Raw genomic sequence first — 144,179 nt, 5'->3', positions numbered from 1 at the left:
TTAATCCCCAGGCTGCTGGCCATCCCTCATGATCATGACACAGCCGTAGAAAGGAGCCCCTGTAATCACATGTCACAGATTGCCGGACCAAGCAGCCACAGGAAGTATTTGCCCTCCTGGTACTCTTGCCGGAGTGCTTCCAGGGGCTCTAAATCTGAGGCAGGCTCCAATCAGTGTGGACACGCTACTTCAAAATAATTCTGAGTTATTTTGATGTTCCCCCCCATAGTGGGGATGCGCTGTTTTGATTTTGTTATTTTGGGACTTCTTATTTCGATTTTACTTATTTCGAAATTATTTCCTAGTGTAGACATGCCCTTGATTCCCACACTAGTCAGTGGGAGTCTATCAGCTGAACTGGGCCTCATTTATTCTTAGATACATGTCAGATTCTTCCAAAATGGCTGATAAAAATCTAAGCAAAATGTAAAAGAATCTATAAACAGCCATAAACTTGGATGAAGATCCTATAGAAATATCCAAGGCATTTAATGTACTGTAAATTAACTTAGAATATGAAGGCTGAAAAGATGAAAATACAAAATGCTATCACCTAACATAAAGGCTCTGTGTAAAAAGAATAATTTAAAGAATGAAAAAAGGCTTCAACTAGTAAATGGACTGATATATTGTAAGGTTTGACGATTCAGCTGAGTGTCCTTAGGAATCTGACCCTAATTCAGCACCGAAGTCTATTGCACTATTCAGGTGCTTGAAAAATTAAATCTTCTAGAAGGGAAGAGTGTTCCAATCTAGGTCTTTGGATCATGTCATTCTTTGGTTTCTATGGTCTTAGTTATAGATCTTGATGTGGCCAGCAGATGCAGTGGATTTGTTCCAGTGTCACTGATGCCACTGGTCATTACGTTGTCAACTTCAATAAGAGCAGAATTAGGCCATCTAGTTACAAATGTCACTACAATTTTGAACTAATCCGTGATTTTTAAGCTACTTTTATGGAATATATAACTTTGTTTTAATTCAAATAGATATGTTTCTGATGTTTGTTTACTTTTAAGATTTATCAAGTATTTTGGAGAGGAATGGAAGATGGGACCCAGACTGGGGAAGGAGATTAAAGTTTGCCTTCCATTTGAGAAATATTCAGTCCTTTAGAGTTCTTCATAAACACATAAAAGATCAGAAAGCAAAATACTGCCATGGACAGATGTTCCTAATATAGTCTCATCAGACATGCTAGGAATGTTTGAGTTTGATTTTTGAAATACTGTTAACTATTTTACATGGGGGTCTTGTTGAAGGTAAGCAGAGTATTGGTGTTTAGTGATGCAGGTGACAGCAGTTGTTAATTTTGGGGTAGAGGAAAGAAAATTCAGAATTCTGAGGGAGACTGGCAGATAGTTTTGTGTGTTCATTTGAGGAATTTATGCAAGCTCCCTCTCATTCTAATGAGTAGGAAAAAACAGAGGACATTGAAAAAACAAGAGCTTAAGCCCTGATTCAGACACATGCTAAAGCATATCTTTATTCAGCACAGCACTTTTCCCCATACTTCACTTTAACCACATGCTTAAATCCCATTGACTTAAGCATGTTCTTAAATGCTGTCTTGAATAGGGGTGGTTTGTTGAATCTGGGCCTACAACAGTAACAAACTGAGCTCTATGTTCATTTAATAATAATAATTTGCACTTATGTAGCACCTCTCTTATTATCTCAAAGGGCTTTGCAAACATTAATGAATTAAGCCTCCTTATACCCCAGCGATATAGGAAAGTGTTATTATCCCCATTTTATATACAAGGGAACTAGTATCAGGTTGAAATCACTTGCCCCAGGGGATGGAAGACAGTCTGTGACAAAATGAGGCATATCACCCAATCTGAATATCCAGTTCTGTGCTTTATTCACAAAACCATCCTTTCCACTAGATTAGTCTAAAATAAGCAAAAGGAAATGTAATTTGATGCCTTCATTTAAGGCAAAGGTATCTTCATTTAGATCTCCAGTCATTTTTTCTGTAAAACATGCAGATTTTGAAAGAGTGGAAGTACAGTTATGTCTAATCTGTTGCCTGAGTTACACACAAAAGTTTGATGTACACAGCCAGGTGACTAAAATAATGAAAGTGATAGATTAGTGTATTGATGCATAATCATTGTCTAGAATGCAGAATTTATGAGCAGCATAATTTTGAGAACAATACTTGTAATTAAAGATGTGCTGGTTACAAAAACAAAACAAAACAAAACCACCTTTGTGTATAACACCAATTAATTACTTTCCCCAATGAGACAAGCTCTTAAATGTCTATGCTGCTATTTATATCTGACCACATTCAGAAATGATATGAAATAAGTATTGTTTAGCAGTATTATTTTGTTTTAGGGTAGTGTAAATACCTCCTTTCAGATAACATCTCTTGAATGAATTAAAATCTAACCACTTCTACAAGACTAGGATATAAACCACTGTTGTCATTAGGATGAAAGAGAATTATAGGCAGACAAACGCTGTTTCATGAGTTCCTCTATCTAGCTTACCTATCTTCCTACTCATGTCATTTTGATTTTGCACATTTTTAGATTCATTAAAAGGTGGTTTCATGCTCAGAGTTTGTATTAACCAAAACCCAATGTAGATGGTGTTGCAAAAACAAATTAAAAACACCAATGCCTCTGACCATCTCTAATTAAAATAAGATACAAGATATGACCCTGATTCTGAAAGTGTCTGAGCACATACCCTTTAACGTTGCTCTCTCTCTCTCTCCCTCTCAGGCTCTCAGCACACTTATTCATCACTGAGGTCACCACAAGGAGTCTCAGTAACAACAGATTTTTGGGTCCGTTTCTGCTGGCAGCTGGGGCCCCTTGTTAAGGTAGTTAGACCTCCCCTCCTAGCAATGGCAAGGAGGCTCCTGGCAGCTCCATCTAGCAATTTACATGGTCTGACAGACATGTGGTATGACTCTTCTCTTCTCAAGAAGTGGGTCTGCACCACAAAAGCTCATCAGCTAATAAACTATCTTGTTAGTCTTTAAAGTGCTACATGACTGCTTTTTTTGCTTCATAAATCTGTTTTCCACATGACCTGCCACCATCCCACAGATGATCAGAAAGTGCAGTTTGAGAACCACTGGACTAAAAAGTGGTCTCACCCACCCAGCCTTTAAAAGCATTGAGCAAATATATAAGCACACAAGAAGCACATGCGCAAGATATGATACCTTTCTAACTATAAGAATAGATAAGCACTAGATCAGGCTTCCAAGAAGCTTGCGGAATCCACATCATTGGATTGTTTGATAAGAGGTTAGACAAACACCTCTCATGGACGGCCTAGGTGTTCTTGGTCCTGCCGCAGCATGGAAGGCTGGACTAGAAGACCTCTCAAGCTTCCTTTCAGTCCTGCATTTCTATGATTCACACCAACAGCAAAATGAACATTCTCACCCAGATAATGGCACATTTAATACTTCTGAAATGTCACATATGCCCTTGGAATAAAGCAACAGAAAGTTTCCTTTAAAATCATTGGCAATGCTGTTGACAAATAAAACTTGCCATATCACTGTAGGCTATTTTGCATATTCACTAGTGAGTGAGAATGATTGAAGGAATGGCTGGGTTTCATGTTTTTTTCCAAGCTGTCACACAAGGTCTCTGCTACAGCTCAGCCATCCATGGAAGGTCAGGAGTCATTTTCTGGCAATTGTATCTTTCTTTTGAGCCACAGAAATATTCTCCACATCTGTATCAGCTGCTCAGAGTGACAAGAGCTGCAATGGTGTCCACATATACACAATTATACAAGCAAGTGCAACTGTTAGTGGGTTTTTACCCTCTTTTCTCACAATATCTACATGTTGAGAAATCAAATCTGACATATACTGCGACAGCGGTTGCTGATAGGCAACCCACATATAGTCATATGTGATCTTGGAACAGCAAGAGGCCCAAAGGCCAGGATTTCTGAGATGTCAGCCTTCCCTCAGCACACATCAGGAGTATGCAGAAGCCATCTTGCTTTAATCAGAGCACTCTAGCTAACTGTGAAGTTCAAACCTTTTAGTCTGAAAATAGCCCCACCAACACTGCAGAAGGAAATGCATCGTTCAGAAAGTTGTGAACTTGTAAAAACAGAGTTTTGGAATTGAAACTATTCTGTAAGTTTAATGATTGCTACCTCTGTAAGGATATGTCTACACTGCCACCCTAGTTCGAACTAGGGTGGCTAATGTAGGCATTCGAACTTGCAAATGAAGCCTGGGATTTAAATATCCCGGGCTTCATTTGCATGTTCCCCGGCACCGCTATTTTTAAATGTCCCGTAGTTCGAACTACCTGCCCACGGCTACACACGGCATGGACTAGGTAGTTCTAATTAAAGCTCCTAATTCGAACTACCGTTAAACCTCCTTGCAGGAGGAATAGTGATAGTTCAAATTCGGAGCTTCAATTAGAACTACCTAGTCTGTGCTACCTCATTTCCCCCTCTCTGAAAATAGCTTTTGCTCTCTTTCCATTCAGGAATAGAAGGACGTGACAGAATACAAGGTTATCCTCAGACAGATTCTTTCAGGATATGTCTACACTGCAGAGTTTTTCTGGAAAAATGGCCATTTTCCTGGAAAAACTATACTTATGGACACACTGCAATTGCATTCTTTCGACAGAAAGTCAAAAGAACTCAGGGTTTTTTCCGACAGCGGTAAACCTCTTTCTACGAGGAAGAAACCTTTTTTCTGAAAGAGCTCTTTTGGAAAAAGGCATGCGTGGATGGGGAAGAGGCTTTTATTTTTTAAATAAGAAGCCTCCAGGAAAACACATTCCATCCACAGCAATCAGAACTTAAATGCAAAACAGCGTTCAATGAGTGTGGATGCCATCTTTCGAAAAAGCACATTGCTTTTTCTTCTGGAAAAGTGATAGAAATGTAGCCGTGTTAGTCTGGTGTAGCTGAAACAAAATACAGGACTATGTAGCACTTTAAAGACTAACAAGATGGTTTTTTAAGTCGACTTAATTACCTGCATCCTGCTTCAAAAGCCTTTTAAGACTGCACTTGAAAGAGAATCCTCTGAACTGTTATTCATGCTAAAATTCGACACTTTACACCTGAGTCTGAACAAAGGATCTAGTTATCTTACCCATTACAAAGCTAGCTTCCCCAATCATCACCTCTAATATCATTAACTCACAGACATTTATCTTCCCTCCCCCATCCCCCTTGTGTTCTGAAATTTGATTTGTCCTTTTCATATGTGTTCATTTTTTTAATTGTATCCTTTGGTATATGTGGTGGTGACAATTTTCTTCCACTATTTGATCTGAGGAAGTGGGTCTGGCCCACGAAAGCTCATCATCTAATAAACCATCTTGTTAGTCTTTAAAGTGCTACATAGTCCTGTATTTTGTTTCTTCTGGAAAAGCTTCTTCTGAAAGTAGCCTGCAGTCTAGACATAGCCTCAGTATGTGTTTCTAATATATCTTTATCAGACTCAAGCAACACAGATTTGTATAGCTACAGAGACAGATATATGTCTTCAAATACACTGTACTTACATTTAGGTAAGGGTACTAGATTTCTTGGTGAAATCAGGGGGCACTCATCCTACTTGCAATAACTTATACATGAATGACTATATTAAAATTAGAACTTTAAATAGATTGCTGATGATTTGACATCCAATTTTTCCTGAGAGCAGATTCTCAGGCATCAAGGAAATCAGAACAGAAGAGCCAGATGTGAAGATGTGCACATAAACAGGCTCTGAGACATAGAAGCTCTGTTTCTCAGCTGGTACAAGTCTGAATTACTCAATTGATTTCTGAGACAGTGTGAGAGAGGGGTGGGGCAAAATATGTATAACCATACTTCAAATTATCATCTATTAAACTTTGATGTTGTAACTGATATTTATTTAAGATTTTAGCTTGTGTACATTTTTCCATCATAGAAACATGGGCTGCATTCAGATAGTTTGCTGCCTTTCATTTTTATTTTCCACAATAAAGTTTTCTTGTAATACCATTGCTCTTTTTCTACAAACATTTGATCTGTTCCATTTGATATTTTGTACTCTGAAGGCATTCCAGAAGCCAAAATGCCTTTTTTTGCATCTATATTTGGTGTAAAAATTGTGGCTGTCTGTCTGATGTAGATCCTGCCACAGATGCCATACCTGCATCGTTGCCAGATTTGACTACTATAATGCTTTCTTCACTGGGCTACTGCTGATTAACAGCTGAAAGCTGGAAGTGGGGCAGAATGCAGCCGTCTGTTTGTTTCATGGTGTTAGTTACCAGAAGCACAAGACACTCAAAAGTTTGCAATAACCAGTTCCATGTGCAGTTCTGGGTTTTTACATTGATTTATAAAATTCTATATATGTCCCTGGTTCAGCCATGAAGCCCGGTATCACACACAAATACCTGTAAGCTTGAAGATGACATAAAGAGAAACATGGATATTTGACTGGTATCAGAAAAGAAGCAACACTGGCTACAAAAAAGGAATCAATGACATGAAATTTCAGTAAATTCTAAGTCACATTAAGTGTGGCTGGCCCAAGAGTCTAAAGGACAGTAAAGAAGTGACAAATGATGGCTTTGTGGTGTATGGACAATGAAACAATTCAAATGGCCTCACGGTTAAAGACAACTGCATCATCATTCCAAATGAAATTAGAGGAGAAATACTCAATCTTATCCGTTAGGGAAATCAAGGATTAACCAAATTCCATGAACAGGCCAACCAGTGAGTGTGGTGGACAGGCATCAGCAAGGACATAAAGAAGAGACTTGGAAGAGACTTCCTGCAGATTTTTCCAAATTCAGAGTATTCCTGGTTGTCGTGGACTATTTTTCCAAGTAGAAATGATGTATTGAAATGATGTATTAGCAAGACATAACATGTTAGAGAAAGTGAAGTGCACTCTTGCTCACTTCCACATTCCAGAAATGACTAGTGGCAGAACACAAATCACTGTTGCGGAATGTGAGCCATTCCATACAAAATAAAATGTTTCTCGTATTACTTTCTGGTGCACGTTACCCACAAGCAAATGGAGTGTCTGAAAAAGCTGTACAGATAGCCAAGAAATGTGTACAGCAAGAAGATCTTGCTCTTTTGAGTTACAGATAAACGCCAGTAGCAGATGCTGGATTTAGTACAACACTGCTCCTAATGGGAAGACAACTCAGAACTACAGTTCCAACTTTGGAAAAGAGGGCAGACAAGAAGAGAGTAGCCAAATTGGATAAAAAGGCAAAAATAGTCTATGTCCACTTTTATCCCAGACAGCACTCAGTTAGAGGACTGCCGGGTCAAGAACCAGATGACTGTGTTTGTGTCAAATTGGATAGAGAAAAAGGAATTCAATGTTTAGATTATATAAGATTGAGACACTGACAGTGAAAAGTTCAGCAGAAACTGTCAACATCCATAGTCTGTTCCTCAGTAAGAACAAACAGCAAAGCAAACACTGCAGATGCAGAGCAAGGAAAAGGAGACTCCAAGATTCCAAGCGAACCCCAACCAATCATTGCAACTAATGGAAAACCAGATGACCAATGTTGCATGTTTAGGTTTTGTAATTGAAAAACCAATACAATTCAGAGACACTTGTCAGACTGATTCGTATTGAACTTCAAAGATAGAAGGATGGGGCATGTTTTGTAAACAATAGGAATGTAGACCTAAAAAGGAGAACATGTAAACAGAATGCTAAACAGTGTTATACTGTTCAGCCATTAAGTGGTACTGTGTATAAAATACCTAGTTGAAATTAACATTAGCCATACCTGGCAGAACATGAAAGGATATTATACTGAGCACATCCAGTCCGTACCTTACTAAGAAGTAATATGCAAGAAGTCCATGACAATATGGGTCTTAACTGTATGCGAGTCTCCTCTTCCTGTGCACCAATACAATATCTGAGGTCAGGTGATATACTCTCACTCCTAGATTCTGAGTCTGAATGGCAGGAGGCTTCTTTTACTGAAGTTTCCCAAGAGTTTACTCCAGACTGATGATGTGGTGAATTCCATTTTATAGGTTACTGGGATGCTAAGTTCTTTTTTTATTCTATTCCTGATTGCTCAGAGGGCTTGCCAATCTGGTCAGCCTCTGCCCTCCATCCTGGCAGGAACATTTCCCCCTTCCTTTCACATGTATTGTGAAGGACACAGCATGCAGACACCACTTGGGGGATGTTCTGCTCCCTGATGTCTAGTTGGGTGAGGAGGCAGTGGAGCCTCGGCTTCAGAGGCCTGAAAATGTCCTCTACCACCATGCGGGCCCTGCTGAGCCTGGCATTGAAGTGTTCCTTGGTGTGATCAAGGTGTCCAGTGTAGGGCTTCATTAGCCAGGGCAACAGAGGGTAGGTTGTGTCTCCCACAATGCACATTGGCACGTCCACGTCCCTAACTCTGATGGTGCAATTGGGGAAAAAGTATCGGCTTGAAGCTTTGTAAACATGCTTGAGTTGTGGAAGATGCGGGTGCCTTCTCCGACCACACGACATAGATGTTGGTGAACTGATTACGGTGGTCCATGACAGCTTGCAGGACCATGAAAATGGACCCCTTCCAGTTGATGCATATAGATAGTCAGGAGCCCAGATGGGGATTTGGGTGCCGTCAATAGTCCCCCACAGTTGGGGAAGTCCATGTCAGCAAAGCCAGTGAAAATGGGATCCATGTCACCCAGGTAGATGACCATGTCCAACAGGACAGTGTTGATGGCCCACATCACCTGTAGAAGGAGACAGAATCATAGGGTTGCCAGAGTCCTTGGGAAGTCCTTGAGCCTCCCTCTGTACCTCCCACACACCAGAAGCAACTCCCTACTTACCTCATCCCCCAGCAGGGTTTTGTGAGGATGGAACTGAAAAACCTCCCAAGGAGGGGGCTTCCTCCACCACCATCCCACCCGTTTTCCTAGGGTACCCCTTTCTAGCACTTCACCACCCTCCTGGGACAATAGCACGAGAGCCCCATACCTGTATGACCAGGGCCCCAACAGTTGATCTCCCCACACCGAACGGGTTCCCAATGGATTCGTAACTGTCTGGTGTGGCGAGTTTCCAGAGGGCAATGGCGACCCACTTCTCAAGGGGGATGGTATGTTGCATGTAAGTGTCCCATCGCTTGAGGGCAGGGGCGAGCCACTCACACAACTCCATGAAAGTGTCCTTTCGCATGCGGAACTTCTGGAGCTTCTGTTGGTCCTTCCACTGCTCCATAACGAGCTGGTCCCACCTGTTGGAACTGGTGTCCAGATGCCAGAAACGGTGAGGTCCAGCTACATGAATTGTGCCCACAGAGAGATGATGATGTTCTCTGCGAGGAACTGGGTAATGCATTCCTTCACGTCCTGGAGGGCAGCCTGCAGAAACTGCTGCAGCACGACAGATCAGAGCTGTTGACTGCTTGGAAGCAGGTCCGGCTCCCTGGCTAGAGAGCTGAGGTGTCTGCAAGGGCAACCACAGCAGGCAAAGGAATGGGTTTGCTGTCCCTCAGGGTATGTCTACACTACAACGTTAATTCGAACTAACTTAGTTCTAATTAGTTAATTCGAACTAAGCTAATTCGAACTAACGGATCCAGACTAAAAAACTAGTTCGAATTAGCATTTTGCTAATTCGAACTAGCATGGACCCTGAACCGGGGTTAAGGATGGCCGGAAGCAGTGCTGGCAGGGCATCAGAGAAGGACGTAGAGCGTGGAGATGCTGTCTCAGGCTAGCCGAGGGCTGTGCTTAAAGGGTCCCAACCCCCACCCCAGACAGACAGTTCTCAGGGGTGCCCCACTTGCAAAGCAGTCCTGGCTTGGATTGCCCGGAGTACCCACACTGGGCACATCACAGCACTCGGCCATCAGCCTGGCTGCACTTGCTGCAGGCTGCCATCTGAGGAGAGGGTGCAATTGGGGGGCTTCAGGAGAGCTTCCACCCCCAGAAGCCTGCAGAGCCAGCCCAGTCCTCCCCATCGGGGGCTCGTGCCCCATTCCTCCCTCACCTCCTTCCACTTACCCTTCCCTAGCCCCTCTTCTTGATGTACAAAATAAAGATAACGTGTCTTCCAACATGGAGTCTGTCTTTATTGAACAAAACTGGGGGAGTCTGGGAAAAGGAGGTGGGAGAGGGGAAGAGAGAGGGTGGGAGAGGGGAGGGCAACTAAAATGATCAGGGGTTGGGAACAGGTCCCATATGAAGAGAGGCTAAAGAGACTGGGACTTTTTAGCTTAGAAAAGAGGAGACGGAGGGGGGACAGGATAGAGGTCTCTAAAAGCAGGAGTTGGGTGGAGAGGGTGCATAAAGAAAAGTTCTTCATTAGTTCCCATAGAGAAGGACTAGAGGACACCAAGGGAAAGGAATGGGTAGCAGGCTTCAAACTAGTAACAGAAAGTTGTTCTTCACAAAGCAAAGAGTCAACCTGTGGAACTGCTTGCTGCAGGAGGCTGTGAAGGCTAGAACTAGAACAGAGTTTAAAGGGAAGTGAGATCAAGTCATGGAAGTTGGGTCCATGGAGTGCTATTAGCCAGGGGGTAGGAGTGGTGTCCCTGCCCAAGGTTTGTGGAAGGCTGGAGAGGGATGGCACGAGACAAATGGCTTGGTCACTGTCTTCGGTCCATTCCCTCCAGGGTTCCTAGGGTTAGCCGCTGTTGACAGACAGGCTACTGGGCTAGATGGACCTTTGGTCTGACCCAGGACGGCCATTGTAAGCTCATGGCTCAGGGTCGGGGGTCTCAGTGGACCCCCTTGATTCTCTTGCACACCTGCTCCTGGGTGGCCAGGCTGGCAGCTCTCCTGCCCTAGCCGGCCACTTTCCTGTGCCTAGTGCGGAGATCGTGGACAAGGTCCACAATGTCTGCAGTAGCCCAGGCGGGTGCCCACCTCTTGCGGTCCAGGGCAAGCTCCCGGGAGCCACCAGCCTGGTCCCGGGAAGAGGGGGAGGGCTGGGGGGCATCAGGTGGGTGGCTCGATCCATGCCAGGTGCAGGGTCTGCTGGCTGGGTGCTGGCAGGCTTGCACCTGGCACGGGCACCGTAGCTAGCCCGTGCCCCTTTAAGGGGTCCGGGGCCGGGAGGGGGGCAAACGAGTTTCCCTGGTGTTGGCCAAAGTGGCCACCAGGGAAACCTGGGGAGGGCTAGCCTCCCACTAGTTCGAATTAAGGGGCTACACACCCCTTAATTCGAACTAGCTAGTTCGAACTAGGCTTAATCCTCGTAAAATGAGGTTTACCTAGTTCGAACTAAGCACTCCGCTAGTTCGATTTAAATTTGAACTAGCGGAGCGCTAGTGTAGCGCCTATTAAAGTTAATTCGAACTAACGTCTGTTAGTTCGAATTAACTTTGTAGTGTAGACATACCCTCAGGGAGGTAGGCAAAAGAGAGGAGCCTGAGACACTCCCCCTTTAAGCACAAGCCTCAGAGAGCTTCAGGCAGCAACTCTGGGAAGTAACTGCTGTCCTGATGCCTTACCTGAAGTTGTTCTGGATGCCTTAAATGTGATTCAGTGTCCAATCAGAGTTGATGCTCTATTTCAAAATAGCTCAGCACTATTTCTATAGGCATTTGCTGTGTAGACACGCTATTTTGAAATAAGCTATTTCGAAGTATTTCTTCTGAAATAGCTCATTCCAAAATAAGCATGCAGTGTAGATATACCCTAGATGTGCTCTTATTTCTATGAACCAATCTTTTGCAGTGGAAACTGGAAAAAAAAGTGCATGGTATTTGAATGTTGCACATTCGTTCACCATCCCTGTAATCCTCATTGTATGAGGAAGAAAGGGTGTGTTGAAAGAGGAGGTTTTTCTGAAATTTGGCCTCATGTAGTGTAGACCTAGTCTTAATCTTATAAAATAAGATAAGGGACTTCTTAAGAGCCAGATCCTACAACTCTTACTCTTCCTTGTAGTCAATGGCTGTGTCTACATTGGCATCCCTTTCCGGAAAAGGGATGCTAGTGAGACACTTCGGAATTGCAAATCCGCGGGGGATTTAAATATCCCCCGCGGCATTTGCATTTACATGGCTGCCGTTTTTTCCGGCTCGGGGTTTTGGCCGGAGAAAAGCGCCAGTCTAGACGGGATCTTGTGGAAAATAAGCCCTTTTCCGGAAGATCCCTTATTCCTACTTTCAAGTAGGAATAAGGGATCTTCCGGAAAAGGGCTTATTTTCCGGAGAATAACGTCTACACTGGCACTTTTCTCCGGCAAAAACCCCGAGCCGGAAAAAAGCGGCAGCCATGTAAATGCAAATGCCGCGGGGGATATTTAAATCCCCCGCAGATTTGCAATTCCGAAGTGTCTCATTAGCATCCCTTTTCTGGAAAGGAATGCCAATGTAGACACAGCCAATGGGACTACTCACAAGTACTACTAGAGTAAGCAAGGGTCACAGGATGGGATCAAGTCACAATAACTTGACTTAGGCCAGTAATGTCTGTCATGCTGAAATAATTGCATGCCTAAAATTAGACAATACACTAACTTGTTTCTGGAGACCTCCATTTGCAGGTCCCATCACAGCTATAAGAGTATGTAAGTCAGGAATTTCTTTTTTTTTTAAGAACATTAATGATTGATATAGTAATTACAGTCTAAAATCCTTTTGTCTAGGGAAACAACTCTAGAAAAGCATGTATGTGCTTAAATAATCTGCTGAATCTGTACTTCTTCTTGACATTATTTTTGTTAAAGAAAAGCATAGCGTATGGAAAGGTAAAACTATGACTCCCAAATAATATCACCAAAGGTAAACGTTACTTCATGCATTAAGTTCTTTTCCTTATTTCTTTTAGTGGTCACACTGGTGAAAGCATGTTTGTGTGAGTTTGTTCTGAGAAGTGTCCTGCTGTCTCTGCCACTTCCTTGTTTCTTTTTCTTAATGTTTTTGGAACTCCTACCATGCTTCTGATACAGGAAAGAATCATGGAATCCTACAGTACATACTAGCTGGCAAAGCTATGGGGTCCCAGGAGGCTTTGGCTAATGGATGTGGCTATGTTGATATGAGTAAGGTGAATGAATTAGGCAATTCCAGACTTTTCCAGTAATTTGCATTATGTTTAATATTGGCTGGTGTTTTTAATTTGGAAAGTCTAATAAGTAGTGGAGAAGCCCATGTAAAGCCACAATGGCAACCTAAGGACTAGCAGTTCAGAAGTTTTCTATCCATGAACAGTGCTGCTCATGTAGTCATTAAAAATGGAAACAAGTTGACAAAAATAGTGATGTAAAAAGGAAGAGTTAGGTTGTTGAGGAGAAAAGATGTGTGGGTGTCATTTTTGTAGCATTTCTAGCAGAAGTTGTTAGAATGTGACATGGGGACTTGCACAGCTGTAAAACAGAGTGAAAATCTAAAGAATGTCCGTGGGAAAATTTACCTCCCCTTTCACCCATACAATGTACCCAGCTGTTTTCTGTATTATATGCAAGTACTTTTTTTCCCCCGGTCTATTTTGCTCCCATTTTGGCAAAAGATCACCACCCTGGAGCCAGATCAGAAGTGTAAGGGTAATATACACTGCCACATTTAAATCAGATGCTAAGAATGAAATTGTTCTTTTTGTCCTCCTTATTCATGAATTCATGAGCAAGACTAAGTATTAATACACAGATGTTTAGTACCTTTCACACTAAACATAATTTAACCTCTTGATAAACATATAATATGTGATCTGGGGAAAGTTATGCTCTATGTTCTGTATATTTTGAGGGTAGAGTGTCAGTTTGTATAAATATTCACAGCTCTATTGTGAAGCAATGACAGCTGACACCAGCTGATGATCTGCCCCGACTGTGTGTATATCTTGCCAAACTTGTGTTACAGTATATTAATATATTATCCATATTGCGAGATCCTCAACTGTTCATAGATTCTAAGTCCAAAAGGGACCACTGTGATCATCTAGTCTGACCTCTTCTGACACGTCTCCAGAATAATCCCTACAGCACATCTTTTAGGGAAACAAACAATCTTGGTATAAAAATTGTCAGGAATAAAGAATCCACTATGACTTCTGGAAAATGGTTCCAATGGTTAATTACTCTCATACTTTATTTCCAGGTTGAATTTGTGTAGCTTCAACTTCTAGCCAGGGGATCATGTTCAAATATTTATTGCCCATTTAGGTACCTATGACCTGTGATCAGATTTCCCCTTAACCTTCTCCTTGATAAGCTAAGTAGATGACTCCGGAAGCTCAATCACTAGAAGGCATATTTTCTAATCTTTTCATCATTCTTATGGCTCTTTTCTAAAACCAGAATTGGGCACAGTATTCCAGCAATGGTTGTACGAGTGCAAAATATGGAGGTAAAAATAATGAGCCTACCCTTACCTGAGAACTCCTTGTTTATGCATCTCAGGATTGCATTAGTCTCATTAGCTGTTGCAAATCAACATATCTTCACTAGCTTCCTTGGTGCCAAGCATATTTACATACATTGAGGATAATGGCCAAAGATGGCAAAATGACTCAAGCAACAGTATCCCACAGTTTTTGCTGAGATGTGGCTTCTGAACATTGTAATTTAAATCCATTCATCAATAACATTTTCTCTATGTACTACACTTAACTCTTGATCCAAAGTCCTTTGAAGCCCATAGGAATCTTTCCTTTGTCTTCAGTGGGGCTTGGGTCACAGCCATAAATTTTAGTGTATTTTAATGATTCTCAAGCAAGTTCTAAATACTGCTATAACCTCAAAATTCCTTTCACTTCAGAAAAGTTCACTCTTCTGCTTTTCCCTTCAAAGTCACAGGGGCTCTGCACATCTAAAAGAAATTATCAGAAGTTGTGGTAAAATACATATTGTGACTTTTTCTCGTCTCAGTTATCTATATTATTGTCATTTCCAGATTGGACTGCTGCAAAATGCTCCATATGAAGCTATAGTTTGAAAACTTCAGATGGTGCAAAATACTCAACTTCTCTGACTGAATGATTAGGATGACATTACACCAAATTTCTATTGACTCCACTGGCTTTCTTCTTATTTCTGGACTGCAGTTCAGGGTGTTGGAATTCATCTCAAGGCTTTGTATAGTTTGGAGCCTTGCTTCCCAAAAAATTGCTTCTGTCCCCGTATTCTGCCCCCATACTTTGTCACTCTGTCCTCATACTCTGAAACCAAAAATCAACTAATAAGCTCATGCTAAGACTCTCTCCATTAACATTTGGATGTGTTACTGGAAGTCATTCTAACTGCAGTGTCTTCAATTCTGGCACTTGCTTCCACCATTGGCCCCAATGCAGGCTGAATTGTTACTTGCCCTTTGAACCGAAGGCTATCTGTATGTTCAGGCTTCTGCCTGAGAATTTGGAGAGGAGTTTTATAAATCTGATTTATTGAATTCAGTAATATTACATTATCTGCTTTTTATATCCATGTGGTTGCGGGTGTGTCTATCTGTATAGATATATAAATTCAAAAAGAAGCCCCAGGAAAACTTTTCCAGAAAAACCTTTAGTAAGTTATTATTAGATTGGCTGGAATTGAGAGTACACTGGATTTTGATTTATCTTCTTTCATACTTCATTTTCTCATCATGCCAGGTAGGTTTTTAGGAAGCAGGTGCTAAAAGGATTAATGTTAAGGAAGTTAACTATAACAGAATCACCACCTCTGCATTATCTCCTCATGACACCAGTGGCTCTGGAGCAGCCCTGCCTCAATTTCCCTCTGAGGTTTCCAGAAATAATTCACAGACACTTTCTTATGGTGAGTAATGCACCCTCTGGCTTTATAGCAGAAAGTTCAAGACACTCTTCAAAGTCCCAAAGAAAAGTCCATCACCACAACACAAGTATCCATCTTCAGTTTCTGTATATTCCGCCCATCCTGGATTTCTTCTTCAGTCCCAGACTACTCTTTGTCAAGCAGTCATTCCAGGCCTTTTGTCACTGGAGTGCTGCCTTCCCTCTAGGGAAAAATCCCAAACTCCTTGAGCTACCTTCTCTCAGGCTCAGTGAGGTCAGCAGGTAAACTCCTCTGATGCTCTCCTGGCTTTCCCAGGACTCTCATGATCTCCTGCAGGAGTCTTGCTAGTCTCTGCAGCTTCTTTAACAAAGTTTCTCTCACATTCTACTTACCGCTCTCTCCTTTATTTATACCAAAGGCCTGACTGTATCACATGACTTCTCTTCATTTTCCCAAGCTAGGGAGGCCTGGGGGTGGGAGTGAGGCTGAAACCCATTTCCCATTAAAAGGTCAGACACTCTGTGACATTGCTTTATCAACTTCAGAATATTTTATATAAAATGTGGTTCCCCAAATAATAGCATTATTCCTAAAATTATTAAAGCAGAGAAATTAGAGGACCTGTTATGGAAGAATAATCAGATTGTGTTTGAGGACTGAGACAGATTCAAGACACATGTTGATGACTTTAAAATGATATCTAATATGTTTATTAGGGAAAACATTGCAGAAAAATTGAGGACCAATTCCTCAACTCATATAAATTGGCATAGTTCCACTGAAGCCACCGAAAAGCTAGTCCTGATTTTTTTAAAAAATGTAATAAGTTCCTGTAATATACTTATTTTTGGCTGGCGAGAAGGTTCTGAAGATCATGATTGATTAGTTGCCTTTTCTGATTTATGAGAGCATTTGAAAAAATTGTATTTTAAATTTAATCTATTAATGGCCACTATTGTCTTTTGCTTACACAATCCTCATAATTTATCTGTTAAGACTTCTGAGTGTCAAATACTTATAGTGTCTTTCAGATCCTCAGGTGGCTGAGATAGGATTCTTTCTTTAATTAAAAGGAAGAAGATTGAGTTTCAGGGTAATTGTGTTTTGATATTCCCAGGTGTATCTAAAGTCATTCAGATTAGGAGAACTAGGTTTCAGTCTTTGAAATTAGACTTTGTTAAATTGGAAGCTGAGGTTGCAATTTTCTATGTGCCTAAAATATGAGTGATTTTAAATAGTACAGGGTAAATTTTCACTGATTATGACAGATGCCAAATGGCATCTTGATTGAGGGTCAGAATCTGTTCTAATTTACTGTGAAGTTTCTCTGAATTTATCAACTGATAAATCAATTTATACAAGAATAACTGAAAAGAAAAACTGGCCCTAAATTTCTACCTCCCTACCGAAAAATTGTTTGCTACATTAATTGATATAGCTAAAAACAATGGGCCAGATCCACAGCTGGTGAAAATTGGCATGATGACAAAATCATTGAAGTTTTGCCAATTTCCATTGTGGAGACTTGGCTATATTTTCCTGGATTAAATATATCTCCTTTGGGAGATTTCACTGCACTTTATTGATCCTAAATTGGGGGTTTTCTTGCAACTAAAATGTTTACAGTATTTCATCCATGGGCCAGATTCACTAGTAGGCTCCAGCTTCTCTGTGTCACTTCAATGAGGCAAAGCAGTGATAAATGCAGTTTAATTGGCTGGTTAAGGTGGGTTCATGGATGTTTAGTGTTGCCAAAGCTGGAACATACTGGAGTATCTGGCCCTACATACTTGTACTAGCCCCGCAATGCCAGCATTTGTGATTTGTCTGATTGAATATGTAGGTTTCATTGTATCTCTCCTTATATTTTGCTGTATTGTCCAGATATTATTATCCCGCATAGCTGCTTGACCTGATTATTTGTGAGGCAGACTTCGCAAGGCTGGGGTGCAAGATATCACATTTTGTCAGTGACCTTTAAGCTGCCAATAAAAGAATATTAAAAAAATTGAACAACATATTTAATCCAGTAGTTTATCAACTGCCTGTAAAGAGTGATCATACGACCTAAAGGTCAAATCCTCAACCTAACCGCTGACATAGGAGATAAGGTAGAAACAGACTTCTTTCTCCCAACAGCTGCCTTCCTAAGGGTTCCAGTTCACTAATCCTGCCTGCCCCTAGCATAATCTCACCACAAGGAGGGGAATGGGAGAACGATCAACTGGATGGCTTTCTATCAATCTCAATGGTGCTTTGGATCAAACCCTTTGGAATGGCAGTGCTACCTGCCCTCTTCTTGCTGGCATGCAGAAAGGGAGATGGATTAGACAATCTAACAGATCTTTCCATTGCTAGTTTCTACTAGGCTACATTGCTGCTCCCTGAATAAGGCTCTGTTTCTTAATGAAGTTTCAAGAGAGTCTTGGCCCCAATGGTTTGCAGTACCCCCAGGGAAAAATCGAGCACTAGAGTATTGGGAACATTATCCTAGCTGCATGACAATACCAACATTTGACTGGTCAGCACAAATTCAAGATGCATCCACAATGAAGAGTCACCTTTATGCTCCATTTTAATATTCACAGCATTGCCTACATTTAAAATGCACTAACAGCTGACTTCATGTTTTGATGTTCACTTCAGTGTTAGGAAGTTTGTTTCTCCTCTCTTTTTTCAGCAGGAGCTTATTGGGGGAACACTTTTGGTTATAGCCTGCTACTGATCTCAGATGAGGTAAAGAAGCTGAAATATATGAAGCTTGCAGCTGTTATTGTGCCATGTTTACATGCATTGATGTGCAGTAGAAACAGAAAGATTGAGCGTGGTCAAGTGAACTACCGTAGGATAAATAGCAATAAATAATTCAGATTCTCATTATAAAAGGGGAACGCAGCTCCAGTACATTGGAGAGAGCCTTTCTTTGTGTGAATTGGTATGCAGTAGCTGTTTAGTAGCCATAGCATGTAATCTAGCATTAATATTAACATAAATCAGCAGCTGGAATTAACAATATTTCTAAAGTCTTATATGATAACTGAATTTACTCTATATTATTTAGTCCTCCTGGGCATTTTAATAATCATGTAATAGAAATGTTGGAGTAGCTGAGATATTCTTTATATTGCTCTATGAAAGGTCTTTAGCACAATATCTTTAACAGACAGTTTTGATAGAATGTGTTGTACAAAAAGAAATATGCCTATTTGGGTAATATGGGGATATTTCATTAGCTCAGCCTGGAGCGATATGACATTACATTTAAAAAGGAATACAATTAATAACAATGAGAGATTTTTTAGCACTCAGAGTATAGCTGGAGGAACTGAGCCAGGTGTCAGGGCAATTAAGTAGATGCGCTGTATTACCTTTGTCTGAACACTCATAACATCAGCCTGTCTCAATATGTTGAATAGGAGATTTCCTTACAGTAAGATTCCTAATTTATTTTGATGTTTCCTATAAGTCAAGATAATAATAAAAAGGATTTTTATTAATCTTTAAAAATGTGCAAACCTCAGGAATTAGCATGTCTTTGGATTGGAATATTTTCTATTTCCCATACAGTATGGAATGATTTTAAGGGAGATACGCACAATAGCTTCTCAGTGTTGAACTTAATGGAAACATCATATCTATGCCCTGGAAGAGTACAAAATAATGCTGGCACATGCACAGCTCATGTATTACATATCTGCAATCCAGGGGAAGTTGTATTTTGAGACTATTAAAATAACCAACATGGGTATTATGCTATTCAGCATTAACCTTTATGTTTTATGTTAAGTGATAACCAAACTTCTGGAACTTGATCCTTCCCTGGAGTCACAGTATCCAGCATTTCTTTCAATGCTAAAGACGTTTCATTATCTTCTGCAGTCCAAAAAATGCTATTTTTTCCATTACAGGCCAGATTTAATAAAGGCGACTATAGAAAAATGGATTGGGCTTGATTGAGCCTTTAGATACAGCCATTAGTAGAGGCTGGCACATAGCTGTGCCATCCCAGGAAGAGTACCAGGAATTACCTGTGCAAGAGTGACAAATCCTCTAAAAACAATCCCTCCGGTGCTCACATTTTGTGCTGGAGGTGATGCGGGAAGCCATGTCAGCCTCGCAACATACATACTGTGCAGCTTTCGCCCAGACAGTTCCACTGGCAGGTGCAGATGAGGGAGTGAAATGAAAGCTCCACCTACTTCCATCCCTTTCTGTCGTTTCACACCCCATCCCTCACACTTGCTTACTCTCCCCTGCAACCATATTTCGAGATAGGTGCTACACGGCTGCAGAGAAAGGGGTGGGGCTGGCTGACTTCCGCTGTGTAGGGTGAAGACAGAACCTGACCTTGTGCTACTATGAACATGACATTTAATTTTTCAGGAAAAAAAAAGGCAGAAAAAGGTGTAAAATCTCCCATCTGCGGGATAGGCCCTTTCTCATTTTCAAAGGATTATCCAGATTACAAAATAGAATCCGATCAAATAAAAAATAGTATGTGTGTGTGTTGGGGCGGGAAGGATAGTGCTGATGGCATTTTATTGGTGATCAGCAAAGAAGATGGATGAAATGCATCTGGGGTGGGCTGGCCTGGGGTGGTAGGAATTAATAAATAACTCCATAGCCATTCATGAGTAATATATTACAATTTTATAGATAATAAATTCTTAGTCTGAGAAACTCCAGGTTATTTCTTACTTACACTGCTACTTGGTTAATTTTACACTAAGCCAGCCACCTCAGCTGCTTGCTGTTTCCTACTTTCCCAAGGTTTCTGACTGCAGTAATTCTAACTGCCAACTCATGCTTCCTGTGATCACTATTTAGACCCTGCATATATGCAGAAGCACACATCTCTTCGAACAATTAAATCACCCCAAACTGCTCAGGGACCGCAGACCTGCAAGTGTTATGTGAGCAGTTCCCCTCCCCTGCTAAGTATTATTGACAAATCCATCAAAGGCAGTGATGCATTGGTTTCCACCTTACCTAGAAGGACACTAGGGGCAACAGTGACATGCTGTCACCGTGGTAACTGCTGCTGAAGTGAACAGCCTGTTGGGATAGGTGACCTCTGTTGGCAGCACGCCTAGAGATGTAACAGTCGCATGGCAGCCATGTTACTGGGACCCAAAGGAGTGGCCTAGTGCCCTCCAATTGATTCATTAGGCCTTAAAGGTATTGATCGCTCCAATTTGCAGGAATTTATGATATTGATATTGGACTGATTAACATTTTGTGCCAGACTGGTTCGATATGTGCTTGTAACAGCTTTTAATGATTAATTGACTTTTATGATTCCATCTCAGGGCTGTCAGTGAGCTGTGAACTGTGGGCAGGCTCATTCCCAAACTGCCTCTCAAGTGGCACAGGGCAGTGATTGAATACCTAGGAAATTAGTGTCCTGGCTGTCTCGTTTTATGAAAGATAAATGCTATGACATTTAATGCAGACCTTAATTTAGAACAGAACGAAGCAGATCATTCCGCAATTTAATCATAAACAGGTAAATATCAGAACTTGTTTAGCATTTTACAAGTTAAGAAGATGGACAATGGAGATAAGGCAAAGCAGGAAATGGAGAAAAGGCTGAGAAAGTAAGGTAATGAGGACTGGAACAGTCAGCGTTTTAATAATCACAGCTTAATATAGATAATATTGCATCCACAACTAAGGCATGTTCTTCTGCTTAACCATAAAAGCTCTTTGTCCCTTTTTCTCTCAGATGCTCTCATTTGTTTTCCAACATATTAGCCATAAAGTGAGGGCCTACTCCACATAACATGAAATCTGAAAACAAAAAAAATGGATCGCAAATAGGTAATCTGAGACCTAAACCAAACATAAACATTATGGGAAAATTGCAGAGGAAAACCAAAATTGTATTCTATTCTATAACAACAGAAAGAGATTATCTGGAAGGCTGTGTGCTGTCAACTTCTACTTTGTTGTATTCATATTTATAGTCTATTCCTCTCCATTCATTTTAATTAAAAAAAAAAGATTACAAGTTTCTTTTAAAATATGTCTAAGCAAGACATCAGATTATGCATGTTTATCCAGACAAGAACTAAAATGACATATTTTGATTCTCTTTGCATTTTGTTCTCCTCCTTACCATTCCATCTAGCTGATTTGATTGATGTAAGGAATAAGGACACTATGTGCCAGATTCTCTAAATCGTTTGATCTCTTTACACCACTGGGGTAGTGCAAAGAGTCTGCAGAGCTTCTGAAACTCGTCACCTGGGGGTTCCCTTCGTGTGGAGTAGGCCCCAGCTAGTGTAAAGCTGGCATAGCTGATTCCTATTCCTATTCTATTGGTGTCTACAGCACTCTTCAGTCAGGAAGGGGCATGACTGAGGCATTACCGTATGCCAATCCCCTGCTGACAGATGGGCTAATAGCCATGTTTGCCAAACAAGAGAAGGTTTTAGATGGGTCGGGGGCCTGGTGTGCAGGGGAGGTCCCAGGTAGGAGGTGTTGGGGAATTGGGCCCAACCAACATCTTCCCCATAGTAGTGGCTCTTGTCCCAGGAGCTGGGTGTGGTTCCCCACTTCAGGCATTGTGATCTGGCACATGGAAATGCAGCAACTCTCAGGTTTGGCTGGGCTTCCCGATGCCATCCACTCAAATTTGGTCTGGCCATGCCTTGTCATGACCCTGTTCACCAGATTGCAATGCTTGGAGCATACTGCTGGACCCAGTCCAGGACAGGAGATGCCACACTGGAGTGAATACACAATGGGCTTGCTCGCCAACCCCTTAGAGCCTCCCTTCTGCACCAGCCCAGGATTAGGGCTACGGTGCTGAGGTGGAGGGGTCTCCTTTTGTTGGTCAGTGCTCCTTCAGTGGAGTGGAAAGGAGGAGGCAGTGGAAGAGGAGAGGAATGCTGGCCTGGGATTTTGGTTCTCTTCTGCTCACAAATTTGTACCTGGGGTACACACACACACACACACACACGAGACACACAAAATGTAGTTGGCAGGGTCACCATATTAAAAAGTTAAAGATCAGCTGTTTTGGAGGACATATACATCTGATATAGATTATAGCATCCTAAGGTTGCTCTAATCTACACCAGGGCTAGCAAGAAGTGACCTCAGAACCCCAGAATCAGAGACCTCCCAGATGACTATTTGTATCCCACCACACTCTTCTTAGGTGCACTAGGTGTAGCTGAAAATCTAGACCCATATTTTATATGTAGCTATAAATTAGTGTTTCCTTTACAAACTGGTTGGCCAGATGCAAGAGGCTAGCACAAGGTTCCTTGCCCCTGCAGTGTAGTGAGGAATGTCCTTTGCTCCTTGTAAAAAAAAAAGTCATACAATGGGTTTTCTACTCTCTAACTGAAAGGAACAAATGAAGTGGGGATCCTAGCCTGGTTGATTGGCTTATCAAAGAGGTATCTGCCAGAGCAAGTGGGCTGGATATAAGAACAGCAGGGTGGGAAACAAAAGACAACTTAAGGATGTTGACAAAATCTAAGGATATATATAATCCGGACCCCAGAAAGTCAATGGCAAAACTCCCACTAGACTTCAATCAGGCCAAGATTTCACTCCATGACTTTATGTCTCCATGTTTGGACAAATTCTGCATTAATATACCAGTTCATCACCACTGATATTAATCAAGTTGAATGGCTAATACTGAGGGCAGAATACAGTCCATTTTTATTACATCACAGTGAATGCTACACATAATTTGTTTTGAGTAAAATGTGGCTATGTCAGATAATATGAAATCAGATAAAATTGTGGCAAGATCATTACAGAATTAGAGCAAAGCTTTTCCCAAGTTACACTGTGGGACAAATCTCAGATGAATAATGACAAATGTTGATAAAATAATGGATTTTATCAGCATTTGGACATCCTTGATTTGCTCGTCAGTTCCCTCTTCTGTCCAGTGCACACGGAGCCATATTCATCCCTCAGTTATACCCACTCAACCCCATTGATTTGTATAAATTTTCCTGGCTAATGATTCTGTGTATAGAATATGGTCCACTATATTTTTAATTACATCACAATAGTTATCCATTCAAGAAAACACTGACACTGCTTTCACAAAAACATCAACCACTTTACCAAGAAACAAATTTTCTGTCTGCTGCAATACACCAGCCATTTCTTGACAAAGCCCACACATTGTATCTCCATAATTTCATAGGGCAGATCCTAAGTGCAATTTCTACCTGTAGATGCCGCTTTTGTTTTGTTTTAATTATTCCTTTTTCAGTAGAATAGCAGGGTTTAATTAGGCTCTTTATAGATTTCTTAGGCAATTTTGGAATATATATTTCACCGTCTTGATTATGGGCCCCTTTAATTCACGAATGTCCCAAATTATGAGCATTGTATGGAATCAGTTGCCTTTGGCTATGTTTGGTATTATGTTACCTTCTGTTCAGTTAACGGTGTGTAGATAGGCACTGGAAAACCTCAAAGCTCTTTCTGCTGTTTTGGAACTGAGAAAGCAGAATCATAATTGCTTTTGTTGGATCACAATCCTGAATAGTAAAAGATTTTTTAAACATCTGCCCTTCCTTTGATTGGTTTTACATATTCTCTCTTTTTTGTCTATTGTTCATTATTCTGCATTATATTCATTAATGAAAAGTTCTATCCATGACAATATTTTCATATGCTATAAAATGACTAGGATTCAATGCATTTAATCTGATGTAGCCCTACAGAAGCCCTTAATAGAATGTGACAATATATGTTAATTCTATGAGGTTTGTATTTCATACTTGTTCTGTATAATATCTGATTTGCCTTGCATACAATCCCAGCTCCCATAGCTTGCAGATTTTTAACAGAGCCAAATTCTGCCTCCTGAGATGAATTTGAAGTACCCAGTGAAGTTAATGGGAGTTTTGTTCATGTACAAAAGCACAATTTGGAGCCTTGATCCTACCCCCTTCACATCAATAGCAAAACACATATTGTCTCAGATCTGGCCAAGACCAAGCACTAGGGTTGTTATATCTAACAAAAGATTCCTTCTGACAGGAGAATTTGCAGGTATCACTATATGCTATCTTCCCCCTTCTATTCTATTACTAATCGAATGACTTGATGCATCTCTTTTCTTTTCTAGTACTGCTGTCAAATAGCTGTCATGATATTAACATCCATTCCCTGAGAAATTTAACAGTAAGAAATAATGTTGATCCCCAAGTGGACCAGCATTATTTGTTCATTCCAGAGAATCTCTCTCTTTTTAAAAAATACATTGGAATTAAGAAATATGCTCTGTATCTTAAAACAGAAAGGCAATACAAATAAATGGGGAATTGTCTTATGGGTCTAATGTTAAAACAGCATTTAGAGGAATCTTAAGAGTTCATCCAAATGACAATGTACTGCATTATTTTTACCTGGATTCTGCCTAATATTGCCATGAACACAGCAAATATTTCCATGCTACCCACAAATCAGGGGGAGAAAAAGCTTTAGGATGGTTGCTTTCCAGTTTGCTCCTTGGATACATCTACACGGCAATTAAACTCTCACGGGTGGTCCAGGTTACTGACTGAGGCCCACAGGGCTCAGGGTGCCAGGTACAGATGTGTAAGATCATGCAAAGTGGGAGGGCCCCAGAGTCCTACCTCCAGCCTGAGCTTGAACGTCTACACTACAATTTTTATAGCCCTGTAGCCCGAGCCTGACAGAGCTGGCCTGGGCCAGCTGCAGAAGTTTAATTGCAGTGTAGAAAAACCCATGTAGAGCTAGACTTTTAAAAGAGTGGTGGGCTAAATCTGCAAGCATTCAGAAGCCACAATTGGGGCCAGGTTTTTGGGACTCAGCTCCCATTTAGGCACCTAGATAAGGGCCACATTCTCAGAAGTGCCCTGTGTCCAGTAACTCATACTGTGGCCCTTATGACCAGATTTTCAACCCAGTTCTGGAGGGGGTCTGGATGTTTATTTTGCTACATTAAATGGGAATTGAGCTCTTTTGAAAATCATGCACTAAGCGCTGAGTCATGCTGCAGCCTGAAAGGCAGAGCTCTGGTTCAGGACTCATAGGGAGCTACATCTTTCCTCACTGGAGCACCAAGGGGCATCAAAGAGACACAGTCTCTCCAGAAGCTCTGAGGGTACATCTACTATATATTTTAGAGAGCTTCCGCATCAGTCCATCTGTGTGTATGTTTGTCCATTTGTCCATCAGTGAGTCTGTTTGTTCAAGAACTCCTCCTAAACAGTAATAGCGAGCACCACCAAATTTGCTATGCAGCTTCCTCTTATCCTAACGTGAAGCAAGGTTAGGGTTTGGTTGTACTAGGGGAATGGGATGGTCATGGAATGCGACTGCTTCACATCAGATGAAAAGGGAGGGGTGTGATAGGAAGGGCAGTTTTATTCATGAATGACCACAGGGGCAGCAAGCATCCCAGCCCTGGGAAGCAGCTGCTGGCTGCCGCATGGCCACCACTGCCCTGGGCTACCACTGTACCACTGTGGCACGTGGCCCCTGTTGCCCCAGGTTGCCCCCAGGAAGTAGCCGCCAACTAAGCTGCACAACCCCTGTCACTCTGGGGCAGGCCCTGGGGAGAAGCCAGCAAGCGGCCTGCATGACCCCCACTGCCCTTGATCAGTCCCAGACCTGGGCAATGCCAGGTAAGTCTTCTGGTAGTACTGTATGCTAAAGAATGGCAGCACGCTATCCTTTGAAGGTCTGCAGAGGAGGCTGCCATAATGATATGACACCTGGAACTGCTGGTAAGAGGAATTTACTACTGTGTTTCCCATTCCATTTACACATGGGACAGATTTACAAACAGTTTGATCTCTGTCCCTCCGTGTCCATCGATAGAGAGGTTACTGTTGCAGGGTCCACTTCGTAGTGGGTAGTGCCGAGGGGGGGTGGCATTGGGAGGACTGAAACTCTGCCTAGCCACTGTGCAGCAGTGCAGAGCTGGCAGTGCTTAGTGCAATCTCCTTTCCCCTGAAACACTTGCGCTTGATCAAATACCATCTAGTCCTCATTATTTGCCTTCAGTTTCTTTGATCCTGTTTTGAAACTATGTTGCTAAGGAAAAGAGATAACCATGGTTAACTGATTGATAGAAAATACAGAGGCGTCGTAAACATCTGGAGAGCCAGATGAGAACAAGCCCTTGTTTGGTTTAATAGTATTGTAACATTTTCTATAAGTAGCTAAGCTGAAGGCAAGAACCTTCATCATTTTTATTATGTACTTATTCCAAAATATTAACAAATAGGCTGAAACAGCAGCGCTGAGTGTAGACACTATCATCCAGGTGTGCATTAAGAAATGGGGCTATGTGATTTATAAGGCCGTGTAAAGCCAAATAATCCATTCTGCCTCTGTGCATGGAAGGGATGAACACCTGGCCGATTCAGGTGTGGAAAATGGGTGCAGAAGAGAGAAGTGGATCCATAGTGGGGAGGGATGAGCACAGGGACACATCCATAATTGAGGCAGAGGGGCAGCCAATCTCTCTGTAGTGTTGTACCTCTTTCCTCTCTACAGGGATTCCCTGCCTAACTCAATGCTCACTGTTTCAGTAGTAATTTTAGTGAAAGAAAGGCTTTTTTCTTCACACTTGGAACAATCCCTCGAAGCATGGTACTTGAGACAGAAAAGAGAGTGGGAACTACGTCTCCCTCAAAGTCATGCCACCAGAGAAGCAGGGAAATACGTTATGGCAGACAGCAGAGAGGCACACAACTGAGTAAGACTTCTGTAGGATCTCAGGAAATCTGTGTTACATGAGCGAGGCCTCCTGCTACACACACACAACAAACTGATGGAAACAGCATGGGTGAAAAAACAGGCCTTGTGGAACAAAGATCTGAACAAAGGACAACCTAGTCCTAAAGTCCATGTAGATAGTAACATGAGAAAGAGAGAGAGAGAGAGAAGGGGCTAATGCCTAACATGCCTCAAAGCTGAAGTTAAAAGTCCAGTTTTATTTCCATAAGCATTATTTCTTCTTCTTCTTCTTCTTCTTCTTCTTCTTCTTCTTCTTAATAATAATAATAATAATAATAATAATAATAATAAATATTAATACATAATGTGCATACATTACACTTCTTATCAAATAATGTCAAAGTAAATCCTCACATGCCTAAGTAATACAGCAAAGTATTTTTCTTATTCCCCAATTTTCAGAGAGTGAAACTGAAATAGAGAGTTTAAATTTCTTGCCTAAGTCACTCCTAAGCTTGTGTGTTCACTGCTAGATGAAACTCTGCCCAATTTAATTTACTGTTAAATCAATAATCATTTCACAGAGCTATATACATCAGCTGTCTGATTCTTCAGAGAATATGTATGTATATATTGCAATGATCATGTACAGAGTTACATTGTTTTGACTGTATGAGAAATTTGTTATTAACAAACATTGTTTCATCAAAAGTGGACCTATATTTCAGGAGACACCACTATTTTTTTCTAATTCACACGTCAGCTATGGATCCAATAAAACAGACAGCTGCAGTACCAGTAAACTTCCATGCATTTTATATGATCAAATATTTCTATAAATATAGATGGACCATGTCTCAAATTCCACAGAGATCTAAGGAAGGAAGGAAGGAAGGAAGGAGGGGCATATATTTGGGTTATGCAAGTCAAGCTACTGCTGGTCTTCTTTAACCTCATCTAAAAACAATAGCAAATCTATTACTATATAACACATCTTTCTGCAATTTTTTCTATGCTCAATAATACTCAAACTCTTTGTATGGAAAATATTATAGAGGAGAAAACACTGGTGTTTAATATCACAGATGTACCATCTTTGAATGTGCAAACAATAATCTGGACTCCATCTTGTCTGCCTTTCCCCTTTCTCCCCTAAGGACACTTTCCCGCTCTTTTGGCATTTGGCAGGAAAAAACAAGTATAGCCTGTGTCCACAACTTTTGGGTATTTATGGGCTGCCTCTCCAGCTCTAAGGAGCTGTCCTTCTGAGTGGCAAAGTCTGGAGGTGCTGCAGATGCTCTTGCTGGAAAGCACAGTGGTCATCTCAGCTCTTAAACTGCTTAGAGGTGTACGCATAGCACCACAAGTGTAGATCTGGTTGTGGGAAGATGAGCATATCTGCATACTAGGGGTGTGTTACCAACTGCCACATTTTTACCTGAACACAAACACAGACACAATGTTGCAGGGAGGGAGAGCGAGCTAAGCATCACCAGAGCAGAGCTGACATTGCCCAATCCAGAAGTCTGCTCCTTACCTGTTAGTGCCAGCTGGAGATGGAGTCTGGAGCTGTCTCATCATTGTAAGAGTCCTTGAACTGCAGGGCATAGTAGTGGACCTCTGATCCTCCATTCCCTTACCTGGGTCCCATCCTAGCAGAGGGAACTCACCTGGGTCACAGTCCTCATACTATCTGTTTTGTCACTTACCTTTGGTTGTGGAGGCCCTTGCTATACCGATGTTCTTAAATTTCTGGTCTATCTTTGGTTTACCTTGTTATAGAACTGTTGATGGTTTAATACATATCTTGTTCGTTTGCACGTACACTTTAGTCACCCTAAATTTATATTGTTAGCGTTTACAAAAATGGTTACGTTGGTACAGCAATAACCATGTGGTTCTGCAGGCACCTCCTTTTGATCATATATAGGTGAGTGACATGATTAATTGGCACAGACCCTTGCACTCTTAAAAATAAAAAACTATTAATTTATATCACCTGCTTATGTTTAAAACTACTTTTTAAAACTACTTTTTAAAAAATTGCCTTAACTTTTCCAGAGATTGCAGAAAACATTTGTGGCAGACCTTCAATAACCCTTAAATTTAAGAAAAATGATAGCTCACTGCTTACAAAACAGTGCAATAAAATACTGTTCAAAAGATATAAACAAATACATTTTCTTTTAATCATGTGTGCAATCCCAGGGTTTATTACTGAACATTCCCCATTTAACACACAAATATGAGTGCTGATAGAGGAACTTCATCTCCTCTCACACACAGTTCAGGAGTAACTCCATTTGAGTCAGATGAGTTACACTCCTGTAAAATTAGTGTAAGTTAGAAGCATCTCAGGCACTTATGATTGTAAGGTAGTGGCATAATAGTCCTCTATTATTATCAAAAATAGAGGGATCTGGTTCTAAGCTGTTCATTGTTTGTACCGTTTTTATCAGCACCGAAAGTTTAAAATCAAGAAGTGTTTTTTTTCACTCACTTATGCCAGCTTTACATTAGTGTAACTCCATTGACTTCAGATGTGACATAGGCACCTTCAGAAGGAGCTCCAATTTGAGCAGGCGATGGGGAATGCATTATTTCTAGCACTGCACTTGTGATGCCGTTGCTGTGTCAGAATGTAGGAGTTTCTCAGAATGTCACCAAACAACAAGGAATTTTGCCTGAACCCCGTGTACTTGTCCCTTTGGCCAACGAAGGCGCAGTCCTGCCACAACTGCTTGCTTGTCCTCTGCCTTCTTATGGCATGTCTACCCTGTGCCTTATATTAGAATATGCTATTCCAGAAGAAATACTCCAAAATGGCTTATTTCAAAATAGCGCGTCTACACAGCAAATGCTAATCAAAATAGCGCTGAGCTATTTCGAAATAGAGCATCCACACTCATTGGACATTGAATCGCATTTAAGGCCACTTCAGGCAGGATATCAGGACAGTACTCACTTCCTGTAGTTGCCGCCTGAGTCTATCTGAGGCTTGAACTTTAAGGGACTCCCTTGTACAGCTGTGTCTCAGGTTCTTCACCTCTGCCTACCTTATTGAAGGACAGCAAAGCCTTTTCTCTGTCTTCTGTGGTTGCCTTTGCAGACACTTCAGCTCTTTAGCCATGGAGCCAGACCTGCCTCCTAGGCTATGTCTGCAGTCTTCTTCCAGAAACAGATACACAAATTGCGAACTGCAATCTGTGTACCTTTTCCACTTTTTTTTTGGAAGAGGCTTTTCCGACATTTGGCCCATTTACACGGGGCCAAATGTGAGAAAAAACTCCTCTTTTGGAAGAACGTGCCTGCTTTTTTGGAAACTGTTCTGAAAAAAACGGACACATTCCCTGGATGTTGCAGAGGTTTTCTGGGATATCTCTGGAATCCCGGAAAAACTCTGTAGTGTAGACATAGCCCCAGCAGTAGACAGCTCTTACAGGATGTGCTGCATCTCCTGCAGCTCTTTCTGCTGGCTGCCTTCCAGGCCCTGCAGCAACACAACCCCCAGGTCATGGTGGGGAACTTCCTCATGCAGTACGATCCCGCCTGCCCTCCCCTGCACACTGTGCACTGCCGTTTCTGGCATCTGGACAGCAGTTCTGACTGGTGGGACCAGATAATCATGGAGCGGTGGGATGACCAGCAGTGGCTCCAGAATTTCCGCATGCAGAAGGACACCTTTCTGGAGCTGTGTGAGTGGCTCGCCCCTGCCCTCAGGCGAGACACACATATGCAACCTGCCATCCCCCTCCAGAAGGGGTCGCTATTGGCCTCCTGAAGCTTGCCACGCCGGACAGCTACTGATCCATTGGGAACCAGTTCGGCATGGGGAGATCGACCGCCGGGGCTCTGCACATGTAGGTATGGTGCTCTTGGGCTATTGTCCCAGGATGGGGAGAACTGCTGGAATGGGGCTCCTTAGGGAAGGGCGATGGTGGTAGTGGAAGCCCCTCCCTGGGAGGTTTTTCAGTCCTGCCTTTACAAAGCCCTGACAGGTAGGGGGTTGCTCGTGGTGTGTGGAGGGGAAGAGGGAGAGGGCTTGTAGACCTCTGGAGGGCCCTAGCACTCCTTTGATTCTCTGTTCGTTTGTTTGTCTCCTTCCACAGGCGGTACAGATTATCAACACCGTCCTGCTGCACAGAGTCATCAGCCTGGGCAATGTGGACCCCATCATCACCGGCATTGCTGCCATGAGCTTCCTCATCTGCAGGGAGGGCTATTGACGGCATCCTCATCCCCATCCAGGCCCTTGACCACCAAGCAGCCAAATACAGCAACCGCAAAGGGTACTTATCAATGGTCCTGCAGGCCATCACGGACCACCATGGGCAGTTCATGGACATCTACGTTGGGTGGTCGGGGAAAGCACATAACACCCATGTCTTCCACAACTCCAGCCTCTGCCAGAAGCTGCACACCAGCACTTTTTTCTCTACCGCACTATTAGGGTTGGGGAAATGGACATACTGGTCTGTATTGTGGGGTCGCAGTATACCCTCTGTTCCCTTGGATAATGAAGCCCTACGCAGGACATCTGGACCAATGCAAGGGATGCTTCAATGCCAGGCTCAGCAGGGCCCTCATGGTGGTGGAGGGCACCTTCAGGTATCTGAAGGGGAGGTTCGCTGCCTCCTCAGCCACCTGGATGTCAGGGAGCAGAACATCCCCCAAACGGTGGTGGTGTGTTGTGTCCTTCACAGTATATGTGAAAGCAGGGGAGAGACGTTCCTCCCAGATTGGGAGGCAGAGGCTGACCAGATCGACAAGGCCTCTGAGTAGCAAGGCATGGCTGCCATCCGGCAGGCCCATCAGGGGGCTGTGTGCATCTGGGAGGCCCTGAGGGAGAGTTTCACACAACAAGGACCCCAGTGACACTCTCCCCAGGCCTCCCCACAAGGAGCCAGTGCCTTGACCCTCTTTGCCTTTCCTCCCATATCCCTCCCTTCCTTCCCCTTCCCTGCTCTCCTACAGAGACAATAAATCTCACTGTTTGTTTTCCAAAAAATAAACTCTTCGGTTTTATTTGGGGTCAGTGTAACTGGGGAGGGACTGGGGAAAGAACCTTGGTGGGGGAAGAGGGGCCATGAGAGTTGGAAGGAGGAGGAGGAGGGAGGAGAGGCTCAGGGCTGGGGCTGGGAGTGGCGCCTGGCTCTGGTGGTCCCACTGCCTTGTGCGTGGGGCCCTCGGTGGCCACAAGGAGGAGGGGGGGGGCTAGCAAAAGAAGCAGGTGGGGCAGGATCTGGGGCAGAAGCGGCAGCAGGAACGGGCACTGAGATGACAATCGCTGTATGTAGAGCAGTGTAGATGAGCATCTGGGCTTCCCACCATGCCACTCACATGCTGGGTTCAGCATTGGTGGTGTCCCAAGGGGAGAGGACTTGTATCCCTGCCCACTGGAGAAGAAGGGGGCAGGGTGTTGAGGGGGAGGTGTGTGTGAGTGGCAGATGCTCCTGCACCTTGATGTCCTGTCCCTGGGAGCAGGTGCTGCTTCGAGTGTGCGGGCATGCCTCTGTGCCGTGTGTGGCACTGGTGTGTGTGTGTGTGTGTGTGTGTGTGTGTGTGTCTCCATGTTCCCAGCCTCCTTCTAGTGGTGGCTTGTCCCACCCCAGTGTCAGGAGTATGGCAGTCCCCCCAGACCCTGTGAGCAATAGCACAAGAGTTCTCTGTAGGAGCCGCCTGGGGCTGTGTGCCCTGGACTGGCGCTCCTCGTGAACCCACATGTACAAGCTGCTGCGTGATGCCCAGGCTGAGAAGGCCGAGTGAGGAGCATGCCCCAGCCCCTCACCACCTGCCACCTCCATTCATGTGTGCATCTAGGGAAAGTATTGGCACTCACCTGAAGGACCTTCCCTGCCTTCTGACAATGCCTGGGAGACATCCAGGGAGTGCAGTACTGGCTTCCGGGTGAGCATGAGGTCCTGGCTTGCGGGCACAGAGATGGTGCTGGCCTCATCTGGCTCCTCCTTCTCCTCCTCCTCCTCTTCCTCACTGGCTGTGCCTCCCAGAAAGGTGACAACAGGCATCTCCAGCCCTCAGTCCACTACAATGCGGGGGAGGGAAGGGACTGACTCACCCTCAGGATACGGTGGAGCTGGGCATAATATGGGTAGGCCTGCGGTTCTGCCCTGGAGTGGGAGCTGCGTTCCCTGGCCCTGGCATAGGCTTGTCTCAGCTCCTTTACCTTCATCCTGACCTGCTCCTTGGTGACCACGCTATCGGCCATTCTGCTTTAGACATCAGTATTCCTGCATTTGGTACAGAGATCCTGGAGTTTTTTATTCCGTGCCCCAGACCTCAATGAGATCCAGGATCCCTGCACCAGACCAGGAAGGCGCATGTCTCTTCTGGACCCTGTCAGGGTCGTGGGAGCTGCCTGAGGCAGTGTTGGCAGCTGTGAGGGGCTCAGCTGGAGCTGTGGGCTCGGCCATGGCAACAGCGAAGGCTGAGCAGGGTCCTGATGTGTGGCACAATGTGAGCAGGGCCTGCTTCCTGCCACAAGCCCTTTCCCTTCTGCCTGCATCTTTAAGGAGTGTGGACAGAATGGCCAGCAGGGCACCTGTGGGATTTCCTGGAGGCACCTTATTTTGAAATAACTCCAGTCGTCCTGTCTACATGTGCCCTATTCCGAAATAGCTATTTCAGAATAGGTGTTATTCCTCGTAAAGTGAGGGTTACAGAATCCGGAATAAGCAGCCCCTTATTTTGAAATGATTTCAAAATAACAAGCTTGCTGTGTAGACATGCCCTAAGTAGCCAGCACAGCTGCCTCTCCAAGTTCCACAGCAGGGCCTTATGCATCCACCTAGTGTGTGCAGGTGGAATTGGGAAGCCCCTTCCCAAGCAGGCTGGAAACTGGGGACAGCAGCTGGAGCATGCCACAGCACTTCGGAGTTGGAAAGACTACAGGAGGTTACTGAGGGAAAGTAGACTGGGAGGAGGGAAAGGATCCTGGATGGGAATGGCAGGTGAGGAAAAAGGAGATGGCAGGAGCCTTCTGGGAGGATTGGAGGAACAAGGAGGGCTCTGCACATTGCGAGAGTCATGGAGAAGTTGCACTGGGAGCTGGGGCCTGCATTTTTGTGTGCGTGCATATTCTATGTACATTTAAAGTTGAATTGTCAACCTATTACTGTCTCACACACAGTGGGAGTGAGCAGGGCAAGGTCAAAAGACAGATAAGAAAGAAAGAAAATTAATGAAAAAGCACAAATTATTTATTTTCAAAAAGCTCAGTGATTTTTAGGCCAATTGCTTGATTTTGGGCTTGTAATTTTTAAACTCATCAGGTTGGTAACATTAAGTATGTGAAGAATTTTGTGAACATACTAGTAGGACATTCCTTGAAAATTTCTCCCTGAATATGCTTTTGAGTAATGGAAAGACAAGGAGAATGCACTTTTATGTGCAATTTAGCACATTGTTTTGTTCACACATAGTTCAATAACAGCTGTGCTTTATCATTTGCAATATTAAGATTGGAAAAAACTATACCTGGGGAAGTAGGAACTTCCAAAATAATCTCCCTCTGCCCCTGCATGCGCACACAGAGTGAAAAACAACTAATTTGTCAGTATTTAAATGTTATTTTGTACTGGTGCAGTGCTAATTTCTGCCAGTGACTGGAGCTATGATGCTAATTGCTATGTAAGGGCTTGGACCTATTCCCATGGAGAGCAATAGAAAATCTGCCATTGACTATCAGGAATGAAGTTTATCTAGTCTTCAGTAAGTAGACATGACCAAGATCTTCCTCAAAGCTGAGCAGGTGGGTATTTTTTTGAGCAATAATTAACTAGATTCCCTTTTGTTCTTGCAGTCCAGTTCCCTTTGCCTTTTCCTCAAAAGACTGATGTACAATGAAAGAAAGTTTGCTGTAAAGCATAGAGGTGAAAAGGTTTCTAGAGGTGTACCAATCTAGTGACTGGTTACTCTGATTTCCTTTGCACTATTGATGTACAAATCCATCTCTCCATAAGCTTTGTGCTGGCCCCCTGGATGGGGTGAATTTCATGATTTTAACACAAGTCTCACAATATTTGGCGTTTTTCTCCTAGACACCTATGAATACATAAATATCTTAGCTTTCATTTTTTACAAAAGTAAGTTTCTAGCCTTCAAGATTATGAAGAAAAGCCTAAACTCCAAATCCCCATGAAAGGTCTGGAAACCAGAAGATAAATAAAAGAACCCCACATTTTAAAATGTAATGCTTTTTAAACCAATGTCAGGATTTTTTGGGGAGGAGGGGCTGACTTGTAATTTTTGGCCATGCAGTATGTTTAATAATTTGAGTTACTTGACATGATGCTGACCATGAATTTGTGTTCATTGTCGACAAGGACGAATCATGTTCAGCTTCATGACAGCTAGTCATGATGAAACCTTGCCCTAGCTTTGTGACATCATGCTGAACACAATTTGTCCTTATCTACATTGACCGTAAAGTCATAATCAGCACTGGATCACATATAAATGTGTTAAGATTTCCAAACAAATACAGGGTTTTTAAAGGAAAAGGCAACCTTTGCTTCTGTAACTAATTTCATAAATTGCTATTATTCAACCTTCTTTTACTATTGCTTAGTGCTGTATTTTCCCAAATGGGTAGTTCTAAAATGTGATACCAATATTTATTGTGAAATTACATGATTGCTAAATGAATGTGGTTCTTCTGCATGGCTGTTTTAACTGCCAGGATACATTTAAATTGAAGGAAAACATGTTGATCAGTGCATCCACATCACAATGCACATGCTGTCTGTTGACTATCAAGGTAGACAGACAAGCTCTAAAGGCAGGATCCACTAGAGGGTTTTTTTGTTGTTGTTGTTCATACCCAAAGAAATAAAAACAGAAGGTTGTTCTTTTTTTGAAATCAGAATAGTCTTTGTGCAGTGTATCTGATTCAAACCATATTGCTACCAAGGTGAAACATTGAAATCATTAAGATTTTTCTATGGTAAAGGTTTGAGATTAGAGTGCCCTCAGGAAATAGAACACACCGGCCAAAATTTTCAAACTTGTGTACGGATTGTAACTTACCTAAATTCATACACTGACATTTGAATAAAAAAGACCTGATTTCAGAGGCACTAAAGCAGCCCCCACTCTTGTTGCATCAGTTGCTGCTACTCATCCTTAATACCTCTAAAAAATCAACCCACTGTTATGGGTTGGACACATTGGAGTGGAAGGCAACCAAATTTATTAGGGGGCTGGAGCACATGACCTAAGAAGAGAGGCTGAGGGATTTGGGTTTGTTTAGTCTGCAGAAGAGAGGAGTGAGGGGGGATTTGATAGCAGACTTCAACTTCCTGAAGGGAGGTTCCAAAGAGGATGGAGAGAGGCTGTTCGCAGTGGCGACAGATGGCAGAACGAGGGGCAATAATCTTAAGTTACAGTGGAGGAGATCTAGGTTGGATATTAGGAAATACTATTTCACTAGGAGGGTGGTGAAGCACTGGAATGGGTTACCTAGGGAGGTGCTGGAATCTCCATCCCTCGAGGTTTTTAAGTCTTGACTTGACAAAGCCCTGGCTGGATTGATTTAGTTGGGATTGGTCCTGCTTCGAGCAGGGGGTTGGACTCGATGTCCTCCTGAGGTCTCTTCCAGCCCTAGGAGTCTATGATGCCCAAATATGGATGTAGGTGCCTAACTCAATGCACCTAAGTTTAGCAATTATAGTCTACGAGTTCAGAGTCAATTAGGTCTGCAGGGATGGCATCAAGAAATGAAATGAAGGAGAACCTGGCCCCTAATCTTTCTCCATGAGGCAAGAAAGAAAATGGAACATGGAAAATGTCTATATAGATTGACAGATTATTTCTTCACCCACATATTAAACGAGCTCCAGGAAAAAAAGCCCCAGAAGGGCCTATCTGATATGTTAATTATGGGCAAGGTAAAAAACTTAAATAGAATAGAATTCTGGTGCCTCAACTTCAGTGGATTCAGGCTCATCTGAGCCTTCAGACGATCCTAGCAATGTAAGGTAACTTTAACTTTCCACAGCTGATCCTGCTTGTGCCCCTTCTGAGACTAATTGTGACGTCCATTTTGCCTGCAGTTTCCTTTAGAACAGTGATGGACAACCTAGGTTTGAGAGTGGGCTACATGAGTGGCCCTCTTTCATCTCAGTGTGCCGCAAGATTGTTGTATCTAAGACAGTTTCCTGGGATAGGGTCATTTTGCTAACTGCACTCGCGTACCTAGAATTTGTGCTGATTGACCTGTAACAGTGCTTTGATTGGATAAAGAGGGAGAGTTTGGTTCTCACAATGTTATCCGCATGCACCTCACTTCACATATCCATGCTTTATGTGCTTAATGTGCATCACTTTTATAATACCAGTGGGAAAAAAACTATGTGGATGAAAAGCAGCAGAATCTGGCAACCTTATGTATGGGCGACGGTAAAGAAAATATCTCCTGGGCTACACACAGAACCCAATGGGCTGCATGAAGCTCAAAGGCTGCAGATTGCTCACCACTTTTTTAGGAGTTGCACTCATCTTCTGAGTACGTGAAAAACCACAATGCTGAAAGACTTTCAGAGCTACTACTTAAGTTTGTTGAATAAAAAAGAAAACTGCAAAGAACACCAGATTACATGGTCATATATATTAGGTCAAGTTGTAATCTTTATGTCCTATCTGATTGAAACAAAATTCTCTCTGGATGGCTGCTTTGCAGCTAACAGTATCTCTCCTTCACCAAATTCATGTGGGCCTTTTTTATTAAACTGGAAATTATGGCAGGGCTCCATGTCAATAGCCATCCTCCTGGGGTACGTCTACACTGCACAGCTATTTTGGGATACCGGAGGTATCCTGAAATAGCTACCCTGCATCTACACAAGTTTCCCATTATTTCAAAATATTTTTTGAAATAATGGATGTGCTATTTCACCATCCCAGTAAACCTCGTTGCATGAGGGATAAGTGATGGCTTGAAATAGCGCGTTATTTCGAAATATGGCGCTGTGTAGATGCGCCAAATTTCAAAATAAGCGATTTCAAAATAGTTTCAAAATAAGATACGCAATTTGCATAGCATAAATTGCATATCTTATTTGAGTTTAGGGTGCTGTGTAAATGCACCCTTAGAAGGGCGACAACTGAAATATATAAGAAATATTTTATTTGAATAACATGTTGGTAGAGTTCTTCCGGACAGCTTTCCTCCTATTTATTCCTCACTTAATAAATCAAATGGTATTTTTGTTTCTACAATTTAAGAGACAAATTGTTTGAGAGATGTTATATTTATTTCACAATGGAGCAGATACCTTTTTAGAGATTTGTCTAGATCTTCAGGAGTGAACTACTGATTCCTAATACTGGGATTCTAGGTATCTGTCAAGACAACAGCTTTTCAGCCCATGATAAAGGATGAAAAAGTGTCTTCCTCATACTAAAATAAAAGTGAATTGTGGTTTAGCTTATGATAACTCAATAGAAAATACTGGTAATATCATCTGTTGCCTAATGGTTAGAATACAGCTAAAAGCCCGAACTCCCTTCTATTCCTCATTCTGAACTGATTCACTATGTGGCTTTGGATTAGTCACTAACCTTCTTTGGCCTAACTTTTTGCTGTGACTAGTAATTTGGGGAGTCTCCATTTTTCCATTCCTCTTTGGAGACACCTTGATGCAGTCTGGTTTTCAGAGGGTAGCTTGTGAGCGCTTTTGGAAAATCATACTTCTTTTAAGTTCTCAGCTTGGATGCCCAGAAACACTAGCAAAAAAAGCCACCGGTCACTTTTAAACTTTAGGGCTTGGTGTCAGTTTTCTCCTATACAAAATAGGAGTAATAATAATACCTACCTTATTTGGGGGCTGTGAAATGTCATTTATATTTGCAAGGTTCACTGAGATGGCGGGAGGAAAGAGTTAGGGTATATATTTTGTTATTAGTCAGTAATATTCATAAAATATCAGAAGATCACACAGAGTAGTGGTTGTTATAAATCACTCCTATGCCTTTGACAATGCAAAACCTTACATAAAATTGGGCCACACAACACAGAATGGTTTGGTTGAGCAGTTATGATGATGATGAACTGTCTGCCTAATATAGTACAGTATGGAGCAGCAACATCAGAAGATATGCACTTTTGATCATTTCCCGTTTTCAGTTGCTTATCTGAAGGAGCATTACATTATATTTTCCTTTATCGGTTCAATAATTTTGTCCTCCTGGACATGATGTAAAATTATCTCAGTAGTTCAGAGATGGACTCTAAATATGGTTTGAAGAGTTAATTGATGTAAATACTGTTCTTGATACTTATAATTACAGTAACATTATCATTCATGGAGTAAAATACCTCCATGTATAGACAGAATACTTTAGGCTTTCCTTTGGGATTGTATACACATGTGCAGAAGACAGAGGTATATGCTTTAAAGTCAGTTTGTCTTCCAGGAGAGGTGACACTAGACCTTTGTCCATATGAAAGGTGGGATTTTCAAGGATGCTTGGTGTTGATGTAATTCTGCTCCACTGGGAGCAGAGTTAGGCTAACACTGAATGCTATGAAAAATTCTATCCTCTGGTACTTACTTCTACTTATTACCGATTCAGCTGAAAATGTCTGTGGCTGAGCCATATCCAAAATCTAAAGACTCTCTGGCTGCCTGTTACTATAACCAACATACAAGCTAACCCGAAACACCAGCAGTCAGTCAGGCCAAGGCAGTATTTTTTCCTTCCTTCTTTTTATTTCTTAGGGAAGTAGCTGATCAGCCTGCTCCACACAGCTGCAGCTGGGAGAAGAAAAAAAGCTGAAGTTCCCATACAGTCTGCTGGAAATTCCAAGGGTTTAAAGACTGCTAGGTTACAAAGTACAGTTGGACCTTTGAGCAGATATTGTTCAGATATTTAAATCCCCATCTCTTACTACAGATGCCCCCTTCAGTATCAAGAACTTTGCTGTAATTTTTTTTCAAGTAACATTTTAACCGCTCCCCCCCCAAAGATCCTGAAAACCATTTCTTGCAGATTAGGAAATCAACACACACACACACACACACACACACACACACACACACACACACACACACACACACACACACACACTTATAAATCTCATTACTGCCTACATAGCTCAGTTTTCTGCTTTTTCTGCTTCTGAGTCAGATTGAACAAGGAGGGGTGGTGAAGAAGAAAAGTTTTAGACTTAATGACTTTACAATACACTTGTATTTAAGAAAAACAGATGCATGGTGTACATAAAAAATATGGGTTGCCCCCCCCCCCCAAAAGCTTTGAAGAAATCAGGCTGTCATTAAGACTTGCTCTCGAATTTTTTCTTCCACAGAGGGTAAGATAGTAGCAAATTTTCTGCATTCTAAGATCTCTAAAAGTAGAATCAGGTATCTTTTGGGCAAATGGATATCAGCTCAAGATATCAATGGAAACAGATAGAGTTTGGAAACATTAGAATCTGGTTGGTTGTCTCTGGACCAGTTTGCAATTCCATAAAGGAAATCCTGGTAACACACTCCTATCTCTCGTAATCATTTTTGTTTTAACAAATCCGCATTTGACGATTGGAAAATTAGAAGAGGAAAAACCGTTTATTAATTAGCCCTATTCTCTGTGGAGCAGAAAGACTTATCGCTCCCGTTAGATGGCGCTCAAGACTTTACTACCACTTGTAAAAAATGTGTTATTGTCCGAAACAAAAAGAAATGACACCTAAAAAGAGAAAGGGGGGAAATATCGGATCATAAAAAGCAGATTGGGAGATCTGAAGAAAAAGATGAAATTGAGCAGAGGTAAGGAAGATAGATCTCTCAAGCAGCGTTTATGTCTCATGTAGGGACGTACTAATATCAACCGAGCTCTGGTTGAAATTGTCTAGCAAGGGCACTTTATGGCAGTGAGTTTGCAACATTATGTGTGTGTGTGTGATTTTGTGTGTGTGTGTGTACACGCGTGCGGAATGTGAACCTGCAGCCCTTATTCAATCAGCACCATTACTGGCTTCAAACCCCGAGAAAGGACCTCAGGATCGTGTTCTTAGTAAACACACGTGGGAAGATCTGGCTCTAGATAAATGCAAAGCCACTCAGCGTTGAAGAACCCCCCCCCCCCACCTTTAGCCTGTCCTAGAGGTGCTGCCAATCCATTTCCGAGCTGCGTTTTCATCTGAAAGAAAGAAAAGCAGGATGGGTTTGGCTGCCTATTAACGCGTGGGAGAGCCGCGCCTCCAAATGCAAAGCTGGAGCCCACGGATCCCCCAGACCCTGGTTCCTCAGTGAGGTGGCCTTTTAAGAAGCTGCGAAGAAAGTCTGCACAAGTGGGCGCCCCCTCTGACCGTCCCGTGCTGCTTTCTGTTAGGAGCTGGTGTTTTCAAAACCCTCCTATGTGTTAACTAACCACTCACTGCATGGCAGCAACGTGGGTCGCTAGCGCCGCGACCGTGGGATTCCCATATGTGCCCGCAAAGTCCCGTGCCCCTCGCAGACCTCTCTCCGCATCTCAGGGGGGCTCCCCGGGGCGAAAATATCGACACGTCGAAATGACACTCACATTCGATCGCTGCTTTCTTTGGTTGTCTGCCCCGCGCGGGCTACCTGCATGAGCAGTGGGAAGGGGGATGAGCCACACAGCTCGGGGTGCCGAGTATTTAAAGGACCACCTGAGGCAAGGACCCGGTGAAAAGGAAACACCCGGCCCGTCTCTGTTCCCGCTGCTGGGCTGCGAACTTTCTCTGTCCGGGTAAGTTCTCCTTTAAGAAGGGAACAGTTCCCTATGCATATGTAACGCTGTTTGTCTGCAGTATCCAGATGACGCGGGGCTGGAAGCTCGCACGCAGGACCCGAATTACACAGTGGAGTAAAGCAGCCACCCTTTAAACGCACTCTCGGCCATGGCTCTGGTTGTGAGTCAGTTGCAACTACTATAAACCTACGTAAGTCAAAACAAGGGAGGAGGGCCGGGTGACTCCTAGGAAGATGTAGGGTATTTTACTGCGTTCTTGCCAGGCTGATACAGCTGGCAACAGGAGTTCTTGTCCTGATATCTTCCCCCCGCTTCTTCCAGACTCAGGGCGCCTGAGTTCTGAGCGTCATGTTTGTCTGCTCTTATCTTGTGCTGAGAAAATGTTAGATGAGGCCGATTTCATGTGTGTGTGTGTGTGTGTGTGTGTGTGTGTGTGTGTGTGTGATGAGGCCGATTTCGTGTGTGTGTGTGTGTGTGTGTGTGTGTGTGTGTGTGTGATGAGGCCGATTTCGTGTGTGTGTGTGTGTGTGTGTGTGTGTGTGTGTGTGTGTGTGATGAGGCCGATTTCGTGTGTGTGTGTGTGTGTGTGTGTGTTCTGAGCTTCATGTTTGTCTGCTCTTATCTTGTGCTGAGAAAATGTTAGATGAGGCCGATTTCGTGTGTGTGTGTGTGTGTGTGTGTGTGTGTGTGTGTGTGTGTGTGTTCTGAGCTTCATGTTTGTCTGCTCTTATCTTGTGCTGAGAAAATGTTAGATGAGGCCGATTTCGTGTGTGTGTGTGTGTGTGTGTGTGTGTGTGTGTGTGTGTGTGTGTGTGTGTGTGTGTGTGTGTGTGTGTGTGTGTGTGTGTGTGTGTGTGTGTGTGTGTGTGTAGAGGAAAGGAGAGGGGAGGAGGACCACAGCCCAGGGTAAGCGAATCGCTCGTTTGGGAGAGGGGTTAAACGAGGGGGAATACGCAGAATACAATCACATAATCAGCAGAAGGCTAAGCCACCGCCTTCGTGGTATGATCTAGCAAATCATGTTTAACACGAACGTCTTGTAAACCGAGACTCTAACTATAGCACGATGGTATTGCAAAAACCAGCAAGTTGGCCAAATACTCGTATATGCAGAGGAGAGAGCGAGAGAGATGAAGTCTTCCCCTGTATATCTTCGAGTGGGAGGAAGAAACTTCCCCTGCCATATTCTTAGCGGTTCCCAGGCTTTTAAGTTCACCGGTTCAAGTGTGCGATTTAAAATGCGGATCAGTCGTTACGCCTTCACCTTCAGTTGCTTTTCGGTCCTAGATGCGTATAGCAGACGTGTCCTCAACTTTACAGTGCGTGCACGCGCGCGCGCGCATACGCACACACACTCACACACACACACACACACACACGGTACTTCGTTATTCCATCTGGCGAAATTAAAAGCCCAGAGCTGTAATGTTTGTTCTTGCATTGTTTCCGAAAGGGGGGGGGGGGGGGGGAGGAGGTGGAAAATGTGTGAGACGGCTCCAAATAGAACCCAAGTGCTTTCCCTTCTGGGTGAAAAGTTGCATGCAAACGGGCCCGCTTTATTTTAACATTACCCACATGGCAGTTCTCAGGAAAACTGCGCAAGGGACCGGCGATGAAACCTCCGTTTTATTTATGAATGTCTTAATGATGAGCGTCGATGCTGATTTGGCTTAAAGTGTTTTGAAGGCCAGACTACTTCCTGTTAGTCAGTTACAATTAATTTCCTTTCTGCTGGTGTTTCAAATACAGTTGGATGGACAGGAGGAGAAAGGAGATGAATCTCCAGAGAAGTTCCCACTCACCGCCAGGAATGGCTAGGACTGTTACTTTTTCTAGAAGCTTGTAGTTTCTTTGCCCAAACAAACGGAAACGTAGCTGTTTCTGTGTTGGTGTCAGGTCACGCAAAGTTGTCAATGGCAAGTTCAGCTACAACTTTTGTTTTCCCTTCCTAATCTGCTAGCTTCGGGATTTAAATAAACGAGGTTTGAAATCAATCTGCCTGGGAGCCCCGAGGAGCTGGGTGTGCAATGTATTTCGTGCTAGGAACAGCACAGCTGACTTTGTTGGGGCGTTGTTTTCGAAAAACAAAGAGACATCAGTGGGAGCTTCGGCTCAAGTGTTTTTTGCAGGCTGATCTGACTAGTGTCGACTCCCTTCCCAAATGCCAAACCTGAAGTCCATACCCAACGGTGGGAGGGTATGTGTGTGTCTCAGAACAGTAGCTGGGTTGCTGCTGGGCTTTTGAGAAGGCTTTGCCTGCCAGTAAGCGAGAGGCAGCTCCCAGAGGCCTGCAATAAGTTATTCTGAAGCAAGCAATAGGCAAATCCAGCGTTCAGAAAAGAAGCCGAAAGATCAGTGGATCGCAGTCCCCGCTACCCTTCATAATTTAGCAGTCCCCAACTCAGGCCATTGAAGGTGCTAGAGGCAACGCTGAACCTGCTCTTCCGTTGTATACAGATCTTCTGCACAATAGACACATTTAGGGCTCGCTGATTATTGTTTGGGTGTTTATCAGACAGCAGTAAAAACGGCCAGGTAAAACTACAGGGGCGAGGAGTGGCAAATCCAGAGATCTGACGAGCAGCGGTAAAAGTTTCGGTAGTTTGACAAACTTTGGGACATTCTCCCACGGTCCAAATCTACGGAAGTGGGATTTGTGATGATTTCAAGACTGGTTGTAGCCGCAGAATATGAAAAATGAAATTGAATGTGTGCCTGGAACAATAACGTGCAAGCAACACAAAAAATATCTACCGGGAGTTAGCGATCTATTTAGAGCTGGATTTTATCAGTTACCATCAAATTCACGTTTGCATGTGAAATTCGAGATAAAAATTGTTCTCTCGCACACGTGGTGGGGCGTGTGTGTGCACAGACAGTATTTATATCCTTTAAGTGATGAGCCAGCCCTCATACAGAATAATATCTATTACTCTTCCACAAAGGTGTGAGAATCACACTCAAGGTGTGAGCATGCCATGTTCTTTTAGTACTTTTTTTTAACAGAAAGCCTCCAAATCTAGCGCTTTCTCCCTTCTTTGGGATGCAAAGTGCGGTGCCCTCCTGAGAGCTGCTCGCTGGAACCGCAACCCCCCAAAACACCCAACTTCTGGGACAAATTGACCAAGTACCTCAATAGTTTTGAAAACGCGAGTTATGGAAATGTAATACCAAGTGCAGAAGGGTGGAGCGTGTGGTTTTGTTTTGTGTGCGATCGACTGAGCTATTGCCCCGCTTAGCTACCCACTTGTGATGTATGTAGTTGTATCAAACTCTTGAGTCCAATAATACTTCAGTCACCATTACATTCCATCTTTCTCTGTGTGCATATATACCCAGATGGCATGTGTGCATATTTCCCGATAATCAATTACACTAAATATTTAGAAAAGGACAGGCGTGTGTGTGTGTGTGTGTGTGTGTGTGTTCAGGTATTTAAAGGACTGCTATTCTGAACTTGTTAATGGTTTGCATTTTATAAGACCAAAACGTTTTCCCTGGAGATACATATATATACACATGCATCCTCATTGAAGAAGCACTTATTTGCTTACATATGTGTCTCGAAAAGTCCCCTCTCTTCTGCCATGTTGCTTCTGAACACGCACATTTTGGTTAAAGAAGTTGTACTTCTGCAAAACCGGGGAACCGAGGTTTATTAGGTTGGGCACCTGTAATACTAAACTTTGCTCTGGAGTGGAAAGGCCACTCCATAACCACCTCTTCGTGGCCGATCCGGAGACAATGCAACGAAACTTTAGGCCAGATAGTTTCAATTTAATTTGAATGGGCGGGGGGAGGACAGAAGAAATAATATTTCGCTGGGACCCAAAGGATACCAGAAAGAAGAATGTTGCCCATCTTCGCGTGGAATCCTTCTGGCCAATGGGACTTGGAGACGGCGTTCTTGCCAGGATACCAGGAGACTCATGAAGAGCGTGGGGCTTCTGGTATCAACGCAGAGCGTGTGAGTGGCTTTGGTAAAAACACGCTTCTTAACCAACTGTTTGTCATTTCTAGGTGCGAGACCAAGGAAACCTAGGTGAGGGGAAACGCCGTTTAACAGGCGGAGGGACATTATCGCCGGGACAGGACACCTTTGGTCCTTGGCGAAGATTAGTGTACAGCTGCAAAACCGCAACTTATGTGTTGAGCACCGCACACATGGAGCCAAGTCGAGTTCACAGAGGTAGCCCTATTAACTTCGGGGTAGAAAGAAACTGCAGGCAGGGAGAGCACTTCGAGGATGGGGGGGGGGGAGGGCTGGTCACAGAAGTGAGGGCTGAAGGCAGGAGGAAAGGGGGAAGGATTTAGCCCGATTCTTTCCCCCCTGGAAGTCAGTGGGTGCTTTGCCACTGTTTTTTAGCCAGCAGGAACCTACCGAAGGTATCCGGCATGGGGTCATAGCCTGGCGGTCGCTGGAAAGCAATCAGAGCTCATTGCTGTGAGAGCAGTAGCTCGCTCCTCTGCAGGGAGAGATCTACAGCCCCAGTTAGAAATAAAAACAATCCACTTTGCCTCCCCCCCCAAAAAAAGCTTCTGTTGTAAATATGCCGAGGAAAGAGACATGGAGGCGGGTCCCCCAGGTTGCCAGTTTTAGGGCTTTGATATTCCCAGTATTTCTGAGTGTTCCTCTTCAACCTCAATATCACTTGCCAAGGTCGGATGAAAAAGGCCTTTCACCTTTGAAGCAGAGACTCTAGACTCCGAGCACCCCTCTGAATCCCGCACCAACCTGGTCCTCAAGTCTGGATTGGATGCGTCTGTTTCCTCAGAGCTTTCTGTACTTTGGGCCAGGCTACCAGTGCTCCACACTCCTCCCCTGGAGAGCCAGGCAGGGATCGGGGGAACCAGAAAGGCGGGGATCCTCGGGTGTTGAACTTGGGCAAAGCTGCGAACAAACGCAAACAAAGGATGGCCTGGGCGAAAGCGCCGATAGACACTGGGGCTGGTAGCAACTCGAGCCAAGTGCAGATGTTGGGCTGTTGTTGAGCTTTGTTTTGCAGAGGAACTCTCCCTTTGTGCAGCGTGGATCAAATGAGCGACTTGAAAACTTGAGAGCTGGCAGCTTTCAGTGGGTGAGACGGCCTGCCTGTCCCACTTGACAATGGGAGCGATGCAAGGAGAAAAATGCACCACGAGGAGACTTTGGCAGAGAAAAGAGACGTGAAATCCATGCAGGGGGCCGTGGCTGGGGACGGGCCGATAGATGCGATCTGTGGGAACTAGCTACCGAAGGGTTAAAGCTGGTGGCACGCACTGGGTCAGTTTTACCCCACCCCCCCATCAGCACGCCTCTGTGCCCGCAACTCCGCGGTGCGCGGCGCTGAGCATGGCCGGGCCTGGGGCGGGGGGGGGGGGGGGGAGTACTCAGACGTTGTTATGCCCACTGCACACACAGCCCGCGCTGTCTCTCTAGGGAGGCTGCAAAAAGGCTGCTGGCAGGAAGAAGGGTCCCAAGAAGAACTAGCGTGGGCAAGAGCGGGCACCCTCACGCATCCCAGGGGCTCCTGTCCCCAGAGGGAGTGGCTGGAAGAGCCATTTGCCCTCCCTAGCCACCACTGCGCCCTCCGCCAGGAGACCATTCCTCCTAAGTCAGCCCTGCAAGGCCAGCAACGGGCCATGCCCACCCCAACACCCCCCTGCTGCCATGTTTAGCCTGCAAGAGACCGGATCTGTGCGCTAGCCCTGGAACAAGGGGTGCGGGTGGCGCTGCAGCACTCCCTGGCTTGAAGTGGTTTCCATTATACACAGGCGTGGCAGTTTGGTTCATGGCTCGCACCATCCCCACTACACAAGGTGTTCCAAGCACCCCAGGGTCTGTGGCCCAGCCCTTCCCTTGGCTGCCCCCAACGGAGCCCTACTGCTGGGCGAGGCTGACAGAGCCTTCGGGAGTAGGGCCCTTGGCTCCGTGCCTTCAAGTGTGAGCAAGCACAGATTTCATTGGGGCTCGGGGGGAGGGGGTGTTCATTGCTGTGCCGGGTTAGCTGGAGAGGTAGGACGCAGGAAGAGCCCCTCCAGGCACTCTCTCGCTCGGTTGCAATCCAGGCTGATGCCCCAGAAAGGCCATTCCTTATTCAGACCTCCAGAGAGAGCTTTCGGCTACCCCTAATGACTGTCCAGCTGCAAGTGCACAGTGGTTCGTTCTCAGAGTCTTTAAACTCCTGCTGTCCACGCGCAGTAGCTTCTAATACAGCGATAAGGCGACACCCCCTCCAGAAGCCACCGGCGGTGCTAAGCATTAGCCTGCGGGAGCAGCCGAGTCCGACCCACGAGCCTTCGGAGCGCTAACGCAAGCCCCACGAGAGAGTGTTCTTCCCTTGAAGCTGCGAAACAGGCGTCCCAGGGTGGTTCAAGCTGGTGAGAAGTTCGGCAGGCTCCGCTACTGAACGGAAATGGGGGAAACGCTCGTCTAAAACATTCAGTGGTCATGAGAGATCAGATAGAACTAGATGCACAAACGTCTATTCGATGTCAATATCACTCCAAACGTATTTACAGTGCGGGTTTTTTTTAAGGGGACTTGTGACAAGAGTTTGGAGTGGATTATTTATTCCCCTAGAGCGCTATTTTCCAATTTGGGCTCCAAGGCGCAGTTCAAGGCTTAGGAACAAAGACGGCACCTAACATCAAGGAAATATTCCCTCCTTTTTGTTTATTAGGGGAATTCTGCTCTACACAGATCGGCCTATCAATTTGCTTAGATTTTCTTGACAATTAAAGAAAATAAAAACAACTAACTTGTACTTCAGGTAAATACGTGTCCTATGTTCTCTTAGAATGACATTTCTCATTTCGCCTAGCACTCAAAGAAACATAGGTACAGTATTAAAAACGTCATTTCAGCTATTAATTATTATTAAATACTGTACACTCTAATCCCCTTTTAGTTTCAAATAAAAAAAGGAAAAGGGCAATATTGTTAAGTACACTTTGTTTAGCCAAAGGGAGTCATGGCTAAAATATGTATGTGTTGGTTTTCAATATAAACAAATAAACAAACAAATAACTTGTTTTAATCACATGATGTAAGCTATTGAGCGTATAAGGAAGCTGCATATTTATTTTCGTTTGAGGTACTGATATAGTATTTAATATTCAGCATTTCATATAGCTACATACTTAATTTAATGTCACCGATAGGAGATATTAGCATATGGAGCTAAGATTTTTGTACACAGCTATATCTATATCTCAAAGACCGGCAGGATTGCTGTGTGCATATTTTACTCTTTTATAAATAAACTGTAGTGAGTGCATCTAAGCTTGTGTGCGTGTGTAAGAGAAAGAGCTAGAGAAAAGCCAATGAAGAGTCACCTGGCATTTCATCTATGGCTTTTAGTGTGGACGCTGAAACGAATATCTATTAGATTTCTTTGAGCAATGTCCCAGTGTCTTAGATGGGCCTCTCTTTTGAATGAGAGTCCTAGAGGACAAAACAAATGTATGTTATTCCAGCACAATTCTTTGCCAAACCTTTTTTCCCCCTCTTCTCCCTCTCCCTTTTTAGAAAGATTAGTTTCAGCTCTGCTTTTCTGGGACTATTCTCTGTCGGTTTAGGGATGTAATAATGATAGATGCTCAGCAGTTCTCATTTCTTTTGTACTTTATAAACATCCTTTATGTCTGGAACTTGAAAAAAGTCTCACAAAGTATCATTTAATATGTCTCCTCTCCCCTTGCTCTTGGATGTTATCTATATAATTCACACACAAAAAACATGCACTTGAGTTCTGTACCTTTGCTCTCTAAATAAGTGGTCTCCTGAAAGCTACCTGGATTGATGCGACTAAGTCACAGTATACATTAGTACTCAAGTTGGAAATTAAGCTTGGAATTGTTGAACAAATAGTTTACTTTCTACTAAGGTGCACACTGAATGCTGTATAGTGAGCTCTTTGGAGCGCTGGCAGGAAAGCACCACCAAGCACGTCCAAAACTAATAACAAAAAGGTTACTATATATAAAACATTTATACATCCCAAACTGCCTCAAGTTGTTTAAATTTCGGTTTCGTGCACATAAATATAGCAGCCATGCGGTTCCCCATATCCCAGTTCTCGCTTTTTAAATCAATTCATTTCAATTTGAAAGGAAGGCCCCAGACACAAGTCACAATCAACAATCGTTTAGCTTTCTAACACTAGACATGCACCTTATAAAGAAACAGTATTGGCCTACGTTATCTCAAGTCCATATCTTGATAGCCTGACGTTGTTTTTAAGAAATAGTCAAATCAGCGTAACAATCTTCATTTGTGTTCCTTTATAATGCAGGTATTATTAACAGCATTCTTTTAAAAGAGAAGGGAGAATGAATTCTGCACATGAGCTATGGATTGGACTTTTGCAAACCATAATCTCTGTAAATATAACTTTTTCTATAGTATGTGCATTAAAATCAACCTAAGAATACTGTATGTGGACACTTGAAATGTTCATTAATATGCAATACAGAATTTGAATGTATTTAACAATACTGTTATGAAAATCATTTCCATACGTAATACTTTATGTTGATATTCAATATTAAAATGAAATTGACTATAAAACACCTACATATAAAATAAACATGCCTATTCTGGTGTATTGTCTTGTCGGTGAGATTGTCTTGTAAAAGCTACCGATTTTGTATTTTAAATATAATAATTGAGATGGTGTTATAGTTTCCTCTCACTGAAACACGCTATAGAATTGTTCAGAAAAGTTTTTAAAACTTTTCCTTTTGGCAAAAAGAAACAAAAAACAAAACACCCACACACTCATAGCTTCCTCCCATTCAATACACCTGTTTTGGAGTTGCAGTTTTCAGCACATACTTCCAAAATATATTCTGACACAATTTTCAATTGCTGTGCAAGGACTTTTGAATGATAACTTTGTATCTCATTTTTTATTAGCCGTAAGTGTAAACTGCAAGGAAATGTGATTATTTAAACCGATGCCCAACCTATTATGTTTAATAAAGAAGCAAAGCAATAGACAAAGATCAAATTTTCACCTCATTACTTCTCCTATCTAGATATTCGTTGTATGTTTTTTGTTTCTTTGTTTCTTTGTTTTAAAGTGAGCAGACACTAAATCTTATTGAAGGACAGAAATCTCTTCATTCACACACACTCAAAGTGTTTTTTTACTAAGATGTCCTCCCATTACAAGTACATAATAAAATAATAATACAATAATAAGAATACATCTAATTCTTCAGTGAAGAGGGATCGGGGAATTCTGACAGAACTCAAAGTCCCCCTTCTTTCCTTTATACACATCTCCTCTCAAAAAAACAGTCCTAGCATTAATCAGTTTTTAGATTGCTTGTTTTACTCTTAATTTTTAATTGTAGTACTTTCATTATAAAGTTTATTTAACAATTTGCTGAATAAAACGAAGCAAAGCAAAACAAACAAAGCAAAACAATTCACAGCCTCTTGCCCCTATCTATCCTTCCCCTCAAGGAGGCTAAATGCACGTATACAAACTAGCATACAAAAAAGAGAAAGTCCAAAACTAATGTCTTCGAATGCTAACTACCGTGCACAAGCACAAATGGTTAGGGCCTGTACTGTCCTAACCTTGAGAGGGGGGCCACTCTAACTTCAGATGCTGTAGTATAGTTCTCTCTTGCCTGTAAGACTGACTGCTGACAGGAAACTTTTTAGTAATGCTTAAGAAATATATATCTAGGTATACACACAGAGAGACAGACTCATACTAGCCTTGCATCCAGTCATAGTCGTAATAACAACAAAAATAAATTTTAACAGGAGTGGAAATGGAGTTTTGGAGGCAATTATTCAACAAAGTGTCCTTAAGACTTATAACCACACTTTTTTTTCTTTAGTATATGGTTGCTCGCTTATACTAAACAGGACAACTTTAAAAGAAAAAGAAAACCCAAACTTTATAGAGTTTCATTTTTTTATTTTAGTTTACTTTAACTACTGCTACCTGCTGACAATTTACCATCTCTGGAGAGATATTTTCTTCTCCATCATTCTGTCTCAATTGCACTTTAATTTCTGTGGTTGCAAATGTCTTACTATTTTCTGATTTCAGGGAACTAAAAAGGGGGAGAAAACTTGAATATATGCTTCAAAAAGGTTTCAGTTTATAGCTATCAGTAACACCAAGAGACAGCTCCATTAAAAAAAGTAGTTTTCCACTGCTCTTCAAAAGCCGTTATTTTTTACATCGCTTTTAGGGAGATAGATTAACAAAACATCACATTTCAAGCCACTCTGATCTGTAATTAAATGGAGGAGTCGGGTTGTATTCTCCTATGGCTTTTACAGAAGTTGCAGTGATCCAAAGTCAGGTTGCTGTGTCAGAGTGGCATTTTTATTAATGAGAATACAAAAAGCTTGCATATTCTTAGCCCGGCTTGAATTTAGTTGCTAAGCAACCGGTGTATGGTAATTCATCCGCGAAATTTAAATCTTTGAGAAAGGATCGTGTGTTTTGCTGAATGGCCGCCACGAGGAAAACAACTTGTGGGATCTGCAGCAGCTGCCACTGAAGAGCAGCACTGGCCGGCAGCAGGGATCAGAGCAGGAGCTCTTCCTCCCTGCGGGTCTCGTTGTCCACAACCGGAGGCAGCTCAGCCTGCTCTAAACCAGCACTCCCATCCAGTATAAAGCTGGCGCACCTACACACTCAGAGGCTGCATCCTCCTCCTCACCCCTACCGCCGCTGGCCAGCTGCCACTTCCCTGTGTGCTGCATGGGCAGGCCTACCTCATCCAGAAACATGCACTTTACATGATCCATCTAAAACTGGCTACACAGCAGTCAAACTGATGAGACACTGTGCAAGGTTATTCTCTCGACTCTCCTTTCCCATCCCCACCCACCCCCACATTACCCTAGTTAATCTCTCACTCCGAAAATGTCATATACTCTGGCAGCAAAATCAACTATGGAAAGTTCAGAAGATCATTAGTTCTGCCGATAAACCGGACCGGGTGCTTTAATTACAGCAGCCCCCTAGGCCCAATATTCTGCAGCTGAAACGCTGGGAAAATGACTCGGAGAGTTTAGAAGACACCGTATGTGCTAATAAATACAATAATCTATTGACTATGACCTACTGTGATCTAAGATTGTCAAAGTTTCCTATTAAACAGCGCATCCCTCCTATGACTTTTCCTTTCCCAGAGTGGCACGTTAGTTTAAAGATTAAAGAATGCAGCACCCTTATTTCCGTATTAAAGTCAAGGTTAAGCCCCTGATGCAGAACTAGTGGGTATGACGTCACGCGAGTGACCTTCAGCTGCAGGTTAACCACAGCCTCAAAGGGCTGACATGGCCAAGTGTCCACGGAGGCTGCATCCTCTCTGTGGGCCAAAGGCTGCTGGCTTCACTTAGGCAAGGTCTCCATTGACATCAATGAGAGTTTTGCCCCCATGAGTGAGTAAGACTCGTATCCAGCCTTTTCTTTCTCCCTCCTCCCAACACGACACATCTTGCCACTCCACATATAGTCCCATAGTAGTGTCACTTTCGCTTTAAAGATGGTTCCCCCCCCCATAATTCTTCACTGTATGTTAGCTAGCAAAAAAGACTGTCAGCCGAAAAGCTTTCTACTGCTGTGTCATTGATATCAAGGTCCCCCCTTCCACTGAAGACCTTACTCATTCAAGTACTTCAGACAACAACTGCAGATATCTATATATATTACCTCTACATCCCATCGGTTCATTTTACCCATCCATCATGCTAAAGAACAGCAATTTCCTTGCGGTATCTATATTCCTGGGTTTATAAAAATCAGACTATGGCTTATAAAATTCCAAGACCGCATTCAGGGTCAATACTTGTTGCATCTTTTTTAAAGTTTGGTTAATTACCCTGAAACTTGGCAAACTAAACTACATGTGGCAAGACGATCATCTCTACAATTTTGTCCTGAAAGTTGCCAGTTATAGATGTATTTTCTTCTATTTACATCCAAATTGGAACAAATATATCTGTATCTTAAAAGGTATATCTATATAAATATATAGAAGTGTCAATTTTTCTTTAGCTTGAAGATGTTGATAATTTATTACAAAAATAAACGAATAAATACAACAATATATTGTTGTTTTCAACAGGATAAATATTTTACAAATATATAATTTAAAAAACAAATTTAATTGTTAAAATTATTTAAAATATTACACTTATTGATAAAATTATCAATAGTATATACTGCATTTCATATTAGAACCAATTATTCTCTAAACGTTCCATTTAAAACCATTCATACAAAACAAATTATGAGCATTGTAATGTGCAAACACCAGTCACTACATTAAAGCATAAGAAATCTTTAAAGATAACTTCAGAGATATGAAACGTTGTATTTTTAAACCACGGTATAGCTCTTTGCTATGTTCCTAAAATATGTGGATCAACAGCAGTGAGGTGGCTATTTTAAATACACTTGAAAATGATTTATAGTATACAGACTAGCCGGGGAAAAGATGGGATATCCGTGAGAAAACTAGAGCGCAGTAGAGGACTGCAGAATATAAAAATGTAAACTAAAAATAATCACATCTCGGGATTACCCAGACTGATCAAACGGAACTTTGTAAAACATTTGGCTTTCCTTTAGGTAGAAAAATAATAATAAGGAAAAATGATGAAGACTCAGTTACCAAACACAGAACACTGATATTATAAATGAATACAGTTACTAAATTCATTCAGAGATCTGGCGATATATAACAATATTTTCATTATTTACATGTGTAACATTGTAACCCTTAACACAAAGCCTCTCACTTATTATCTACCTCTTATGATCCCTTAGATGAACAACCCTGAAGTTCCTAAGTACATTCAAAGGATTAAATTTCTTGGGGGGGAAGGGGGCATGGCCTCACTTTTTGCGTATGATAAGTGCACAGAATGGACAGATTTTGCACGTTCCTACTACCAAATGTTATTCCTCTAGTCTAAAAATCAGCCCTTCTTATGCAGAAAGCCGCAAAGGCTGCCTTTTAATAGAAACCAGTGTGAAGCCTAATGTTAGCTCTTTGTTGTCATCCAAATCCAGTAACCAAATACCACTAAGAAATTTAAATAGACCTACTCCATGTCTAATAAGCCACCACCCTTCATGTGTGAAAAATAGGATTCCACCTCACGTGTTAATAGTATCCACCAGATAAAAACAAATCCACAGCTTCCAAACTGGAAATCCTTTCTCTGATTTCCCTTGTATGTAGCAAAATTCATGATTCCTCCTCTCCCTTCTCTCCACCCCCCCACCTTCAAATTACTGGGAAGCTCTTAAACTAAACAAAGAGAAGAAATGAAATTGTCTTTTATCCTTTCACCTTTTCTATTATGGCCTTTTCGGATTTCACAAATCAAAACGAATGTGATATTTACTACGATCTGGTGTTAAAATAATGCATCCCAGTACACGGCTATCTGGTTGGATTTGATTTATGAAAGTGACACAAGGCCTATCTGAAAGGAATAAAATGTATGTTGTTTCTACAGCAGTTTTCTATGGTTTTAACCCCTGCATCAATATCACATAGCGAGAAAAAAGGGAGGAAGGAAAAAATGGGGGAGTAGGGGAACTCAGAGACTACTGAAAGCTTATTTTAATCAAATATAAAATATTTCTCTAGAATACTTTTTCAGGGGATACCTAGAGGCATTAAATTTAGATGTGTAGTTTCGATAACATTACCAATTCAAAATAAAGAGTTGAAATATTCATTCACTCTTGTGTATATTGCAATAAATGTAGCAGATAAATATGACAGCCTACCTAGTATATCTACTGGCATCTTTAACATTACTTATACACACACATTGGTTGTGTGCTGAGTGAAGAAAAAACTGCACTACCCCACTTCACACCTCGGACAAAAAAGCCTAAAACAAACAACAACAACAACAACAACAACAAAAACGGTAAACTATGCGGACTTGTAGGTAGGATTTTGAAAGTATCATCTCTATATTTCTGAAAAAGTACCTTTCTTTAAATTATATCTATAAATTAAATACAAATATTATACAGATATAAAATGTGACAAAATAATTTATACTTAAAAGCCCCTAGCCTTCGGTTTTTTTAGTTTGAAAAGAGAGAAAAGAGACTAAACTTTTAAAAACATAATTGTTGTCAGCATTAGTCATTAATTATCAGTCAATACACTTAGACATCTACTGCACTGAAGTTTAAATGTAAAATAAAGCAATCATTTTAAAGATGGTGGCTTTTCTCTAATCTTGCCTTACTGTCAGATTGCACAGGGATATTTATGAAAAAAAACCCTATGGAAATTTATTCTGTATAAGGATTTATAAGAAATTAGTACTGTACTAAAATGCTAACAGCATGAATACTGGAACTCTGCATTTCCAGATACCTGAAGTAGCGTACACAAAGCAGGTTATCCTTAATTCTATCACTTAAATATTTGCAATATTTCCTTAGGAGAACTTTTTCGACACAGTGTTTATGCATCAGACACAGACTATTTCATTCTAACAAATTTATTTTCTCAATCAGCTCTTACGGAATCACTACTCAAATTAAATTACAATCAAATTATCACATCAAAAGATACCCTTATTACCTAACAACTGTCCATATTTTCATTTCATTTTGATTTGTGCTCGTCTGAAAAAAACACGTAATACAAGATCTGGGGAAAAATAAATTACCGTTTTGCAGCAGTTCATAGGTATTCTGAATAAAATATTAAAAGAAGTCATTTAATGAAAATATAAAGCAAATATTTTTAGATCAACAACGGATCTAACAATTCTATATTGCCGTCTTTTTGAAAAGTCTGTTTATTAAAACCTACCAAAAACACTGCTTGGAAATGGCAGTATTATATAATCACATCCACAGCACCCATTCAATCAAAGTTGGCAACGGATTTAGGAGAGGAGAAGTTCAGATAAGTGCAGCTGCAGATGCTCAGTCCTTCTAAATCCCTTTATCTGAATCAGTCCAGAAATAAAAATAAAAATATTAATAAAAAAAATATTAGCAGTGGATTTTTAAGGAATCTTCCATGATGATTGGCAGCCGTCAGGAGCACGACTTTGACAGCCCTAAATTATTTCCCTGTCTCTGGCTGTTTTCCTTTATTCATGCAAAGTCCTTCTATAGAGCTCGAACTTTAGGGACCAACAACCTCTCCCCATTTTTCTCCCGGTGTTTGTCCCTCCCCCCACTTCCAGGGCCAGCTTTCGGTATGCAGGTATTTATACCCATATTTGTGTGTGAGAGTATAGGGAATATATATTTATATATTGTATATATATTTATATATATATTTTCCCTACACAGTTTGCTTGTTTTTAGTGCAGTGTGCTATTTCCCTTTATGTCCCCCTGGAGAAAGTGACTCTTTTCATTTTGCAGAATACCCCCCTCTACAGAATGGATATCTTGAATAAAAAATGATGTGATTTGGCCAAGAAAAACAGGGTCCTGGAATGCAGCAGGCACCCTCCGATCAGGAAGATGATTTTGCTTCTGCTTCCCTTTTTTGGATTGCTCCCATAAAAAAGAAAAGTGTGTGTGTCAGAGAAAAAAGTTTCCGTGATTCATTCGAGAGAGCCCTATTAGGGGGCCATTTTTGGGGGTGGATGTGCAAGGGGACAGAAGAGGTGGCCACTGTAACAGGGGATATTTTAGAAATGTTTTTAAAAAAAGAAGAAAAGGAAAAAAAAACATCTGCAGTTTTGGTGCATTATGCATCTCCACTCCCTCTCCACCACAGTATAAATGCTTGCGCTGGGACAGACCTTTCCAAACGTGTGTGTGTGTGACACACACACACACGTTTGGAAAGATCTGTCCCGCACACATATATTATATATATTCAGCCTAAACGAGTCTGGATTTGTGTGTGTGTGTGTGTGGTGTTGCTGTTGGTCCCCCCTCCCCTTTTCCCTTTCTCGCCTCTCTTCCTTTCCCTTCCTGTTGTGACTCTCACTGCACACTTGTTTGCAGTCCATGGTGTGGGGGCGGCGTGTCCGAGTTCACGTTGCCGACCTGGGAGTAGACATCGTCGGGGGTCTGCTGCTGAATCCCCGGGGGGGTCATCCTTTTCTCTTTCTGCCTCCGATTGCAAAACCAAACCCTGACCACCTCCTTTTCCAGCTGCAGACTGTCCGCTAGGTTCGTAATCTCCTGGGCGGAGGGTTTGGGGCATTTCAGAAAGTGACTCTCCAAGGCCCCCTTGACACTCACCTCGATGGAGGTCCGCTTCTTCCTCTTCCTGCCCTGGGCTGCGATCTTGTCGATGCTCGTGGGGCTGCCCGTGGAGGAGTCGGCTTCCTCCAGCCACTTGTTCAACAAAGGCTTGAGCTTGCACATGTTCTTGAAGCTGAGCTGCAGAGCCTCAAACCTGCAGATGGTGGTCTGGGAGAAGACGTTCCCGTACAGGGTGCCCAGGGCCAAGCCCACATCTGCCTGCGTGAAGCCCAGCTTTATCCGCCGCTGCTTGAACTGCTTGGCGAACTGCTCCAGGTCATCCGAGGTCGGCGTGTCCTCATCCGAGTGGGGGTCGTGGCTGTTGACCCCGCCGTGGTGCTGCTGGTGGTGCTGATGCTGGTGGTGATGGTGATGGTGGTGGCTGGGGTGGTCCCCCAGTTCCGGCGTGTCTCCCCTCACCAGTCCCGGGTGCACTAAGCTCTGGCTGCCAGGGGGAGGGCTCAGCATCCCGTTCACCGTGAAACCCCCCGGCTGGGAATAGATAAGCGACTGCTGCTGCTGTCCCCCAGCCATGGACGGGAGGTGGGCGGCGGTGGTGGCTCCCCAAGCGCCCGGGTGGCCCTGGTGTGGGGGCCCCAGGTGGGGTGGCCTGTGATGCAGCGCCGTCCCGGCGTGCAGGTCGTCTCGGCCGGAGTTGCCTTTCACATCCTGCTGCTGCTGCTGCTGCTGCTGGGGGCTGCCGGTCATCCCCACCGGGCTGCTGGACCAGGGCGAGCCGGCTTCCACGGCGGCTGCGGCGGCGGCGGCGGCGGCGGCGGCCGCGTGAGGCAGGGCTGTCACCCACTGGTGGGCATGGCTCAGCATATGGCCGCCGTTGCTCGCAGCCATTGCTCCCTGCATGAAGTCACTTTGGACCATTTTGACGGAGGGGTCGCCCCGGTAGCCGCCGGAGACGGAGGTGACGGCGACGCTGCCCGGCTGCATGCCCCCGCCTCCCGAGTCCGAGTGCACGATGGAGCCGGCGGACAGGATGCTGTTGCTGGGGAGGTAAGGGTTAGAAGCCGCCGTGGCCATTCCGCTCCCCCACCCCCTGCCGGCTGGCGAGCCACCAATCCGCACAACTGGGGGCTCTCTTCGGCTCCCTTTGTCAACACCCTCTCCCGGGGGCTCGCGCTGCTCCGCAGGAACCCGGGGCTCGGCTCCTCCTCGGGCTTTGGCTCGCGGCCCCGGATCTCCCGTGAGCTGCCTTCACCTGTTACCGCCTCTTCTGCTGCTTTTGGCAGGCGGCGGGAGCGAGGGCGGGAGGGGGGGGGGGGGCGAGAATAAAACAACAAGAAAAGCTCAAAAACGGGAGTGGGGGGGACACACAGGAACGAGCCCCCTTCTCCTCGTCACCCCCCTCAGGAGCACATTTCGCCCGCACAGCCTTCCCCTGCCGGAGTGAAACTTTTTCCTCCCCTTCCTCCTCCTCCGAGGCTTTGTGTGCGCGGGTGGCTTTCTCTCGCGCTCCCTCTTTTCGCTCGCCTCTGGCTCGCCTCCTCCGCCTCTTCTTCGTCTCTTGCCAAGTTTGCTCGGGGTCCTAGGAAAACTTCCCGGGCTGAGGATGGTGGCGGCGGCGGCGCTGGGGAGGCTGCTGCTGCATGTCTCAAAGTTGGGCTCTCGCAGGGGCTGCACTTTGTTCCCTTCGAGGCGCAAGTCCCTTTGGAGCCTTCTCGCAGGAGTCGCAGGCTGGATGAGACATCTTCCCTCCCCCCGTTTCTCCCCCCCCTCCCGTTTAGGCAGTTAAAAAAAAAAAAAAAAAGAAAAAAAAAAAGGAGAGAGAGAGGTTGCAAGAATGTTCTCCTTCCCTTGCAGTGTTGGTGTTTAGTTCCAGCAGCGGGCTGCGGGAGGAGGAGGAGCGCCTGGGCAGAGAGGTGTGCGTATGTGTGTGTGCATCTAGGGGCTCCCGGGTACACTAACTCCAGTGGGGGAAGTTGGCGGCTGCCAGGCTTGCAGAGCGTGCCCTGGTGGTGCTGGGAGGAGAGCAGCGCGGCTCGTCCCCCACCGGCTCGCTCTCCCTGACAGCTCTCTCTCTCTCTCTCTCTCTCTCTCCCAGTCCCTCCCTCGCAGCGCGGGGACTGCCGAATGTTTACCCTCCGCCGAGCGCGCGCACCGACACCACCACACTTTCCCAAATACAAGGAAGTCGAGCGCGAGGGCCCCCGCTGATTGGAGACCCGCTGGGTGATTGACAGCGGCAGGATGACTGGCTCCGGACGCGAGGCCCCCCCTTCCGGCCGTTCCGATTGGTTGCTTTTTAATTTAGGCAAAGTGTCGTAGAAGCTGGAAATCTGCCCTCCCTCCCTTCCACCCACCCCCTCCTCAGCTCCCTTCCCGGCCCCTCCCCTTCTGCTCCCCTCAACATCTTAACTCTTCACGCCCAGCGGATAAAGCAGAGTTCTCCCAGCACAGAGCAACTTGGGCATGTGGGGGAGGGGGAGAGGGAGAATAAAAGAGGGTGGGGGGAAGAATGAAAAGATGAGGGGAAGAGAGGAAAAAAACCACGGTCTAATAATGCATTTTTTTACTTGCATGCACATGAGTCTGCTCATGGGCGAATAATTCCCATCATCTGTAAGCAGCCATTGTATATAGGCTACAGTCTACATAAATCAAACAGTCATCACCTACAGAAGGAAGCATCCCGTTCTGTTTCAAAGTTTTGTGTTCCATTTATCTCTCTCTGCCTAAGCCAGAAAGGCAAAGTGGGCGAGCTAATGTTTTTTTTAAAGATTTATGCCGGTTTTTGGCCATTCTCTACCCTTATGATGACTTACCAGATCTTAGACTGGAGCTAACGTGGCAAGTTATTCCCTTAATTACAGGCAATTAGCTATACGCTCCTTTGTTTTAGTTTCTGAGTTCTCCTGTGTGTAGAATGCAGCCCTTTGGACATTTATATGAATAGTTCACCGAACTGTTTAATATCGACAACATTTGAGAGGGTGCACAATAAAATGCCTTGACCTAACAGAATAGCTCTAGCTTCTGACCATGTGCATTATTGTAAAATATGCTAAGCCTGAATGCTTAGCTTTTTTTAAAAAAATCCAAACTGAACCCTGCTTTATTTCCATCACATAGTCCGCTGTCCGCATTTCCTTCTGTTAAATATATACATTTGGGGTCCCCCCATTTTTTCTTATTTGGAAAGCGCTGGTATGCCTCACGAAACAGATCTGGTTGTATGAAACGCTTTATTATTTCTAGTCCAGCTGAAAGAGTTAAGGAGGGCGGGGGAAGGATAAGGAGAGAGAGAGAGAGAGAGAGAGATGCGACCAAGCGGAAACGCTGCACACACAGGCAACCTCAGTGAACCAAGAAAAAAGAGAAAGTGGCAACCAAAACAAGGGCAAATTGAACACTCCTCGGGGATTTTCAATGAAATAACACAATTCGGACATTCAAGGAACACATCTTTACTAATGATTGTGTTTGTGTTGTGTAATCCATACAGGCTACGTATCCATCATGTATAATGTATGTACACATATAGTAGCGTGTGTGCGCGCGCGCCTATGGATAGAAAAATGCATTATGTTTACATTAAAATGTGAAACACAACGCCCCCCTCTTTCAGTTAATAATTTCCCCACAAAATTCAGCTAGTTGAATTCAGTTTCCAGCACAGACTACATCCCCAACAGCAAGTATGCAGCATTGGCGTGATTTGAAGATTAACTGTAGGCTAGCAGAATTTATTTAGGATCCTGTCCAGCTCCTTGCTTGCACGGTAAAAGATACCATCTTAGGTAGGTTTAGAAAAACCATTAATGTGAAGTATACAGATCTGAAGAGTAATGGTAACTAAACCCTAAACATAACGATTTTTTTTTGTTCCCAGGCGTCCTCCAAAGGCTTCATTTTTATATGTCTAAAAGATCTAACACAGATTTCATTGAATAAATCTGAGATCTCCAGGTGCAGACGTTTGAATAGTCAGTGCCAGAACCCCATGTTTTCCTTTCCAGCCGATTTTGCTTGGATCAGGCTCAAAAACCGAGTGAGTCTCGTGGTTTTGTTTACACTGAATGGGGAGGATAGGAACGGTGCCATGGGGCCGTCTTTCATTAATATACAGTGAGGATTTTGTCTAAATTACTGCTATGAATTTCACAGTACACGCTTTCAAAAGCCGTCTCAGGTGGCCTGATGAAACGTGATAGCGCCTCTGCAAACAGATCTACATTCTTTAAAGAATCCTAAAAATATTGTACACACGCACAACAGAAATAAGCTTGTGCCGGAGTTTTGTGTTTTATAAAAAAAAAAACCCACAGAAACAAAGCAAAAAACAACAGCCAACAACAACTTAGTTCCCTAACTCTCGCCCACCCCCTCCCTTGCAGAGTGTGATTGTTTTGTCTGGAAAAAAAAATCCAAAGTATAACAAGGGGAGAACAGTTAGTGCTGATTTTCATTTGCATAAATTTTCATATATTTTGGTGAAAATAATAGACAAGTGGAGAGCTGGGCTTAGTGGAGTCAGTGCAAAGGAAAATCTAAGCATGGATCGTTTCGCTGGAGTTGAGAACATGATTTTTCCCCTGTCACCTTATTAAAACAAAAATATATACATTTTTTAAAAAACCCTCTAATTCCTGGAAGTCTGGTCGGTAAGTGTTTTAATTTTTTTCTATTTTGTTGTTTTCTTTAAATTCTTGTGAATCTATGTTTAAAAGCTTAAGAAAAGACAGGGAGCCCATGGTAAGTCTGGAAAGGAGCAAGCTTAATGAAAAAAAGTCCCCCCGTCCCTACCCTCCCCCCCCCCCACGCCCAGTGAAATATTACATAAAAAGCTCATTCCAAAGCTCAAGGCAGTAAAGCAATTCTTTAGTGTTGGAAAGTCTTCTAGTTACTACTTCACTTTTCTGGGCACTGTTAATTATTGTAGCACTGGGGGGGGGGGAAGCCCTAGAAAATATTATAGTTTCTAAATAGTGAAGGATTATACATATTTATTGTTTTCAAATGTTTCTTGAGGAGAATCTCTTCCGATGACTGGAGCACATCAGCTTTGAACAGCAGTAGTATGCTTAGGGGTAAGGAAAAAGTAGAGAAGTGGACACCTGCTGAGAGCTGGGGAATGAAATAAATCAGTCTGGGGCTGGGGGAGGAAGATGAAGAGGAGGAGGAGGAGAAGAGCGATAGTGCACTCATAGGGTTAATATTGTAACTAGGGAACAGACGGTTAAGCACAACATCTAGAGCTCTGTAGTGAAAGTCCATCAGAAAGAGTATAATCAATCAAAACTAACCAGGACATCCCTTCATTTTATTCTCAAAGGAGATTGTGGCTTGAGCATTACAAACCAGATTTCACTTTGTTTCTCATTTCTGACAGTTTTCCTTGTCCCTAGATCCACTTTCCCTGAATTCCTACCTAATTGAGAGGTATAGTCTAATGATCTGAAACTCTTTTACAGCCTTGAGGTCCGTGTGATAAATATGTGATAAATAATGCAAGCTGAAATTACTAGGCCAGATATTGCTACTGAAAACTTTACCCAGGCTTAAATATCCATTACATCACGTTCATTTCTTTTAATTTTAATTTTAAGTGTAATTTTAATTTTATTTTGTTTGCATTCTTCCGCTCTTTTGCATACTCAACAGCTCGGGATCATTATAATTTCCTAGAATTAGTTACTTCTTTGGAAACGGTCGATACTCAAATCAACAAAATGACTTGTAAAAGTAGGGAGGTGTAGGTTTCAATTTTGGGGGAGAAGAATCGCTCATTTTCCACTTCTTGTTGACGGGCACAGCGTCTCTTTTGACTGGGGTTAACTCTGTGTTCTCCATTGGAACAGATGCCGTATAGAGCTGCTCCCTCAAGATCATTTGTTTCCTTGATGGGGGAACATTTCTGAGCAGAACATATTGGTTGCCATAGAGAAAGAAATAAAGGGAAGAACACTAGTCACATTAAGCTATATGTTTGTGCACTGGGCTTTAGATAAAAGGACCCTAGTTCAGCCAAAGAGAACGAAGCCAGACCAGAGTTTCTAGCCTCACTAAAACTAGCTTTATTATGTTTTGGACTTTTACAGTTGAAACATATAAGATAATTTTATTGGTTGTCGTTAATTTTATATGATACGCTTTGCTGAACAAAATAAACTTTTGAAGTGCTCAGTGAGCGCACTGATGGTCAGCAGGGGGCGCACTGACGCGGCTGGTGAGAACTTGGTGAGTAAAACGCTGCTACATTGAACAATTCTGTTCCTCCAAAGTTGTCAGAGGAACAAATGCCCACTCAAAACTACATGTCTATGATATTTTATATAGTTATATAAATTGTGACATCAGAATAGTGAACTGGTAGGGTGGATAAAAAGAATAGAGCAAATTCATATCCTAAATACAGCAGATTTAAAGTCCAAACAGAGCCGTTACACCGTAAGATAAAAATGCAAACATCTACATTGGACTTTACAGTTCGACTAATCGTTATCAAGCCATCCTAAAGATTGTTAATTTGGTGCCAAGTAGCCTCCGAGTAAGTGAAGTCAGTTAAATAAAGAAAAACATTATTTCAGGGTTACTAATGTACCACACAGACTTTTTCCAAATAAAGCTTTTAAACCGCTGCAGATATAACAAAGAGACATAGGGGTCTTTACATCATTTAATATTTAATTGCTATTTTAAGCCTTCAGAAGTTCCTGCAATATTCCCAATAAAGTAGCTACTCATTCTCTTTCGATTACTTCCGTATCTCAAATGTAGTTAGATCGTCTGAAGTCCGCTTCACTAAACATATGCAAAAACTATAAGAAGTTTCAGGCGTAGATATTTACAAACATATATATAAAAAAAGCTTTACTTCAGAGTCTGCTCAGACTTTCTATCGTTTTGCAGACATATTGTCTATAGTCTTAACATATTGCTCAAGGAGCCAATTCCTTTTAGCTATTTTTCTAGGTGGCTCCATGGGACACATAAGTTAGAAATTTACTCCTGTGTTTTTATGGATAGGTACATATGTTTATTCTTATGAAGATCGATCTGTACATCTATATGCACACGATCAAGTTAACATTCCCTTAGCACCAGCTAAACACCTGTAAAATTGGAAGTGACAGAGAGTGTGGGCTGGGGCAGGGCCAGGTTTGATGTAAATCCATAACAAACTCTGCCAGGCCGTAAAGACAGGTTGTTTTCTCGAACTGGAGTTTCATCGGTTTCAGAGTGACCAAGCAAGTTTTATTCTTTGTCTTTACAATGTAAAAAACAATTAAATTCTGGAGATAGAAAGCTAAGTCTCTGGTCAAAAACATAATAGAAAGAAGTAAACAACAAGAGAAACAATAATAGACATTCCTCTTTTTTTCTCTATGTGCAAAGTGTTCACTTTTACAACCCAGTAAACCTTGTCCTGTACTGAAAATGGCTGAAAAATGCAGTGAGATATTTACATAACCAAAACTTTCCACCTTCTTTCATCTGGCAAAGTCAGCATTGACAGTTTTCCAGGCTATTCGTGTAGGTATTTAGAATGGAATTTTCTTCAGCAGCGTCACCACATCATCTTGGATTTACCCATGTTTAGCAAACACTTTTTGGACGTATGACCAGGGGATTTAGAGTTTAGAGGCCAGTGATGGTTAATATACCACATTTCCAAACATGGCATTTTCGTGCAGTTTGTGTTTTGTCTTTTTTTCTATCTCACATGCAACTCTAGTAAACAATTCTAGAAAACAATTCTAGTAGATCAGTGCCTCAGTCTTATTCTTGCATGAGTTACTGTCTGTATACCTCGAAGCGCATAAAAACAAATAGAAAACATGCATACTTAAAATGAGCAACAAGTTAATTTGATAAGAGTTGCTTTCCACTCTGGCTCTGAAAAATATTATTTGGATGTGATCGCCACGTTTATGCCTAAAGTTCCAGGACAATTAAAGCTACAAAGAAGTTTAAAAAAATATTTTATCCGAATAGACATCTTTGCAAAATGAAGAATACTGTCGAGATATTGGGAAATGCAAAGTGGCTATTTACTGAATTTAGTATTCATCTACTTATATTCGAGAATGATTAGATATGTAATAATATACTAGTGGAGGGTAACTGCCTAGTTAGCATTTACAAATTAAAATGTTAAAGGCATGCTACATATATAGTATGTTATATAAAAATATTTTCCTTTATACCACAGTACAGCAGTCAGATGAAAAGGTGGAGTTGACTGGATTCCAAATTTGTAGCTTTCCTGGGTAATGTGATTTGTTCTGTTTTTAAACCTTACCCATATTGTAGTTCACATAACCACGTTGATGGCTGAACAAGAGATATTACACCAGCCAATCTGGAGAAAATAAGAAAATAGACCCATCACTTTTAAAACAACAACAACGAGATACACAATAGGTAGGCTGACCTTTTATCCATACATTTAATTGTGGGTTCCAGTCTGAACCTTATTTATTGTTTAGGATAATAAAGAATTTCTGATTCTGTAATAAATTAGAAAAATAACACAGTGCTACACATACACATAGAGCTAGATTTGAAAACATAGGTACATTTAGAACTGCATACTTCTGATATTATACACTCTATTGTGTTTAGGGTGCACCTAGCATGTAGAGTAATAAAAGTTGTTAAATGAATGGAGTAATCTATCTGCTGACTTGAGTTCCCCGTACATACATTGCATAATGTTACCACCTCCCGTAAAATCCTATGGATATACAGTTACAACCTAGCTCCTTGAATACGTGGGTTTTTATATAGAAGCATAATTGTGCATATAGCAACATAAAAAAGGATTTACAAGTTAGCGTCTTTGAAAGGCTGTGGAGACCCTCGCCTGGCTTTTTTATTAGACATACTCTGATTTGCCTGCTGGCCACCTCAATCGTGTTTTACATTTTTTAAAAAATTCATATGCATTACATGGATTTTCTTTTACCCGTATAGGACTGGCAGTCTCTTAGTGAATAAGAGGGTGAATAATTGTGGTACACCAGAAAACAGTTCGTGCAGTTTGGCAGCTCTGTTTTTTATTATTAGATTTTTTGACATTTGAACTTGTCTATTGTCTGAGGAGCTCAGTGCCGATTGCAGTAGGTCAAGCTTAAGGCTGCTCTTTTTGGCATTTCACACAAACATGCTCATGCTGTCTATTCTCCTTTACTGAATGCAAGAGCTACAATTTTGCTGATGCGGTTGTTGTTTTCCTTGGGAGACACAAACTGATATTTTCATGAGCGCGTGGTTGTTTTTTGCTCACTTTAGATCCATTCCTAATATATCGTATTTCTTGTTGACTGATACTTTTTAGCACTCAATCGCTTTTACAGAGATATGATTTCAACCTCAAAATGTTTGAAAAAGGGGACTTCAGTAGCTCTGGGATTAAATGATTTATTTCCCCAAAGCTTCACTCAACTCTATCATGACTCCTACAGTCAAAAGTTAACATCATTAATCGTTTCTTTGCATCTCCCCTTCCTAAATTCAACCCTCCGAGCTTACTTAAAAAAATGATTGCTTGATGGGACTGTGAAGTAGGAGACCCTGAGCCCTTTACACGGATTTTTATCCTCGACACTACAATTCTGCAACTTCAGAAACAAGGAACATAACAATAGTGGCAATGGTGAGTTTTGGGCCTTCAGCTGTTTGGCTGAAGTGATCAAACAAACTCGCCCACAAACAGAGGCTTATTAAAGAACATCGTATTACAATTAACATGTAAAGAACAATTTTATACAGTTGGAGGAAAAGGTGCGAACCAAAAAGAGTCAATTATGAATAGGAAAATCATTTTATACTCTTAAAAGACAGAAATTCATTCTTCTAAGTAACTTTTCCCTGGCATGATTTGCGCTTTATTTTTTATTTTTTTTGTTTTGGACTCCCAGTTTCCCCTAATCTGCCTGGATGCATTGATGGAAATGGAGTTGCAGCCGAGCTCTTCCTATAGCTGCTTTTAATTTACATTTCTTTCTAAAATGAATGCAGAATTTCCTCTCTTCTCTCAGCCTTCCCCGCCCCCTTTAACAAGCGTCCGATAACGCGTTTAAAGCTTGTTATTCGAACACTCAGATCAGCATGCAGAAATGTAATTGCATCGTTTTTCATCGGGAAAGAAGAGGGGAAAAACACACCTAAGAAGAAACCGTAAATGCTGAGTCATTGTAATGCGGTCATTGAGTAAACATGAGCGAGAGATGCTGGCATCTTATTGAAAACCCTGGTGCAAATCGCATCCCCTATCTGCAGGCTTGAGAGCCCTCCTCCCTACCCTGGATTTATTAATCCAGACTTTGAATAAAGTGGAAAAACCGCAGCCAGAGCCCTCCTTTGTCACTGGATCTCCTCCTCATGCACCAGGAGACCTGCTTTGTTATGGTGGAATAAGATAAACACGACACTACAATTCCAGCTGCCCATAATGTGCTTCACGATGTGGGGGGAGTACAGGCCAGTTCACCTACTGTTATAAAGGAGTGGAAAGCAGATTTCGTTTTGATGCTGGTTTGCTTATTTCATCCGGCTTTTAAGAGTACATTGCTCCCCACTCGGGAAAGAGAAGCACCCCCCCAAACCAAAAGAAACTAAATCTATATTTTTTTTTGTTTAAGAAAAGGTGGAATATATATATTTTTTATTTTACAAGACCTTTTGTTGAAGACAGTTTTCTGGGGTGCCACTAGCTCCCTTTTGAACTGCTTAGAGCTCTATGTTGTGGTTTGCTTACCATTCCTTCGGTCTGAAAGGTATATATGGCTTCAGGTAGGTATGACTGAGCCTCATGAAATGACAAAGCTTCACACAGGCCTCTGACTGCTGGTGGATTGAATGAAGAGTTGAAATCAGTTTGCAGCAAGGCCTGCAGTGGGAAACAAAGAGGCAGAAATGTTGAGCGAGCAAGGAGAGGCAGAAATAGAGAGATGCACTGGGCTTCCTAAAGGTGCTTTTGCTTTTCTGTAGGGAACAGAGCAGCACCCTTTGGGCTGTTTAGAGATTGAGGGCTGGACTGGACAGCCCCCACGGAATCGGAAGCATTCAGAGTAAATTAGTAAGAGTTCACATTGTTTTGTAATGCTGCTATTGTATTCGAGAAGGGTGGATTTTTTGTGTGCCTTCCAAAGGTGAGTGCAGATTGCAATAGTTGCTGCTCTGTTTTTGTTTGTCAAATAGGGCTCTACTCCTGGGAGAGAGGCATGTGGCAGATCCCAGCCCAGGATTACATTAATCAAAGCATTATTTCCCCAGGGATGAACAGCACAAATGATAGTAAATCCTAATAAAATTGGATCTCTGAGAAATTGAACGCTTAAAGTAATCTGGTCTGCCTGATAAAAACTTCAGATTTATAAGATATAGTGTCTCCCACCCTTAGACAGCTAAGGTATCATCAGCGTGTGTGTATGAAATAATATTTCCGATTCTCTACATAAAATCAAGCCGTGTGTAGTCTGACAAAGACTCATCACTATATACCATATGAAAAACGAAACATAACACCCCCTACTCTTAACACCATCAATAGGTTAGTATCATACAAAATCGATATTATAAACTCATGTAGGCAGTGGATTTTCTTTTATACGCAGTGAAAATGGGCTTCCATATTAGAATCGCACGAGCTGGATCTTATTAGGACAAATGTATACTTTTCATCTCGACACTATGGGGAAAAAGACTTGAATGGCTGAAGCTGAGTTTAACCATCCTTAGAGAGGTTCAGTTACAGAGGGGAACAATGCTGGGATAAGCAGCCATTGGTGGAGAGAGGGGAATTGTTCCCGAGGCTGTTATTTTGCCTAAAATGTACGGCGCACTGCACTGACAGGCCCTGCAGACTGCTCCTTCGCCTGTGTGCTGGGCTCAGCGCAGCTCGAGGGGAGCCGCTAGGGATTCACCATCGCTCCGAGTCTCTTCCTCTCGGCCGAAGAAAAGTTTGTCTGTCGCCGAAGTAAGGAGGGGATGACAGTCGCCTGGCTCAGGGCACCGTGCACCGACGTGCAACAGCGGACGGCTAGCACGTGAAACACGCACCCCGTGGGCACCTGGCGCGGGAGAGGGAGCATCCTCCCCCCTCCCTTGCACACTGGCAACTTTTTTTTGGTGTGGGGGGGGGGGAAGCCCTGCAATTAACATAGCGGCCACCCCCGAATTCCCTGTTCCAGTTGGCCGGGGTGTGCGGAAGCCGCGGACAAAACCGTGCTGCGGGAAGGATCCAGGGGCGAGCGAGGGGCGCGCAGCTGGCAGCGCTCCCCGGCGCGGCACCCAGCGGCGAGGCGCGAGCAGGTCGCGGCGAGGCGAGCCCAGCAGCGGCGGCTTCATGGCATCCAGCGGCTCGGCCTGACCCCGCGGGCCACCAGGGCTGGCTCCTGCTCCTCTCCCCGCCTCTGGCCCCTCCAGCAACCCGCCGCCCCCGCCCCAGCCCTGCGGACCGACGGGCCCGGACGCAGCAGCAGCCGCACCTGGCGGGGCGAGCGGCGGGGACCGGCAGGCACATGCACCCGGCTCGGGGCGGCGGCGGGGTGTGTGTCTGCGCGGAAACCCCCGAAATGACGCAACCGAGGCTCCAGCCCAGGCTCCCGCTTGGGCTGGTGCAGCGCCCCTTCCCCTGCCCCCCCCCCCGCATCTCCCCGGGGCTGGGGGGGCGGGGAGCTGCCGAGTCCTGCTCCCCTCCGATGCCAAACCGGAGCTGCTGCCGGCCGCGGTGGGGGGGAGCGGGGGGGGGGGGGGAGGAAGGAGCAGCAGCAGCCCCCAGGGCGCGCGCACACACCCAGCCCCGCGCCCCCGCCGCCCCCCTCCCGGCACCCAAGGGAGCAGCTGGCCGCGCGGAGCTGCCCTCGCCTCCCTCCCCTGGCCCGGCCCCTCCGGCTCGCCCAGCCCAGCGCTGCGCACCGCGGCTCCGCCTGCTCCCAGGTAGCTGCGGCGGCTGCTTCTCAGCCACGCTACGGCTGGGGGGGTGGGAAAGGGGAGGGGGCAGCCCCGCACCGCTCATCGCCCTGCCTCCCCTGCCCACTCAGTGCAGCAGAAGTGGGGGGTGTGGGGGTGTCTCTAATGATGTCTTTTCACCCCCTCCCCCCGCCACGGACTGACGTAGAATTGGGTACCCAAGTTTGATTTTTCTCCTGCACTCTCTTTACTTCCTTTCTGCCCCCCCCCCCCAACTCCGCGTGAAACTGGATCCAAAATATCAAAGGGTATTACGCGTTAACCTGGTACCTTCCTGCGAGCACTCCTAAGGTAGGTATCGCTGGGGGAGCAAATCCATCCCTTCCAGCGCTCTCAGTAAGTGGTGTGTGTGCGTGTGTCTCGCGGTGTGCTTGTAAATATATCGCCTTTCCTTAATTGGGTCTAGCTTGACGTGCACTTGCTTTGTTCAGGCTCTTTTAATATTTTAGGGGGGAAGAAAATATTCTAGACAGAAAAGGGAGCATTTGTCTTTGTATGTCTATACGATGGTGTCTTCTGTTGTGAAGTTGGAGTTGGGGGTCTAGTTCGTATGTCAAAATCCTAGCGTCTGAAGAGTTGATAGAAATAGAAGACGGTTCCATACTGCAGACCTAGAGGTTCTCATGTTGATTAATGTCATCCACATCGTTTTGTTGTGGTCACAAACCAGAAGGGAGGTTGCTTACTTCTTTTAAAATATTTGTACCAAGTTGGTTACTTTTTTAATGTTCAGATTTGTTAAATTCGAAATGGAAAAAATGGCAGAGGTTAAACAAATGTCGGAGACCTTACCTGATTTACACTAAACAATGTATCAAAACTGAAAGTTCAGAGCATATACTTTTATAAAAAACATATTAATGGATCTTCCTTGAAGATTAGTTAGGAAAAACAATGGAATTGCACTCCTACCTAGAACAAGGTTTGATTTTAATGACATTGAGGAGGAGTTGGTTGGACAACTAGCCATGTATATTTTTTAGCTCTTTACATTTATTTATAAGTAATCTTACTACTGTTCACTATTTTGCATCTAGTGCCTTATATATACCTCACTGTTGAAGAGTAGTTTATATAATTATTTGGTGATTCACTTAGTAAAGCTTTTATGCATCACCAGGTATTTTTCCACCTTATCTTTGAAGGTAGTTATGTAGTCATGTGATCTTCTATGAAAAATATGAATGTTAGGGGTCATAAATAGGTTCTCTTTTCACATTCAGCATTTTTGTATTTCTTTGGATTTGATGAGGAAGCTGGTTATCTTTAGGCCTTTATAACAGGAAAGTTCCCAGACAATTTACCTTTTATGTATTTTAAAACACATGCTGGAACAGAAAATCACACTAAGTTACTGAACCCCCCCCCCCAGCAGTAATTGGATGTTCCACTACAGAAACTGTAAATCAGACCCACAAGTTCATAGAGAATATTTATATGTAATTTGCTGGAGGTTTCTCTCTGTACAATACATTTAAAATACATATTCATATGCCTGTATATATACATATGTATATACTTGTGTTTCTAAAACTAACTAAAGAAGGGCATGTATTGCAGCTGAAAAAGACAGTACCTAGATAATAACATATAAAATAGTAATGGAAAAGGAAATTTTATATAACGTCAACAACTTCCGCATGATTTTTGGCATAAGTAATTTAATGCAATTCTGTTTATTTGAACCAGAGCGTTATTACAAAGTGAATTAATAGAACATTAGTACTGAAAAAAGAAACAATTCTTCCTTTGAAATATGAAGTGTCACTAACTTGATAGGAAACCTGGAAGACAGTGAATAATACATGGAAAATATTAATATTTGAAATGCATAATATTTAAAATTACTGTGAACTTAAAATTGTCTCACATCAAGAAAACATAAGTAATTCATTTTAAATTCTAAATTTTAAATTAAATATTTTGCCAATGAATCATTTTACTAGAGAACTACAGTCAGATATCTAAACATATCAGGTCATTTTGCATATGTAATATAATACTTGTGGAATAATAATTTAATTTTGGACATTTGAAAAAAGAACATTTGTTTTGCTTTCCATTACATTGCAAGTAAAACATGTTCAGGTAGCTGATTATTAAAATTACGTTAATTGATATATTGCGTAATTCTTGCATAGTTAAATACATAGAAAAACAAAAACCATAAAGGGATATTTATAGAAAACATGAGGTCAGAAAAAACAACAACAATCATATTTGGTTTAATATTAATGCAGATTAGAATAGTAATTTTTATACTGTACTGTGAATAAAGCAAATTTTGTAACATTGGGCATTTGGTTTATTAAAAAATACGGCAATATTAATATTATCAAAATAAAATCTATTGGCAGGATTGTATTAGAATAAAATTCTGTAGACCAACTCCAAATTGTGGTCCATTGGATGTTTCACCATGGATTTCAGTGGGATGAAGATATGGCCCTCAGTCCTTCATGAACAACTTCTTTTGCCTTCAACACTTTCTGGTTTTGATCTAGCACAAATGAGCATGTATAACTAATTCTTCTAAAAGCTAAACCCTGTGTTCCTTTCCAAATGGCCAAATGCTGTTTACCATGTTTTTTAAAGCCAATGGGAGTTTTGCCTGATAAAGTGATAAGGGTCTGGCGTTCAGTCCTCACTCTGACATAAATGCCGTTGACTGCAGTGGGGTTATAATATGGTTGGCAGGAGGGCCATATCGTTTTCTCGTTAAAAATCTATGAGAAGCATGCTGGAGTAAGTGTGCTGAGTGCCATATTGTGATTCCAGTTAAGTCAATGGCAATTATTCCAGAATGAAAAATAAAGACCAGATCCTTCTCACTTTAATCAAGCAAAACTCCCTATGCCCTCAACAACAAAGGCAAGCAGAATTTGCCCCTAAGTAAGGAATATACAGGGGTAAACTTTTAAAAAGAGTATGTAGACAGCTTAATTTGTGCTGATTTGTAGGTTCAGAAAGCGGTGTTGGATCAAGATGATTGTGAGAATATTTATACTTTACAAATTACACAAGCCATTGACAAGAACTAGGAAATACCGAAATTACCGCTAGATACAGAAAAACTTGCCATACTGGATTATACCAAAAGTCCATATAGTCCACTATCTTGTCTCTGACAATGGCCAACCAGATGGTTCAGAGGAAAGTGGAAGAACCTTTTGATAGGGTAATCTGTGCCCACAGTAGGTGTCTTCCTGAATGCTAATTGAGATGGGGTAAAGCCCTGACATGTAACGTTTAATAGCTCTTCTTTATTTTGTTATTAATTATGATAACCCCATCTGATGTTGTCTTTTCTATATAAATGGCTTTTAAATCTTGCTATTGAGAATTTGAATTTTAATCTGTTCTGACAGAAAAAAATCTTTTGTTAAAACAGTTTTGCCCTTTTGTCCATAGTTGTTTAAACGTGAATTTCTTTGCTATAAAAACACAGTTGTTTCCACGTTTTTGTGTCTTGTGTGTTTTGTTTTAAATTTTGTAATACCTATGTGAATGATTGTTTATTTCAGAAGAAACTTTTTAAGACACTGGAACTTTCATGTCATGCTTACAGGATAATTATCGAACTTGTCATAATGAAAACTACTAAAACTACTCCCATGCAAAGGTTGCACCTTATTATTTTTTAAAATTTTCTAATGAGAGAAATCAGAAAAAAATTACAAAATATATAGCATGGATTAAAAGTAAATGACTTGTACAGGGGTATTTAGATGTAGACAAGAGTGTACCTATCTCCTTTTTGGTCGGCAGCATTTCAGATGGTAACATAAGATTTTATTTGTATTCCTATTTTTGTCTGATAGTTCAATAACTATGCTATTTTATATATGGAGATAATTCAACGAGTAAAATTCTATTCAAGTATGTAAAATAAGTCTTTATACAAAGCCAATTAATGAAGTGGGGCTATGAACTGAAAACTATTGTAGCTATAAAAGATACAAAAATAAGGAAGAGAAATGGTCATATTATGTATCTGGAGGGATAAATACACAATAACCATGCCATTTGAAAGCAAAAAGAATTATAATTTGACAATAAAACCTACACTAAAGAAAGACAGAGATAATATAGTTCAAGTGAGAAATATAGTAAGTAAAATAAAGCAGGAAAAAAAAGATGATTTTCAAACTTAACAGTATTTGAATATGTGGACAGGTCTTTTCTAGCTTGACGTTGAAATGTTCCTGTATGCGTCATAATTGCAATAAAATGGCTAGAGAACAAATTACTCAGATAAAACTATTCTACATTGGGTTTAGGTTTTCAGTATTCTTAAATCCTAAATGTAACCTGTAGCAGTTCCACTGTTAATATAAGCAGGTGGATTTGCAATATGCAGGTTAGCACTATTTTGAGATATTGTTCCACAAGCCCTGACTCATGTGAGTAGCCCCATTGACTATGTGAGTAAGAGTTTGCAGGATTAGGTCCTTATATTGTACATCAAGACCAAAAGTTTCAATTCCAAAAACCTGGGTGCTCCTAAAACTATATTTAGGAACCCACCAAAATACATGCTTTTGAAAAGCAGGAACCCACCTACTTTTCAAAGGTGCTGTGTACTTAAATTTGCCATTGACTTGACGTCAGTGGGATTTGTGGGGGCTCAGCAATTCTGAAAACAGGCGATGGGGAATTAACTATGGATTAAGGAACCTAAGTTTGCTGTCCTGATTTGAAAATTTGGGCTAAATATCGTTGTTTGGAATTTAGGGTTCTTTCTGTCAAGGATATTTAGAATAAAAGGAACACTGAATAATCAAGAAAGTAGTGTTATAACACCCCTTCCTCAAAACACTCACCTTACCCCCATGCATAAAGGTTCTATATTGCTCTCATTGATATAAATGCCAATATTGTAATTACACATATAACAGTTAGTAGCTTTGCCTTTTACGTTAGGGAGAGTAGAAACAATCCCTAAAACATTGAAACATTTTCATAAAAAGGTGATATCAATGCTACAAAGACTTTAATCCAATTAAATACAAGCAGTCTGGTAGTTGCATATGGTCAGTTATGCTTCCAATGCTGCCATTTTAGGTTTCACAACTTAAGATCTTAGTATTATCTTCTTCCACAGATTTCGTGTTATGATTTGGAAATATTAAAATGTATATTTTCAGCTTCCCTTTAAGAAGAACAGTTTTCTGAGCATAAGAAACTGAATTCTAACCATCAATCTAAACTTTCTGGGGCAAATAAATAAAAGTGAGGGAGAGATGATGTCACGTACTGTACCATTGTAATTAATCATGTAACATTCAAATGCTGACATTATGGAATTTTGTTTAGTACAGTAGAATCAGACAAATTAGAAAGTGTGACTGGTCATTGGTCAAAGATTTTCAGTAACATGATCAACGTCTGAAACAATTTTTGTCAGATACCAATGAGTAGAAATTAGGAATGGCTATAATCCAAATCCCTCGGCCAAACATCCCAAAGTTCGGGGAAACCCAGATCTATTCGGATCTTAACTTTCCTTTTGTCTATAACAACAGGTCAAGAAAAGGATAAATGCCAGGCTACATATTTTCTTCCACCGCTGAACAGTGAGATAGTTCTTTGGGAACTGAATTTTGTAAAACTTCCACTCCAGATTTGGGTGTGATCTTTGCGGTTCATCTCTAATACAATATTTTTAAAATATCTGATTCTTCCCAAAGTAATCAAGCTATATACAGCATGGACTGCTGTTTAGTGCTTTGAACTTCTCAGGAAACCTGTATGTATATGTTTTATAAATATATTTAGTAAAGCCAGCTAAAATATTAATAGTTGAAAAATGTACTTTTTAAAGGGACACCATCAACTTGTATAAAATATTAAATATATAAGTTAAGTGTTCCTCCCATTTCCCATTTTTGTGCTTTTTCACTTATTTTTAATTTTTTTTGTCTGCATGGGTGCTGAATAAAAGAACCACACAAATAGGGCAAAAGGACTGACTATGCAAGTTAAGATGACTATGCACAAATTGCTATAAAAAGCACAAAGTAAACAAGCTGAATAAAATACAGGAAGATAGTTTCTCTAATCTCTTCCAGTAATAGTAATCATAAGTGTTACATCAACAAATCATGGGAAAAGAAATCAGACCAAAATGTGATTTTTAAGTTGACAGTGCCTCTTCAAATTATGCTTGAAGAACTGTTTCAGGAAAAAAAAAGACATATGACACTGTTCTGGATTTTATTTGTTTAAATGCAAATTTATGGAGCTGGCCGCACACCAAAAATCAGAGAGTTTAGTACTACAGTAGCTTTGGTATTTTTTCAGAACTGTAAGTACTACAGAAGGACAAAAGGAGAATATGAATATATGGCAGCGGATATTTAGATTTAGGGCTACATTTTTGCTTGTTACAGCTGTCAGTTTCTTTTATGGTTTTATTCCATCATTTTATTGTAGCACTACTAGATGCTGATTTATAAAAGCAGGAATTATTTACACCCCAAATTATGAGTTTTTTTATACTATACTTCCTAGGTTAGAGACCTTTCAAGTGTCCATGAATCTTTGAATTCATGCAAAAACTCTCCTTCACTGCAGTATGTATTAGTAAAGATTGAATTTAAAAACAGACAAAAAAATAAAATGTTTATTCAAAATTATAAAAAGTGTTCTATTAAATAGGATTTTAAAAAGCAAACTAACATGTAATATCACTATCCCTTTCAGAGTAATTTCTTTTCAGTTTTTTCCTGATTTTAGTACACAGGTCCTGATTTTAGTAGTGGTATTCATTGCTCATTGTGCACAAATTTCTTTATCTATTACCTGAAAATAGCCCAGAATGATTTTACTTTACCAAAATAAGCATTCCCAATGAGTTTCACTCAATAAATGCCTTTCACAGCATTAGTACTGAACTGAAATACAACAGAATATTAATCTAATACATTCCAAAATTCAAATACTTATGATTAATAAGCATTATTATCCATAAATAAGGGCCTAATGATACTTTGGCAGTGTTGTAAACACAAGAATCAGAAGCAATTATTGTCATTATTGTTCTGCAAGTACTTTCCATGAATACTAAATGGATATTGCTGTCCGGCTACTTGGCAAATATAAATCCTGTAGAGACAAATGTCAGTCAGTCAGGTCTGGTTGCTATTAACTATATTTGTCTAATACACAGGACACATAAAGAAGAGTCAACCAAGTTGCTGGAAACAAGAAAACTATTAGTTTAAACTCTTCCTTTATTTATTAACCAACCCTATTAAATATATGTTAGAATAATACTAAAGAGGAAGTTTTCAGCACTTCGGGGTGTACTGGTTAGGGAAATGGATGCCTGGTAATGCACAGATGCACTGATAATTTACCCTTTTTAAAGGGGCATTTCAGCATATATTACATTTACTTTTTCTGTAGTTTTCTACAGGCCTTGTAGTCTTGACTCACTGCTGATAAGCAGCCTCCAATGCATTCTGACACTGTAGCATACATTTTACTGGCAACATCTCTATCATGAAATTGAAACCTATCCCCTTCAGACAGCTCCAGTCCACTCCAGTGTTCTGGGGTAGGAAGCTCTGAAAAGCCCTGATTTTAGACATGTACATAAATCTCAAAATTGCTAAAAATAAACCCTAAAAATAAAATTAATAACCTCTCCCAAATAAAAGCCATACCTAAAAGCAAGGTGACAGCCACCACAGAACAGTGCTCTGGACTGGAGCTGTTTGTTGATCCATAATCCTGTAATGAGTAATCTCCTTGTCATGCTCTCTAGTGTGTTTGAATATAGTACTAGTGTTGAAGTGTACTAGGTAACCAGCAGGGTGAACACAACCGAATTGGTGCACTTTAGAATCACCCCCCCAGAGTGCCATTACTTCTCCATGAACAAGTTTTAGACATAAGCAGTCATTTTGAGTGCTTTCCTGGTGTTTATTGGATAAGCGCAGATTTTTCTTTTTTCCTGTGTCACAGGAGTTTTATTGTGTTTATCAGTTAAAACCAAAAATCAGAAGCCCTACTGATAGGATTTATTCTAGGGTGTTATACTGAGTGTTGTTGGTTTGAACTTTAGTTTCCATAGGCTATGTCTACACAGTAGGGCTAAAGCCAAAATAATCTACGCAACTTTTGGCGCGGGCTATTCAGCAGTAAGTCTGAGAAACAGCACTCTTCCTCCAACATCCCTTAATCCTCATAAAATGAGGGTTACAGGAGTTAGAGTAAGGAGTCCTTCAGCTCACCATTATTTCAACATTATGTCAAAATAACTGCTAGTGGTGTAGACGCAGGCCATGTTATTTCGGAATAACATTAGTTATTCTAAAATAACACTGCTGTGTAGATGTACCCACAGAAAGAAAAAGACAAATACTAATGCACTGAGTTCTTTTTTCCTCTCCTTGATGATTGGGACATGCAACACCTTATACCAAGCAGTTTACCTTTTTGTTCTCTTTTTTATAGATTAACATTGCCACGATTAAACTTCAGTCTGTTCTGGCTGGATTTTGCAGCATGTGGAACATTAGCTGCTTTTTCACAATTAGGAGGCCAAATCTTATTTTGACTAAGTATGTACAGAAGCCAAATATCTATGATTGTCAGCTACTTATTTCACTTGTAGCTCACTGGTAAATTGGAGACAACTCCTTGTGCAGTGACCAGTAATGAAAATAAAATCAATGGTCAAGTTAGCTATTGTTCACCAGTGTGGAACGGGTCACATCCCATTGGCATGGACAATGTGAAGTCACAGCCATATCCAAATTACATACTCACACACTTGCTATTGAGGATATACAGCCTGATCCAAAGTTCACTGAAGTCATTGGGAATCTTCCGATTGACTTCTATATGCTTTGGATCTGGCCAATATTTGGGGATGTTCTGTGAGAGCACAGCACAGTACGACCAACAGGCTAAGTTAATAGAGGGGCTGTGTGGCTAGTTATGTGCTGATAGCAGAACTAAATGACTAATAGATTTTCTGCATATGAAATAGACACATGTCCCATGCGTGAGGCACATTTGCCTACATCAAAGCTAGATTGTCTGTGGCCTTGGTGTGTTGACATGCAAGAAGGACATGCAAGAAGACTTTAGCTCCTGCCCTTATATTCCAGAAGCAAGAAATTAGGCAGTTACAGTTTCTTTATTCAGAGCTTCTGCTATGAGTCCCTGGGGAATACACATTTCCCTACAAGGGCCGAAACCATGCCTATAACTGCTAGCTGCAGAGAGAGGCGCACACTCTGCAGTGTCCAATGGTAATGAATTGCCTTGCTGCAGTAGGAAGCTGGGGAAAAATTGTCTCTCTTGAGGAAATTTCTCTAAAAATTCTTTGGGGTGCAGTGCTGATTTGCGTAATCTCTTAGCTCAGGATTTTAGTTAATTTGTACAACCTGCCTTTCAGTGATGTAGGTTAGATGTAATCCTGAGCAATTATTTGCTCCTTCAGTACCCTTGCAACCCATCTTCAAATTTTGTGCATTAATCTCAAGTGTTGATAATTTAGTGCATTTTATAAATTAAAAAAAGCTCTCTTGTGTCATCGACAAGAAGTTTTCATTTGTTAGCTATTCACCATGTAAACTAAAATTAGGAGGCCATGTGCTTTGTGTGTTGTATTATTAATTTTTTTGAAAGTCTAGTAGTAAATAATTATGCCTTAGTGGGTATATAGAATAAAGTTAATACACACTCTGAAGCTCACGTCCTGCAGTTATTTCCGTGTGTGCAGAACTTGGGTGAGTGGACAAAACCCCACCGACTTCAATAAGGGTCAACCCAGGAAGATCCAATTATAGGATTGAGTCCTGTGGGATTATATAAGCAAAGTTGTTGGGGTATTAGTAGAATTCAATTCTCATCTGATATGTTTAATGACAGGGAGAAGTCCCAGCTTGATTCAGGTGAGGGTGAGATTATGTAGACATAGAATCATAGAATCATAGAATAATAGGACTGGAAGGGACCTTGAGAGGGACCTCGAGAGGGACATGCAGCAGGATATACTTCATGGTTTGATTGTATTTGGAAACCAGGAATGGGGTAGAAACAGTGAGCAACATGGAAATTCCGAAGAATATAGTTGAAATATTAACCTTGATTCTGTTCTTGCTTATACTGATATAAGTCAGGAATAACTCCAGTGAAATCTCTGGAGTTGTGTTAATGTAGATCTAGTGCAAGTGAGAGGAGAATCATGCTTTAAACATCTGTAAATCTTATAGGGGCCATGCAGCCGCTCTGTGCCTGATTATCTATCTGCAAAATGGGAATAATAATCCAGACTCATATTTAAAAAGTACAATTTAATAAATTATTAATTATTATAATTGATAATAATAACAAACCATTTTCTGAAATATAAAACCAAGACACAAGGTCTGTGATGAGTGTGGACCACGGTACCATGACACGGTATAAGTATGGAAGTGCCAAGTGATATTTTTTTCCATTTATTTAGATTAAAGAGGTCAAGTTGCCACTTTTAATGTTTAATAATAGTGTCCTTGTTTTGTTATGTGAAAGGTGTTAACATGAATTAAGCATGTAAGCATGCATAAAGGATGTAGCATCCAACTTAATTTAAATTTAACCAAATGGAGGCTTTAAAAAAAACCCCTCTCTCCTTGTTTTTTAGTTTTTTGTTGATAATACTAGCAATGAAATGATTTGCTTTTTATTTCATTCTTCCCTTGTGACCTTTTCCATTTAATTATAAGGAAATACATAATAGAAAAAAAAAGCTTCACAATGGGCCTCATCTGGAGTCCTGTAAAGTCAATGGGAGTGTTTCCAACAACTCCAGTAGTCTGAGGATCAGGAGCAGTGAAGGGAAGAGAATATTCTAGCCTGTCTTGAACAGCTACAAACTTGAAAGAGTATATGCTGGTAGTACAAAATATTACAATAACCCTTTTAAGAACTTCCTAGTTCTGGATGGATTCTGCTATGGGGAATATGTGTATGACTGTTTATGACATATGTTACACAGCTATGACATTGTATTAAGGATATATAATATATATGATGGAGGATATATAATATATATATGATAAAAAAACAAATTAACCAGAAGATAAAATATATTGATGGAAGTATACAAGATGCTCTTTAACATGCATATTATTGACTCAATAGATTGTTACAGCTTCAGAGCTATTAGGGTCTGCTGTGTCAATGTGTACTTAGGGACTGTTTAATATGCAGATGCTTGACATGACAGACCGCAGCCATTACGGTCTATCATGTCAGTGGAGATACATGCATATGCACTTTGCTAACCTACTAAAACACCTTTTGAAATATAGTTATTATGTATGCATGACTGCCCTTTAGAAATAATATTAGAAAACGGTTTTTTAAAAATATAACACAATATAGATTACTCAGCAATAAACTGTATTTCCAAATTAAGCCATTTGAAGTATAGAATGTGCAGTCAGTGTTTCTGAGTGCACTCTTAGATATGCAGCTCCTATCATATCTTGTAACAGTAGCTATTAGCATTTGTGCATGTGTGTAAGAAATCTGAATTTGACTCTGTGTGTGTCTGTTTGAAGAATATAGTGTTGCCTTTTTTGAGAGGTAACAGAAAGTGTCATCTCTTTTTTCATCCAAATAATCTTCAGTAGCAATTAAATAAGCTTATGCTACCTAAGAGATCAGTTAATATGAGATAAGTAGCATGACAGTTTGGGAAAACTGAGTATGTCTTTGATTATTTACTAAGTTTTGATATCTGCTATTTGCCTCAAAATGCTAAAAAGTGAAGTGTAAGATACAACATGAAAGACTCATTTGATCATCATAGGGAAAAGAATCAGTAGTTTTGCTTTTCTTTCCCTTAACAACATATTTTTTTATTAAAATAGCAAAGCCAAGTGTTGTGTTTAATAAGATATAGTTTTCCAATTTGAATATCAAATGTACAAGTACAATTAAATATATTTGAAATATGACATTAGTTGTAGGATATATTTCAGTACATGCTAAAAAGTTTAGCATTTGCATTTTTGAGTGTTTTAGATCATTCCATCAGATACACAGACATCTAACATTTTTCTGCACGTATTTCTGAATGCCAGTTATCCAGTGATATTCTTCTCATTCACAAGCCCATGAACTTGAGAATAAAAATAGCAGTAGGACGTTAAACTATATCCAAAAATGCAGGGTACCATTATGCTTACTGATGTGTCAAATGGCTCAGCCTTTGAGTTGATTTGCCCAATTGAAGGGCATAGCATGGTTCTAACATGAAACTTAAAAGCAAATGGCATCCTAGCATTCAAATAACAGCAACTATGTAACATGTTGAAACCTTTCCTCTTCTCTGAGATACGATCAGGTGCAAATTCTTAAAAGGAGAAAATGTTCATAATGAGGCAGATGACCCACTGTGAACTCACACTATGTGCTTCATGAGGAGTTGCTTACTAGTAGGGATGTAAAATCTTGGTGAGGTGGTTAAGTAGTTAAACAAAGTGTTTAACCAGTTAACCATGTCAGGGAGCTACTCCATCCTGACTGGTCTGGAGCATCCCCCAGCTCATTGCATGGCACGGTAGGCCCAGCTGAGTTAGAACAGCCCCCACCAGAGTGATAGGCCTGGCTAGGCTGGTGTACCCTCCACTTTTGGCACAGTGCATTTGGCCCAGTTGGCCCCGAGTGCCCCCTGTCCATTCCATGGCAGAGTTGGTCCAGACAGACTGGGGCAGACCAGGCTGGGGGGCTGCTCTGGCAAGGCTGGGCCGAGCCCTTAACATAGCGTTGCAGGCAGGGGCTCCTCCAGCCAGGCCGGCCGAGCCCCCTGTCAGTTAACTGGTTACCCAGGTAAGCATGCCAGTAAGAGGCATGTTCACTGGTTAACAGTTTACATCCCTAGTCACTGCCTTTTACATCTCTACATACAACTGGAGGAGCCACTATCCCAGCATCAACTCTCCCCAGTGTGAGGCCCAGGGACAACACAAAGCCAAGGGGCACAAATAGATACGAATGGAGATCTACAGAGTCTGCACATTGCCTATATATCTCCAAACTACAAGTAACTCTGACCACACTCCCTGCTTCTTCCACAAGTCCACAAGCCTTCCTTTCCACTGATACACAGTTAAGTGCTCCCCTTCCACATCATACTACATATAGCCTATAACAAACTACCATTGTATTGTCCCAAGTGGGTGACAATGCAAGTTTTTACTATGCTGAACAGCATAATCACCTTGAGCTCTATGTTAGCGGGGACACAAGTCAGATCCTGCTATTCCAAATGTACAGACTGCTACCACGGAAGCAACAGGAGTTGTTAGCAATATAGGGTCTATGAATATGGCTCAATACTTCTGATCCCAATCAGCAGAGGACAACAGTGTACACACCCACACACCCACACACACACACTCTCATACTGTTAGCATATATTCCATTCCAAATTTAGTGAAGGAAATTCAGATTTCTGCGATGAAGCTGACCCTGGGCAAACTCTGGACATCTACTGGATCACTTAATTGCGACCTTGCAGTTACTATAAACACACTGATACAATTTCAGGAAACAGTTTATTTACTATTGCTATCATTTTGTATCTGGTTATTTTTCACTGATGTATATGGATGTATAGGCATCAAGTAAAAATGCGCACACATAAAAACAGAGCACCATATTAAGCAGTGTAAATCGATAATGTGAAAATGTAGCCAATGACAGCACTTTTAATTTTGCCTGTTACAATGGTGTGCCATTTCTTTGAATGCAACACACTTTAATGCCCCATTAAAGCATGGCTGACATAGCTTTCAACTACTCACAAATGCTAAGATGTTGAAAAACATAACATTTACAAAAGATACATCTGGTGCATATTTATAAGGCTCAGAATAAGGACTCATTTAAATAGTGCATGTTCTATCACCATATTAGGAGAAAGTTACTCAAGACTTAGATGTGAAACCAGTGGTGAAATGCATGCTGACAAATTCCTAATATATGATATTGTATTTCTCTGTGTTGGACATACTAAAAGAAGAGACTATTGAGCAAAGTATGCCCTTCATCAATTGAACAGCATATATGAATCAAATAAATGTCAATGTGTGTACTGTAAAATCTACATAGGCAGAAGATGGTCAGTTGTTTTGAGGGGCAAATATTTAATGTTAGAAATTTATCTCTGACCTCTAATTAAAATATATCAGATTTGTTCTGTCTATTCTTCTTCTGAGAGATAAGTGAGAACTACAGTAGTTAGAAATCAGGGAACAAAGCATTATGGCTTTGTCTACACTACAAACTTTTTGCAGAAGAGGCAATGCAAATGAAATGCTCATTGGCAACTTTGCGTGCTTCATTTGCATAGTCTATTCTGATCCTTTTTGCGCAAGAGGTTTTTGCGCAAAATCAAGCAGTATGGACATGTCCCTTTTGTGCAAACCCCCCTTTTTGCGCAAGATCCTTATGCCTCTATTTTACAGGCATGAGGATCTTGCACAAAAAGGGTTTTTTGTGCAAAAAGGAGCCATGTAGACAGCTCCTTTCTGCGCAAAAGCCTCTTGTACAAAAAGCAGCTGCTCATGAATTATGCAAATGAGGTGGCGATATTCCACGCGTTGCCTCATTTGCATATTTCTTGCACAAAACAGCATAGTAAAGATGTAGTCTATGTGTTTTGTGATGTGGATTATGCATTAAATGAAACAGATGAGCATGATACAATAGTCTGTCATGTCACATAACATGTCAGGAGCAAAAACAAAAAAACCCTCAAAAAAACCCCAAATCAAAAATATTTTTCACCATTTCCCCCGATACTACATGTCACTTGAAATAAAGTATAAAGCCACATTTTAGTTAATGTTATGGGTCATGTTTTAATCAGATTGAGCCAGATAATTCAAGGTTAAACACTGGGTTTTTTGGTCACATAAGCATGAATTAGGGAGGTAGCATCCAGCTTCACTGAAATTTCTGGGTATCTCATTTCATCTAACCTAATGAGGGTTATGGAACTCCAAACTGATTTATGTTGGTGCTAACAAAGTTATTTTAAGCAAAAGTCACTCTAGAAGGACTGTGACTTCCATATGTCAAGTGAATGTAATTTTAAAAACAAGTGATATTACTTATCTTCATTGGCGGAGTTGCCACAGAGTCTTTTCATTTTATAAACTTAAAAAACAACAAATAGTCTGGTAGCACTTTATAGACTAACAAAACATGTAGGTGGTATCATGAGCTTTCGTGGGCACAGCCCACTTCTTCCGGTCATCTGAAGAAGTGGGCTGTGCCCACGAAAGTTCATGATACCATCTACATGTTTTGTTAGTCTATAAAGTGCTACCAGACTATTTGTTGTTTTTTAAGTTTATCCTGTACAGACTAACTCGGCTACCCTCTGAAGCTTCTTTTCATTTCATGTTAGACACACACTTAGGCTACGTCTAAACTGTAGCCTTCTTGCGGAAAAGCATATGCAAATGAAGTATGGCGTGTAATATTGCTGTGCTTCATTTGTATGAGTAATGAACAGCTGTTTTTGTGCAAAAGCCTTTTGCGCAAAAACGGCTGTTCATTATTCATACAAATGAAGCCCAGTGATATTTCACGCTGCGCTTCATTTGCATATGCTTTTCCACAAGAAGGCTACAGTATAGATGTAGCACATGCAATTTTAACAAATGCAATTTTTGCACTTACAATGTATCTAATTACCAGATTTGCATTCACAGGTTTAGGTTTTGGTTTAGCATGGGCAAATGAGAGAGGAAGGACAATTTGTATATGCAAGTGTTGAGTCAAGGTCATGTCATAGCTCCATATTTCTAACCCAGATAAATGTTTTGTTGATATTTAAGGTGCTACTAGTCTATTTGTTATTTTTAATGTTTTTCCTGTTACAGACTATCTTGGCTACCCCTCTGAACCAGATGGGGAAGATACTGCTCCATAGTCTGATACTACATCCTTGATTCACTCATGTCAGTGACAAGAGAACTGACAATAAACTTTAGGGTCCTGCCGTCAGGGACAATCATTTCTGGCAAGTTCAGGTTTTTTTGGATAACATTAGGTGTGGCAGATGTGGCTAACTATGTCATACCCTCACCATTGCTAACTGATTGAACAAGATGAGATTCCGGTGAAAGCCATCAACAAAATGGACAACAGAATTACTGACTGAACGTTTATCCTTTAGTTTCTGAGAGAAGCTGGTATAAGAATATATAATTAAGCCACAATACCCACTATACCCATAATATTTCTCAAGATGCTCTATATTTATTATTATATTTATGGTGTCCCTAGCTTTTGTTTGCCAGAAGCTGGGAATAGGCAACAAAGGATGGATCACACAATGATTGCCTGTTCATTCCCTCTCGGGCATCTGGCACTGGCCACTGTCAGAAGACAGGATACTGGGCTAGATGGACCTTTGGTCTGACCCAGTCTGGCCATTCGTATGTTCTTATTATGGGCTGTCAGTAATTATTACTTATGTTATTATTAATAATTATTAATGTTATTATTTATAAAATGACAGTTTATAAGACAAATACATAATCTGACACTTGTATAGCTTTTGAAGAAGCATTAACTGTAAAGATGTGTTGGCCTATTGTGCTATTTGTGTAATTGGTTAGATTGTAATTGGTTAGAGTTTTACAGTTCCTTTATAGCCTTTATCATGTCAGTCTGGAAGCTGTGCATGGGCACTCTATACACATGCCCACCAGGAGCCAGATTTTGACCTTAGATACATATCATGCATTCAAGCTCTTTTCACAACTCCTCTATTGAACTACTTTATTTTAAGAAGAACAGCTGCCTCCTCCCTTGGATCCCCTCAATCCAAACCTAAAGACGTGGCAGGACAGTAAAGTGTAGATGGTCTCAGATGAGTCTAGATGTTTGCCATGCATGTGAGGTTAGAATTTCACATGATATCTGCAAGCTAAAAAATCAATGTGAAATAATCTTTGTCATTTTTATATTTTAGGGTGTTTCTAATGCTCTAAATACAATCCATCCTTATTACAGACAACACGTTTGTCAAATTTCATTTTTCTGTGATGCACAGTACAAGAGAAAGTCTTCTCAATCAATAAACAATTTTATATTTTTGCATCTTAAAAATTATCTATGGTGATTTTATTTCAAAGCTGAAAAAGAAAACTCTCCTGAGTTGAAATTTTATAAGTAAAGTTTCAACTAAGATTAGATTTTTACTGCCAAGGTATATAATAGGACATTTCGAGAGATCTTTATCTTCAATGCTATAGTAAAAAAAAAAAAAAAAAGCATGTTACACCCTACACTGCATCATTCGTTAAGCAATTAAGTTACTGATAGGCTTTTACATTTATTTACCATGATGGAAAGATATGTTTACTCAACCTGAGTACAAATCAACATGAGGAGGCGGAAGTTCAGAGTAAATTTGACTAATGATGTTGTGTTTTCATCCTTGGAAGAAAGAAAAAAGCCTCTCTGCTTTTGATGCTATTTTATCTGCATTGGAAGGGATCTGAGATGATCCAAACTGTCATGTGAGAGCTCAGTTAAGCTCAGATCCTCTTTGATTGCATTTGAATGTTGCTTGCAGTAGGCTCATACCTCCATAATATGAATACAGCACACCACGCTTCAGGATGTTTATTAAGCACTTTAACTTTTTATATATTAATGTTCTTAAAATTAAATGTTTAATCAAAATATAGGGGAAAACCTTTACCACTAGTGGACATTTTAATGTGGCCTCAATGTGAAAACGCAATTATTTCCATTTGAGCATGACTTTTAAACTACAGAACTGACTGTTATAAGTTATACTTGTGAATGAACTCTAATTATCTATTTTTTTTATAGGCTGCTACCATGTTCTTCAGACTTGTCCATATGGATTTCAAAAGCTCTGTGTCTCCAAGTAACACTTCAGCATCCTTTGTGATGGGATCCATTGTGCGTGAGCATCACTGTCAGTCCCTAAGACAAGATTTAAAAAAAAAATCAGTATTTGAGAAGAAATTACTAGATATGGGGTCTCAGTCCAGAGCTGCTCAGGATGCAGAAATATTCCCTTGAAGAGATAGGTGAGCAGAGCAGCTGTAGAATATGGGCCATATTGTGGGCATATGCTCTACTGATGAATGGGTATTTAAACCAATCTCCATTGTAACATAGTTGGTGAAAAGGATTTGCTCTCAGATTTTCAGCTGGTATAAGTCAGTGGACACTGATTTGCACCATATGAGGGTCTGGTCCGTGCACTTTTGTGAGTTCATGTTCTGTAAAAGTTCTAACAACAATGTATTGCAACACAAATATTGCCACATCATGCCCAGACAGTCCTGTACTTTGAGATCTTATTCCACAAAAGAGGGAGAAGTTTTGATTCTGGTTATGATTCTTCAGAGTAAGAAGTAAGAATCTAAACTTCTCTTGCCGTACGTATGCTTTAATCAAGCCTTCCAACCACGGAATTAAATTCTGTGTTACTTATTCAGACTAAACTCCCTTTGAGGATTATAGAATTAAGAGCCACATAATTTGTCTAAGAGCTGTTGGAACATATCCCATTTCTGACCTCAGAAACTTTTTACCTTCATTCCTGGATTTCCCTTTTGTGGCGATTACCTCCTGCACCAATATGTGTGATGGTTTTGTCATATGGAAAAAATGTTTAGTCCCAACTAGTTTAAATCACATATGATAATCCTTGCCTGTGTGATCTAAGCCAAATTTGAACCCAGGCATTCATTCCTCATTTGAACAAACACAATCTTATTCTACAAGCTAGTCAATTCCATTTATGTATAACTTGTGCTTGGAAGCACACTATGATATTTTGGCTCTGAAATGATTTTATTGTTAGGCTGAGTGTGACACAGATGGTATTCTTAAATTAATTTTTTTTATAAATCTTGCAATTTTATACTTATTTCATTAGCACATTATTTATATTAAAGGGACATCATGAATTTGAAATCTGTTTATAAAAAAGGTAGAGAGTAGTTTCAGGTACCTGTCTCACAATCTGCCAGGTTTTGTGGTTTCACTACTCTGTTTTTTATTTTTAAATGTTTCTGTATCCCTCGCTGCTATGTGACTGATTCACACAAACAACAAGAAGAAGGAGTTTCATTTAAATAATTATAGGTGAGAAGCAGTGAAACTGACTATGCACATAGTGCTGTAAAATGTACAAAGAAATGAAGAAGATGAACTTTTTTCTTTTTGACAATCCCTTTTAGTTAGACTAAGGGTACATCTAGATTACAGAGCTTTTCCAGGATACCGTGTTCAAGGAACACGTCTGCTTTTCTGAATTTTTTTTTTGAAAAGCAGATGCGTTTTTTCAGCATCCCTGTAAACCTCATTTTATGAGGAAGAAGGAATGTTCTGAAAGAGGTTTTTCCCCTAACATTTGGCCCCATGTAAATGGGCCAAATGTCGGAAAAGCCTCTTTTGGAAGAAAAGTGGAAAAAGTTACGCAAATTGTGGTTCACAATTTATGTATCTTTTTCTGATGTTTCTTTGTAGTGTAGACATAGCCTAATATTGGGTGCTACTTGTAATAGTAGTAGGAAAACAATTTTCAGACAGAACTGTGATTTCCAGCCAACACTATCGCTTTATTATACAAATATATTTATTAAATAAAAAATAATTGTGTTACTGCAGTTACTGATTCAGATCAATAATCAGAACCAAGCTTGAACAAAATCATAGCAACATCATTTTCCATTACATTTGGCATGATTTAAAATAAATACAAATTCTCCTAATCATTCAACCACATATGCTAGAAATGAAAAGTCACCTTAAACCCAATGGAAATTATGAAAAAATGGGAGAAGAGGTATTCAAAGATGCAGCTCCTGAGGACAGATCCTCAGTTGGTATAAACCAGTGCTCAGCTCCTGAAGCCAACAAAGTGATGCTGATTTACCCCAGCTGAGGTCTTGGCCTGTAATTTTTAAGTCCCAGATGTTATCATGAGTATGTCAATGGGATTATAATGCACAGATCCCATTCATTAAGGTAAAGTGGTGAATGTGATATTTTTCATTTTAATCAGGACAAGGGAAATAAATGTTGTCAGGAAAAATCTAATTTGAGGATTTTGTTTTCCTGGAAACTGGGTGCTGTTTGCCTGTGTTGTATGGGGTTTTGTTTTGTCCTGTCTGTGTTCAGTGGGCTGAATCCTCCCCTGACTGACATCCCTTGCAACCCTACTAATTTTGATGTCTGACAGGTCTGTTTTAATCTGTTTAATCTGTTGGAACTCCCACAGCAGGATCTGTGGAAGATTTTTCTTTCTGTCCCCTGTCTGAGGTGCAGACTCCATTGTCTGTGAGAGGGAGCAGAGTTCCACTGTGTTAGAAAATATGTTTGCTTCAGGCCCAAGGAAAAAGTGATTAAGAATTAAAATGGAGGGACTATAGCTATAGTTAACACTGAATGCTGCTATTAGGGTCTCCTATGCACTCAGCAAATATTTAGCCTCATAGAAACAAGAAGTATTGTTTGTTCGCTTATTTATTTATTTCCAGTTAAAGGGTAGATTTTATCAGGCCTCTGTATGTCTGCACAAGGGAAGGAGAAGGTATAGAAAGTCTTCATGGTTCTCTTTGGCTGCGTCTAGAGTGACATGATTTTCCGGAAATGCTTTTAATTGAAAAGTTTTCCGTTAAAAACATTTTCGGAACAGAGCGTCTAGATTGGCATGGATGCTTTTCTGCAAAAGCACTTTTTGCGGAAAAGCGTCTGTGCCAATCTAGACGCGCTTTTCTGCAAAAAAGCCCCGATCACCATTTTTGCGATCAGGGCTTTTTTGCGGAAAACAAATCTGAGCTGTCTACACTGTCCCTTTTGTGCAAAAGCTTTGTGCAAAAGGGACTTTTGCCTGAACAGGAGCAGAATAGTATTTCCGCAAGAAGCACTGATTTCTTACAGTAGGAAGTCAGTGCTTTTGCGGAAGTTCAAGGAGCCAGTGTAGACAGCTGGCAAGCTTTTCCGGAAAAGCGGCTGATTTTCCGGAAAAACTGGCCAGTCTAGACACAGCCATTTGAGTGGCTGGGAACAACTGTCCTTAACAACAGAGATGACTGTTACCTTCTAGAGCTCTAAAGGCACTAGCTACCTCAAAAGGGAAGGGAAAAGAGGAAATAGGGTTATATTCCCCATCCCTGCACATATATGTGAGCAAGGGTATGCTACACACCTTTAAAAGGCTGTAGCAGAGATATGCTCTCCCTTTCCAACAATGGTGAGCTTTGCAAGGTGATTTTCCTATGTAAAGCACAACGCTTCCTGCACTTTCCTGGGGAAGTAATGACTATGAGGGGCAAGTATCAGAGGTTAATCTATAAGGTGCCACAGGACTCCTCGCCGCTATTCAGGCGCAATTGCACTGTAGGACCGCATTGGAATGTGCACTCAGGAGAGGGCTGAGCTCAAGTTGTGTTGGTCAGCTGTAACTTTGGTATTTTCTGATGTTGCAGGGCTTTACTCTGAAACTTTAGTGTTCTTCTAACAGTGTATACTGCCCCAGCTAAATAGAACTGGCTGAAGTTCAAAAGGAGGTTTGATCTAGGTGCACACTTATCTTAGCTGACCCTCACCTGAACTGTCCAACTGTGGGTACTAGAAAAATTAGGCTTCAAGTATAATGAGAATAGGCATTCCCCATCCCTGCACATATATGTGAGCAAGGGTATGCTACACACCTTTAAAAGGCTGTAGCAGAGATATGCTCTCCCTTTCCAACAATGGTGAGCTTTGCAAGGTGTTTTTCCTATGTAAAGCGCAACGCTTCCTTAATATCCTGCAAGATATTAAGTCTCCATTTGGAACAGAAATACTGCACAACCAGCCTATGTTTCCCTGCTGCCTTCAGTTTTTGTCTTGAGTGAAGTATATAGATGCAGAAAATAAAAATTGCGGGTGAGTGATGGGAAATTAATCTCATTTTTCAGCCCCTAATAAAAATTAGATTAGGGTTTAGTTTAAATTGTGATTGAAATTTTAGTGGTGATGGTGATCGAGGAAAGAATGTTTTTGTTTTTAGCTGAATTGATTCATCCGTTCTTGACATGCTTCTGGTTAAGTGTGTGCCCATTTCTATGATGCAACGTAAAAAAAGTCTGTAATCCTTCTTTAAGAGCAGTGCATTCTGAGAAAATAAGAGATGACTATAAAACCCTGGCTGTCTTGTATGCAAGAGAATCTAGCATAAAATCTGTGAGAAGGAAGGATTTTTCCAAAAATGTGCTTCTGTGGTGATTCTTGCTGCTCATTGTTCATCAAAAGCAGGTGTTTCATTTATGTCTGTTGTCTGGGTATGTTTCTGATTGTTAAGTAAACAAACATACTACTAAAATACAAATGCATGTGACATTAAATTTTAGCCAAGTGTTCTATGCTTTCTCTGCACACTTGGGATTCCATTTCTGGTACTCCTGATTTAGATTAGTTTATTTCTTAGCGGCACCAAAATCAGTGGAATTATTTTTATTGTTATTCCCATTACAAAAGTTTCAGTGTCAGTTAATACGTGGTCAGGAAAACAAAAACTATGGTAAAATAATAAATGGTAATTAATTAGCATTGGTAATTATAATTAAAGGTAATTAATAAATTATTTTAGAGATCTAGCTAAAAAAGTCCAGACTCTGCTCTGGCCTGAGAGAGCGTGACAGATGGACAGCGGGCAGGTGGGGATAAATTTTCCTTTCAGTTACAGTGTAACTTTGGCATTGCTCCATGAATCTACGTCAGCCCAATGAGTGACATTATGTGTGAGGGGCACTCACACTCCATCCCCAGTCAGATACAGTTTTCCTGGACTCACTCTATCCTCAGACTGCCTATGCTTTGTCCCCTCTCACTTCCTTCATGCTGCTGTACAGACACTGTCTTGCCCACAACCAGCACGTCCTGAACAGCAGAATGATTCCACAGTAAAGAGGCCAGTGGCAGTAGTAGGGGAGAGGCCTGGATTTACCCATTAACATCCTAAGGAATAAATTCAGTCTTGAGTTAAAGACCATGATAACCATTATGGTAGCATAGAATCACTATCAGGACAAAATTTTCCTTAGCAATCTGAGTTAGACACACACTTTGATCTTCTCAAAAAGGATTTAAGTAAGACCTGGCCTATCTTTTCCAGTTGTGAAAAAAAAAAAGGTTTTGGCTGGGTTTAGGGAGATGCCCACCATTCTAGTTTGTACATAGAGACGTGCATTTTTTCCTAGAACAGCTGGAATTCTACACAGAATTATAGTTAGAGGAAATAGATGTTATTATTGTGCTCATTGGCAATATGTGTTTAGCTTCTTCCTAACACATAATGGGACGAAGTGAAGCCTTTGATTTTTGTAATCTCAAAAATATTATTTCCATTCAAGTGCCTGCTCTTGCAAAGCTGCAGTTCTTCATGCATATGGTTCACAAATGACACAGAGAGAGCTGCATTGTGTTTCCTTTAAACTGCATTAAAGTGGCAGTAAAATAGGCACAATGTCTGTCCATCCTTAGGAGTACCCTTGGCTCTCAGTCAGGATAGAATCAGCTTAGCCACCTCTATGCCTCTGCAGGCAGTGCATTTCTGTGCTCCAGCTATTCTCTGGTAGTGTCATGGCCCACAGAAACCCATTACAGCTAAAAGACTAGTTAAGGCAGCCTTCAGTAAGACTATGTGCACACTACAACTTATGTCGGCATAATTTATGTCACTCAGAAGTGCAAATAACCCCCTCTTCACCCCCGAACAATATAAATTATATTGGCATAAGCATTCATTCACAGCGCTGACTGTAAGAGAGCTTATGCTACTCACTGAGGTTTTTTATGCTAATGGGAGGGCTCTTTACCATTGGCACTGAGTGTTTTCATCAGACATTTTGCAACAGTGCATCCGTATTATCATTGCAGTGCAGTACGAACAGACATACCCTAAAACTTACTCGGTAGAACTTTATCCGCAAATCTGGGTACTGAAGGCTGAAGTGACCTCTAAGAGGTACAGGATAGAGGAGGTATATTGTGTTTGTTTATGACTTTTTAGAGGTGTGTCAGTACCGGAGAGGGAAAATCTGTTTAATGGTGTCTGAACTGCTTTGTCATGATAGTGAAAAACTTGGAGACACACCCAAAGTTTTGTTTGCCTTGGATTCAATTCTGTCATTTGTATTCACATTAAGTAGCATTCTATACATAGTCCCACTTTTTTTCCAGTTGCTCTGCTTGCATAATTAGGCCCTGATTCTGCAAACATTTACATATGTGCTTATCTTTGATACATGTATTCTGAAAACTAAAAGGTGCATGAATGTTTGTAGGATCAGGGCTTTAAAACATACCCAAGCCTCACTGGAAACACGATTGGCAGAATGTGGTAAATGAGGCGAGGTGAGAAAATCAGTGAACACAAAATCATGATATTTCCTCAGTTTATGCATTTTCTACTTTTTTCCCCATGAAAACCTGCATACAAAACAGGCGCATAATTGTTTTGCTAAGTGAGTCTTGAAAATGAGAGTCTTGATAGCTGTCAAGTATCTTCTAGTACAGTATGTTGTCCTTAGAAGCTAATCAGTAAAACTTGCTCTATAGAACTTAAACAGCAGAACTGAGTGCATTGTCACTGCTTAACAAATAATAAATAACAATAATAATAATAACATGAACTCCTTTTGACACAACCTATCAGACTTTTGCTTTATTTTGAGGGGTGCTTTACTTGCCTCTAATTTAACTTTAGAATTAATATTTATTACAGCTCCATTTAAAACAGCCAAGAGGTATTGCAATAGGATGGAAAATGTTAATGAAAATGAAATTTTGACAAATACCAGAAATGAAATTCAGAGAAAACTCTCATGCTGTTTCACCCATCAACCAGCAGTGCATTTAGTATATAAGGTTATCAGAGAACAGTAATTTTCACAGAAGTAAGTGTCCAAGTTATCGCTAATAAACATGGATCTGCACAATTGTTAGAAATGTAAAACACTATATTTATATGTGATTGTTATTAGCATTACTTTTGTTCTCCTGCTGTTTTCTTCTTTAGAAGTTAAATTTGTTAGCTTTTCCTTAGAATGTTGTGACATATATATTATAAGGCAGGGACTGGATGGCTCAGAGAGTTGGTAATGGATCCAGAGTCATTCACTTCTGCCTCAACCGTCTAATTTGACACAAGCTGGCAGTGACTGCAAGTTAATCTAATGTCTGTTTGGTAGTTTATGTGAAATCAATTGGTGGTTTACACACAGTTCCAACAGGACAAGAATCCTCATTGTAAAAAAAACCTCTGGGCCAGATTCTCAGCTCCTGTTACTTATTGCAGCTACAGCGATTTCAATGGTGCAACAGTAATTTATACCAGTAAATGGCCGTCTATCACAGCTGGCACTAGTTAACCTGTGTTGTCAGGCTCAATACAGATGACAATGATTCAGTGAAGAGGAAGACTATGGGCAGATTCTCAACTGGTGTAAACCTGTGTTATGCCATTGAAGTCCAGGTAATTATATCGATTTACCAGCTGAGGATCTAGCACTGAATGCCTATTTGGTGCACATGTCAGGGCAAGTTGGAACCACAGTTACAGTTTCTTGCACCATTGATGTTGCACTGTACCGGGTGTTTGAATATAGACTAAAGGGAACCTCAATAGTCATGGCTGTCAAAACATGTTAACTTACAAGCAACAACCTTACTAATTTATTTTAAAATCCCCTGGGAAAAAAAGGTAGGGGCTAATACTAATACCGCTAAAGTGTGATGTCTATAGTATATTGTGGTGTTATTAGTAAAATATAAACAAAAGTCCTAAGTGTTATGAGATCTGTCCTTCTCTTGATATATGTGCATTGTCCTGACAAATACTGGAATGTGAGTTGCATAAGTGTAATAAGAAGAGGACCTATGAATACAAATAAGCTCTACTCACGAAAAGTAGCAGTATTTTGCAGAGGTAGTCACAAATGCTGCAGTACCACTTGGGGGGTGGGAACTGTAGGCTTTGAGACATGGCTGTGTGGAATACTGCAAAACTTTTCCTGTAAAGACAACTCCATTTTGAACATATTTATTCCATAACCATGTAATGTGAAACAATATTGTTACCTAGATTTTAAGCTCTTCAAAGAAGGGAGTTTAGTTCAGATTGTTGAAGATATTTAGGTGCTTAAAGGTGCAGATAGGCATCTAATGAGATTTTCAAAGCAGGATTGCTGCTTCACACAGTCCTTATCTCTTATATTCATATTTGTTTTTAAAGCACCTAGCACACATTTGATGCTATATATATAGTTAATAACAACAGGGGTTACAAGAAGGACTATACCAGTAATCTAATAATGTATGTACTATTGAAGACCCTTAGTGCACACATAAAAATTCTTTTGAATTGATATTGTATTGTGAACCACCAACTATATTAATTGAAGACTGAGTCCTCAGTAAGCTATTCTTTGTGGTGACATCATTCAATGAAAATAGTGAAAATCCAGAGAACAGAAAGGTCAACAAACACAACACAAGTGGATCATTTCCAATCATCATCAGGTGGGACAGGAAGGATTGATAACTTGCAGTCCATTCTGTTGTGGACAATCTCTAGTACAGGGTTTTGATGGTGAGTGTAGTTTTGGGAAGAAGCAGGAGTAGGGCATAGTAGTGATAGCATGGAGTAGGCATTGGCAGTAGATCTACCATTGCATAGATTCACTGACCATTGATCTTTGGAGAATAAGGATGCAGCCCCAGGGTTGGTGCGAGTTGGGGAGCCAGAGTCCTTTCCCTCATCCACACTCTCATCATTAAGCTAGGTTACTCTGGCACAGGAGAAAGGCTTTGGTTCAGTCGCAGTAAGTGTATAAAGTGCGTCTTATGTAAAATATTAGTTGCATTGCCTAGTAAAAATATAACGATTTTAAGAAAAGTTAGTAAAACATACCCTCAGGCATCCCAACCTGAGGACTGTAGGATAGTTTTAATTAAACTAGCAGGTAAAAAGTGTGACACAATGTTGTTATTTCCTAACATATCAACAAAATACAAATGCCCATTTTTAGCGCAATTTTCCAAATGAAAAAGTAAACATTAATATCTTCAGAGATCTTACTGATCTAGTATGATAATTTAGAAAAAATATCTCTATTAGGAATAGTTATACATGCTTTTTGTTGCAAATGCAATCACAGAATGTGCACATAACTGCAATCTGTAGACAGATTAAGTAAATTAAATCACTCAATGTCTTTTCTTCAATAGCTCTAAAGTTAAAAGTAATTTGCAAAGAAAATACTCAGTTTCAATCGGTTTGTAATATCTGCTAATGATCTTTGGAAAAATTTCTGATAACATACTGGAATTCCCTCAGGGACAGGATTTTGAATAAGTGGATTTTTTAAAAGTCTGAGATGTCATTAGCTAGTGATTTCTTTGAAGTAAAAAGCTGTTAAAGAATAAATTGCATAGGTATACAAGTGAACAGGACAATCATTTTTATGAATACTATGCATTTTTTCCACTGTGCATTCTGCCCGCCAAAGAAATAATTCAAAATATAAGTTGCTAACTGATATAAATATAGAGAAATCACAACAGTGCAATAATTTTGTGCTTATTTTACACACTCATCAATTCTTTTCATATATTTAGAGATTGCTGGTGTAAAAATTCCAGTGTAGGGAACAATTCTGATCCTCTTCTCTGGTTATATCAGGTAAACAATTTCCTACACCTATAGGGCCAATCTACTCCTGTTAGTGGTGAATACAGAACTCCTCTGATCTGTCACAGTTCTGCAGCAGCCCCCACTCCACCATTACCCTGGCGACAATGTATAAGACTCCTCCCCCAGTGCCATATATGGCCTATTGTGTAGTTGGGATTGAGAAGAATGTAGTCATGGAAAAATAGTACCTCCTCTGTTGTTTCTGCACAGGGAGATGGTAAAGTGACCCAAGAAGTCTCCCTCAGCACCAGAGTCTGTTGAAATCTTCTAAATGGATTAGATAGAATTACTGGCAAGAACCCCCTGCATGCAGATAGCTGGGGAAAGAGGGTCTGCAGAGGCCCCATAGACCCTCCAGTCCCATCCCACACTCAAACGCCTGTTTTATCCAGGCACTCACTGAATCCTCCTCCATTCCACGGCCCTTTGTCTTTCTGTGGGGGTTATCTCAGCACCCGGCTCGCTGCAGCCTCTGTGACACCTGTGCAGGGATAGAAAGGAGATAGGATATGCAAAACTGTGGTGCATAGGCTGCATACGCTCCCTAGTCTTTTCTGGGTCTCTGCAGTGCTTGTACAGCGCTTCCAGTCCTGCAGTAACCTCTTCATCATTGGATAGATCACATAGCTATTGACCTCGCATACACAGGACTTTTGTGCCACTGAACATTTGCTTGAGGAATATTGGAACCTATTCATCACTATACCTGAACAGACCAATGGTCTATCAAGTATGGTGTCTTGACTCTGACAAAGGCCAACACCTGATGATTCAGAGGAAGCTTGTCCCTTCACATAATGTGCCTAACTGTGCAATACTTTATCATGAGGACAATGTCTTCCTGGCGCCAATTTGTGACTAAACTGTGCCATGAACTATTGGGATACCTACCAGTAATTCCTAGCTAGTCAAATGTTCATAGATCTACAGACTGGAGGGGACCACTATGCTCATTTAATCTGTTCTCCTGCATAACACATGCCATTGAACCTCAACCAACTTCTGCCATTTTATTTCTTTAAATGTCTAGTCATTTAAAAAAATCGTACTAAGCTATTTACTTCAGTCATGCTTTGCAGTAATGAGTTCCACAAGTGACCCATGCATTTTTTAAAAAAGTAATACCTCTTACCCATTTTAAATCTGTCAACTTGTACTTCATCTTGCAATATGGAAGAATTTGAAGGTTTTTTTCTATGTCTTTAATTGAGTTTGCTGACGATGTTGAAATGATCTATATTATATTAGTGTCTACAGACCCGAGCCAACATCAGGACCTTATTGTACTTGGCACTATGGAAATACATATTGAGAGACAGGCTCAGCCCCAAAGGGCTTTCAGCTGAAATAGGCAAAAAGTGGAGTTTCGACAGAGTCCAAATGACTAAGGAGTGCAAATCTTACTGAAAGGCAGTGGGACTTGTGCATCTACGTCACTCACATTTTAAAAAAATTCCTCTAAAAATGCGGAGGGAAAACAATAGCACAAAAATAAGTGTCCAGGGTCACCTATCAAGTTTGTGACAGAGTTGGGAAAACAAGCCAGTTCTTTTGAGTCCCAGCCTAGTACTGTATCCATAAGGCATATTGCCTTTTTTTGATTCACAGCAGGGACTCTGGCAAGTCAAAGTCCTCCCAGAGAGGAGGCTGCAATGATGCAGAATACCTGCTTCATAGCAGACCCATAGCTATGCAGAGCAGCCACAAGAATGGCTGGGATTCAGTGTGTCTTATAAACTGTCTCTGGCAACAGAGGTCTCATGAAGCGCTGGTCACAAGCATTTCTCCAGATGGAACCAGTCATGGCACAAATATTATTTGCACCCCCATGGGGTAGATCTCCCCTGCAGCATAGTTCTCATGTTTATAATCTCTTCTCATGAAATTCCCCTCCCCTTTGCCTTTCATCATTTTTATTACCATTCTCTAGACTTTTTTTTTTTTTTTTAATTTTTTTTCTATCTCTTTTCAGGGATGAGATGACCAGTCTTCAGTATTCAAAGTGAGGATGAGCCACTGATTTATATAATGGCATGTTAATATTTTCCACATTATTCTCTAAAACTGTTCTTCCTACAACCCCCATAAGATTCTCTTTTTTAATTCTTTGAATTGCACTGCCTTTTAACATCTGTAGTTTACTCTGATCAGATTTTGACAAAGGAATAAAAGGCTCCATTTTTTCACATAGGATTTTATTTATTGTGTGAACTGTAGAGAAGAAATCGGTTAACTTACCATTTAAAATTCATGGCAATATATTTATAGTTGGGAAAAGATTTTATTATCAGCCTTTATTTTAGTGACATATATTTCCTGTACAGATGTAAGCGAGGATGAAAGTTGGTATACAACATCTCAGCTGAAGAATGTGTTTTGTACACATATATTCTGTCATATACATACTCAATTTTTTTAACTGGATCTTATGCATGTAAATTAGGACAATCTGAGTCCCCATATGTGTTTACTAATTGTTTTTTAAAGGCCAAACTACATTCCTGTTTAAATATAGTCAAAACCTGATCAATGGATGAACTCATTGCAACAATATTTTATTTTTTCTACCAGCTGCATTCATGTTCTGGGAAGTATTCAAATAAGAGGGCTCATAATTTTAAAAAATGCCTTTTCATTTAATGTGTAGAAAACAGTCAGTTAACTCTTTTGTATCTGAATCAGTTTTCCACTGATATATTTTTAAGTACATTGGAAGTTTTTTCTTTTCTGGTTTCTAGCTCCTTTTCATGTATTTCTGAAAATACATGCTTGTTTACTCGAGAGGTTCTAAAAGTAAAAGCATCTTTCCTAGCAAGGATAAACATGGGTTAACATTTCTATACAGTCTGAGGAAGTTGTTCTGGTTTGTTGGGTAAGTAATACACTCATTGTTGTAATCATTTGGGAATGATTGGGTTTTTTTCCTTTTTAAAACAGTTCAAACAGGAAACAAAGACACTGACAAAGACAGGGAGGCCTCATTCCAGCTCCCACTGGAAACATTCATTGACTGTAGTGGAAATTGGATTGGGCCCAGAATAAATAAATACACTCAAGTTAAACTCTGAGTTTGTGGCACAAGCCAGGAAAATTACAGACTCCCATAAATTAGCAACATGCAAACCTTTAGGTCATCCAGTCCAGCTCCTTGCCAATGCAAGAGTTTGTCCTAGGGCATATTTTCTAGTGTTTTGTGCATCTAGATTAAATGTCCCAAGTGATGGAGCTCCCCTAGGGAAACTATTTCACTGCCTAATGGATCTTGCTGTCAACATTTTTTCCCTTTCTTAATATCATCCCATTACTCCTAGTTAGGTTCCCTGGAACCTCCTTAAATAATTCCTTCCCTTCCTTGGAGTTATTTCCTTCAAGTATCTTTAGATTATTATAACGTTCTTCTTAGTTGTCAGTTAACCAAGCTGTGTATACAGATTTAGCTCATTTAATCTTTCCTGATAAATCAATGCCTTCTGTCCCTTGATAATTTTTCTTGCTCTTCTCTCAACACCCTCTAGTTTGTCAGTGTCTTTTTGGTGACGAGGTGTCATGAGGTGCTGTTGCTGTTCTGAATTAAGGATTGATTTTGTATGTTGCAGAGCACCCTTAACTGTCTTTGCTTTATACACGCTGACGTTTTGGTGGTGACTGCCCTAAAATTCCTATGCAGTCATACAGACTGACAGAGAACCTGGAAGATCATTCCCTTACCTTCACTTTTTCTTATTCTGTTGGTTATAATCACCTAGTATTTGAAACAGTCAGATCATCTGTGTTTAAAAATAAATGCATGTCATTATGAATTTCTTTATTCCAAAAAGGTGTGAGATAAAAATGACATGGACATTTTCATTTTTGAACATGTCCAGCTTTTGGTGGTTTTATGTTAAAATCTATAACTACTGAACATATTACCTTGTCCATTAAATAGGTCTAAGTACTAGCATAGTCTACTGTAGAAAATAATTATATTGCTAGTCACAAGCCTAACAGTTCACGTCAGGCAATAAATCCTGATCAACAAACAACACTCCTTTGGTGCTAAAAAGATCTTGATTGTAATTAAATGTCTTTACCAGAGTATTCTATTGGATTGGAGGACTATCATTTTCATCCATGCTCTTTACATTTTCATTAAGGAAAGCTTTGGCTACCTGCAGCCTCATCTGGTTATGTTTAATGATATCTGCTAACTCCTTCTTCTTTGTACCAGCAGGGGCTTCTTTAAATTGGTCAGCTGTGTGGAACATTGCTTTCAAGCGTTAATATATTTTGGATCAGCCTTTTAAAATAATAACTCCTAATAAGTTCATTTATACCTACAGCTTATTTACCACCTTTAAGCAATTCAAAATGCTGTCAGCATAGAAAAAATTACTAGTAAAAGTGATGATGGTACAACTTGTTTAACTTTTGCCTAATACAATTCAGAGATAGTATTGACGAGATATTACTGTTGGTTCATTATGCTGAAGCATTTCTCTAAGAGGCTGGGATAAATGTTCTTTGCTGATTTGATTATGTTGCTTATTGCATTGTATATATTTTTTATAAAGGCTTGTTTCATATGGGCACTCATGTCTCAAACCATTAAAATATTTATGTGTGACACCTGGAGTCCTGTGGTTTTTTTTTTTTTTTTTTTATTCATTCTTATTATGTATAGGATGTGCACTCACTATAGCTGATTTATTATATAATAAAAATGACTACAGTAAAAACCCATTCTGGAATTACCTGCAAACTATGATAATGTGCATGCTTATGTGGAAAATAAAGACACACAAACTTGCAGATCCATAAGAACAAATTAGGACATGCAATAAGTGGACACATCTCCCATCTGTATAAATGGCTGAAACCAGAGACGAATTTGCTCTATAGAAGAAAGGTGAAAACCTTTGGTGTGTGAACACAGACAGGCAGCCATATGGCATATCTTGTCAGTAGAGGCCATCTTTATCATAATTGGTTAACAACAGAGGTGTGCCAACCCTTTCCAATTCAGTTAAAAAGAGACTTGTTTGTCAGCACTGAGTTAGGTTGGTTCTCAAGGAGATTATCAAAAGGTTTGCTAAGAAAGAACCAATTTCTTCATGTTTCAATTTCAATGCAAACACACAGATAAGATTAATTAATCTCTGTATTGCCCATAGGTTTGTCAGGTTTAGGCATATTTGCATGGGCTCACTTATGAATTATACTAAACCAGTGCCTGCAAGAAAGAAACAAAGGTGAGACCCCTCTAATGCATTGCTTTTGTAGGACTGCCATAAAAGGAAACAAACCCTCCTGACTGTTTCTCCATTCTCTACCTGACCTCACAAATGGAGACTCTTCCTCTGTGATAAATAAAAATGGGATGAAATGATCTTTTTGTTTTTAATGGATAAAAGAGTTCAACTAAACACAGATGCTGTGAGAAATGAAGACTTTGCTCAGCCAGTCAAGGCCACAGGAAAAGTAATATGTGATTTTGCCTCTTGTGACCCTTCCCAAAAAACACACACATTGAACTTGAAAGCAACCAGCAAAGCCTCAGACTACTGATGGAAATCCAGATAGAGCAAATGTGTTTGCCTCCAAATGCAATGAAAAATTACTGGACACATATACACAAACCAAAACCTGGAGCATAATGTTGCTGGTTCATACAGGAGTAAATTAAAATATGTCTGAAAGGCAAAAATGAAATGTATCCCACAATTCTATACTTTGCACTGACATTGCAATTTTTATTTAAGCATCCCCACATATTTTATAAACATGAATTAATTGATCCTAATAATATGCTTATAAAGTAGGTAAGTATAATTCAATTTACAATGGGTGACATTTGAGAGATTATTGCCATCTTTTCAATTTTTGTTTATGTACAAATCAGTGATACTGTGTGGGCACACACTGGGGCAAATAATACTAATTTATTGTTAGAGTAATACCTTGGAGGGAAACAAAACAACATTTTTTAAAAGATGAACATCGGTAATTTCACCAGTGTTAAAAATACACAGTAGCAACCGGTGCAGTTAGAAGCTGGATCTAATTCACCTTTTTATCTGAGCATCCCAAAGGAATTAAGGCTAGATTTGCAAAGCTATTTTGGTGCCTAAAGATGCAGATAGCTGCTTAGTGGGATTTATACAAGTGCCCAGGTTTCCAACGCCCACTGAAATTTATGGGCATTAGCACCTAGGCATCTCGCTAGGCACCTATCTGCAACTTTAAGAACATCAAAACACATTTAAAAATCTAGCCCTTAGCCTTGCTTCAATTGCAAGTGCAGTGGAATCAGCCTGCACCCAGTTTAGCTCCCTGGGAGTAGGGTAGAGTAGGAGGATCATGGGCTCACTTCTTAAAGAGGCATTACTCCTCAGGGGCAGTCACATTTTCTCTACTGGCATCACCCGTGAGAGTCTCTCTGGCACAGCAGCAGCAGCACCACATCTATTCCCATCATCATTCAAGCATCAGTGCTGGATATACCCCTCACCATTGCTATTGTCTCCTCGTTGTGGCCAAGGGCAACTCCCTAAGATGAACCTTTGTGCTGTGCTTCTGACTTCCTTTTTTTGGCAATGAATCTCCACTGACTCTGCCATGGCCCTCTCTCACTCCTCAGTGCTTCAGCCAATGCCTCCATCCCTTCCAGCACCTGGGCCCACTCTGCCTCCAGGTGTGCTGCTGCTCCCTGCCGTGGTTATTATTTATATTCAGTAGTGTCCAGAGAGCCAAATCAATAGCTAGGCCCCCTTGCTCAGGTACAAACACATACTAATAAACAGAGCCCTGCATGGATACAAAATATGCATCTGCCTCCATGTCTGCAAAAATAATTTGCAGATATCCACAGCCACGTTCGTGGATGCAGATACCCGGAGACACAAAGCGGATATCCCTCCCTTCCTTGAATAGCAGTGGTGCTATTGTCTGTGCCACCCTGCACACTCTCACCCTCTTTCTGTTGGTGACAGACCTCCTTATACTAACCTGATGTATTCCCGAAAAGCCAATGTCATCACTCCACAGCTTACCTCACTCTTGCCGTGGATACAGATAGCAACTTGGCTGTCAGGTACAATTTTGACAGTGCATTAGGGCCTAGAAAGGCATGCCTAGCATTTGGTATTTTGCCATCCTTCTGTCACTGCCCCTTCTCACCTTTTCCTTCACCTTCTCCTCTCCCACTATCACTTCTGCTCCGGTGTCCCTTTCCTCCTTGCAGGTGCAGTGGAACAAATTTTATAGTCGGGGTGCAGAAAACCATTGAGCAAAATTAAATCTTGCATATAGACTCATAGACTTTAAGGTCAGAAGGGACCATTATGATCATCTAGTCTGACCCCCTGCACAGTGCAGGCCACAGAATCTCAACCACACCTCTTAGAATAATCCTCTCACCTATATCAAAGATATTGAAGCATATGATGGAAACCACTTCATTTACAGGGTGCTGCTGCACCCAAGCACCTTAGTTCCAGTACCCTGCCTCATCTTTCCTCTCCTCAGGCCTCCCTTATAGACATGGTACTCACTTAAGCCTGTAGGAACCTTAACACATAGGCTACGTCTACACTGGCATGATTTTCCGAAAATGCAGGATGCTTTTCTGCAAAAGCACTTTTTGCGGAAAAGCGTCCGTGGCCAATCTAGATGCGGTTTTCCGCAAAAAAACCCCGATTGCCATTTTCGCGATCGGGGCTTTTTTGCGGAAAATAGTACTGTACTGTTTACACTGGCCCTTTTGCGCAAAAGTCTTTCGGAAAAAGACTTTTGCCCAAACAGGAGCAGCATAGTATTTCCGGAAAATCACTGACGATCTTACATGAGATCGTCAGTGCTTTTCCGGAAATTCAAGCGGCCAATGTAGACAGCTGGCAAGTTTTTCCGCAAAATCATATGATTTTGCGGAAAAACTTGCCAGTCTAGCCCTATGGATTACAAAGCTAACTAAAGTACTGCGAGTAAAAAGAAACTAAACTGAATTAAAACAAGGGACACAAAACAATTATGAGTCTTTATGGGTACGTCTACACTTACTCCCTAGTCCGAACTAGGGAGCAAGTGTAGATGTAACCACATGTGTGTGTATGTGTGACAGAGAGACATTAAACTGGTTTATATCAGCTGAAGATCTCATCTAGTGCAAATGCAACTATTTTTAAAAGCCCTCTTACAATCTGTCTTAAAAAATCACCGCCTGTCTCACAACTAAAAGCCTAAAATAAGCCAGTCAAACATGTCCTACTTGTTATATTTTGTCTAGTTTTAGCCCTGTTATCATCTGAAAACTGCCCAAACATAATGAGCTCACAGGGGATACAAAGAGCAGAACAGAAGTAACCTGTTTTGCCTGCAACGTTTTGGATCTGAATGAACCCAAAATTTTAAGTGAAACTGCAGGGATATGACACTCTGCAAATACAAACCAACCAAAATATTTTGTCAGAGCTAGAGCTAACCAAAACCAACAAGACTGACTGCTCTGTTTTTCATAATCTTCTATAGTTTGTATCAGCCACAGAAATGTAGTGTCAACAGTGAATTACATCAGTTCTCTCTACTTTCATCCAACAAAAAATTATTGTAATTGTTTTGGTTTTATATTTTATTTCTTTCCCTTAGACATATGCACCCATTTCATTTGTAACTGTGAAATGGGTTGGAACAGTAAACTTTACCTCTAGAGTTTTAAATATTGGGTTTGGTTTGTCCTATTATGAGATCGGAACCAGATGTGAAACTTGGATCCCAGTTTAGGTTCAATGCTGCATCCCCAGAGACTGTTAAAATTTGGGATTTGAATTTTATTTCCGTATTTTTTTATAAGTCTTCTATTGAGGGACTGCCTCAAAATCTTTGGAAATTCAAGGAGATTGTGTATTGTCACTTTACTATTATATGAACTTTTTCCGAGTACTTCAACAGGTTAGCCAACTACAATTTTCTCTTGCAGAAGTCATGTTAGTTTGATTCCATCATGTTATATACATCAAAGGTTTGTACTAGAGATGTTAAATATCGACTAATTGACTAATCGAATAGTCAATGCATTTTGCATCGACTATTTCAATTAGTTGATAGGGCATCTCCACCTTAGAAGTGTAGCAACAGCCCTAGGGCGAAAGTGCTGTGTGGAGCTCAGGGTCAGCTGGGGACTCCCTCGCTGACCCCGGCTCCCTGTAGCACTGCCGCTTTGAAATGCCATGGAGAGCCCGGTGTCAGTCCCCATCTGATCCTGGGCTCCACATGGTGCTGCCACTTTGAAATGCCGCGTGCAGCCTGGAGACACCCAGCTGGCCCTGGACTGCATGTGGCTTTTGAAAGTGGCAGCACCATGTGGAGCCCGGGGTCTGGCCCCAGGTTCTAAGCCAGGGGTGGGCAATACTTTTGACAGGGGGGATACTTAATGAATTTTGGTATGTGGTCATGGGCCAGCTCCACCCCTAGAAGGGATGGAGCCTGGTGCAGAATGGGCGGGGCTGCGGATTTAAAGGGCCTGCAGCCCTGCCACTACTGCATTGCCTGCCAGTCACCTGGGATTGCTGCAGCTATTTAAATGCCTCATGGCTCTGGCCTTTGCTGAGGTAGTGTCATGACTGTGAGCCATGAGCCACTTAAATAGGATCCTGCTGCCTGAGCCACTGTCTGGAAATGCAGTGGCTTGGGCAGCAGGATATAAATAGAAAGTGGCCAGGTTCCATCCATGGGACAGATCAAAGTGTTAGCGGGCTGCATCTGGCCCCGGGGTGCATCTTGCCCAGCCCTGCTCTAAGCGGTGCTGCCACTTTTAAATACCCCTTCTTCCTCCTCCTCCTCCCTTGCTGCCTCTTTCTGACAGAGGCAGCAAGGGTGAGGAAGTGACTAGTCATCTAGCCTGTGAACTATCTGATAAGAATTTGCTTATTGGACAGTCGACTAGTCCTTTAGATCCCTAGTTTGTACTACATTTGTCTTCACCTGCTGTTAAAAACTGTCTCAGGTTCTGTAGAGCTGTGGTGATGTTCATAGTTCTGCAGTTCCAAAATCTGCCTCAATTTCTTTTAAAGACAAGCAGCAGAATAGGAATCTCCAGCCTTCTTGAGAAGCTGCTGTTTTAAGGGAAATAAGGCACACTTTTGCCGATATTTAGTTTTTTTCACACTTTATTTCCTTCAGAACTCCCAGAAGAACACCACCTGACCGTGGCGTTTTACTGCACTTGAATTTCTCAAGTTACTCTATAACTTCCTCTACAGAGACTCCAGTCTGTGTAAAGGCCATACACTCTGATTTCTGTTGCAAAGTGCCTGCGACACAGAAATTTCAACACCATTCTCAGTAGTTAAGATGATGCAAGAACTTCATTTAACTCCTCAATTATCTCTCCAGCTGACCCACTTCATGTAGTTTTGTGACAGTCTCTGGTGCGCTTGGGCAACAGTCCCTCTAATGTTATGTGCACCAAGACATGTGTGGATGTGTACTACCAGTTGAAACACATGCTGCTGGCTGTGGGTGCTCTGCTAATCAGCCGGGAAACATTTGAATCTCTCTTGGGTGGCCGCCCAAGTGCTCAGCTTACAGGGAACACAAGTTTTGGGGGCACAGCCCAGTGATTGCATTACATCCAATGATACATGGAGCCAGATCTTCAACTAATATTCTGAAACTGCCCAAGTGAAGAATATTGCTGCATATTGCTGCAGCAACTTGTACTGATTTTTACTTGGATGATTTATTAAATGAATACTATTCCCCATATACTACATTTGGCACAGGTGAAAAAAAGATTGGCTAGATCCTTGGCTGATGTAAATTGGCATGGCTCCAGAGAAATCAACCAGCTGAGGATCTGGCTCCACACATGGCTGACTTCGATGGAGCTACATCAATTATAGAACAGAACAGAGCGGAGATTGATTATTCAGTTATACAAAATGAGAGAGTAGACTGTCTGCAGTGTTTCCTAGCATGTGGCATGACAGTCCTTGAAGTGAAAAGTATACCATGCTTTGGCATTTTGACTGAGCTATGCCATAAAATACTGCAATAGACCAGGGTCAGCCCTGTTGTTCTGTATTCCAATTTTTTTGTATACCCTCCTATTTTCATTCCCTTCGCATACTTTTTCTGCATAAAAAAGATAAACATATCTAAGCAACAAACACAAAATGTATGATCACAAAGAACATAACTCGACTATGAGAAATTGGGACAAATATTCTCTGTATTTTCGGATCATGCACATGCTGGTTTGACTACGTGTTTCTGAAGAAGATAATTCTGGATGGCTAATCATAAGGAGTGTTCTTTCAAACACTACCAGCAGTAGTGTTCAATGGGCACAGTTATGGGTTAAACACTGACTGCATTTGCCAGAGGCACAGATACAGAAATCATGCCCTCCCCACCTGTTCCATATGCACACCTGCCCAAGAGGGAAATAGCTGGTGTGAGCAGGGGTATCCTTCTAGCATATCGAAAGCTAGGATGACTTTATCACAGTTTATCACACTTGCTTTTTTCAGACAAAGGACAGAATCAAATCTTACATATTGCATTACAACAATATTTGAGCATGTGATTTTAGAATAGACTAAGAGGCTTATCATTGTGCTTCCTAACCTTTATTGGTTGATATGAGATATGGACCAAAGCCTCAAAATTCAGAGCCATCTATCAAAATCTAGATCTTGTAATCCAGATCAAGATTCCAAAGGGCATGTTCATCCCTGGTTGAAATTAATGAAATGACGTCATTGTTAAAAGTCCTATGTTTCCTAAAGTTTAGGGTTTAGAATCATAGAATCATAGGACTGGAAGGGACCTTAAGAGGTCATCGTGTCCAGTCCCCTGCCCTCATGGCAGGACCAAATACTGTCTAGACCATCCCTGACAGACATTTATCTAACCTACTCTTAAATATCTCCAGAAATGGATATTCCACAACTACCCTGGGCAATTTATTCCAGTGTTTTACTACCCTGACAGTTACGAACTTTTTCCTAATGTCCAACCTAAACCTCCCTTGCTGCAGTTTAAGCCCATTGCTCATTTTAAGAGGGATAAGGGATCTTTTGGAAAAGGCCTTATTTTCCGAAAGATCTGCGTCTAAACTGGCGCTTTTTTCCGGCAAAGCTCGGAGCCGGAAAAAAGCGGCAGCCATTTTTATGCTAATGAAGCGGGGGAGATTTAAATCCCCGCTTCATTTGCAATTGCGATATGTCTAATTTGCATCCCTTTTATGAAAAAGGGATGCAGTCTAGACACAGCCTCAGTGTTCAATTTAGCAGGGACTTACTATACCCACTAAATCGAATGCTAGAAGATCCATCTCCAGAGTGTTGATCTGTGGGTATTTTAGATGTGGACAATAGAACCCACTGACACATAATGTGCCTTTTCCAAACCGGTCTGAAAGTATAATATCAATGCACAGACTAGGTAACAATCTGGTGCTAGTGAGTCTGTTATACTTGAGTAACAGTGAACTGCAATAGGTTTGCACAACATCTAGATCGATTTCCTTCCCTCCTCCTAAATGATAATTAAAACCTGCTAAATATCTGTAAATAAAAGTTTGGAAGTTATTTTTAAAAACTACCCTAGATTTAAGTGCTTTTATGACAAATTATGGCCTCAAGGAAAATAAAACTGATTATCCGAATCTCTTGAAAAGAGGGATTGCAACAGTGTTGGAAATGTTTATGCAGCTTGACTGTAGCTCATCTATTCCCTCCTTTCCTAAAGGCTACTCAAACACATGGTATTAAAAGGAAGCCTTGAAAGAGTATTTGTAAGCGTCTACATGTTAAAGGTAATGTTCATAGTGTAAGGAAAGGCATGACTGGTCCCGTCACTGCAATCTCTGAACTGAAACGTTATGTTTAGATGGACCTGTTGATGAAAATGGAATACCAGCAGTCATTAACAGATTGGTGTTGGGTTAGGCCTGAGGTCGTGAAAGTCATTGCCTGGATTTTTATGCCTGCAAATCTTTGTTCTCTTCCAAGCTATGGAATGTGCTTGCTGTCTGGAGTCAGGTTGCTTTCTTCTCAGTACCTCTGATGCACAAATGACTGTTTTTCATTCAGAAGGAGAGGAATCCCAAAGTACTTTCTTCCTGTTTCCATCTTTAAGGTACTATAGAAATTCAAATTCTGGTCTTGGCTTTCGTGTCACAGTTCCGTGGTCAAATCTTTCCAATCACACTGAATTTGGATTTGCTCAATGGTTTATTTAAATCCTGTTGCCGATCTCGAGTCTCTCAGCCTCATCCTTCCACTATGAAGCCTATAACCCCGTCCCCTCCTCATCAAACCTCTGCCAGGCTGCCTACAAAACACTGTCAGCTGCTAGTCACTATAACACTTTGGGTGTTTCTAGACTACATCCCTTTTTCAGTAAAGGGATGTAAATTAATCACGTTGGTATTGCAAACGAAGCTGGGATTTGAATTTCCTGTGCTTCATTTGCATAATGGCAGCCGCGCTTTTTTTTTTAAATGGGGCTTTTTCAAAAAAAAACGGCAGTTTAGATGGGGATCTTTAGAAAATAAAACCCTTTTTCAAAAGATCCTGTAAACTGCGTCTAGACTGCAGTTTCAATTTCGAAATAGCGCTTTTTTGAAAAAGCGCCATTATGTGATTATGCAAATGAAGCACGGGATATTTCAATCCCGGCTTCATTTGCACTTTCGAAGTGCTTCATTTACATCCCTCTGTTGACAGAGGGATGTAGTCTAGACGTAGCCTTTGTCTGTCACATTCACTTGTCATAAGCCTATACTGGAGCACAGGCTGTATATTTATACAATGCCTACCACAGTGGTGGCCAGCTCTTGAGGTGGGGCTACCATAACACAAATAATAAATAATCACTAACCTTCTCCTCCCCCTCCTCAGCTTCATGGATGTCAAAAAGGCTCTAGGGAGGACGAGTTCAGAATGTACTTTTGATGCATAACATTTTATTTTTAATTATTGGGGGTTCTTTGCAAGCAAGGTTATGACTTGGTTAAACATCCCAGGACATGTTATTAAAGGTAACATTAACAGGAGGGTCTGCTATCACCTCTTCTCTTCATGTGCACTTTTGCCTTTATAACCCAGTTAGGATAGTGCAATACTAAGAAGTGAAGGAAATTTCCCTTCACAAAGGTGCTATGATAGATGCAAAAAACTGATTTAATAAATATCTGTCATTAGGGGATGTGTACAGGCAGTCCCCGAGTTACGCGGATCCGACTTATGTCGGATCCGCAGTTACGAACGGGGCCCTCCCTCTCCCTGGTCTCCAGCAGACCAGGGAGAGGAAGCAAAGCGGCGGAACACGTGGGCAGCGGACAGCAGACCAGGGGGATGGGGAGCAAAGCAGAGCAAAGCCGGGGAGCACGCGGGCAGCTGACAGCCCAGATGCGTCTGGGCTGTCAGCTGCCCGCGTGCTCCGCGGCTTTGCTCTGCTTTGCTCCCCGTCCCCCTGGTCTACAGACTTATGTTGGGTCTACAGACCAGGAGGACGGGGAGCAAAGCAGAGCAAAGCCGCGGAGCACGCGGGCAGCGGACAGCCCAGACGCGTCTGGGCTGTCAGCTGCCCACGTGCTCCGCAGCTTTGCTCTGCTATGCTCCCCATCCCCCTGGTCTACAGACTTATGTTGGGTCTACAGACCAGGGGGACGGGGAGCAAAGCAGAGCAAAGCCGCGGAGCACGCGGGCAGCGGACAGCCCAGACGTGTCTGGGCTGTCAGCTGCCCACGTGCTCCGCAGCTTTGCTCTGCTTTGCTCCCCGTCCCCCTGGTCTACAGACTTATGTTGGATCTACAGACCATGGGGACGGGGAGCAAAGCAGAGCAAAGCCACGGAGCCCGAGGGCAGCAGGACAGCCATGGCGCATCTGGGCTGTCCCGCTGCCCCTGTGCTCCGCGGCTTTGCTCCGGATGCCTGTGGTACAGCAGCTGGGGCGCTGCTGGTTGGTCCCGTAGCGCTGCTCTGGGCGCTACTGGACCAACCCGGCAGCACCCCAGCTGCTCTGCCCCAGGCATCCTGATTCAGCACTGCTGGTCAGTTTCAGCAGCGGCTGAATCAGGACGCCTGGGGCAGAGCAGCTTGGGTGCTGCTGGGTTGGTCCAGTAGCGCCGAGGAGCGGCGGCGCTACTGGACCAAGCCAGCAGCACCCCAGCTGCTCTGCCCCAGGCATCCCCCAGTCAGCCGCTGCTGAAACTGACCAGTGGCTGACTACAGGAAGCCCCTGCCCCAGGCTTCCTGGAATCAGCTGCTGATCAGTTTCAGCAGCAGCTGACTTGGGGATGCCTGGTGTTCTTAAGTTGAATCTGTATGTAAGTCGGAACTGGCGTCCAGATTCAGCCGCTGTTGAAACTGATCAGTTTCAGCAGCGGCTGAATCTGGACGCCAGTTCCGACTTACATACAGATTCAACTTAAGAACAAACCTACAGTCCCTATCTTGTACGTAACCCGGGGACTGCCTGTATATTGAAAATAGAAACTTGAATGAAATTAGACACAAACCTTAAATATATACACAAAATCAAGGTTGATTGGAATTGAACCTCTGTTCACAAACCGGCAGTGGTTCACTCAAGATTTGCTTGTTTCTGAAAAAGCTATGCCAAAAACTTGACATTTTTTGTCAGAACCACAGTGGTGTCACAAGGATTTAGTGTGAATGAGAATCAGCTTCTTTGAGTCTGGTATTCACTTGTGCATTTTGAATCGGAGGAATGAGATCTGTAAAAGGTCAAACTGCACACATTACAGAGCATTTTCCAATTTGGCTACAATAGATGTGTCTGGAATGCAACACAAAGCTGAATTCGCTTGAGTTCTGGGGAAATTCTGATACAAATCTGTATTTTGGTGCGAGAAGTTAATTGCTGAGACCTATCTCTATACAGGGATCTAAAACAGATGATGTATTTGGAAGTCTGCAGTTCTTGGGGTGCCCTCGGTTATGATCCAAACTGAAATTTTAACTTCCTGGATCAGGCACATCTCTAACGGTTACAAGTTCTATACCTCCTTCCAGTTTTCTTGTGCAAATTCAGGCAAAATGTGTGTGATCCCAAATCTGGACACTGGAAAAGTAGGCTTGTTCAGGCCTTTTAGAAAATTAAGGCACTCAGACTCATGAGAACTGATCACATACAAAGCTGGTTTACACTGAACTTAGAAAGATTTTCACAACTCTAGTCGGAAGGCAACTTACCTACATGTATGACTTATATGAAGGATAACTGCATTCAGATTGTTGGGTTGGACAGACATTTCCAGAAGAATATACAACCTTTAAAAATGTAAGATATGAAAACAAAATTTCCCCATGATCATCTTATCATGCTTATCTCGTTTCACAGGCAAAGATGGCAAATGGTAGCACTTAATGGCTCTTTCACAGTCAAAAGACTGTGAGTCTGCAAGTTGTTCATAAATTCAACACAGTTCTGAGATAATGGTCCTACACAATGCAGCTTACAATATATCCTTGCAGAGATTTGGACTGCATTACAATTGCATGAATACTTTGTTTTAAGAATGGAAATTTAATTTTATTAGCACTAACAGGACTTATAATATAAATTCCTGGAGCTATAGATGATACCTAAGTCCTTTGCAATGCCTGAGGACTGTGGCCAAAATTTTTGAAAGTAACCAGTGATTTTCAGTTTCTCAATATTTGCTTACCCAACCATATTAAAAGAGTTCATCTTTTAGAGAATGCTGGTCATCTGTCTGATTAAAATTTAGCCCCTTAAGGTGTGTTGTTGTTGGAATCCCAAAACAACGTTTTGCCCAACAGGTGCAAGAAAGGTGCAAGCCCTCTAAATAGAAGCAGTTAAAAGGGCTCACGAGTTTTGGCTTCCTGGCAATGCGCTAGCTGTGAGCCCTTTTAACTGCTTCTATTTAAAGGGCTCCCACCTGCCGGGTGGCAGCGTTGCCTGGCAGCCACCTGGCAGATACAAGCCCTTTAAATAGAATCAATTGAAAGGGCTTGCAGCTCCTGGCCTCATGCTAGCCCATTGCCTGGGAGCCATGGATGCGTGAGTCCTTTCAACTGCTTCTATTCAAAGGACTCGTGCCTACCCTGTGGCTGTCAAGCAACAGCCCTGGGGAAAGCACGAGCCCTTTAAATAGAAGCAGTTGAAAGGGCTCTAGTGTCCCCAGCTCCCAGACAACTCACTAGCAGCGAGGCTGGGAACAGCAAGCCCTTTAAATAGCAGGAATTGAAAGTGCTTACAGCTTCCATCCCACACTAACGTGATGCCTGGGAGCTGCAGGGGAGGTGCGAGCCCTTTCAACTCCTGCTATTTAAAGGCCTGCCCCTAAGGCTCTGCCCCTTCCGTCCAAGGCCCCATGACCACTTCAGAAATTTTTGAAGTGTCCCCTGTTCGAAAATTATTGCCCACCCCTGTCCTAGGCATTGGGTTGCTTTAAATCTGGTTAGACAGCCAAAGTCTGTGGCCCACAGCTATTGGTAATCATTATGTTAGTGTGGCAGCGCGTTGGGGTCCCCCGCCTCCCGCACTCCCGTAGTGGCACGAACAGACTCCACCAGCCAGTAGAATAGAGGGAGTTTATTGCTTCTCCAGGATACAGCATAGCACAGATGTAATCTGGTTACAGGAACTGGGGCTAGGAGGCCTCAGTGCCCACCCTTGAGATGGGGGGTGGCTGGGCCCTACAATCCCAGCCCCCTCCCTAGCTCCTTCTCCCCTGCTTCCCAGACAGACTCTAAAAGATCATCCCTTCCAGCCCTGCCCCCCATCCAGGAGCGGCATTCCACCTTCCTTTGTTCCTCTCCCTGGGAGGTAACTGGTCGAACAGGTTACCTCCCTGTCCCATCACCTACTCTGCTGGGCCGTGATACAGATAGTAACCAGTGGGGGTCACCCACAGCCCAAGCCTAGCAACCAGCAAGGTACCAACACTACGTCACAGCTAGCAACTCCTGGTCTGCGTCTAGACGGGAAAGTTTTTCCGCAAAAGCAATTGCTTTTGCGGAAAAACTTGCCAGCTGTCTACTCTGGCCACTTTGAATTTGCGCAAAGACACTGACGATCTAATATAAGATTGTCAGTGTTCTTCCGCAAATACAATGACTCTCCTGTTCGGGAAAAAGCCCTTTTGCGCAAATGCTTTTGTGCAAGAGGGCCAGTGTAGACAACTGAGAACCGTTTTGTGCAAAAAAGCCCCGATGGCGAAAATGGTGATCGGGGCTTTTTTGCGCAAAACCGCGTCTAGATTGGCACGGACACTTTTCCGCAAAAAGTGCTTTTGCGCAAAAGAATCCGTGCCAATCTAGACACTCTTTTCCACAAATGCTTTTAACGGAAAAACTTTTCTGCTAAAAGCAGTTGCGGAAAACCATGCCAGTCTAGGCGCAGCCCAGACGTTTAGCTCTTTTACGAAGCAAAGGGTCAACAGATTGCTAAACTATTTTTTTTTCCAGACAACCACTAGTTTTGTACGCTAGCATAAGAGGAATTGATGCATGGATAAATCCAGAATATGGTCAAGTGACCACTGTGCTTTGACAGAGCAACCAGGTCAGATGAGAAGAACATGGCAACCCAGCCACCAGCTTCTATGATGATGCACTGAGAAAAAGAAGCTGGGCCAAATGAGAGCAGCCACCTCACCCCATATGACTCAGTAATAAATCAAATGTTGATTTGTACTAACCTTGTTGCCGGCGAATTTTTGACTTAAAGTCATCAAGTTCAGGCAAGCTTAGGTGCCAATACTTTCGTTATAACACTCCTGTGATGAGGGAAGAAGGAGAGGGAGACTCACCAGAAGTCTTTGTAAATGTCAACTCTCATCTTGAACTGCAGCTGGATCTCTGAGGAGCTGATTCCAGAATAGATAGATGATCTTAAATTAATTCCCCCTCCCTGCAAAACCCCAACAACAACAAACAAAAACCATCTCACAAAAAACGAGCAAAAAACCCACAGCTCCCTGAAACACTCATTATATTTGAGATAGGTCCTGAGATTTTTCAGACTTGATTGGTCAATAGTTAGCCAAATACTTACTATCCCAAATTAAATATTCTCTCAGGCAGTCCCTCAGAGCTCAATTCAAAGAATATGGTGTGTTCATACTGAGGAGTGCTGAGGGAAGGCATACACCTTGCCTTCCCTGAGCAGTTAACTGGGAATACCTCTCTCATTGCCTAGTTCTATTTCCCTTCTGGCCTACCCCTTTCAGAGAAGAACCAACTGAAATAACTATTTATTATGTGTTGGGGATGAAGGTAGAGACTGCTGTTCTCTATTTGAAAAAAACCCAGAATTTATGAGAGTTTGAAAAGCAATTTCCTTTTAAGATGCAAATTCCTAATTTTCCACATAAAAGGACAGGAATTAAGTGCTAAATCCTTCTTTGCCAGTGAGACCTCTGAGAGGAGGTATGAAAAAAAGTTACTCTTTGGTTTCTATTCATGCCTCCCAAAAGCCAGTGTATGTAAAAATGCACTGAAACAGTCCTGATTTTTTAATAAGCGTTCCTGTCGGTCTGACTGACTTTTAAAAAATGAACTCTTGTCCAGCTTTATTTGTATGGGTGGTTCTGATTTTGTTCTGCCTGCACTGTATCACTTTTCTCCTCCTGCCATTAATCTTCCATGACTACTCCCAAGGGTATAGTTTCCCCCTTTTCTGTATGTACAGCTCCTATTAAATTAACAGGCATTCTTTGCATGGGTTGAGGGAAGAATATGCCTCTGTATCACCCTGGTTGCAAAGGGAGATTTTTGCTGGTCACTGAGAGGAAGTATTAACTCTGAAGGGCCCAAGTAAAGCAGTAAAGACATATAGCAGAGCAGAAGGTCACAACAAGAGAAGCAGGGAACACAGGCTTATAGCACTGGTGAGGTGAATGAACAGGAGGATTTAAAAAAATATTTTTAATTTAAAACAAAATGGAGGACAACTCAGCGGTTGTGTTCTACAGCTATGTGGGATGACTCAGATCCAATTTATTCTGAGTCTCATTCCCCCTTAGAGGCTTAAATGGAGGAATCTTATCATATTCCTTAACAGTGAACTCTTTGATCAATTAAAGAGTATGTTGATGACCTTCAAACGAAATCCCATAAATCCTTAAAGGAAGGATGGTGGCTGCAACGTGAGGCCTTGAAGTGAGCCGATGACCTTATCAAATATACTACAGTAACTAAATATAGTAAAATAAGTATACTACATTTAAATAGACCACAGAAAAGTAAATATACTACAGGAATGGCCTCAAGCCACATATGCAACAGTAATGCTAGTCATCCTTTGGGCCATTACTGTAAATACTGTAATCTTTTGACTTTTTATTTACAGGATGGAAGGGTTGGTTAGTAGAAGCTAAACATCTTCCCTCCAGTTTATTTTTCTTTTAAACACTCTCCCCCTTGTAATCCATGGAAAATTCAGGTTGTATACAAGAACTTTGCAAGGATGTGATAGGTCAGTGGTTCTCCACCTGTTTCATTCTGTGAACCACTTCAGAAGGGAGATATAGTCTCATGGGCTGCCTCTTCCATACACACCCAAATCTCCCACTGCGTGATTTTCAAGATGTGTCATTTAGTGCACCACCAGCAAGAGTGCCACAGACTCTTGGTCAATGTTTTGAGAACAGAGGTCCTGGCCAAATAAACATTTCTTGTGAAAAGTTTTGATTGTTATATAAATACCATACATTTTCCCTTATGATTTTTTTCTTCCAACAACTTTTTTATGCTTTGTATTCATCTGAGTATTTCTGAAAAAGCTCTGTTGTTCATTTGTGAGTATATTTTTGGTTGAACTGTTATATATGCATATAAAACATTTACTTATTTTACCATAAGTATTCTAAACGGCCATCTAGCTGCCTCTGACACCAAACGCTGTATACTCATTTTAAGCATTGCCTTGTAAAATTTGCTTTAAGTGACCAGGCAAATACATACAAATAATTCAGTTATAAGCAAAATTAACTAATGCTCTTTTTCATGGTGCGATGCTGTAATGATTTTATAGAGCAGTCAGACTATTTAAATACTAATGCTGCCTTCATGCTGTAATCACCATTCCAGTCAGATGTCATTTTTAGCAGCCTATAGGGAATCCCATCCCTTAATTATTCTTCAATACACAAACCAAGCATTCTTTAATTGGTGTAAATTGAACAGGGTTCCAAAGCAAACAAGGAGCGGACAAACTAATCAATGATTCTGTGCATGTCTATTGGAAAGCTATTGCCATTAGATCAAGTAACAAATCCTCAACTCCATTAGCTTTGGTGGAAAGATGGGGGAAAATAGTGCTAATGCTGCTTCTTCATATCAATCAGGATTGGGAGGCATGTAGAAAATCCCGATTCATAAACTCCAGGGTTTTTTTAAAGTGTTAATGGAAATTTAAAATGCAGACAAAAGAAGTTTCAACTTCAGAATCTTCATTCAGATGCCTTTGGTAGGGATTCATGTGGAAACAAATGCTTTTATCCTCTGCTAGCTCTAGACCTATGGTTTGTTTGTTTATGTTATTAAATTGGAAAGATAATAGAACATTTTTTTCAACTTGTCAAGTAATTTTTTAGCGAATTTTCTTCCTCTGATAGAGTATGATCCAGCTATTCATGTGTATTCACTACTGCCATGCATCATAATGTGTGGTTCTCTCTTTTCTATTTTTAATATGATCTGAAATAAAGGTGCTGGATTTAAGAAATAGATAAAAACAACACCATCTCATAAATGTGTCATATTCACTTTTCATTCTTGTCTCTTTTTATCAATTCTCTAAAACTGATTATTTATTACTGGAGAGGGAAGAAAAGAAAGCAAAAGGCCCATTACATACCTCTGGCCCAGATCTGCCAGTCTTATACTTCTAGGTAGTACAGAAAACTAAGCTGTGCTGGGAAGAAATATAATGGCTATATATGTTCAGTTTTTAATCTATTTGTTTTTGATGATATTCTATTTACTGTTTGAGGGCCTTTCATGTTGGTTAAAGTCAAAGTTTAAAAATAGTGTAGTGTAAAAAACCAAAGTGACATGAATTGATCAAAAATGCAGCATCTTTTATAGGCAATCTTTGTTAATACCTTCCACCTAAAAATACAGAATAGGTTCACTTGACATGAGAGGTTCTTGAAACAAGAAGGGTTCTAATTGACACACATTGTAATTGTAGTTGTTTTCCTTTGGTCTCTGCCCTGGATCCCTTAGGATTGAATCTACCTTCTGTGGTAAAGTTGCATGTGTGGGGTTGCAGGCCCTTTTACATAACCTGCCATGCTGGGGGTTGAGAGATTTACCTAGGGCTATATTCGGAAAAACAGATGCCTCTTTTTGGCATCCCTGTAAATCTCATTCTACAAAGAAGAAGGGATGTTCAGAAAGAGGTTTTTTCCCCCCTACATTTGGCCTTGTGTAGATGAGCCAAATGTCAGAAAAGTCTCTTTCAGAAGAAAAGCAGAAAAAGATACGCAAATAGCTATTTGCATATCTTTTCCCGACTTTTCTTTGTTGTGTAGACATAGCCTAGCTCACTAATTGTCACAGGTGCTGGGAGAGGACTGACAAAAGATGAAGTGGGAGCAAGGGGCTGTGCCGGGATTTAAGAAAGTTTTCCATTTGAGATAGGCACTGTGCCTTCATTTTCTGAGGACCTCTTTAGAGGGCAACCAATGTATAGGAACAGTGTTCAGTGCTTCCCTCCCCTTTTCTTCCAGCCAGCTAATTCCCTTCTTCTTCTACATTCTCTTTGTTTCTTCCCTGCTGGGCTGCCATGTAGTGGTGAATGTTATGCCTCAGTAACTTACTGGAGGAGGGAGTGCTCCATCTGAATATACTACATCACTCCACTTTCTCCTCCTCTAAAGTAGGGAGTTTATCACCAAGCTGCTTTGATGACAGAAGCACCAGAGAGACACAGATACCAGTAAGGAGTTGTGGCACTTACTCTGGTGCATTTGGAAGCATTTCTAGCTGCAGGGTCTTTTCTAGGGCTGGCTACATAGATGAACCACCAGCACCCTTCTTCTTCCCACACAGCTGAGTCCTAAAGGTGGAGCTGCTAAACTTGGCTTGTTGGCTCCAGCTTACCTTTTCTGTTTTTAAAGATGGAGTCCTGGAACAAGAGGGATCTGTAAAACTTAGGGTCTGACTGGAGTAGCACACCCTCAGGCTTAGGTTGTTGGAACTTCTACCCTTTGGGCAGTAATCTTGCTACCTGGAGAAAATATTTTAAAAGTGGTTGTTTTACCATTAAACAGTACCTGGTTTCTCTGTGTCTATATATATTAGAGAACAGAGTCAGCATCTTAGAATTGAAGGCTCAGATTCTAACTGTGCTCTGCTGCTGGGACAGGGAAACCAGCAAACAGTAGATATGGTCGGTGTTCACTTACTAATTGAGGTCTGCAGATACTAAATGAGAAGATGTAAAACAAAAGTGACAGAAGACCCATCTTGTTTAGCAGAACAGTGCTGTTTGAAAAAACGTTGACAGTAAAATACACAGGGTGAGAGGGACACTGCTCAGTGTTTGCTTTTCTGCAGCTAAGAAAAGATGAACACAATGGTGCAGTGTTTTCGGAATGAGATCAGTTCTCAGCAGATTCGGTGATGCACACAAATAAATTATCACATCAGGATTGTAGGGGATAAATTCTAAAAAAAAACTTCAGGTCCATCCAATGTTTCATTTTGATAAAATCAAACATGTTGTTCCAATATCATCCTTTAAATACTTTTTAAAAAAGCTTTTTTTCCTGTATAAAAACAATTACGTTTTGTAAAATTGTTTTGAAAAGAAATATACATAGATTAATAAAATATTTAATTTCAGACTGTGAAGATATTTAAAATTTCTTTTTTTATATTGTTAACACTTATATAACAGCCTAGTCAGATCAGTCAGATTTGAAAAAAAATTTTTTTTCAAGCATAACAAGATGAGCTTATGCAAAATTTATTAAAGATTTTATTTAAATATGAGAGTGCAGTAATTTATTAATATTGCTTTCATATATGTTTCAAGTAACAAACAGCTGCTAGAGAGAGGAAATAATCATTCTTATGTAAACTTACAGCAGTTCATGTATATTATACATATGTGGATCAGGTTTATGATATATAAACAATGGGCCAGATTCTGAGAGAAGCTACACATTTATAATTCTGGTTCTAAACATCTCTCGGGATTCAGCTGTCTATATTACAGGTATATCAGCCTGGAACAATGTTACACCCATATTTATAAACCAGTGCCCGAGTTGCAGAATAACCTCAACTTCCCTGATCAGGCCCTATCACATTTATTTCCTTTCCTTTTCTGTTATTAAGACTTTCTGGCCAACTCAAGTTTAATCAACAACATCATTCTCTTATTATTTCTTCTCTTATTTCTCTCATCATTCTCCTTCTTATTTTCCATGAGACCACTTGCTATGTAACCCTATATTTTGCATCTTGATCTTTCATATGAGGCAAAATCTGCTATTTCTCTAAATCACATTTAAAAAATACTACATAGAGAGCGCTGTTTTAATTCCAGGTTCACTTTATTCTGTGAACAAGTTTAGTACCTGATCCCCTCCACCATAAAAGCAAAAAGTTCATCAGGTCATTACAGTAGCTAAATTACACCAATGCAATAACTGATGTAGGAAATGCTTGGTTAGTGAAAATAAGATTTCTTCCATCTCTTCTGGGAATATCAAGCTGATGAGCTTCAGACACCATCAACCAATCTACCCAGGAGTCATGATAGTGTGCGTGCATGTGTGTGCGTGCATTTTTTTTCTTTCCTCCAGAGAATGGGGCTGAGCGCTATAACAACTTCAGGTTTTCAAGAGCAGGAGAGGAAACAAGCACATCTTATATCTCCCTTTTGCCCCTCTAATGAAATTCAGAAGAATTCCACTGAAGTCAATATAGTAATATCTTTGCCACTCTAGTGAGGAGTATCACTGTCTCTATCTTAGCCAATAGTCTCAGATGAGTAGCCATGAAAGTCTGTAACTTTAAAAACAATGCAAAAGTCCTGTAGCACGTTAGGGTATGTCTACACTAGCCCCCTATTTCGAACTAGAGAGGCTAATGTAGGTATTCGAAGTTGCAAATGAATCCAGGGATTTAAATATCCCGGGCTTTATTTGCATCTTCCCGTCCGGGCACCATTTTTAAATCCCCTTAGTCCGAACTAACTGCCCGCGGCTACACGTGGCAGTCAAACGTTAACTCGAACTAAGTCCTTAGTTCAAGTTAACTGTTACACCTTGTGGAATGAGGTGTAACAGTTAACTCGAACTAAGGACTTAGTTCGAGTTAACGTTTGACTGCTGCGTGTAGCCGCGGGCAGTTAGTTCGGACTAAAGGAATTTAAAAATGGTGCCCGGACGGGAAGATGCAAATAAAGCCCGGGATATTTAAATCCCGGGCTTCATTTGCAACTTCGAATACCTAGATTACCCTCCCTAGTTCGAACTAGGGGGCTAGTGTAGACATACCCTTAGAGACTAACAAAAAATACGTAGTACAGTGTTTCTCAAAGAGGGCCATGGAACCACTCTGAGAAAGCTGCCAACGGGCCACTCCAGTTTATTTATTTATTTTGTTTGCCATTTGCAGCCAAGGAGAGCCACGGAAAGCAGTGTGGCCGGGACCGCTGCTTCCTGCAGCTCCCATTAGCTGCAAACAGTGAACCACAGCCAATGGGAGCTGCAAGTCTCTGTGGCTGCGGTGCCGGTAAATAAACCAACTGGAGTGGCCCGTCGGCAGCTTTCTCAATGTGGATTCACAGACCACTTTGAGAAACGCTAATATAGTAGCATGGGCTTTCGTGGGCAAAACCCACTTCCTCAGAAGTTTGCCCACAAAAGCTCAGGATACTATCTATATTTTTTTGTTAGTCTCTAAGGTGCTACAGGACTACTCGTTTGGGCTTTGGGCATGGCATATTGCCTTTTATTGACGACTTCATATTTGTTTTGAATGTTTTAAAATATTGTGTGTTTCAGTCATGTAAAAGCCAGTCTTATAGACTGTATTACCCTTAAAAGCTATAGCAAAGCTTCAATTAGCTTCACTGTGGCAGGGTTGGACCTTTAATACATATTTGTTTTTATTAAAACTCTCAAGATATACGGGCAGATAGGCAGTCTATGAACAAAACTAGTAGTATTATTAAAAACATTTTCTTTTCCATTTTATAGGACCTATAAGCAGGCATGTAGAACTTTGACAAAGCCCTTTGCTATTTACATCATTGTCTGTCTTTCTGATCCATCCAGGTAGACAAATCTTTGGCAGCAGACATGCCTAAAAATATTGTTTGAAACAGATGGTTCTGTACTACTCTGCTAGGTTACATGATTCCATTAAATTCCACCACACATGATCCTTCCTGAACTAACATTTGCCATCAATATTTGCTCAAAAATCAAGTAAATACATGATTAGAAAACATAATTTCATTCCTTCACTCCAACTAAATCCAGTAAGACTTTAACATAAGTAGATCCCGAACACAAAGGGTAAGTACTTCTCAAAACATGAAGGCCTGTAGCACATTTGCATTTTAAAATTAATTGCTGACCTAATTATTTGTCAGTAGAAGCATAAATTAATCAAATATAACTTACAGTAAAGCTTTTAAACACCCACAGGATTTCCCCCCCAAGAGAAAATTGTCATAATGGTCCAGTTTGACAATTCATTCTTGCTGTCATCTCATGACCGAGGGAAGAATAGCTGGGAAATGGTACCATATGGAGACACAAGAAAGAATCAGATACTTAGGTCTCTTATACAAAGGCACAATAAGATAGCAGTCACCAGAAGGAGTCAGGAAAGGCATAGCTTTGAAAAAAACAAATAGACAAATAGACTTAACTCTCTACATCCACTTAGGTATATTTTTACTGTGTCCAGTTTTGTCGATAAAGCCATTGCGGAGAAACTAAATGATTTCTTTGCTTCAGTCTTCACGGCTGAAGACGTTGGGGAGATTCCTGAATCTGCACCGTCCTTTTTGGGTGATGAATCTGAGGAACTGTCCCGGATTGAAGTGTCATTAGAGGAGGTTTTGGAACAAATAGAAAAACTTAATGTTAACAAATCTCCGGGACCGGATGGCATTCATCCAAGGGTTCTAAAAGAACTAAAATGGGAAATCGCTGAGCTATTATCTGTGGTTTGTAACCTATCCTTTAAATCGGCTTCCGTACCTGATGACTGGAAGGTAGCCAACGTGACACCAATATTTAAAAAGGGCTCTAGAGGCGATCCTGGCAATTACAGACCGGTAAGTCTAACTTCAGTACCGGGCAAATTAGTCAAAACAATAGTAAAGAATAAAATTGTGAAGCATGTAGAAGAACATAATTTATTGGACAAAAGTCAACATGGTTTCTGTAAAGGGAAATGAGACATGTGCTGACTTCACATTAGATGGATTTTGAGACTGTTCTGAAGTATCCATTTTAGGTGAAAGCTAAGTGTATTTATATAATAGGCCACTGATGCACAAAAATAGCTTTTATAGTTTCCTAGGCACAGAAAGAATAAATTCTTGTGTAAATTACATGGCCATGGGATAAGAGGGAAGGTCCTTTCTTGGATTGAGAACTGGTTAAAAGACAGGAAACAAAGGGTAGGAATAAATGGTAAATTTTCAGATTAGAGAGGGGTAACTAGTGGTGTACCCCAAGGGTCAGTCCTGGGACCAATCCTTTTCAACTTATTCATAAATGATCTGGAGAAAGGTGTAAGCAGTGAGGTAGTAAAGTTTGCAGACGATACAAAACTGTTTAGGATAGTCAAGACAGAAGCAGACTGTGAGGGACTCCAAAAAGATCTCACCAAACTGAGTGATTGGGCAACTAAATGGCAAATGAAATTTAATGTGGATAAGTGTAAAGTAATGCACATTGGGAAAAATAACCCCAACTATACGTACAGTATGATGGGGGCTAATTTGGCTACGACAAATCAGGAAAGAGATCTTGGAGTTATCGTGGACCGTTCTCTGAAAACTTCCACACAGTGTGCAGCGGTGGTCAAAAAGGCAAATAGGATGCTAGGAATTATTAAGAAAGGGATAGAAAATAAGATCCAGAATATCTTACTGCCCCTCTATAAAACTATGGTACGCCCACATCTTGAATACTGTGTACAGATGTGGTCTCCTCACCTCAAAAAAGGTACTTTGGCCTTGGAAAAGGTTCAGAAAAGGGCAACTAAAATGATTAGGAGTTTGGAACGGGTCCCATATGAGGAGAGGTTAAAGCGACTGGGACTTTTCAGTTTAGAAAAGAGGAGACTGAGGGGGGATATGCTAGAGGTCTATAAAATCATGAGTGGTGTGGAGAGGGCCGATAAAGAAAAGTTATTTATTAGTTCCCTAAATAGAAGAACTAGGGGACACCAAATGAAATTAATGGGGAACAGGTTTAAAACTAATAAAAGAAAGTTCTTCTTCACACAGCGTGTAGTCAACCTGTGGAACTCCTTGCCAGAGGAGGCTGTGAAGGCTAGGACTATAATAGAGTTTAAAGAGAAGCTAGATAATTTCATGGAGGTTAGGTCCATAAAAGGCTATTAGCCAGGGGATAAAATGGTGTCCTTGGCCTCTGTTTGTCAGAGGCTGGAGAGGGATGGCAGGAGACAAATCACTTGATCATTGTCTTTGGTCCACCCTCTCTGGGGCACCTGGTGCTGGCCACTGTCGGTAGACAGGATACTGGGCTAGATGGACCTTTGGTCTGACCCAGTACGGCCGTTCTTATGTTCTTATGTTCTTATATGTCTACATTTCTCTGGTATTAAGTATGCATATTTATTAGGAAGCAAACTAAGTAGGTAACGTTTCATTTCTTATGTCTCCACTGATTATGTTTTGTGCTCAGTATCAGTGTTACAGAAAAGCCTGTGTTTATAGACAGGACAGGGACTTTATTTTCTTTCTCTTAGGGGAGCTCAATGTGTTACTCACAAATAACATGTCACAGTCAATACCTTCGTGGCCTCAGGCTAAGGACATATGGTTTAATTTCAAACATCCAGGCTTTACATGGAAAGAAAACTGGTTGAACCTGCAGGAAACATGACCAATGTGGTATTATAAAGGATACACCTAGAAGACTGTGATAGAAATACCTCCTCAGTAGATCATGTGTGAACTACTTTGCTGCTTCTCTCATTACAGTACTGCCTCTATCCTGTCATCATCTGGCAATGGCAACCCACAGTAAAGGATGTTTTTCTGATCATTTTGCACTCATTAAATACAGCTGTCACAGTTGCGGATGCGAGAATGCATACAAAACTTTTATGCCACGTCAAAATAAAGCAGAAACATTTTAAAAAGATCTGAAACCTTTGAAGCTTTTTCTTGAGAAATATTGAAATATTGCTTTTTGTTGTTGTTTTTGACAATTGAAATTGTTCCAGTGCGACACGCATTAAGTCTCACCACAGAACAAAATATCATCTATCAAAATTAGAAAAAAGGAAAGGATAAAACCAAACCAACCAAACAAAAAGCCCCAGACAACTTCTCTGAAGCATAATGTGTTTGGTTTTTGAGGGGCTGAAGTTCTGGTTTATCACCTGATTTCCTGGACTGAAAAAACAGCAAGTTTCAAACTCTCAAGAAAGCTGACATTTACTTCTGGATCATAGGGTGAAATCTGTTCCATAAAATTTCCATTTGAACTGAAACCCCTGCTCCCAAGTTCCACATTTTGAGTAATAGCTCCCTTTCAAGCTAAGCAGCAGTAAATTCTGCAATTGTTAGGCACTATTGTCTCCAGGAAACAAAAAAAGTACGAATGACTCAAAATCCATTATATAATCTGTGGGGACAAAACATCTATATGGTCTGCATTAATTAATCTTCTTATTAGTAAGAAAGGAGTATAAGTTGTCCTGTCTGAAAAAATACAATTTCCAAAACAACTCAATAAAGACTTTGGTCTCCCTGAATTCAAAGATAATAGTCATTTGCACTTGTATAGCACATTCCTATATGAGAATCTCAAAGCACTTTACAAATATGAATATAGCTAGCTTTGCAATATCTCTTTGAGATAGTTATTATTGCTGGATGGAGAAATTAAGGCACAAAGAGACCAAAGGACTTATTCAAGATTACATAGCTGGTCTGTAGAAAAGCTAATGGCAGAAACAGACTCCAGATCTCTGGACTCTCAGTCTCATATTCAATCACAAAACTTGCCTAAAGGCTAGCCTACACAAGGACTGAAAGCCCACTATTACCATCAGCTTAAACTCCTTGGCTACGTCTACACTGGCATGATTTTCCGAAAATGCTTTTAACGAAAAGTTTTCCATTAAAAGCATTTTCGGAAAAGCACGTCTAGATTGGCAGGATGCTTTTCCACAAAAGCACTTTTTGTGGAAAAGCGTCCGTGGCCAATCTAGACGTGGTTTTCTGCAAAAAAGCCCCGATCGCCATTTTCGCGATCCGGGCTTTTTTGCAGAAAACAGTACTGTGCTGTTTACACTGGCCCTCTTGTGCAAATGATTTGCCCAAGAGGGCTTTTGCCCGAGCGGGAGCAGCACAGTATTTCCGCAAGAACACTGACGATCTTACATGATATCGTCAGTGTTCTTGCGGAAATTCAAACGAACAGTGTAGACAGCTGGCAAGTTTTTCCGCAAAATCTCTGTGTGAGGGGGAATAAGGGTAGAGTGGGTGTGTGGAAGGGACATCAAGGGGTACAGAATACACACTGAATGAGAATAGGAGGTAGAGTGGAGAAAGACAAAGGAGTTTGGTTAGCATTGAAAGTGGGGAGAAGGCAGGAAGCCTAGTGAAAGGAGTGAGGGAAAGTGGTGCAAGAGAGAGAAGAAAGAGAAGGGGAAGGAGAAGGAGAAACTAAAAGACCACGAGGAAGGAGGGTGAGAACTCAGCATAAGATGGGAAAGGCTTGGGCAGAAGAAAAGAGAGGGGACAATTTTAATAATACAAACAAGTTAGACTGAAACAAAAACACTGAGAAAGGCAGAGGAAAAGATACCCCATGGTATGTATATACACACTCATTTCAGAAAAGGAGATCATGCTTTAGGCCTACTGTGTATTTTCCAAGGATGTTGAGAAAGCATGGGAGAGAAATCCAGGAAGAGAAAAGAGAATAGACATAGGAGAGGCTCAGTACTGAATAGGTAATTCTTTCTATTTCTCCACAGAGAGTCTGAGTGCCCAAACACACAAACGTTGGTTCTGTTCATATACATTAAGAGCTTTTGATCAGCCCACAGAACTTGATTCCTGGTCATGTGCCAGAGCCCAGGCTGCTCACTCCCCTAAAGCTGCTAAGCGCCACCTCAACATCCCACGTTTGCCTGCTGGCTCCAGCACTGGCAAAGCTGTGCCTGATTGCTGGCTCACTGCTGCCACTCCTCTCATCTCCAGGGCAAATACTCTTGAGCTCCAGGGCAGACACTGTCATTCATTTGGCCTCCAAAATCCGTTTCCAAACAGGCCAGTAATCCTTAAATCTGCTTCTTAGGGCAAAGCTACAGCTATAGGGCCAAACCTGCAGATCCTAGTCATCTGTGACTCATTCCAGTACTTCCAAAGGTTTCAAAGACCCTTTGGCCTGAATAAGGACTGCAAGAGTGGGATCACAGTTACTTTGTTCAGTGTGAACATGACTTCATTTTCAGAGGGTATCCTTTTTACCTGCTTTAAGGTTTTTACTGTTTTGTTTCTCTCATTGAAACGGAAGGGAACTGAACAGCATGCACATAAAAAGTTTCAACTTTTAATTCCTACCATGTATTTTGGTAAGAGGAATTAAATGTCAAAGCACCAAAGCAACAATCCATTTAATGGTAAAACAATATACAATCACCCCGTTTTTTATTTTTACATTGGGGGAATTGATATAAAAGGGCAATAGGGTCTTTCTTTGACATTACATGAAGTGGAAAGATACATTTGTATTCTTTGATACCTTTTACAAAACGTATGCACCAGTAATCAGACCCATTCATTTCTGAAAAGGAGATCATGCTTTAGGATGATAGTGTATTTACAAGGATGTTGAGAAAGCATCATAGGGTATGTCTAGACTACATGCCTCTGTCGCCAGAGGCATGTAAATTAGACTACCCGACATAGTCAATGAAGCGGGGATTTAAATATCCCTGGCTTCATTACAATAAAAATGGCCGCCGCGCTGTGCCGGCTCAGCTGATCGTTGGCACAGCGCGGCAGTCAAGACGCGGATTGGTTGACAGGGAAGCCTTTGTTGACTGCTCCCTTATGCCTCGTGAAACAAGGTTTACAGGAGCGGTCGACAAAGGCATTCCCTGTCGACTGATCCGCGTCTTGACTGACGCTCTGTGCCGACGATCAGCTGAGCTGGCACAGCGCGGTGGCCATTTTTATTTTAATGAAGCCGGGGATATTTAAATCCCAGCTTCATTGACTATGTCGGGTAGTCTAATTTACATGCCTCTGGCAACAGAGGCATGTAGTCTAGACATACCCCTAGTGAAATGTGCTGTATGAAATCAACTGTGGGTTGAAACAGTCATTCATTAAGAATATGGTCAGTTTGGTATAATCCTTGAGGAGAAACAAAACCCTCTAGTATGGGAGATCCATAGCTTCATGTTTCACTCACATCAGTATAAGCAAAGTGGGCAAATTATGCACCCAGTAACTTATAAGGAGACCCATAGGGAAAAACAACATGTGCATATACATTACTTTGATAATGAGCTTTTAAAGACAGGAATTGCCTTTTTGTGATTTGTTTGTACAATGACAAGAACAATAGGCCCTGATTGTTGGGGCCTTTAGGTGATACGACAATACAATTATGCATTACTACTACTACTACTACTACTGTGCAGATGCTATGTAGCTGAGTACCTATAATTGGTGCAGTGTTTTATTGCTGAACCCAGCAATACCACTCTAGATATAAGTGACTCACTAGGGGTGTGTCTAGACTACATGCCTTCTTCGACGGAGGCATGTAGATTAGCCAGATCGGAAGAGGGAAATGAAGCCGCGATTAAAATAATCGCGGCTTCATTTAAATTTAAATGGCTGCCCCGATCTGCCGATCAGCTGTTTGTCGGCAGATCGGGAGAGTCTGGACGCGATGCCCCGACAAAGAAGCCTTTCTTCATCGACACAGGTAAGCCTCGTGAAACCAGGTTTACCTGTGTCGATGAAGAAAGGCTTCTTTGTCGGGGCATCGCGTCCAGACTCCCCCGATCTGCCGACAAACAGCTGATCGGCAGATCGGGGCAGCCATTTAAATTTAAATGAAGCCGCGATTATTTTAATCGCGGCTTCATTTCCCTCTTCCGATCTGGCTAATCTACATGCCTCCGTCGAAGGAGGCATGTAGTCTAGACACACCCTAGGAGTACATATATAGATATAAATAAACTCAGTGGTCACATTCTCCTGAGATAGTGCCTTTCCACTAGGCTAGAAACTAATGGTGAGATTCAGCCCTCAGATACGCACACATTTCTCTCCTTCCGCGGATCAATGGAATCTATGTGCGCACCGGAGGACAGGCAGTGGTCCTGTAGATGGGATAGCCCCTTTTTGACTGCTGTGTTTTGACCTATGTGTTTGAATTTTTTACTAAAGAAAACAATATTTTGAAAACTACACATAAAACAAATTTTTGCATCAAGTGAAATTAATATAATTATATTAAATACAATATGACTACAGAAACAGCTGTTAAAAGCAACAAAAGGGTGTGGTGAGACAATCCAGCAACACTCCATATTAGACAATTACGCCAGCTACCTTTCAGATGCTGTCAAATGTAAGAATATTTTCTTCAGAAAATACACAATTTGTATAGGAACCATCCTTTGATCCATATCCTCATGCTTGTCAAAGCAAAACCATCCCAAAGTTCCAGTGGCTTGATTCTTATTTGCATGAAGACACCTTTAAATCACTCTGGCAATATAAAAAGGCCCCAAAGAGTATAAATGTAAATGCAAAAGTTGTGTGAAGATGCCTTAGTGTGAACAAGAATCAGGCCGTGAATCTACAAAACTGTATTGAAATGCCAGGAAGTGAAGATCAAAGCGTAACCCTATATCAACCAACTCTATTGCTCCTATGTATGGAAAGGGTCAATGAGTAGACAAATCAGTGCTTATATACTAAAGTGATTGGTGTTCTAAAAATAGCACAGCTAGCTAGCTGTCAATACATTGAAGGGGACTGATTTCAATGGAGATGCAGCTCAGGATATGTCCCAATGTAAAAATGAAATATTTATTATGGAAAAGAGTAGAATAGGCATTGTATTTTACTGTAGTGTTTGAAATTCTTGGTTTTTAAAATTTAAATTAGGTTCCTTTACGTCTGTAAAAATAACTTCTGTATTTCCTCATTTCCTTGCTTTTTTTGTGTAATGATAATATAAAGATTATTTTAAAATCTCAGAAAAGGAAAAAAAAGGAAAAGGTAATCTTTCAAGGAAGTCTATGAGAATTAACTCATTAAGGTTGGCTACTGAAGCCATTACAATGGTAAAATATATATTTACAGATTTTTAGAAGAACTCTTAACTGCATATATTTGAATATTCTTTCTGTGCCTAGGAAACTATAAAAGCTATTTTTGTGCATCAGTGGCCTATTATATAAATACACTTAGCTTTCACCTAAAATGGATACTTCAGAACAGTCTCAAAATCCATCTAATGTGAAGTCAGCACGTCTCATTTGTTTAAAAGAACATTGGACATTTGATTTTTTTGAAGTAGAATAGTCTACTTCACATTACAGTCAGACAAAATGTAGTTTACAATAAAACATAATTTTGACTTATATGTAAAAAAATAACTAAGCTGGTAAATTCTGTTTGCTGTTTTGCATTTCTAAAATGGAGAAATGGTTAAAAACATTTATTATTCATTTACAAAACTACATTTCTCTGAGGCTGAGCCCTATCATATCGTATTTTTGTACAGACAAAATGTTATGACTAAGTTATAAAATCCCTGAAAACAGATTCTTTCGTGGACATTCTTGTAGATCCTTTACCATAGTGGCATTGACTCCTGGAGAATAATGTACGGGTAATTATATGGATTTCCCTCTTTCCAATTTAGGGCTATGCTTCCCTCATAGTACTTGAATGGAGAAGCTGCAGACAACTAGTTGACCTAAAAATTCAATTAGCATCACATCTTGGCACAAATAAAGAATTTGGATCAATGCCTAGTTAGATCAGGTCTATTTCTAGCACACTGAGTAAAAAGAGCAATTTTTTACAGCCTAGTTTGATAAGTAAGTGCCTCTCTCACCTGCTCACACTCCAAATTGTCAGTCTCATTCTTTGTTCTTTTGCATGCAGCTGTTGTCAGTTTTTGAGTCACAGAACCACTTGCAGGAACGGCTCTAGAGAATTTGGGAAGAAAGGAAAGAAAAAAGAAGCTGCATTTTTTTTAACAGAAGGAGAACATAAAGAAAAGAAAGGTGTTCTCAAATATGTAGCCTGCAGCCTTGTCAGGTAACATTTCTTTAGATGGTTTTCTCTTCTTTTCCTCGCCCCGAGATCTCCCTTCATCATTTTTTTAAACATCTCTTCTGGGACAGGGACATGAAAGTGAACTATGGGTCAAAGGCAAGAATTAGGGGTTGCCGGAGCTACTGTCTGATGGCTTTACTTTATCTTTGTGTCCACGCTTTTGCCAGTCAGCAGGAACCGGAGGTTATCCATTCCAGTCACATCATTTTCTGCTTGATGACAAGCATCACACCTTCATCCATCACATTTACATTTCAAACTGCCACGCTGCTGCTATTGATTAATTATTTAGCAGCCTTTGGCCACGTGTGAGCATTACTGATCTCACGTTTCACGTAGAGGGTCCATTTAAAAAAAATCTAAATCTTTCTGTTTGTGCACATCTGTAGTTTTCTAAAGTGAAATACATGGGTATTTCAGCTTCTGTGTGTAATAATGTATATTATGCACACACCTATTTAAATCTATGTTTGTGTCCACATACTTACGTATAAGTACATACACACACGGAGTTGAGCCTTGCTAATCAGAACTTCAGCACACCACAATGAGAACAGATTTCTGTATTTGCAGTTTACTGAAAGATCAGTGAAATTGCACAGGTGCGCTGGGTCAGGACCACAGCAGGCAACATCATACTTTCCGTGGACCAGTAGGAGAGGATTAGATCATCTGCTTGGCCCCATCATGGGCACTTAGCAATTAAACATGTTATAAAGGCTTTTGCAGTTGGTAGGTACTGCTTGTGCTCCCCCCCACCACTGCCATAAGGTGGAACTGGAACGATTACTTTGTAGAACTGGATTAAGAACCCGGGAATTTGGTTTCTGTTCTGGGCTCTGACACTGATTTCATGGAGCAACTCATGTCACCTCTCTGTTCCTCATTTGTGAAATGGAAGTGCAGGGATGTTGTGAGGTTTAATCTACCAACGTCTATGAGGTACTCAGCTACCGTGGTGATAGGCCACTCTTTAGGCATCTAAACAGATAGGCTTCTACTAGGCCATACACACATTAATTTGCACCGGTGCTTTCCAGCATTAGAGTGAGTTTATATACGAATTTATAAAACAGAAAATTTGGAACAGAGCAATGACTCTATTGAGCTACTTGTTTCTGGGACAATTGGCCCTTTAGAAACAGTCTTGTGGAGTCTAATGAAGGGAAATAAAGGTCCAAGCCTGTCTTCCTTTTGCATGTTGAATGGCACCTCTGATTTACCTTAATTCTTTTGGGAAGCTGTATATGAGCTACTAAAATTCACTTCAGATCTCTCCATTTTGACTAGGCCTGGACACACTAGGTGCGTCTAGACAACATTCATCTTTTGAAAGAGGAATGTAAATGAAGGAAATCGAAAATGCAGATGAAGTGCAGATTTACAAATCTCACGCTTCATTTGCATAATTGTGTCTGATCATTTTTTCAAAAAAAGTTATTAAAAAAAAGCAGTTTAGATGCGGTTCTTTCGAAAAAAAACCCCTTTTTTGAAGGAACCCTGTAAACCGAATTTTTTCAGGAATAAGCGTTCTTTCAAAAAAGTTTTGTTTTTAAAAACTGCATCTAGACTGCTTTTTTAAATAATCTTTTTCGAAAAAGCGATTGGACGTGATTATGCAAATAAAGCACGAGATTTGTAAATCTGCGCTTCATTTGCATTTTCGATTTCCTTCATTTACTTTCTTCTTTCAAAAGAGGAATGTAGTCTAGATGCACCCTATGGGATGTGTAGAGGTATGGAAAATTTAGAGATTTTCAGATTTGATTTCATTTCTGATATCCGAGGCACCTTCTGCTTCTGTAAAACAAGGTACTTCCCTGATCCCTCCTCCACAAGCACTACCTTCACACAATGGTTCCTACCTCAGCAAGTTCTAGTGTCCCCCTCCAGAGTTGCCATGGCAGTCTACCATAATCCTACTATCCCTCCCAGAGTAATATATATCTCATAGAAACAATTACAAGGAAAAAACAAGATTAGTGAAGTATTTCTATACAGGAGGAGGAATGGTCCCAGCAACAATTTTCTTAAATCTTCTGCCATCAGTGGCATTTCTGAGATACAACATGGCAATGAACAAATTTAATCTTTGAACTCTAAAATTAAAATAATATTTCAATCACTTTTCTGATTTCTTAGGTTTTAGTGAGGATGTAACCCACCAAACACATGCAGCGTGAGCTACTTTAGATTTCAGACCTCATCCAAAGCCTATTAAAGCCAATAGAAGACTCTCCAGTCACTTAATTTAATGATGAGGATTCTGGAAAGAACTGGTCATACTGTACTTATTGCTGCACCACTTTTGTTTATGACTTTGTCCACCAAAATATTCATATAACTGTAATATCATAACTGACTCTTTACACAGACTTTCTTAGATGTACAAAAGTACACAGGTTTTATGTCACTGTTGATTATAGCTCATTATATGCATTGGGTAGGTGTTTGGGGTGGTTAACATTTTCCGTCTAAACTCTTTGAAGCTTGAAAATAGCATTGATATGAGTGAATGTCATATAGAATTTTACTCCTGCATTGTGTATTTATAAAAATACTCATGTTTGGACAATAAACCTGGAATTATAACATTTCAGAGTCTGTTAGTGATGACAATATACTGTTTTGTTCATAGTGAATGAATAACTGGCCCAATCCCATGAAAAACATTGCCATTAAAAAACACCACCAGTGGAAATTTTGACCGAGGGCTAGAGGATTTGGCCACATAGCAAAGAGAATATCTGTGATAACTGAAAATGAAATGAAAATTGTGTTAGGAGATGCCTGCATCCTGCTCCTTTAAAATGAGAAGAAATCCATAATTTGGCAAGAGAAGAGGTATTCATGAGGGTGCTTTGGCTACCACTTGAAATAGCTACAACAATTAGTTGCCTTATAAGATAAATACAATCTCCCTATACATTTAAGAAAAAAATATTTTTTTCTTTTTTCTTTCTCCACAGCTTTTTTTTTTTTATCTTGCCCCTTTTCTTTCCTTTAACCACACTCTTTCTGAACAAAATGCAATTTTTTTACCCATTGGCGTTTACATTCTCTCTATTCAAGTGCATGCATTTTTAGGTGCCTTCCAGATTTGGTGCCTCTTTCTCTTTGTTGATCCAAATAAATGTTTCTGAAGCTCTTTGCATACAGCTCAATGTAAGGCAAATAGAAAGTTCCATTTATCTTCATATTGTTTGGCTAAGTTATGACTAAGGAAAAGCAGGTTAGCGATCTTAGAATATTTTTGCTGAATTAATGGTGCAAAGTGTACTGGCCTGTACTGTGTAGAAGAGGATACAAGAGATGTACACAAATCTGCCATCTCTATTCTCCAAGACCCAGTCCTTCAAGTTGACCAAGTAGGTGGGTCCCTTTGCTTGCCAAGAGGCTGACTGACTCAAGTTTTTGCAGGCTTTGGACCCAGATTTGTGCTTTGGCATGCAAAGCAGGAGAAGATGCTGTGGTAGAGACAGGAAGTGAAGGTAACTGAATAGTTTTCCACGTGCCCAGCTCTAGCCTCCCAAATGCCAATACACTTCAACCATTTTGACAAAAAATAACCCCCAGTTATTTGGTTGCAGTTATTCCAAGCAATTTTCACTGTTGTCATTTTGCTATGGGAAAGGTGATGCAATGCTGAGTTATAATCACGATTAAAATTGTAAGTAATTTCAAATACACACTTCCATTGTTAAGCAGCGTTGATGATATTGATTATAACCATAATATGTACACGAACTTCACAGCATTGGAAGACGCTGCAGTCTGCCCGTGTCTTTGAATGCTCAAGTCAGCACACAGAAAGTATAAAAATTAAGACCAGATTGTAAACCTCTGACTCATATCACTGAGTACTTACTCACATGAATAACTTTACTGTAGTCTTCAACATGAGTAAAGGTTTCACAATCTGGCCCTTGCTGCTATAATATTCCTATTTCAATGTCATAAATTAAAATGAGCTCTATTAAACATAAGCTCTGTTTTGAGCTTTCAGGCTACAACTATTGTAAATTTGCCGAATCTCCTAAAATTACTTTTGTTTTTACATATTTTATTTAATCTGAAATGTATCCTATAAGTAGACAAACATGTCTATCTGTGTTTTTTCCTACTTATTCATTCATTGATCCTAAAGTGGGGGAAGGGAGGAGAATAAGAGAGCAAGACAGAATACATTAGCACATAGCACTCGTGTGTGTATAATATCATAGACAATAATAGCAGCTAGGCCTTCTTCTCTTCTCTTTGTTTTTGCTTACTTCAACTCTTCATGTTCACAGTTAACAAGCTTGTTCTGTACAAAAAATATAAACATAGTAATTAGTTCGTCATAGGTGTGTCTAATTTGTATTGTCACAAATAAAAAGCAAAACCACCACTTAATCTTTTTATCTGGGCTTAATGAGATCAGGAAAGTATTTTCATAATTGAGAAGAAAGATTTTTTTGTATAAAATCTTTTAATGTGAACTGAGATGAAAACAACATAGGCAGGCACCTTACTCTGAACCCTTATGTAAAATGACAAACACAATAATAAATAAAAACAATTAGATTATGAGTGGACTCCTTACTTTATAAATTTTAAAATATCTAAACATAATCATTCTGAGTTCTTTACAGGATTACATACAATCTGATTCTAGGTCACACCATTGTGACTGAATAAATAATCAAGCATACCCTGCCATTGCCATTAATGAACAAGGGCCTCAACAATCAATGATATGCCTGCTATAAAAACAGATCAGGACAATCAAGTGCTTCTTCAGCTTAACTGTCACACTGTAGCATGCTGCTGCCATTTTGAAATGGATGAGGACTGCACGTATTGCTAACAAGAAAGGTTGTGAAGCTGGTTTTCTCTCCTCCCCCCACTATTAGAAATGGACAGCTGTCACTTTAGTGCCGTGGTCACCAACCAGTAGATCGGGATCTACTGGTAGATCTTGAAGTCTCTGACAGGGGATCCTGACTGGTTGGCCAAGAGGCTATCGAGAGCCAGCACTTCAGGTGTGCACCTCCTGCTCTTTGCCTTGGAGCTGCCTCCTTCCCACCCCTGGGAGCCTCCTGCTTGCTATTCAGAACAGGGAAAGGAGAGAAGGGGGTGCTGATAACAGGGTGCCCCCTTTCCTACCCTATATTCTATCGTCACAGAACAGAGGGGGGCACAACAGGGCTTGGGATGGAGGCAGTCAGAGGGTTACCTGTAAAACTTCCCAGGCAAGAAAGCCATAGCCCGAGAGGGCTGGAGGCTGAAAGCATCAGAGGGAGACACCTGTCTGAAAGGGCTGAATGCTGGGGGATGAGCGGTTAACGATGGAGGGGTGAGCCTTTTAATGCCTACAGGTAGAAGCTGGAACCCCACCTGGGAAGGAAACGGGATGAGGTGAGGCCTGGTGAGGGATGCTGGAGCGGTATGTGAGTGCTAGGAGATGTCAGAGCTGTACTTGAAGGTGGAATGTTGGGATGAATGTTCTGTCTGGACTGTACTGGAGGGAATTTGATTTATGGTAGCGAGACTTTTATCAATAAGGCTGTATTGAGTTTATCAGAGGAACTGAGGGAAACTGAGGGAAGGGGCCATTTGAAGAGCTGCCCTGTGTGTGTGCGGGACATCCTGGAAGAAACCACACCTTTACAGTAACAGCAGTTCATCATTGTTGAATGTCTCAATCTCAAACTATTTTCAGTCTCTCTGTCCCTTCCTCTCTTTCTTTGTCATAGAGAAAGATTTGTCACACCAGCTGAAACCATATACTTTAGTAAAATGGCAGTGGCCAGTACATGATGCTTCAGAGAAAGCAAAGGAAACAAAACTAATAACTAGTGGCCTAACTAGCTGCATTATGTTGTTGTTCATGGAGAAGGGAATTCCTACCTGACTCTCTCAAGTGAGTAGTTTACCACACAGAAGCCTAAGGACTGCTACTTCTTATTTTATTAGCCAATACAGCAGCAAATAGAATCCAAACTTTTATTCCCTCCATACCCAGATCACCCATTAAAGTCAGCATAAGTGGTAGGTATGCAAGAAACACGGGATTGGTCCCATTAATTATGGTAATACAATTAGTAATTGCTCTTTTCTACCTAGTAACCTTTTCTGTCCGAATGACCACCTGTAGCAGTAAATTCCACAGGCTCAATACACAGCACAAAGTATTTCTTTTTATTGCATCTAAAATATACTACCCCGTGCCATTTAATTTCACGGAGTGTCCCCTTGTTTACATGTTATGTGACAAGAAAAAAAAAAGGAGCTCATGACTTGAAGTTCAATTAATCATACCTAATTAATCACACCTCCAAGTGCCCAGGGTAAATACTATATTGAAAATAGAATTCATTGGTAATGAATTTATTTGGCAATGTTGATCCAAAAAAGAGCATGTCAGCTAACTTTATTAATCTTAATAAAAGCCAGTATCTAAAATACCTAAGTAATTAGTACCGCATACAACCAGGATGGTTAAGAATCAGAAGCAGGGCAAAAAGGGTTCTGAATGGGTTAAAAATGGGTTAAAAAAGACAAGAAAGTTTTCACAGTATGAAGTTTAAAGGCAGGCATGGCCTGCCCTGTATATGAGGGAAGGAAAGGAAAAAGTCCGTCATAGGTACTACCAAATGCAACCTAAAATGGAAGACGACTTCATTTCCCTTCCCTGATGATTCACAATGACATCAGGTCTATAAAAAGCAATCTGAGATGTTTGTTGCACCATACAAAATACCCAGTACACAAGATTAACTTGCAATGGAGAATGGAAGCTAAAAAGCACCCGTCCTAGAGATTCCCTGGTATCATCATCACAGGGGAAGGAAAGAGAAGGGCCATTCCCCCAAACTGATTGACCCATGTGGTTTTAGGGGATCTATGTTTTCCAAGACCTCCATCTACTACTATCCCCATCCCCCTTCTGGAAGGGCCCTCCATATCATGAAGATATAAATCAGCCTTTAGCTTAGGTAAAGAATCCCTATCAAAGGGACACTTTGGTGGTGGATATCCATCCCTTCTCTCTTCCAACCTACCCTTTCTGCAGCTGTGGAGATCTATCTATCTATCTATCTATCTATCTATCTATCTATCTATCTATCTATCTATCTATCTATCTATCTATCTATCTATCTATCCAGCTACCCAAGAACTCTAACAATCTATAGTTATAAGGGGCTGGACTTTCAGCCTCGTTTCATGGCAACTGAGGGAAGGGGAAAGGGAGAATTCTCCCTCTCCATATGGATGAATTCCAGGGACTCTCAGTAAGTGGAAAGTTATTTCCCCTGTGGAAATAACCTATGAAGATCACAGACTAGTAACCTATGACTTTCATCTAACAGAGTGGAAAGGTGAGATGAACCCTGAAGTTCAGACAAATAAAGGTTTTCTTGGTGTAATTTCATTAGCTGATCTGGTCTTCTTCCAAGGCTGAATTTGAACTAAGTCTATTACAAATAAAACCATAACGTCTGTGATAAGATCTTACTACCAAGTTTAAATGGGTTCAGAAAACTGTGGTTGTATATTTTCCCTTATGCAGAGGGAAGTTCTAAGGCACTATTGAGCACAATCTTTATAAATAAGGGTATGTCTACACTACAAAGTTAGTTCGAACTAACGGACGTTAGTTCGAACTAACTTTAATAGGTGCTACACTAGCGCTCCGCTAGTTCGAATTTGAATCGAACTAGCGGAGCGCTTAGTTCGAACTAGGTAAACCTCATTTTACGAGGATTAAGCCTAGTTCGAACTAGCTAGTTCGAATTAAGGGCTGTGTAGCCCTTTAATTCGAACTAGTGGGAGGCTAGCCCTCCCCAGGTTTCCCTGGTGGCCACTCTGGCCAACACCAGGGAAACTCTATGCCCCCCTCCTGGCCCCGGACCCCTTAAAGGGGCACGGGCTGGCTATGGTGCCCGTGCCAGGTGCAAGCCTGCCAGCACCCAGCCAGCAGACCCTGCACCTGGCACAGCACAGAGCCACCCACCGCGATGTCCCCCAGCCCACCCCCTCTTCCCGGGACCAGGCTGGCGGCTCCCGGGAGCTTGCCCTGGACCGCAAGAGGCGGGCACCTTCCTGGGCTAGTGCGGACATCGTGGACCTTGTCCACGATCTCCGCACTAGGCACAGGAAAGTGGCCGGCTAGGGCAGGAGAGCTGCCAGCCTGGCCACCCAGGAGCAGGTGTGCATGAAAATCAAGGGGGTCCACTGAGACCCCCGACCCTGAGCCCTGAGCTTACAATGGCCGTACTGGGTCAGACCAAAGGTCCATCTAGCACAGTAGCCTGTCTGCTGACAGCGGCCAACCCTAGGGACCCTGGAGGGGATGGACCGAAGACAGTGACCAAGCCATTTGTCTCGTGCCATCCCTCTCCAGCCTTCCACAAACTTTGGGCAGGGACACCACTCCTACCCCCTGGCTAAGATCACTCCATGGACCCAACCTCCATGACTTGATCTCACTTCCCTTTAAACTCTGTTCTAGTTGTAGCCTTCACAGCCTCCTGCAGCAAGGAGTTCCGCAGGTTAACTATTTGCTTTGTGAAGAAGAACAACTTTCTCTTACTAGTTTCAAGCCTGCTACCCATTCCTTTCCTTTGGTGTCCTCTAGTCCTTCTTTATGGGAACTCAGGAAGAACTTTTCTGAATGTACCCTCTCCACCCAACCCCTGCTTTTAGAGACCTCTATCCTGTCCCCCCTCCGTCTCCTCTTTTCTAAGCTGAACAGTCCCAGTCTCTGTAGCCTTTCTTCATCTGGGACCTGTTCCCAACCCCTGATCATGTTAGTTGCCCTCCCTTCTCCCAGCCTTTCTCTTCCCCTCTCCCACCTCCTTTTCCCAGTCTCCCCCAGTTTTTTTCAATAAAGACAGAGTCAATGTTGGAAGAAACGTTATCTTTATTTTGTACATCAATAAGAAGGGGGGCTAGGGAAGGGTAAGTGGAAGGAGGTGAGGGAGGAATGGGGTACGAGCCCCCGATGGGGAGGACTGGGCTGGCTCTGCGGGCTTCTGGGGGTGGAAGTTCTCCTGCAGCCCCCCAATTACCCCCTCTCCCCAGATGGCAGCCTGCGGCAAGTGCAGCCGGGCTGATGGCCGAGTGCTGTGATGTGCCCAGTGTGGGTACTCCGGGCACTCCAAGCCAGAACTTCTTTGCAAGCGGGGCACCCCTTAGAACTGTGTGTCCGGGGTGGGGGTCGGGACCCTTTAAGCGCAGCCCTCGGCTAGCCTGAGACAGCATCTCCATGCTCTAAGTCCTCCTTTTATGCCCTGCCGGCACTGCTTCCGGCCAGCCTTAAGCCCTGTTCAGAGTCCACTCAATGTGGACTTGCTAGTTCGAATTAGCAAAACGCTAATTCGAACTAGTTTTTAGTTCTAGATGCGTTAGTTCGAACTAGCTTAGTTCGAATTAACTAATTCGAACTAAGTTAGTTCGAACTAGCGCTGTAGTGTAGACGTACCCTGAGATACTTATCCCAGGAAGAAGTTTTGAAAAAGGAAACCATACAATTCCCGTTGGTACATAAGTTCTAGAGTCCTGAGAAACGTAACTAAGGAATAGCTGGGTGTGACTCCAGAGTTGAGGTTGAGCTGAGT

General features: G+C 41.4%; 1 protein-coding gene and 3 long non-coding RNA genes across 5 annotated transcripts; 2 read left to right on the top strand and 2 right to left on the bottom strand.

Moving 5' to 3' along the window:
• The first annotated feature begins 40,552 nt into the window (after positions 1-40,552).
• On the top strand, positions 40,553-48,822 carry LOC142825576 (uncharacterized). Of its 2 annotated transcripts, none has more exons than XR_012899972.2 (2): positions 40,553-42,112; positions 46,136-48,822. It is a non-coding gene; the product is annotated as an uncharacterized LOC142825576 (long non-coding RNA). The 2 variants fall into 2 exon arrangements; XR_012899970.2 differs by lacking the exon at positions 40,553-42,112 and adding an exon at positions 42,119-42,305.
• A 7,780-nt stretch (positions 48,823-56,602) lies between these two features.
• POU3F3 (POU class 3 homeobox 3) lies at positions 56,603-59,374 on the bottom strand. Its single transcript, XM_075917453.2, has 2 exons — positions 58,335-59,374; positions 56,603-57,074 (listed from the first exon to the last, which is right to left on the bottom strand). The coding sequence occupies exons 1-2, from the start codon at positions 59,370-59,372 to the stop codon at positions 57,012-57,014; spliced, it is 1,101 nt and encodes a 366-aa protein (XP_075773568.1). The 5' UTR covers positions 59,373-59,374; the 3' UTR covers positions 56,603-57,011.
• A 7,141-nt stretch (positions 59,375-66,515) lies between these two features.
• On the bottom strand, positions 66,516-70,923 carry LOC102458576 (uncharacterized). The gene is made up of 3 exons (XR_012899973.2): positions 70,787-70,923; positions 69,055-69,186; positions 66,516-66,654 (listed from the first exon to the last, which is right to left on the bottom strand). It is a non-coding gene; the product is annotated as an uncharacterized LOC102458576 (long non-coding RNA).
• A 344-nt stretch (positions 70,924-71,267) lies between these two features.
• Positions 71,268-103,636, top strand: LOC102458251 (uncharacterized). Its single transcript, XR_001367688.4, has 3 exons — positions 71,268-71,561; positions 89,142-89,365; positions 101,003-103,636. It is a non-coding gene; the product is annotated as an uncharacterized LOC102458251 (long non-coding RNA).
• The last annotated feature ends 40,543 nt before the right edge of the window (positions 103,637-144,179 follow it).

Source organism: Pelodiscus sinensis, chromosome 1, assembly GCF_052426305.1.
Source record: "Pelodiscus sinensis isolate ZL-2025 chromosome 1, ASM5242630v1, whole genome shotgun sequence".
Lineage (NCBI taxonomy): Eukaryota > Metazoa > Chordata > Testudines > Trionychidae > Pelodiscus > Pelodiscus sinensis.
The sequence above is the reverse complement of the archived record's forward strand: the minus strand, read 5'-3'. Positions and strand labels throughout refer to the sequence as shown.

Excerpts from the sequence above, each read along its gene's own strand:
- POU3F3 (XM_075917453.2), bottom strand. The coding sequence starts at position 59,372 with ATGGCCACGGCGGCTTCTAACCCTTACCTCCCCAGCAACAGCATCCTG. Across the intron at positions 57,075-58,334 it reads AGAAGCGGACCTCCATCGAG|ATAAAGGGATTTAGAAGGAC; the intron begins GTGAGTGTCAAG and ends GGACTGATTCAG.